This window comes from Podarcis raffonei, chromosome 7, assembly GCF_027172205.1.
Source record: "Podarcis raffonei isolate rPodRaf1 chromosome 7, rPodRaf1.pri, whole genome shotgun sequence".
NCBI lineage: Eukaryota > Metazoa > Chordata > Lepidosauria > Squamata > Lacertidae > Podarcis > Podarcis raffonei.
Window position 1 is genome coordinate 42182201 of NC_070608.1, and position 122462 is coordinate 42304662.

The window sequence follows — 122462 nt, forward strand, 5'->3', positions numbered from 1 at the left end:
GTTTCTCTGTCTTGTGATTCTTGATATAGATTTGTGTCCATTTATCCTTTGACGTAGGGTTTGGCCATCTGATCGGCGTTCTGTACTGTAAACAGAAGCTCTCAGAGGAACTCTCTGTACTGGACAACTCTTATTAGGAATCACCCAGCTTGGCAAGAGTTCCACAAGGAAAAACAAACCATTTACCACTCTCAACTGGAGTTACTGAAAAAACAGAAAAACAAAAAAACTCTCTAACCTTTCCAACCTACAGGCTACTAATCAAAACAACAAGTTCAACAATATTGTCAATCTCTCACAGCAAACACTCAGCCCAGCTGAGGAATCAGTCCTTTCACATGGACTATCATTCTGCCCTGCCAAATCCCCACACATGATCCTTTTCTGTGGGGACTTGGAAGCATTTTTCTGCCGTTTATGCCTGAAGGAGTACTTTCAACACACACAAGAACAAGACAAAGTAGAACAAACAACATCTTCACAACACAACATCTCTCAACCTACTGGGGAACAACTACCACCCTCCCAACACATTAATGAACAGAACATTGACCACCAACTGCCACCAAAAAAATGTTACACAAAATGGGATTCCACATGGACCCCTCCTGATGGACGCAATACCACACTAGATCTGTACATCGATGGCTTCCACCACAGAATCCAAACGGATGTGACCAGAAAACACCATTGCTTACAACAAAATCTAAACCATGCTGAAAGGAGAGCCATAGATAATCTCAGGAACAACCCAGACATTATAATTAAAGAGGCGGACAAGGGTGGAGCTGTCGTCATCATGAACAAAACTGATTACATCTAGGAGGCTCACAGACAACTTTCCAATACTGCCTTTTACATAAAATTGGACTCAGACCCCACACAAGAATACAAAAAAGAACGGAACAAGATTGTTAAGGAGCTACCCCCACACATCCAAAAACAGATCCTCACAAACACACCAGCAGAACTTCGACCAGGAACTTTCTATCTTCTACCTAAAATACACAAACCAGGAAATCCAGGACGCCCCATCATCTCAGGTATTGGCACTATTACTGTGGGTGTTTCCGGTTATATGGACTCTGTTCTGAAACCATATGCCCTCAGTGCTCCCAACTATGTATGTGACACCACAGATTTTCTGAGGAAAATACAATCTTTGAATAATCTTCCTAACAATACTATACTAGCCACTATGGATGTGGAATCTCTGTATACCAACATCCCACACATATAAGGAACACCATTTCAGATAAAATCGCAGTGGACTTTGCTACCAAACTCTGCCATTTTGTCCTTACAAACAACGACTTCAAATTTGGTGATGACCTGTTCCTCCAGATCAGCGGCACAGCAATGAGCACTCGCATGGCCCCACAGTATGCCAAAATCCTCATGGCAGATTTAGAACAACGTTTCCTAAATGCCTACCCATTCAAACCTCTCTTGTACGTGCGATACATTGATGATATTTTTATTATCTGGACACATGGTCAACAGACCCTGGACACCTTCCACCAGACATTCAATGACTTTCACCCCACAATCAACCTAACAATGAACCAATCTATGCAAGAAATACATTTTTTGAACACTACTAAAAAAATACAGGATGGGCGTATAGACACCACCTTATACCGTAAATCAACTGACCGACAAACATATTTACATGCTTCTAGCTACCATCCCAAACATACCAAACAATCCATTGTATATAGCCAGACCCTATGTTACAGCCGCATCTGTTCCAACTTTACAGAGACTCTAACCTAAGATATCTACAGCAAACCTTTTTAGAACTAAAATATCTGCCTGATGAAGTTAAACAACAGATCAACAGAGACAGACTGATACCCAGAGAGAACCTGCTGTAAGACAGACAGATCTGATATCAGGAATCACAAGACAGAGAAACCAGTAAGAGAACACTTCAATCTGACAGAAAATTCTATACAAGATCTCAAAGTAGCTGTCTTATTACAAAAGAATTTCAGAAATAGACTGGAAAGAGAAGTTGCTGAATTCCAACTTATTACCAAACTTAAAACCATGGAGAGACCTGGTCTGAATAGAGACAACTGGATTCTTATTTCATTATACATCATAAAGCTATTTTTGGCCATGTCACCCCTTGCTTTTCCCTGTAAGACCAACTGTAGTCGTTAACAGGTGTCAACAGGTTTACCACACCTATTGGCCAATCACCCATTCCCACCACCCTTCTGAGTAATACCCCTCCCCAGCCTCTCACTATATATAAGGGTCTGGTGACTTCTGTTTCAGTGTATCTGAAGAAGTGTGCATGCACACAAAAGCTCATACCAAGAACAAACTTAGTTGGTCTCTAAGGTGCTACTGGAAGGAATTTTTTTATTCAGCTGAAAAGAGTTCATGTAATAGGAGTCACTTGACAGTGTTACAAGGAGCAAATGCAGCTTCTGCTGAGATGGTGTGTAGTCTAAAAACAATCCAAATGGAAAAGAGTAGATGGACTGTCTAACACATCATTCTGCTGGTTGTGTAGTTTAGCTCAATTTCATTTTAGTTATTTTTATGTTTTTCTTAGATCAAACAATTTCTTCCCCAAATTTCCCAACTTCTGAATTACCCCTCTCTACCCTTCTCCAACCTAGCAGTTCGAAAGCACATCAAAATGCAAGTAGATAAATAGGTACCGCTCCGGCGGGAAGGTAAACGGCGTTTCCGTGCGCTGCTCTGGTTCGCGAGAAGTGTCTTAGTCATGCTGGCCACATGACCCAGAAGCTGTACGCCGGCTCCCTTGCCCAATAAAGCGAGATGAGTGCCGCAACCCCAGAGTCGGCCATGACTGGACCTAATGGTTTACCTTTACCTTTACCCTTCTCTAAGCTGCTCAGGAATCTCTGGGTCTTTTAAAGAGGCTATACTGAAACAAGAAAGAATAACTGGCTAATAATAAACACCCTCCCCTGTTCCTCAGCCAGTGTGGTGTAGTGATTATTAAACTAGGGCAGGGGTAGGCAACCTGAGGCCCGGGGGTCAATCGCCTTCTCAATCCGGCCTGCAGACAATCCGGGAATCAGTGTGTTTTTACATGAGTAGAATGTGTCCTTTTATTTAAAATGCATCTCTGGGTTATTTGTGGGGCGTGCCTGGTGTTTTTACATAGTAGAATGTGTGTTTTTATTTAAAATGCATCTCTGGGTTATTGGTGCGGCATAGGAATCCGTTCATTCCCCCCCATACAGTCCAGCCCCCCCACAAGGTCTGAGGGACGGTGGACCGGCCCATGGCTGAAAAAGGTTGCTGACCCCGGGACTAGGGCCTAGAAGACCGGGGTTCAAATCCCCACCCAGCCATGGAGCTCACTGGGTGACCTTGCACCAGTCACTGCCTCTTTGTCTAACTTTCTTCACAGGGTTGTTGAGGGGATTAAATGAGGAGGGGGATAACCATGTACACCACCTTGAATCCTGGGAGGAAATGGTGGGACATAAATGCAATAAATAAATACTTTATCAAGGTAGCAAGAAGCTCCAGGCTCTGGTGTGAGTCATTGCTAAGCTCAAGCGATCCAGTAGCACTTATGACGCAAATTGCTTTTTTTCAACTCCCATCTTGCTTGGGGCTAATCATACAACCACCCTGGATAAGGAAAGAAACTGTTATCATTGCCACAAAAAAATGTTATTTTGCAAACAATAAGATACCTCTACTGATATGCAAATCAGAGGTTGTAAAACCGTTACAGAAATTGAGGGACAAAGTCTCAGTTTACAGCTTGAGCTGCATCCAAGATTCCTAGCTGCCAATCGTATGCTTTCAAGAGACAAGACATCAGTTTTTAGTATTTGGGTCCAATTCCAGTGTAACCTTTTCCTTACAGAGGAAAAACATTACTGATTTGAAACCGATACGAATTTTGCAGGAAAGATCTGTGAGCCTGAGCAGGTAGAAATCTAAACTCCTACTAATGTCGCCTCCACCACAAAAAAAGTATAATATTTGCTTTCTATGTATGGTTCCTGTGAACATAGTACACTTTCCCAGCAGTGTGCCTAGTATAGTTGTCAAACGCTCATTATATTTAAGGATTCTTCCAGGACATCATTATCCCATTCAATGCCATCAGTTTACTTTCTTTTGGAGCAATGCCAACAGAACTGGCTGAAGTTGTTTTGTCACTATAATTGAGGCATATTTCTCTTTCTGTCATACACATATATCTTACAATAGGCAGTATAGCATCTGTTTCCATCGGAGAAAGACCGGTCCTAATGACAATCAGCCAATCCATGGGAGAGAGTACAAGAGAAGAGACAGAGAACAGAGAAAGAACAAAACATACAAAGGGAACAGAAGAAAAGACACACACATCCCTCTGTGCAGGAAGTCTAAGGCTGGTCCACCACTGCTTCCTGCCAGCAACACAGCTCGGATAGATGGATGGAGCAGCTGAACTGCCCCAAATCAAAACTGCTAGGAAGGGGAAGGCATATTCCACCACCGAGAGCTCTGCTTCTACACCAATTACAGGCAGAATCAATGAGCAAGCAAACCTGTCTGTTGTCATCATCACTGTTGTGCTACACTCATCCTCTTAATGCCATATAACATTGCAGGTGGGCAATGAAAGGAGAGGCAGATTAGATGCTAACAGAAGGATTGGGGTGGAAGATAGGCTGGTAGGCCTAGCTGTGATGCATGTGTGTGTTTCTGCACACGAACAATAGAGCACAACCATGGCACAGGAGACCCTTTGCTTTTTTGGTGCCCCCAGCAGCTACTTGTGCTGCCCTATGGTAAAGCCAGGCCTGAGTGACAAAGAACTCCACTGAAGGTTAGGAATAGCCCTATGGTTGTGCAGCATGGTCCTACCTATATTTCATAAGAGAGATTTTAAGGGTTACCACTGGGTAACACGTCCAACCACTTCCATTTAGCTTCAACTTATTAAGTCAAAGGAGGCACCGAAAGAAGGAAGTGTTGCAGTTGTAGTAATGGGTGACTTAAGTTGCCCTTACAACGACAGGGTAAATGTGTATTCTGGTCATGACCAAGAGGTTTCTTGATACCTTAAATAACTGTGCCCAAGAACAGCTGATCATGGAACCAATGTCAGGGAAGGTGACCAAGTGATCATGGTGCTATTTGGTTCATCTTATGTGTAAGTGGACAATTGTCAGCAGAGTCACATTGGACTTCTGAAGAACAACATTCTAAAAAACGAGGAGAGTGTGAAAAATAAAGTCAAGAGAGTCAAATCTCTCCAGAGGTCTGGGGGTTGTTCAAAACCACAGAAACAAAGGCTCAGGTAGCCTATAGAGTGTAGGATTTAGGTTTTCAAAAACAGGGATCATTGAGTCCTAAAGCATCTAGCAGGGTCTAATCCAATCCATAATCCAGTCTTCATTTTGGAACCAAGTCTAAACTTGGAGATCTGGAGATTTAGCCCCCCCCCCCCTAGCCATGAATCTCACTGTGTGATTTTTGGCCAGGCACTGTCTCTCAGCCTAACCTACCTCACAGGGTTCTTGTGAAGATAAAATGGGGGGAGATTGGAGAACCATGTACACCACCTGGGATATAAATGTAATAAATAAAACAAAATAAGATGCAGCCTCATTTTTTATAGTTTCCCTTAGTTTGTTTTCCTTGTTGCCGTTGTCCTCGCTCCCCCCTTTTGTGTAACATTTCATCTAATGGAGAGTTTTGGAGAACTCAGAACGTTGCTCGCTGTCTTGTGACATTTTGGTTGATCCAAATAATAGTATTAATCAGTGGCGGCGGCAGCAGACAAAAAATGGGGGGGGGGGCACAAAAGGGGAAAAGCTTATTTCTAGATAGTGGTTTATGTGTGCCATATGTCGAGATCGCTAAGAGAAATAACAGTATATATACGTTAATCCAGCAAGGGAGTGGGGGGGCGGGGGCGAGAGCTCCTTGTTGCCACCGCCCATGGTATTAACCCAACTGTAGGTTAATCCCACGGACATATCGATCTGGCGGCAGCCCGCGTCACCTTCGCCATGTTTATTCTGAATCCCATTCTTTCCAACGGGGTTTACTTCGAGTAAGCGGCTTGGAGCTTCTGTTTTTCCACGCGTTTACTTGGGCAGCAGCTGCTTCCGCCGATTTCCTAACTGCAGGGCGCCTGAGCGGCCGGACGGGGGAGCGAGAGCGACAGCGTTTGCGCCCGTCTCCTCCCGCGCCCGGCGCTGCTCTCTCTCTCTGTCTCCACGCCCCCAGGAGGGAGCGCCTGGGCTGCCCTTTTCCCGGGGAGTGGAGAAGAGGAGGGGCGCCCACTGCGCAGGCGTCGCTCGCACCTTGTTGATTAGTCAGTCCGTGCTGGGATGGCGTTTACTGGGTCAGCTGGAGCTGCAAGCAGAGGAGCCAGCGGGAAGAGCCGCCGCCGTCTGTGCAACCCACGCCGCCGCCGCCGCTGCTGCTGGGGGGCCGGCGGAGGAGCAGCAGCAGCAGCAGCTGTCGGCGGCGACTCGCCTTGCTTTTAAGCCAAGCCCATCATGGCCTGGGAAGGCGGCGGCGGCGGCGGCGAGAGTCGAGGCTGAGGAGGGCGAAGCCGCCACCAGACGACCCCCGCCGCCGCCCGGACCCCAAGAAGGGCGGGAACATGGATGCGGGCCCCTCGCCGGGCTCCAGTCTGAAGGATGTGAAGTGGAGCGCCGTGTCTGTCCCGCTGGACCTGCTGGTGAGCACCTACCGCCTGCCTCAGGTCGTCAGGCTGGAAGGCGGTGAGTAGAAAGAGCGCAAAGGGCCGCGCGGAAAAGCGGCTCGCTTGGTAACTTGGCCGGACTCCGGCGGGTTGGGAGCGGGAGAAGCGGCGCCGGTGGTGGCGCTTGTGCAGCCGGGCACTGGCTCTCCTCCTTCCCCAGCCACTTCGGAAAGAGTCGCCAGACTCTGCCTCTGCTCCACTTGAACGCCGGCCAAACTCCAGGCGCGAGTCCTTCTGGGGAGAAGAGCCCATTGGGGAGAGGGGGCACGTGACTAAAATATGAATGGGGCACGAAGGAGGCGAATGCCAGGGCTTTGATCTTACGGAGCTCAAAGCGGCGGGGGGCGATGTCGGGGCCCGGGGAGCTGGTGCGGCCGGCGCGCCGAATGGGGAGGAGGGGAGGGGGCAAGTGAGCTGCGCCGGAATGACCCCTGGCTCGCCTCTTGCCCGCTGTTGCTCTCTGCGCGAATTGGGGCCCTTTTAATTTACTATCTGAAAGTCGAGAGGCTTTCCCTTAGTCGCCCTGGCTGCGATCCCAAGAAATTCAGCTGGAAGTTAGGTCCCGTTGCAAATCACCTGGGCTGACTTGCGGCTGGGATATTAGAGCCCCTGAACACAATGCAAATTCAAGAGCTACGTGCTTAAGAAACCCACTCAAGCAGATGGGCTCAGGTGTGTTATGTTGGCTTGTGGTCCAAAACGCAAAGTATAGGACTCTGCGTAATCTCAGAGCAAGAATTGTGCTCGCCCATAGATTTATTGAGATGGCTATTGGCTCTCAGCTTCTCCTCTTACTGAGGGCAACATTAACAGGAGTGGTACAGGGAAAGAAGAAATGGTTATAAATCCCCTCTCAAAGGGGCATAAACTAAGAATTGCTTCTGTAGCTTGGTGCAGAAATCCAATTCCCTTCAAAGTATGGTTGATAGGCTCTTCTGTTGAAGGGCTATTCTGGCAAGCTGTGTTTAACTTTGAAAGGGTTAGTATGATGTGCTTCTTTCCCCCCAGCTCCTTTATTATGGAGATGTGTTTGTCAAACAAACACATTATAGTAATTATAACCATTGCAATTACTTCTTCAGTCATCTGTGCTCTCTCAGCTAGCCAAAAGCTTTTTTTTTTGTAGCTTCAGATTGAAACGTATGTTTGATTTTGTTTTCCCCATCCCCCCCACAGAATACCCATTTTCTTGTGTACCCATCTCCTGTGCCAACCGTTGAATTAGATTTATTTACAATTGAATCCTTTGAAAGCTCTTTTTAAAAAGCCTTTTGCACAAATTTAACTTTCAAGTTATGAAAAAAAACATTTCATATTAGAATGGCAAGATAAGGAATTGCTAATCATTCTCTGTCTTGGAGAAATGTGTTTGTATCTGCCTTGTTTACATATGCAGTGCAGGAGAGCAACAGCTATGATGCAATATTTATGCCTCTTTAAATATTGAATAGATAATGGTTCCAACCCTGCATCACCTATTCGCCCAGATCTATCAAGGTATTCCCAATTGATTAAGCTAGACATTCATTAAACCAAAGACGGCACATTTCATATGGGCACCCTGCCTGAATTTTTCTTCAGTATTCTCTAGTTAACAGTTCACTCTTCTGTTCGAGTGGTTGCATATTATCAGATGACGTCTATGAATTAAAACGAATAGCCAAGTTATATAACGTGTTAATAAAGGAGGGCATAGAAGGGTTGTTGACTGGTGCATTTCTATTATTAGGAGCCTCTCTACTGGGTTTTCATCCGCTTTTCCTCTCCTCTCAAATGTAGCAGTGCAAAAATAGTTGCTGGTGTTCCTCTCTTCCCCTTGCATTGGATGTAACTACTGTGTGATCGGCAAGCAGTTGGGAAGTGGATAACTGAGCTGGGAAGGTTTTCCACTGCAGCTTTTGAACTGTTAAGCTGCTCTCCATAATTTTCTGCTATCTCCTTCTAATCATAATTTCTTCCTGGAATTCAACCCTTGGTGTCATTATAACTTTAGTATTAAGGCTTTTTTCCTCACTGTATTACAGCTCTTGTGCAAGTCTCTCTTCTGAATGCCCTTTGCAATCCACCTAGTCTCCTGGTATTCACACATCTCCGTTTTCTATGATCACTGCCTGTTTGTGTCCAAGACTTTCTTCATGGCTCCAGGAACTGGAAGAAGCAGAACATGGCAGAGGCTGGGTTATGGGAATCTGTCCCCCTCTGCAAGTTGGAGGGTGACTTGTGTTGGCTTCCCATGTAGTAAAGAACCCTGATTTTCTGGGAGTTTACATTGTTTGGGAGCCTCCATGAGGACATGAGGTTCCTTGCTTTGGGCACTTGTCTTCTAACCCATGGACAGCAATGTGAGGAGGCTAAAGTAGCACCCCCCCCACGTGTTGCTTTTCCAAGTTCCTGGTTGTCTGAAGAGGGGTTAAGTTTCCAATTGATTCCTAATTTTTAAAAATGTGCAAAACGCCTCTTTCATATTGTCCTTCTCACAATAGACTGCTGAAAACATCATTAAATAGTATTGGCCCATTTGGCTAATGGGGAAAGTGAGATACTAGGGGGTTGACTTGATAAAATTTAATATCTGCTCATTAGCAGCTGTTGTTTCTAAGAATTTAGAATTTCTTCACCTCTTTCACCCTGATAGAAATACATGGCCTGTATTTTCATTCTGAACCGTATCTGTGTGAATCTGGATATATCGAGTGATGACAGCACTGGACACACTTCAGTCTTTGATCTTGAATATCTTTAAAAGTAGTTAAATAGTTACTTCTGATGGTATACATAGAAAAAAATCCTCTGTATTTGCATATTCAATAAAGCACAAGTGCTTCCGATGGCAAATAACCCAGCTCCTTTGTGTGAGTGTCCTAAGGGCTATCTGCCCATATACACTTAAGTAGAACACTTTTGGTTTAGCATGGAGTTTTGGAGAACTTGAAAGCTTCTTCACTACCTTGTGACAATTTTGTTGGATACAAATACTATCCAATTGCGGATTTTAGACTTCGTGTGTATGTGTATATCAACCTGACCCTGATTGTTATACTTTGTCACTGAATAAATTAGGATAGCCAACATCATCACCATCAAACTTTGCATTTACAATAATTTTCCTAACTGTTCAGTGTTATTAACATCCACTACTTTAAGAATCCTTACATGCAAAGATATATTACAAAAACAGAATCCCTACAATATTCTTGTGCTAGTCATTACCCCACTTTTGTACAAAAGGAGTACCTGGTGGTCATCCCATGAGTTCATAGTTTTGGGAAGATTTGAACTGGGATTCTCTGAGCCCACAGTTCATTTTCCTAGCCACTGTGCTCAGCCAGCAACAGTATATTCTAATCCTGCCTTCCGTGCTGGCTGGGATTGATAGGCGATGTGGTCCAGAACCTCTGGGAGACACCAGGTTGGCAAATGATGCTCTAGATCACTTGGACTGTTACACATGTAGAATGTCCTTGGTTGGTCTGGTGCATATTGTTAACTTTGCATTACTTCCAGAGCAGTATCTTTGTGAGGAGTTTTGCAGAAGACATTTCCTTCAGCATGAGCTTATTTTCACAACAAGGTTTTGCTTAAGGTTGTAGGACAGTATCTTTTTGTGCAGAGCTATTAATAAGACTGAATGAATATGAAAATAGCTCTAAATAGATGTGTGTGTGTGTGTGTGCGCGCGCGCTTTCCCTCTCTATGTTAATAATTAGCCTTGAATGTCTAAGGATATGGAGAGGGGGAACAGACATGTGCCCAAATACATCCGGAGTCAGAAAGCCGCGGCAAAGAAAACTACAGAATGTAGAACTTAAGTTGCATTTTACATTCTTGAGATAGAATTCATTTTACTTGTGCAGCATATTATTTCCACTGCAGTATCTTGGCTTTTTATTAACCATTGGTATTATTCTTTTTATGTGTGGACACTTCTGCTAAGAGCTCTCTGTATGTATTTTTGCCTGGGTGACTTTGGAAATTCAGAAAGTATGCAATTAAAATGCATGAGGGTATTGGGAAGCCATGTAAGAGTCATTCCTGCAAGGGAATGTTGTGGAAACAATAATGAATGGTAAACAAGCAAATTGCAGCAAGTTCCTTTGAAAGAATAGCAAGCAGACAAAATAGGGGCTGAGGAAGGAAAACCTATCTGTGGATCTGTTCAAAAATGATGTAGAAAGCTGTGTCAAGTGAACACACACTTCTCATTGTGTAGTGTACACTTCACAGCAGTGACTAATTACAGTAGAGAAAGAATTTTTCTCCATTTTTGTAGATTCATGCATTTTTTCAGTCTAAAAGCAATTTTCATGCTTTTTCCCTATATGTACACAAAAGTGCTGTAAAGGAATCTTGCATTGTTTAGCATGGCCCTGAATTTCTTTGTAGAAAGGAGCTCTTTTATTACAGTACACTGATGGCACTGTTTTTCCAGAAGAAAGTGATTCAGTGGGAAAATAGATACACATGACATGCTGGTGTCTTGCATAAGAACTAGGGAGACATGCTGATGTTATTGGCTCCTTGAAAAGATATGATGGATTTGTAGAAAGCAGTGTAGTATTAAATGAGTCCATTATTTTTCTGGCAAGGATGGTGCCAGATAGATTTCGAAAAGGAATATGTCCCACCATACTTAGCAGTTTGGATATAAGAGCTTTGGTTTTTTGGTTGACCAACACAGTCTGGGGCCGGTGAGCATGTTCTTGCCACGGGGGTAATTCCTATGGCACTTAAATGTGGAGTGAGGCTTTCATTCTCACATTAAGGTATTTTGCACAGACACACTCATTTGAGGCAACCTACAAATGAAATATTGTGGCACTCGTTATGTGAAAACAAAATGTTGTAAAAAGCCTAGCGCCCTTGCTTCTAAGAGCCGTGAGGCTGAATGTGGCCCGTTGTGCTCAAATGAGTTCCTTCTCCTCTTTCCACTCATCATGGTTATAACTGCCTGACAAACTACTTCCTCCTGCTTCAATTCAATCCTTTGGAGATTTAATTGCTACTGTAGGTCATCTTCCAATTCAGTAAAGCTCATGTTTGCTCTTTGCCTAGTGATGTGATGTCTAAAGCTGCTTTTATTTTAAACAGCTAATTCATTTTTATTGATTAATATGGAATGGTTTCCCCCTTTCCTCTATCATAGCCTTCTACTAAGCCTTGTACTTTCTCTGGTACTTGAGGCAGTTCTTGTACTTCCTTTTCAATGTCTTTGAACCCTGAGATAACCACCAATTTTGGTATGCTTGAAATTGCTGTAGTAAACTTTAAGAAGTCCTTTTCTTGTGCCAGTAAGATACTGCTTTTTTGTTAACCACTTTAGGATTGACGTATTTTTAAATGAAGAGCAGTATAGAAATGACTTAAAATAAGTGCTGTTACTTCACAGCTACTGGCCTTGGTAGCTCCCACAGGTTCCAACTACCATGTTTTTAAACAAATGGCTTTGGCTATGCATATATACATGCTATTGTTAAAATGAGAGCCAGGGTAGGGGAGCTGGTGTATCACGGCGGGAGGAGTGGAAGGTGACGATTAGGCAAATCATTGGAGAGATTTGATAGGTCTGAACTGGGCAGGAGGCTGTGTAATGAGGTCATAATACTGACATGGAAGAAGGCACGTTTTTTGAGGAGGTGGATTGGGGTAATTCCAAGCAACTTGTAATTGCCAAGTTGATGAAGAATAACTGTAGGCTGTGAAGTCCTATACTAGTTTCATTAAGAGAAAGCTAACTTCACTAAGAGAAAGCTAACTTTGTGTGCCATGGGGAATATCTAGTACACACCATTCACAATTATGTGTACAGAGTCCTGTATGTTGGGTACATGTTATGTGTGCAGTCCACTAACGGGTTGTAAGAAGAAACATACAGCTCAGTCTGTTGACAGCTTGGAATACTGTACTGTTGCTGCTGTTTCCCAAGATATCCATTTCTGAAAGCATTTTGACCTGGTATTCTCTGCTATCTTTCCCTGGCATATGTTATTTCCTTGGGGGGGGGGGAATCTCATTTCTGTATATCGCCAGTGAGCTGAGCCCCTCTTGCCTATACCCAGCTTGCAACAGTTGCTTGCAGGTTTGCAAAAGTATAAAGGGGCGTAAATATGAATTAGGGGCGTAAATATGAATTGTTGGTTTGGTTAGGTAATGGTGCTTGTTCTAGTGAATGAATATTTTTCATTAGTTTTTAGCCTTATTACAAGCTGCCACAAGAACCCCTGTTATAGCACTGGCCAAAAATAAAAGAAATACGTTTAAGTACATATAAACATAACTGACAATAGCACCATTCTGGTATGAGTCACGCACATATATTTTAGTTCGGTTCTGACGGTTCCCTTTGAGTTCTTGTGAAGTTCATTTTCAGGAATGAAAAGAGCCTTGGAGGAAAGTGCTTTTCCCTTATTGGCAGTATAAGTGTGCATTGTTCAAGGCTGCTCTGAGAGAAAGAGAGAGAACTATGTTGCACTTGAGAAGTAGAAAGGCTATTACAAGAGGATGTTGTAAGGCAGGCAGCTATGACTTGTGACCTCTGGTTAAACTGATCTTTTTAATAACTGCAATGGGAGATGGCTGCTGTTTAGAGAGAGAGACCAGTTATTATTGTGTCTTATTCGTCCACATACAAGAAGTTCAGGCCACATTCCAAAGGTGTTATTTAGCATGTTATAAGGGGACACTATGCCCAGGGCCAAACTACATGCGGCGTCAAATCCATGATTTTATGTCATGCATCTCTCTGAAACAGAACACTACTATAAATAGCCATTGATAAAGACCGTGGAGAGACCCTTTCAACCCTTTCCTCACAGGCCACGGTCCCATCACCCCCTTCCCAAAGCTCCCATTAGCTTGAGTGGCTTTTGAAGATTTCTCTCTGCAGTAGTTCCCACTGTTTCAGAGGCCTTCCTCTTTGATTTGTTCCTTAATTATTTTCTTGCTTTTTTTTTCTTGTATTACAGTCTGTAAGCCCACAGTCAGGGCCCGTCTTTAGATGATGGTGATGATGATTCTACAGCATCTGGTTGAGTTGCTTGGTTTATACACTGAGCAATATTTTATACAGCTTAATATTGTTTAATTAATATTTTCTGTAAGTTGCCTTGAGTTACTTTATTGAAAAGAGTGATTAATAAAAATAACAAATAATAATAAACATAGGTTTTGTAAATGGTTTTCTTTGTATTGTACAATCGAATAGAGAAGAGGAGGAGCATCCACATGTTCAGTACCTTATTGCTCTCAGTGCCAGACTGTTCCCTGCAGTTTAGTCTGAGGTCTTATGCTGCAATCCTACGCAAACATATCTGAGAGTGAGTCCCACTGAAACCAGTACTTGCAAAGTAGATTTGTATAGACAGTTAGGCTGAGAATAAATTTGCCTCAATATGTTTTGACAGACAATCAGATATGGGCAAAGGATGTGACTATAGCTTTCAGTGTGACGGCATTGCTTTATGTTCGATCATGTGCAATCCAATATGCTGTATTGTGTTAACTTCCTGCTTCGGTAATAGATAAATTCGTGGGAAGCAATACAATATGGCATCCTGCCATACGTAATACGAAGGTGGTATGATTGTGAATTCAGTCCTTCTCCCAAGTTAAAGCCTCTCTGTTTTCTTTACTCTTCTTGAGGCATACTAAACATTTCCAAAATATATTAAGCAACTTCCCACAATGAATTGTTAATGGCCTAGTTTGCATGTAATGTCAAACCATAGTTAATGTTTAACTGTGGTCTAGCACAGGGTGCAATGTATTAGTGCAGGCTGCTGAAAGTCTCCACTTTGCTTCTCCCCTACTCTTTGCTGGAAGCAACAAATTGAAAGGGCAGGTCAACACCAGAAATTTAAAGCACATCCAACATACATTTAAAGCATATGACACACACCCCTTGAGAACGTCAGGAACTGTAATTTGTTAAGGGTGCTGGGAAATGTAGCTCTGTAAGGGACTATAGTTCCCAATGTTCTTTGGGGGAGGTCATGTGCTTTAAATGTGTGTTGGGTGTGCTTTGAATTTATGGTGTAGAACAGTCATGTGTATCGTGTGTGTTTTAAACATTAGGTGTGCATCTCCCCTAAACGTTTGTGTATGAGGGCAAGTGGTGGGCATGTGAGAACTGAGAACACACCCTAAAAACCAATTTATTTATTTAAATTGATCTTATATCTTGTTCTTCCTCCCCAAAGGATTCCCGCTCCCCCACTGAAACTGTCTAGAACTTCCATAAAAAATCGCGTGCTAATATTTTACATCAATTTAATGCAGCGAGAAATCTGTGTTAATATTATCCTGCCACTGCAACAGTCATATAGCAGCCTTTCTGTAATATGCCAAAGCAACACGTCAGGTTAATAGCATCCCCTAATGGAAATAATTGTCAATGAGCTCTAAACCATTTCCCAGCACATATACTCTAGTCAGGAAAGCCTAAATGAGTAAGTGGCGGAGCTGGACTGTAGTTGGCCAGTAGGGAAATCCTTATAGAGTAGGCAGGTCGAAAGGCTCAATTAAAATTCTCAGGAGGATGTGTCTGCTGATAGTACTAGAACTTTGGTCTGAATCCTTTGTTAGCCTGGGTGGGGCCTCAGTTTGATAAGGGGGACCAGGATATATACCTGGCAAGAATTGGATTTCTCCAACATTTAACCTTAATCTTAAGTAGGATTCAGGCTGATCATAAAAAGAGTCCTGTGGAATCAGACCAAAGGCCTCAGCTAGTCCAGAATTTTGCCTCCCATGGTGACTAAGCGGATGTCAAGAGAATTTCACAAGCAGGAAGACAAAAGGAACATAGGAATCTGCTTTGTACGCCATTGGTCATCTAGCTTGGCTTTGTCTACAATACATGAACTGGCGTCACTTGTCCAGGGGTTCAGAGAAGGAACATTCCCAGCACTGCCTGGAAGTCCCAAGGATTGAACCCAGGATCTTCTGTGCACAAAGGAAATGCTCTGCCACTGACCTGTGACTCTTCCGCCAAAGAGCTCTCTCGCACTGTTGTTTTCACTAGGTATAGCATTCTAGAGGTAGTACGACAACCATCACAAGCAGTCACATTTAATAGCCTTTTCCTCCAGAATTTGTTTGGTCCCCTTTTAACGCCTCCTAAGTTGGGCGCTGAAAAGTAGTAGAAGAGCAATTAAAAACTGACCTTGAGCGAAACTCAGCAGACTTTAGGTTAAGCAAAGGTTTTTTTGTGGTGTGCGTGGTCGAACCGCATATTTCATGTGTTACATTTCTGTCCCACCTGTCCTCCTGGGAGTTCAAAACAGAGTACATGGTCGCTTCTCATATTGTCCTCACAACATCATGGTGAAGTAGGTTAGGCTGAGAGCTGGTGACTGGACCAAGATCCCTTTTGAGCTTCATGACCGAGTTGGATTTGAACCAGAGTTTCCCCAGTTCTAATCCGACACTCCTATCCTTGCATCTTGCATCATGCCATCCTACACAATATATCCTCTGTGTGGTAGCCATTGCTACCACCTGTTGAATAAAAGGGTGCTTGTGAACTCAGTTAACCCCCCATTTTCAGAGGGCTGGAGGGAGGCACTTTGGAACGGTTTGCTCATTGTCAGGGATAGAATCATATTGATGCTAAAGACTGTCCTAAAGTTGGTTTATTCCTGAGTACCTCCCATCTTGAATGAGGTATCCTAGAAGTGGTAAAGCTGCAGCCAAAATGAGTCAGGGACTGGAAAACCTTCACTACAAAGAGAGACTAAAGCATTTGGAGCCAAAGGCATAGCCAGGATTTTTGTTAGGGGGCAGGCAGAACCTCAGTTAGCTATGTATTTTTATTTACTTTTGTTGATTTAGGAGGGCAGCTCCCCCCCCCCAGCTACACCCATCCTTGGAGCTTTTTACTTTTTAGCAGGTAAGAAAAAGCCAGGTAAGAGGAGTGGGGTAGAGATTTCTAAAATTGTGCATGGTGTGGGATGAAAAAAATTTCTCCATCTCCCATGTTGCTAGAATTCTACGTTACCCAATTAAACTGGTATAGCTTCAGACAAGAAAAATTGCTGCTACATGCAGCAGATAACTTGTGGATTTCTCAGCCACAAGGGGTGGTGACAGCTGCAGAGCTGGATGGCTTTCAAAGGAGGATTGGACAAATTCATAGAAGACAGGCCTGTTAGATAATGTAGCTTACTGCAGGGGTCACCAACCTTTTTAGACCCATGGGCACATTTGGATTTTGAGTGAGTGCCATGAGAGCCATCCACTCTAATCACTTCTCTTCCATATCAGCATGTGTGTACACACACACAGAGAGAGAGAGAGAGACCTTGCTTTTCCAAGGCATCTGGGTGAAAGTTGGATCCAGTAGAATTAATCTGACTCCTGGAAAGCACATAGAGCTGAAAGAGGAAGGGGGAAAGAGTGCCACTCCTATAGCTTCCTCCTTCAGTTTTATGTACTTTGCATTGCAAGGGGTTGAATTAGATGGCCCTTGGAGTCTGTTCCAACTCTACAATGCTATGATCCTATGATATTTTGCAATGGGGAAAAAAGTTTACCATCTGTATCACTTTATGGCCAAGGGAGCCATGAACAGAGAGATTTCAGAGGCTCTGTGAGTGCCAGATGGAATCCTCAAGGAGACCACTATGCTCACACATGCCACATTGCCAACCTTTGGCTTAATAGAACCACATATTTAAAAGGTGTGTGTTGTTGTTTTTTGCTGGACATAGTATAAAATAAGTTACTACAGATGAAAAAATTCTTTTTTCTTGTCAAAGCACTGTCTTCTAATTAAATGTGTTAAAATCTGTTGCTTTGCTCAGTGTGTGAAATTTCAGGAACAGGTATACTATGTGAAATAACTGTCAACCAAATGGTATTTAAACCACCACCACCTCTTGATTTAACACATGTTCAGTTAACAGCAATTGGCGTAAAGCTGATCAGTAGCAAAGAGGAAGTAAATCTAATCTGTCATTTAAAAAGATAGCAGCTTTTTAAATGACTTTAGTTGAAATAAGACATTACTAAATTGTAGAACAACTCAAAGAACTTGAACAATACCTGAAAATTTGATGTAACTTTTATGCTGGTTTACATCTGTCTTTGAACCTTCTCTGAACTTCTATTCAAGAGGTCAGTTCTTCCTAAAATGCAAAATAAGAACAGAAAATGCTGTCCAACTCCTGCCTCCCTCCTCCCTTCTGTTTCCCTGGCCTCTAGCCAAATCAAATTATCCCTCTGTCAGGCTCTCCAAATTAGTTCAGCATTCACATGGAGGGAAATTTTTCAATACATTTGGTAATTAATTGTATTGGACCATTTACCCATTGCACAAACAGACTGCCAAAACTTAAAAAATAGGATATGTGTTGTGGTTTAAAAAACCAAACCAAGCCAAGTTCTGTATGACTTGCAGTTAGAGGACTTTGGCCGAAAAGACAGCGAATATATTCAAAGTTTCCTTCTAATGTAGGTCCACCTAAATGGGGAGTTTGGGTCTGCTGCTAGCCAACCCGCCTCTTCAAAACTGGGAGGGGGGAAGCATTTCAGAAGGTAAATCAGCTGCATTAGAGAGAGAGAAATTACTTTCTACTGGGGAGCATAATCCTCTTCTTCCAGAACTGAATTGTGAGACAAATAAAGACAGAACATGTGCTTCCCAGCTATCACACATCCTGCTGTGTGTTCATCTTCAGGGCTGGGTCAAGGTTTCCATACCGCTGAGTGTCCCCCTCTCCACATCCTCTGCAGTGGGCACCAGGAAGCCTGAGCTCTAATGCGTCATCCTTTCACCCTTTTGCTCTCAGAGCGAACAAATGAGTTGGTGGGACTTCCCACCAAAGCAGAGGGAAAGAGGATGTGGGAGCAATGAGAGAAGTTGTAGCATCGTGGGGAAAGACAAAGGAGAGGGGCAGCTGTCCAACCCATGCTACCTAGTGCTGCCAAGCTTCTGTGTGGGCGCTCATTTGCAGAAGCCATGGGGAATTCACTGATTCCTATGAATTACTGTCACATGAAAACATCCAATTAATTGGAGAAAGAAGCATAACGTCATTTGGTATTCAGCGCATTCTCACTGGAAGAAAGCTGACCAATGTTTCAGTATTAGGGCTCCTGCGCCTTGAGTGCAGGAGCTGTGAACCTTTAGCCCTCCAGATGTTTGACTACAACTCCCATCATCCCCGACCACTGGCCATGCTGGCTGGAGCTGATGGGAGATGGGGTTGACATCTGAAGAGCTACAGGTTACTTTCTTCTCCAACCCATGGCAACCCATGGGTTGATTTCTCTTTTTTGTGACAGCCTGCACACTTTATCTAAAAAAGATGTAGCTGCCGTAGTTTTCAAAACTAGCTCTCCTTAGACAAAACGTTTTCCTTCCTCTGTTCCACCTTTCCTGTTGTGTGCCATGACTTTATTTTACAAAAAAAAAAGAATGCTCCATACATTGCAAAATGTATGGTTTGCCTTGGCACTTATTTAGATCTGAATCACTGCAAGTCTTGTTATTACCAGGGCCTTGTAGCATGACAGAGTTATTGTTATGCTTACCAGCAACAGCCTCTTAAAGGGCTAGCTGGCTTATGAGTCAGTATTCATGGTCCTAGTTCTCCTCTGGAAGAATCAGTTGGTTGGAAAAGCCTTATACAAGCTAATAGTCCTGCAAGGGGAGAATAGAACTTAAAAACATCCGGCAGCTCTTTAGCTAGCAATACTAAAGTCTTGTGAATATATTCATAAAGGCCACCCACCCACATTCATTTCTAGGTTCTCCAGCCTTTGGAACTACATACTTTATTCTTAGCTGTAATTCCTGCATTACAGGGGATTGGACTAGATGACCAAACCAAAGTACAAAAAATCTTAGGAGATGTTTCTTTCACCTTTCTACTGACTAGGGGGAGAAAAGCTTTGAAGGAAGTTTCTTACTATTGAAGGAGGTATAACAATAGTAGCCATGCATCATAAATAAAACAAAACATTTGTCAAGTTCTATTGATCAGAAAATTAACATTGTTTGGTTCTTGGATAAAAAAGAAGGCTTTTTAAATTTGCACATGTGCTTCAGCTGTTAGCAAAAGGCTTCAGTTCCTTTTTGTGTCTGAAGCACAGTAGGTGTCAGGATTGTAAGCAAAAAATGAATGTTTATATTAAAAGGGCTCTTGTGACATGTAACAAACAGAGTATAAATGGTGATATACTACTGTGCTGCTACAATACAGGAATTATTTCAGCACTGTAGTAAATTTTGCCAGTGGAGTGTAAAGACGTATAGCTGGCTGGCTGCCATCTCAAATAAAAGAGGGGGGAAAAAAACATGGGTCACTTTTGTCTTGTTCAAGTCAGCAGAGTTATTTGCAGTACGCAACACAGACCCCCTTTAAATGTCATCTTAGTTGCCTTTGTAGAATTCAGTTACATTGCTCAGTAGTACTAAAAAAGAACAAAGAATATACATTTGCTTTTGCCGAATGTATTGTGCTCCTCTGCTTCTCTCTGAATGTCAAATTGTGAAACAGGATCACCGCTAATATACTGTAAGAATGTAAAACTGTGTCCATTCATAGTCCCCCTCAAATACTGTTGAGTGGCCCTCATACCAAGAAAGCTCATCTTGATACAGAACTTTCTCCTCAGGGTGGCTGAAAGGGACAAAGCGTTTGGCATTGACAGCTGCTTTTCTCCACAGTGAAATTTTATTCGTTCCTCTTGCTGCTCTGTTGAGGTTAAAGTCAATTCAACTAATGGACAGCCTTTAAAATTATTATAGAATGCCAGTGATCTCCTTGTTTCTTAATTGACATGAAATTCGCAGTCCCTGAGCTTGGAGGGACAATTCACAGTATGTGTAACTTGCTGTGACACTGTGATATGTTTTTGAAACGTAGTACATAAGTACACAGTCTGTTAATTTTGAGGCTTCAGATATCATTGACCAAAGATGGTCAAAGTGCACAATAACTGGCTCCTGCTTCTCCATTGTTATCCTTTTATCCCAAGTGTCCAGGACGAATAACAGTATCAAAGAATCATAGGCACTCCCAGCAAAAGAAGTCCGGTTGGATGTTATAGTGACATAATCACACTCCTGAAACCACAAATATCATTTCTAGAGTTTGAAAAAAGTTTTAAGCAAAGGTGCTTACAGATTCAACCATGCACCAAAAAGCGTGGAACTGTTAGGTTCAGACATCCATCTTCACTTCCATACCATGTAAACAATAAGGTTGTTCTGCACATTGTGCTACCTTAAAGCTAGACTCCAAACTCTTACTGTGTGGCCTCATTTACATGTGTTGAAGAGATGCATGAGTACATGACAAACATATGTACACTGAGGAGAAACACACAGTTATGTACATTTCACAGAGCAAATTATACTTGCATTACACTTATGCCGGGGGAAATAGTAATCAGACAGCAGATCAAAGTTTATAAACAATTGCAAATGGCAAAAAAATGGATTAATGTGCAGGCTGTTACAGAAATAAAAAGTTGATTATACAGGCAGTATTTAAGCTAGGTTGGCAACTCTTTGGTAATGGCTAAGGGGTAGTAAAATTATAATTCCAAATAAGGAGAGGAGAAGGCAAAAAAAAAATCAGACAGGCATGCATAGAACTGAATTCGTTTAAGAGGAAAGAGGGAGTACAAATGTTTGTTGCTGAAAGGCAGCTTAGGTAGCTGTGAGAGCTAGAGAAAATGGAGCATGGATGTTATCTGTTGAAAGGCAGGAGGAATGGAAAGAAGTTCGTTATTATAGGCACTTATCACAGTCACCATTTTTGTGGGCATTTTAAAAATAAAAAAAATCAGCTTTTGCTAGGCTTATATCACATACCGCAGCCTATTTCTGTGAGTGAATGAGTCACTTGTTTTCTTACTTTTGTAAGGAAAACTACTTTTTATGGTGGGGGGAAATGCGCTTAATGTCACTCTATATTTGGCACCTTTCAAATAAATTGGCTCTAGTTCTGCCTGGCTCACTGTAATTAGAAAACATTTTGCAACCATGATCCAGAAATTTTAGGTGCTGCAAGTTTTTCCTTATATGTGCCAAACTCACCTTCTCCCACAGCTACTCTTGGTTTCACTGTGTTGGAGGCTAAGCTGGAAGTTCTTCTAGGTGTTGGGAATGGTTGGTTGGTGGTTGGAAATGCAGTGTGCTTTATCAGCATAGTGCAGTTTCCCTTGGAGGCTGGTGCATGGCCCGTTAGGGTCAAGGTCAAGGTAACACTTTTCCAAGGTTCATCTTGACCCCCCTCACACCCACCTCTTATATCAGAGGTTTTCAACCTTTTTGAGTCCATGGCTCCCTTAATCAACTACATTCTTTCTGCGGCACACCCGTGGGGCTTAGGAGCCCAGTTATGTCACCCCTTGCCTGCAGAGCTGGCAGCCCCTCACCCTTTTTCAAATGCTCTCCCTTGTGGAGTGTTCCCTCAGCCTCCTCTCCTTGGGAGTCCTCCAGGCAGCAGCTGCTGCTGTCCCTGGTCTCTGAGCTGTCCCACCCACCTGTCCCAAAGAGTGGTGTCTCCCAGAGGTTGGGGGGCCCAAGCCAGCTTAGCTTTCTGAGGCCCAGGGCAAGTGTACTCAGCTGCACCCCCCCCCTTTGCAGGGCCTGATGTGCTCATGCACAGAGAGGGAGAGAATCATAGAGCTGGAAGGGACTCTGAGGATCATCCATTCCAACCCCCTGAATGCAGGAATACAGAGAGAGAGAGAGATTGCCAGAGTGATCTCATTAGCCTAATATTTCTTCCTTTGAAGGAACCAGATTGCATTCTTCCTTGCTATAGCTTCCCTCAAAGATCATATGCCAAACTATGTGGGAGTACAATTAAATGAGCCGGAGTGGGATGTATTTCACATCTGCTGATTTCATTCCTACGTAGGCATAGAAAATTTCATCATTATGAATGGAGAAATAGGTCTCTTATCACTTGCTTCCATTCTAGAGCGATGAGGCAGTGCCTTTGAGCTTTGTTTCTAGAAGTGTAAAGGCAACATCTTTCTCTATCAGTATTCCTGTATTCGTTGGCTTGGGAATTACAGTGCTTGTCTTTAGCTTGGTTTTTTAAAAAAAAGATTCCCTGAAGTTCCTCCATAGGTAAAGGTAAAGGGACCCCTGACCATTACGTCCAGTCATGACCAACTCTGGGGTTGCGGTGCTCATCTTGCTTTATTGGCCGAGGGAGCCGGCGTACAGCTTCCAGGTCATGTGGCCAGCATGACTAAGCCACTTCTGGAGAACCAGAGCAGCGAACGGAAACGCCGTTTACCTTCCCACCTGAGCGGTACCTATTTATCTACTTGCACTTTGACATGCTTTCGAACTGCTAGGTTGGCAGGCGCAGGGACCGAGCAACAGGAGCTCACCCCGTCGTGCGGATTCGAACCGCCAACCTTCTGATTGACAAGTCCTGGGCTCTGTGGTTTAACCCACAGCGCTACCCTCATCCCCAAGTTCCTCCATAGTGAGTGTTCAAATACTGAATTGGCATTGTGTTCTTGGGTTGTTTTGCAGCTTAGAATAGGATCATATCTACAGCTCCATTTTTATCCCATTGATTTGGGGGAAGAACATATTTTTGTCGTCCCCCCTTCTCAGATTGATGGAGTGTTTATGGATTTGCAGGGCAGAAACATAGACTGAGACTGTTGGTTATAGGATTCTTGGAAAATAGGTTTCTGCTCTGGTTGCCGCCCTCTAATTAACAAATGCAGTGTGCATTTTGTACATAGAGGGAATGGTTGCTGGCAAATGGTATAGCTAGATGCCATCTTAATGAATGCATTACTAATGAGCTTTTGTAATATTAGCTCATCAACACCCTCACTGTTCCTGTCCAGTTTTAATTATGTGTGGCAATCAAACTTTGAGAAATCATTATACAAGCACTACAAAGGCCACATCGTTTTTTGGCATGGGGCATTCTGGGATGGTTCCCCCCCCCACACACACACTTTTTACATAGCATGTGATGCATGTTTGTGTTATTGCTTAGCAATTCCTGAGCTTGTCTACGTTCTAAAAAGATTTCCCAAATCCAAATAATGAACTTTCAGGAGAACACAGAGAAATATAGTAGTGTTTGCACTTTCACGTTTGAGTGCTAGCAAAATGCCAGTAGCTAGTTGAAGCATTGCACAACAGCCTGTAGGCAAGAAGTGCTATTTCTCACTGACTATAAAAACATGTATTGAAGTGCATGAGCCATATGTCTGAGTTAAAAAAAAAGTAATTAAATGTCACATTGAATATATTTGTATGAAAGATTTGAGGATGTCTGAGATGTAAATTGTTTTGGTAATGTATTCATACTTGATAATAGCAGATGAATGTAGAAATAGCCATTTTGAAAAAGGGAGTGCTTATCAGTGTGCTGCTCCACATTAAACAATTGATTATGCTCAGAGTAGTGTGCTAAGAATTAAGATTCCTGAGGTTTATAGAAAGATTAAAACAGAAATGGGCATTATTAAAGTTTCTTTTAAAAATAACAAAAAGCTGTCTTTTGCCTGCCTGTATTGTAAGATGTGAGGAGTATATGACTCGCCTGTTATATTACTGATGTATTATTTATATTTATAAGCCACGTCCTGGCCCATAGGATTCCAGGGTGTACAGAAGAAAATGATTTAAAAAAACAATAATTTAAACATCACTTAAAATAATACTGTGTCAATGAAAACAGTTCACCAACAGCATCAAAAATAGCTAAACTCACTCACAGGCGTCGTCTAAAATGCCTGTCTGAACAGATGCATTTTGTGGTCTGAATAACTTCCTTTTTCTTTTAAAAGTTTTGAGATTGCACAGGTTCTTAGGTGGTCATGTTTTAACTAGGCCCAGATCTGGTTTAGCTCCACATACAATAATGTGGAACACATTCAAACCATTTCCAGGGTTGGAGGTAAAATAAAGGAAATAAAGATGCATGGCAGAGAGGAACAAAAGAAGTCAGTTAATGGTGATGCTTATTGATTGTCCTGCTGTCTTAGCAAGTTTCATCAGATTTGAACAATAGGGAAGATTACTGTCTTGGGGAAACTGCATTCATAGGAGCCATGGCAGCATACTTCTTTCTACGGGCAGAAAAACACTTCACCAATCTGGTTGCAGAAAGAATATTGGGTATTAAGGAAAACCTCACTGGATGTGCTTCCCTAGCATCCAAAGAGAAGAATCATGTAGCAAAGTGTGACTCTCCTTCGTATTCATATTCTGGATTTTTCCACTGCCTGTAGCAGAGAAAGTGTGCTTACGTGTCGGCAGATGGGTGTCTGCCCTGGACTGCACTTTACAAGTGTGCCACCCAAGAAGGGAGAGTAGGAAGGAGGTACAAGTCATGCAGAATCACCACAAGCACAATATTCAGTGACCTGGTTCCCAGACAGGAGGGATTACAAAGCATCTAAATTACACTGTGCTATAGCACCAGTAGGTGTTTCACAACAAAAGGATTGGCTTGAATCAGAAAGCAGGAATTCGGGATGGGTTGGGAGAGGATGGGAAATGCAGTAAATTTCCTCCTGAAATCATAAAACATGTCTACAGAAAACCAGTGCCAAATTGAAGTATTAATAAATTTCTTTTGGTCTCAGTTCTACTAACACATCTTGATCCATTCTGCCCCATTCCAACAGAGAGACATTAAAAGAATTAGAAAACATTGTGACAGGATAGCTTGTTTCTAATTATATGGGTTTGGCTCTAGCCTAAGTTACAATTTCAACTATATTAGGCCTGTGTCAGCCTACTTTGTTTCTTCCAAACTAAAGTTAGGAATTTGCATGACTTTGCCATAATTTATCGAGATGATTCTGTTTTCTGTGTTAACATAGGTTATTTCAGCATATAATGTGCATTCAGGTGGATCCAGAATAATAGTAGCCTTGAAGTAAAAGACTAGTAGACAATTTCTGAAGAGACATGGCTCAGGTGGATGGCATAGTAGCTCATAGGATCAGGTGTTTTAATGGCATCTCCTTACTAGTGGAGGGGCACAATTACTGCACCCCCAACTCCAGTGGTGGGAACAGGAGCAGCCTTTGACATGGTCCTTTGTTGATGGCATTAATTTTTATGAAATGGGTAAGATAAAGGTAAAGGTACCCCTGCCCGTACGGGCCAGTCTTGCCAGACTCTAGGGTTGTGCACTCATCTCACTCTATAGGCCGGGAGCCAGCGCTGTCCGCAGACACTTCCGGGTCACGTGGCCAGTGTGACAAGCTGCATCTGGCGAGCCAGCGCAGCACACGGAACGCCGTTTACCTTCCCGGCAGTAAGCGGTCCCTATTTATCTACTTGCACCTGAAGGTGCTTTCGAACTGCTAGGTTGGCAGGCGCTGGGACCGAGCGACGGGAGCGCACCCCGCCGCGGGGATTCGAACCTCCGACCTTTCGATCAGCAAGTCCTAGGTGCTGAGGCTTTAACCCACAGTGCCACCCGCGTCCCTATGAAATGGGGGGGGGGTTTAAAAATGGAAAAGATCCCTGCACAGAAAAATATAACTGGGGGGGGGGGTGTCATTATGGAAAATGTTCCACCCTACATCACTGTTTACCTATCAAAAGCTGGCTTCAGAACACAGCATAGCAATCCAAGGATCATTATAATATTCCTGAAACCTATAAAAGAGGCACAGCTTGCACTTTTTTTTGCTTTGGAGAAAGTAGGGAAAGATTAGGAATTTCAATGGAAATTGAAGATGGATGGATTTGCCCTGCTTGCCAGACACTGAAATGGCAATGACAATAGGCCAGAACTAAAAAGTAACAGTATCATTGTAATATATATGTTTGCATTAAGTTCAATAAATGTTGCTGTAACCCTGTGAGAATTTGGCACTGTAGACCCACAATGCAGATGCAGTCCAAAAGCTGAGACAGCTGTTTGCCTAAGACCACATACTAAATTCATTGCAGAGATTAGATTTGCACCTGGGATTTCACAGATCCACCAGTTGGCCACTATACTAATATACTATAATATATTAGCTCAAGCATTGTATGTGGTATCTGAAAGTATTCTACATGTTAATTATGGTATTGATTGTTTGCTCTCTTTTTTTTTTTTTTTTGCAGGAGAAGCTATAGAAGGTCTTAGGGAGAGTGAGTACCTTTTGATTCATTCATGCCGACAGTGGACCACAATTACAGCTCATAGTCTGGAGGAGGGACATTACGTCATAGGGCCGAAGATAGAAATCCCTGTGCATTATGCTGGTAAGTGTGGCTTTGGCTCTGAACTGCAAAATAAAGGGTGACTGAGTTGCCCACCAATTACGCCAGCTTTTTGGTTGCTTGGCAAAGGAAAGCAAAATTGACAGCAAAGGTGACTATTACTTTAACAAAATAAGTGCAGAAAAGGAGCTGTATCTTATTCCTACAAGCTGATGATACGCACCAGTATAAACTGCTAAATCGTGATTTTAACTAGGAAAGCTTCATTAGCTGCTGGAGAAAAGTGGTACAAGTCTCATGCAAAACAGTCCTCCAAAGTTGTTTTGAAAAAAGATCAGGTGCCCAACTACATCATGCCTGAAAATGTACTGAGCCACATGATAGCCTACTTATGCCTGTTCCTGGCAGCAGTGCTACGTGCTTCTGAATAAGCATGTGGACTTGGAACGGATGCCAATCAGGATCATTTTTTTAAAAAACTTACTTTCTCTTGTAAACAACTATTGTTTAGTCTAACCTATGACATCGCTGCAAGTTCATGCATGCCTTCCCTTTCTGCTGAGTTCTAAGAGTTCCCTGTTGTCTGGAATAAATAGTTGTGGCCAGTCTGTTGCTTTTCCTGGGGACTTTTTTTCATTTCTCTTTCTCCCTCTGTTCAAGGCTCGCCAGGCCCCTTTTCAGTGCAGGGTTTTAAAATAAATAAATAAATAAAGTGACAGCTATAATTTGAAATTTCCTTAGCTGCATTTAAGCTTCCTTTCTCTTATATCTTTCTAAAACTGGGTCAAGACTGCAATTCTAATCAAAACATTGTCCTCTTGCTTCACTGTTCCAAAATATCCCTTGGCTTCAACAATGAGTGTTGGGGCAATCATGTCTCTGCTTAAGAAGACAAGATAGGAATGAGCCTCAGAATCACCTAGGCAGCCCTTTTGATCCTCCCATTGTGCAAGCAAGTGAACAGAGCAGGAAGGCTTCCATTAATTATAGTTAACAATAGTTCAGACAAAATGGGAAACTATAATTAATTGAAGAGTTGCATTGTTGTTAGCCGCCCTGAGCCCGGCTTCGGCTGGGGAGGGCGGGATATAAATAAAATTTTTTATTATTATTATTATTATTTAGGGAGGGGCTAGAAGGACATTCATAGCACGACTTACCACACTGAGTTATGATCATATGAACTCTCCCACTCATTCTGAAATAGTAACCTCCTGTTTTCAGCAATATGTGAAATATATCCTTTTTTCCTCTCCTTATAAAGGAAAAATAATTATAGGGTAGGGGTTGAAGGGACGGGGACTTGGGGTAGCCTTCCCCAACCTATTGTCCTCCAGATGTTGTTGGACTATAACTCCAATCAGCGCCAGTCAAGAGTGATGGGAGTGTAGTCCAACAACATCTGGAAGGCACCACGTTGACCGCCATGAAATAAAAAGTGGTATTTAGGAACACAGCTGGCAACAATAAATCCTATTAGCATTTTACAGTACTGAAATTTGCCAGAGTTACTGGTACATCTATTGTGGTACAATCAGAGGCCAGTTTCCTGCTACGTACACTCAGTGGCTCTATGGATCAGTTGGCAGGCTTTTTCTTGAGAGACTATTAGACTTTAACTGCAATTTAAAGAGTACCTCTGAGGGCCTTTATAATTTGATCACTATCTGATAATGTTACTTCTGTTTGTCATAATGTGCTCTCTCTCTCTCTCACCCAAACAACTCATTTATGAATTTAGTGATTCTGCAAGGAAACTAAAAAGCAATGCAGAGGTGCAATTCAGATGAGTAGTATAAAAAGCAAATTCACCTTCCACATTAGAGGCACTTTCTCTTCCTATCTTCAGTTTCTGAATCTTAATCCCCTGCATTATATGATACAATTACTACGGGGAACTCATTCAAAGCAGTTACTGGTGTGGTATATTTGTTATGTGGTTTCTGCATACATTCCACTTGTAACATTTCTTTCCTTTTGCTTCCCAAACCACATCTACACCATCAGCAGAAAATAGTTGTAAAACATTGATTGCCATGGCCTTTCCTGAAGTCCCCTGGTTATGATTGCTGTGTGAGTGCTGGTTTTCTTCTGCTACAGTTACCGAGATGCTTTGTGGTGCAGATACAAATCCATGAATGGAATCTAGAAATTGAGGTTCTACCCAGTTCAGTTTAGAATGATTAAAAACAGAAGACCAGCGCTACCTATAATAACTCATATACCCATGTGGAAATAAGATCAAAAATATTGTTCATAACGTGAAGTATATATGGGATGTATGCAAAAGAGTAAATATTGCAGAAGTTCAAAGGCAAGAGTTTGCTCTTGTTTGACAGCACACAGTGTCTTTTCCCAGGGTTAGTGATGCCAAGTCTGTCATCATTAAAGAGTAAAATTCTGTGTCAGGGAGTTAACCATGTTACGAAATGATTAAAGGAGCACTTACTACTCAATGTGCTTTCTGAAAGAACTGAACTTTGTTTCCTGATCCAGCTCAAGGTTGAAAATGGAGTGGATTGACTTAAGCATTTTCCGGCTTGTGTGTGCCCATGTTAGGGATTTAAGAGTGTGGTTGACCTCTTGAAAGAGCAGTCATGCATTTTTTCTGCTTGCCTCAGAAAAGCAGAAATTATACCCATGTAGAGCTTCAACATGGATCTGTTCAGTGCCTGTGGTTGATGGATGCTGCTCTAGGAAGAGGAGAGAGAATATGTGTCTTGCATGCAGGCGTCTTGTGACAAACTTTAAAGGGATACAAGTTCTAAATCCAGAAGAGGGGAAAAGGAATTGATAATAGTGTTGCCCAGTTTGTTTGTTTTTATTAAAGTAATGTATACACAGACCACTTCCTGTGTAAAGATCTTGAAGTCTAAAATTCCAGTGAAGATAAAATGTTAACATATAAAACCAAATTTATTTAAAATATACATAAAATCCAAATGAAATGGATGAGTCAACTAGTTGGGATAAGCCTGAGCAATTGTCTTTGGTATAACATTTTATTTAATTTATTTCGTACAGTTTATATACTGCTTGACTGAAAAACAACAACCCTCAAAGTGGGTTATTGCTGTATTATTCAAAGTGAGTGCAAAGTGGCTACATGTGAAGTCCAGGTTCTTCCATTGTGGCATTCGAGTGCCTTGAAATCTGACTGCCGTGGTGGTGGGGACTACAGCAAGCTCCAGGTGATCAGCTTCTTTATCTTAAGAGCTGCTAGAGGGAAGTTCTTTCCCAGAACCATCTCCTAGATCTCTCTGTATGTTGGGTCTTAGAATGCATACACTAAAAAAAACCAACCCCTTAAATCTTTTAAAACTCTTAATGTTCAGACCTAACTATAACCCTCAAACATAATTTGAGAACAAGCTTGAAGCCATCCCATGGTATCTGGGCTTTCTGCCAGATGGGGGCATGCTCTGTCACAAGGCATCTAGCTCTCTTCCTACTTCTTTGCAATGAAGAGTGCCGCCATCAATTGTGTTGCAATTCCTTGTTTACAAAGAAACACACTACGGTGTGTTGCAATTCCTTCATACTACAGAGTAGCTGGAACTACTGTTAGGGCATTAACCTTGCCTACAGCACTTCTTGAAACTCTTTAGTTTTTATTTAAATTGGTGGGGGAAACCTAGCTATTCTTTAATTATAAAAAAAAAACCCTAAAGAATAAAGCTTACTTCTTTGTGTTGTATGGAGAGTGATAGACGCACAGTGCCTCTGAGTGCAGTGGAAATAACATGATCACATGTCCTAACATGTTGCTTTTCTGAATATTTTCAAAGTTTCCCCCTGTGCAGCTATACTTGGCTAAACTTGAATGCTACTTTGTACACAGATTTGATGAGTGAAGCAGTTGAGCTGCAATGAATCATTGTTGGCTGAGCTAGTTTCTAAAAGGATTGGACTACTACTTTGGGCACACTGTGCTATGGTGTCTAGATCAAGGGAAGTAATAGTACCACTCTATTCTGCCTTGGTCAGACCATACCTGGATTACTCTAGTTCTAGGCACCACAATTTAAGGAAGATATTGAGAAGCTGGAACATGTGCAGAAGAAGGCAACCAAGATGATCAAGGGTCCGGAAACCAAGCCTTAGAGGAACTTTGGAGGGAGTTGGGTATGTTTAGCATGGATAAGAAGAGACAGAGATGAGATATGATAGCCATCTTTCTATTTATCTGTACACCAGTAATCATATCATTAATTCTGATTATTCGTATTTGCCCATGCAACAGAAGCCTGTTACACCAAAATGCAAGCAAGTTAATAAGCTGCCTTGGGTGCCCTATGGGATGACCTTTGCTGAGGGGGGGGGGCAGTACAACCCTGCTGATTCTCTTGGATGTCTTGTGGCTTTTGACGTTATCAGCTGAATGGGCTGTCCAGGCTGGGTGTAGGAGGCACCACTTGGCAATGGCATCAATCCTAATTGGATGTGTTTTGTCCGTTCTGGGAAAACTTGTGGAAAACATAATTAAAAATAAAAGTACCAAGCATTTAAGAACAAATCTTGCTGAAGAAGAGCTGGCATAGCTTCTGCAAAAATGATAAGCATAGGGGTGATCTAGTGGGCATTGTGTAATCTGGACTTTCAAAAAGCTTTTGATAAAGTCACTTGCCAAAGACTGTTGAGTAAGCTTAGCAGTCATGGGATAAAGACAGATGTTTGTCCACACATGTATTGGTGGGGGGTGTTTTATGGACAGCATTTTAAAATTTGGGGGGGGGGTTAGGCAGGTGTTTGGCATTCCTAAGCAATAGATTTCCAGGCAGGCTAGAACCTTGAAGCTTTTCTGCTTAGAAAATGCTATAGGGCAGAATGTTAAGTAGGGGGCTAGTCTTTCCACCTGGGGGGGGGGGGAATGCTGGCTATGGACACAGGAACTTGGTGTTTTATTTCAGCATCGCCATGCTTCCACTGCAGATTCGTATGCATGTATATTGCTTTGGGTCTGAAGCTTCCTAGTGAGAAGAGGAGGGTAATCACTGTGCCAAATGAATAATATTTGGGTCAGGGCAAAAACTTGGCAGGGAGCTAATTGTGTGAGCCAAGGTTGCTTCCTGCAAGGATCACTTAACAGCCAAGCATAAAAGAACAAGAAGGGAGGATCTGTGCATGTGTGGGAGGAAGAGGGAGGAAGAGGGAGACCCAACAACTGGGCTCCAGCTGGCTAGGATTGTCTTAATCCTGGAAAAAGAAAACCAGCCAATCTTGCTTCTACATTTGTCTGTTTGCTTGCCATGGTGTTTTCAAGCCTTTAACACTGCTATTAAATATAATCCCCTATTATGTAATCTGTAGGTGTCTTACCTCTCCATTATCTCTTCCTCCATAGTCATTTCCAACTTTGGGCATAAAATTATAGAACTAGAAATTACGCCCTTGAGGCTACTCTTCCCCTCCCCGCAACCTCCCTTGCCGTTTTCTGGGGGTGAACTAGGAATATGTGTGCTTTTACATAGTCCCTGCTTTCTTCCAAGTGTTTCCAGGGTGGTCACATTGGAAAATGGAGCAAATGCACCCACTTTTCTGCTCTTTCATTTCTGGAAAAGTGCTGGAGACCTTCCTTCTATTTGTCCCCTCTACTTCAGAGCCTAGTACATCTGTGTACCCCAGATGTGTCAGAATGTTTTGAACCCAAGACTGCTCCAATTCTTTTTTTTCCCCTTTCCTTTTAATAAGTCTGCTCAGTTCCCTTGCCTGCTCCTCACATTTCTACCAATGCATGTTCTTTCATTCACAAACCCTGAAGTCTCTTCCTGGAATCATTTGTCTTTTCCACTCCTTGTTATCAGACACTCCTGCATAACATTTCCTCCTTTCTGAAGTATGTTTCTGACAGCAACCTGAAAGAACAGGTGCATAGTTTGGGTGAACTCCTGCATCTAGTTCTGTCATTAGAGGCTAAGATCCTCATGGCTAAGATCAGGATAGTTTGGCTCACACGCACAGGGAACTATGTGTGGCTACCCTTAAGCTTGATCTGGAGGCTGCAGCTGGTGCAGAGTGCAGCGGCTACATTGCTAGCTCCTTACTTGCTAGTCTCCTCCTGGGCCAAGTTCCAGATTCTGCTACTCAAATATAAAGTCATATATACAGTGGTACCTCGGGTTACATACGCTTCAGGTTACAAACTCCACTAACCCAGAAATAGTACCTCGGGTTAAGAACTTTGCTTCAGGATGAGAACAGAAATCGTGCTCCGGTGGCGCGACGGCAGTGGGAGGCCCCATTAGCTAAAGTGGTGCTTCAGGTTAATAACAGCTTCAAGTTAAGAACAGACCTCCGGAACGAATTAAGTACTTAACCCACGGTACCACTGTGTGTGTGTGTGTGTGTGTGTGTGTGTGTATTGGGACCAGGTTACTTGAGAGGCTGTCTGTAAATTGTTGTAGCAACCCAACTCTCCTCCAGCCACCTTTCGAAATCATTGGTAAAGGAGACCAGATACAGCCCTTGGATCCCAGAAATATTAATTCCACCGGGGAAGGAACTGTTTGAATTGAATGGCTGTTTCAATCTGTAATGGATTTGGGACACCTGATGCTTTTAAAAGGAAGGCATTGAAAACACCTATGGTGTCGGGTTACGTCATACTGTTCAGTGTTTGCTCAGATGTGTATGTGTGCACGCCTTGGTCTAGAGAATGCTGGTAGGAAGTGTGGTTGGAATACCTCAGTCAGCAATCCTCCCCATGGAAACCAGAAGCGCTGCATGTCTGGGAGTCAGTGCCAGGCACGTCAGCCTGGCCTATTAAAGCAACTGACATCATAGATTTCTCGGACTGTGACTGAATTGTGGTACTAGGCAGCGGCTGTTGCTGAACTGAGGCTCACTGCTTAGCGGTTCATTGCAAACAAATACCTATTGTGTGCATTACACATAATGTACAATCACTGAAAAGTCATCTATAATGCTAAAGCATTTTCTCTATGCATTGTGGGGAGAGAGGGGGGGCTCCTTCACTGCAAGAAACCAGAAAAATCGAAGTAGTCTGAAAGCAGACAGGAACAGATGCACTGTTCGTTCTCAATTAACCTGGATTTATTTAAAGTGTCTGAGTACTAATAATCTTCTTGCTAGTATAGCAAAACACTACCTGCATCGCTCTCTATGTAGTGTGAGAGAGCCTGGGGAAAGTGCATGATCCATTGTCTCTAACAGTTGCAAATAACAGATGGCAGCATAATGTGATTCCGTGTGAATCCTAAGCACTTTGGCCTTTTATAAATTAGGATTTATCAAAGAGCCTGCTCTTTCCAGACAAGTGTTGGTGACCCACTGACTATAAAAGTGCACCTTGCAACTTAATAGCTTTTCTTTCACACAGTTGGCTTCCTGGCCAGACTGAAACCTTAGCAGGAAAAGGATTCTTTTAACATGAAAGCAATTTTGTGAATTTATTAGCAAAATTATTCATCTCTACTGAACTTCTCCACCTCCTCCTCCTCCTCCTCCTTGTCATTTGATTGATTGATTTTTAAATGCTACCTTGTATTACTTTCCTTCAGGGCAAGGACATCAGCCCTGTGACCTTCCAAAAGTTGTTGGACTACAACTTCCATCATCCCGAGCAATTGGTCATACTGACTGGGGCTGATAGGAGTTGCAGTCCTGCAACATCTGAAGGATCACAGTCCCCCATCCTTGCTATATAGAACAATATCTCTGGCTATGGAATTAAGGGGCTAACATAATTAGTAGGGGGTTGGTTCATATTTGATGACCTTGATGTGTTCCTGCCCCACTCACCTTTGATTTCTCAGCAGAGCTGCGCTCATGCAGAGGTGCTGATGTACATGGGGACAAAACATGATGCCTACACTCACATTATCACCAGCAACTCTTTACCTCTGTGCTATCCATGGCTTAGATCCAGAACCTGACCTGGGAGACCAGGGTTCAAATCCCCCACCCTGTGCAGAAGATCACAAGGGGACTTTGGGCCAGTCACTCTCCCTCAGCATAACCTACCTCACAGGGTTGTTGCAAAGATAAAATGGGATGGGAGAACCACATAACACCACCTTGAGTTCCTTGGAGCAGGAGGTAGTATATAAATGAATGAATGAATGAATGAATGAAATAGCTAGCTGCAAATTCTATAAATGAGTTTGAGATGGATCATGCAGCTAAGGGAGGAATGTGCACAATTCATTTCCTTTACTCCTCTTATTGGCAATTTGCCCCTACACCCCCAGCTTTGGGGCCTAAGTTTCAGCTATCTATCAAGTTTCTTTAAACTAGACATTGGATACATTTTTCGTTTGCAGTCTTAGACCAGTTTACTCCTGAAAGTAATTTGTCTCCATCTGCTTGGAAAAGCTACGTGTGTTTTACATAAACAAACTATTGGAGATTTTTCTTTTAAGGTTCTCCTTTGTGGTGTGATTTGGTTTTGTTGCTCTGATTCCCTTCAGTTTTACACAAGTGCTAATGACAAGTCAAAAGGGACAGCACAGTTTGTATCCTAAAGCGACTCTCAGAAAATTGCTTGCTGGAGAATGTAGATTATTCCAAGTAAGAGTGAGCTAATATTGGGAAGGGATGATGATGATTTTAAATGCATCACTGACACCATGATAAATGTTTTCAGCTTGTATGGGTTAAGCAGCATTTGCTTAAAATAAACTCCTGAGCAGCTAGAGGAACTCTAGCATTCTTTTGCTTCTGAGCCTACCCTTGTGACTTGTAAAATAGAATGGCATGTTTCTCCACCAAACTGCGGCGACCGTCTAATTCTGTATAAGCTTCAGGGATATTGCATTCCTTCTTGCTCTTGGTTTCAGTATCAAAGAAACACCAAACATAATAACTTGAATTATAAGAGTTCTATTTCTATTTGCAGTAAAAAATGAAATAAAATATGGATGCAAGGGGCAAAAGATAGTGTATGAAGGTCAGGGAAATCGGAGAGGTACCAGTGACTTGATGAGCAACACAAACAGAAATAGGAGTTTCGAAAATAGAATTTTTTTTTTGTAGTTCTCATTTCATATTATATTTCATGGACCTGAAGTCAGGTGACTATATGACTGCTGGCAACCCCTGTCTTTCTGGCAATTGTTTTTTTTTTCCGCTTTTCAAAATATGAGCGCACATAATGTTGTTGTTCTTATTGGACACTGCTGGGGAAGTTCCAGCACCTGATAGCCACACCTGGTTAGTCCCTAAGGGTCTATTTCCCCTGTATTTCTACTATGGTACCCACCATGTCATTTCTGTAAGGTTTAACTGCGTTTGAAAAAGCCCATCAAATGCATGTAAAGGAGCAACCATTGTGATGTTCAGGTGTGCTTCTTAGGTGCCATTGGATTCCTTAATGTTTTTCAGACATTACAAAAAAGACACAATCGGACTCCAATGAAAATATTGAGGTATTGTCATGGACTGGTTGGATACAGAGGAATGGTGGAAGGAACCAGCCTGAGCATCCCCAAGGGAAGACGGCTCAGAGCCCGGGGATTGGTGGTGGGACAACAATGAGCGGTCAGAGGGAGAAGACTGAGGGGGAGGAGGTGTTGGAAGCTGAAGAGGTAACATGGCTTGGTGAGGAGGGAGAGTCTGTGGCAGGGAGTAGTCTTGAATCAGAAATAGAAGTGAAACCAAGAAAGTGGGATGTGGGAGGCCAAGAGACAGAGATCAGTAAGGTGGCTGAAGAAGCACAGGTGTCCCCCTCTCCTGCTGCAACAAGATCTCCCTCCCCCCTGGTCTCCCCAGGACCAAAAGAGGCATGAAGTGGGAGGAGCAGAGACAGACCTGCAGGTGCAGTCTCAGATTGCTTGAGAAAAACCCACTTAGGCCTTCAGTCTCTGCAGTTGCCTTGGAAGGACAAGGCCTACTGAAGAAGAGTTTCTGTACTCATTCGGCCTGGCACTCCTGTGTGGATCCTATTTCTTCTAATAAATAGTTAACTTCACTTACTCAGTGTGATTTGCTGCTGTCTTGCTCCTGACAGGATCTACCCTTTTCAGCCGTGTAGCCCTCAAATGTAACCTTAAGGTGTAGAAAATAGCAGAGGAAATTTTATATTCCAAATTGGATCAGTGAGAAACTCTTGCAGAGGAATGTGCTCAGTGGTCTGTAATGAAAAAGAATTATAATTAAAATAATTGCCTTATTTCTCATGTATTAATTTTTTCTATGTTAAGCTGCACCTTCAGACTCTTTTGGTGCTGCTCCTGGTAATTAGCAAGGGGCATTCATGGAGGTACACCCATATTCTAGTAATTGTTCTATTCCTATATATAGCAAAGTATCTCTTAGACTGCTGATCCCATGTTTAAATGGTTCGGATATTTATTTCTCTTTGACTGTGACCCCAGTGGAATACCATGTTCCTGTTGCAGAGAGCTTCATACAAATGTGCCTTCTCAGAGTGAAGGATACTTCCGAGAACTTGCAATAGTAGACAATACCTTAGGCTGCCCGAGTTATATCTCTGATGCTTTATCTTGTCATATTTGTCTGAGTAACGGTGAATCCTTAATGGATCGTCTTAAGTGGCTAATGTCAGGAAGGTTAGTCTTCTAACTTTTAACAAGAGAAGCATAATGCAATTTCAAAACGAAAGCTTTACTCATGCAACATATCAATGTTCTTTGTTCAGTTAGTAACTATATACAATATAATATCCTTTCCTTTCAAAGCAAATTTTGGCTTAATCTTTATATTCGTTTATCTTGCACTTCTCATCTTTTAAAAATTAAAATGCAAGTTCTTCTCCCCCCCCCCACATCAGCTGACTATCACAAGCAGTGAAGTGCGTGCTCAGAAAAATTTGAATGGGAAAGTTTCCCAGAAAATGTTCTGTTGCTGTGAATTGGTGGATATAGGATTGTGCTTGCTTGCTTTTAGTTTTGTTTACATAGTGAAGTATGCGGTATGAATTTTACGTGCCATATGAATTAAATAAATAAATCATTACATGGTGGAACTAATTATTTGTTCTAAAGTTAAGTTATTTGTCCTATGGTTAAGTTGGGATACTTTTTAAAAGGGTTCAGAATGCTCTTTTGTTTCTATACATTGCACAATCTGTGTTTCGCATGTCTTAAAAACGTCCAGTGCCATGAAACCTTTTGTTCATGTTTTAGATTTGAGGGCGGGGGTAGTTTTGTGTTTGTTGTTTTGTTATTAACCAACCCAGAAATAGAGGCATTAAGTCACCATGAAAAGTTCTCCAGGGGTGTGGTTTTGGGGGATGAATGGAAAGGGGAAGCGATAGCTCGGAGCACTGCTGAGCCCAAATTTAAACTTGTTAAGAAGCCTAATTTTAAACATGTGATTAGCAGAGGCTGAAGAGATTTAGAAGTTGGCAAGCAATCAAAGTAGAAAAAGTACTAGAAGTTTCATTTTTTAAATTTTGATGTACAGATGAGGTAATACAGCCCACAATTAAGCGTGGGGAGGGGAGAGCACCAGCTGTGGAATGCTAATGTAGGAAATGTATCTTGGAAAATGATCAAAATTACTGAAAACAAGTGAATGTTGTATTGTGATGGTCAAAATGTATTCACTTAACATTTAATATTAAGCATGCATAATACAGTGCCCAATCCTATACATCTGTTTTTTCTCTGAAGTGAGGGCTGGATGATCCTTATGGTCCCTTCCAGATCTACAGTTCTATGTGTCCAATAAAGCTTCCTCCCAAGTAACTGTACATAGGAATGTGCCATTCCCTTAAATAAGGGCAGAGCAGTAGATTTTCCTGGCTCAGAAAAGTGACTGTTTTGTGCATCAATATCCAGCCCGAGTTAGTTGTACATGAGGTTGAATTCTGGGATCCTGTTTCATGGTGTTTTACCTTGACATCAAAATATTGCTTTAGGGATTTAACTTATTTCTCTAAAATATTTGTGCTCAAAATGGCTCTCAAAAGCAAAAAAATAAAAATTAAGGCAGCAACATTTTTAAAAAAAAAATATATTTTATTAGTTTTCCATACATTTATACCACATTAACAATTTGCATTAAACTTTTCGGTTTTTTGACTTCCTTCGGCTTCTCTGCCAATCATTCAAATTCTAATTTTTTAAAATACACATTTCCAAATTATAGTATTGCCTTTATACCTTCCCCCCCTCTTATATTTTGCTTTTTTACAATATTTCTTATTCTGTTACAGAGCTTCTTTAAATGCCACTAACGTTATTCCGTTATCACTTATACATTCCCAGTATTCTACTAATTTTCTCCAGTCCTCGATGAATTTTTGATCTCATTGATATCTAATCTTCCCAGTCAGTTTATCAAGTTCTGCATAGTCCATCAGCTTCGTTCTCCATTCCTCCAATGTTGGTATTTGTTCTTGTTTCCATTTCTGGGCCAGTAGTATTCTTGCCGCTGTCACTGCATATTGGAAAATTTTGTAATCCTTTCTATTTATTTCATTACCAACAATTCCTAAGAGAAAAGCCTCTGGTTTCTTAACAAATGTATATTTCAACATTTTTTTTCAACTCATTATATATCAACTCCCAGAAGCTTTTCACTTTCTTGCATTCCCACCACATATGAAAAAATGTACCATCTTTTTCTTTACATTTCCAACACTTCTTACATGTTTTGTACATTTTTGCAAGTTTTACTGGTGTAATATACCATCTATATATCATTTTCATAACATTTTCCTTTAATGCAATACATGCAGTAAATTTAATACTTTCATTCCATAGTTTTATCCAATCGTTAAATTGTATATTATGTCCAATATCTCTGGCCCATTTTATCATAACTGATTTAACTTCTTCAACCTTTGTATGCCATTCCAACAATATCTTATACATTTTGGATAGGATTTTATATTCATTATTTATTATTTCTATTTGAAATTTAGAATCCTTCTCTGCATATCCATATTCTTTAAGATCTTTCTTAAACATTTCATTTATTTGGAAATAATGTAGCCAATCATACACAAACTCTTTCACTTCTTCATAAGGTTTCATTTTCCATTTCCCCCCTTCTTTAATAATCAAATTTCCATATGTAATCCAATTCTTTCTCATATTAATTTTTTTAACAGTCATAACCTCTAACGGAGACAACCAGTGTGGAATTTTTGCTTCCAGTAGGTTTTTATACCTCTCCCATATTTCTATTAACGGTCCTCGGAAAATATGGTTTCCAAAACCTCTATGGATTTTCTTCTTTCCAGCCCATAAATACACGTGCCATCCAAATCTATTATCAAATCCTTCCAAATCCAGCAGCTCTGTATTTTCTAATTTTATCCATTCCTTTAACCAACAGAGACATGAGGCTTCATAATACAATTTCAGGTCTGGCAAGGCGAAGCCACCTCTTTTTTTTGCATCAGTTAATAACTTAAATTGAATTCTTGGCTTCTTTCCCTGCCAGATATACCTCAAAATCACTCTTTGCCATTCTTTAAAAACCCCAGTCCCCTTGATTATTGGAATCGTTTGATACAAAAACAATAGTTTTGGTAACACGCTCACCTTTATCGTTGAAATCCTTCCCCAAAATGACAATTTCATTCGTCCCCATACATCCAGATCTTTCTTTATCCCATTCCACGCTAGTGTGTAATTATTCTGATATAAATCTATATTCTTGGGGGTTATCCAAATACCTAAATATTTCACCTTTTTCACCACCTCTATACCAGTTTGTTGCTGTATATTTTCTATCTTATCTAAATCCATATTCTTAACAATTATTTTAGTCTTTTTCTTATTCAGTATAAATCCTGCCACTTGGCCGAATCTCTCTACCTCCATAAGTACATTTTTTATACTTTCCAAAGGATCTTCCACCGTTATGACCAGATCATCGGCAAAGGCTTTCACCTTATATTCGTTCCGGCCTACTGCAACCCCTTTTATTGCCTCATTTTCTCTTAGTGATTTTAGAAAGACCTCCAGTACCATGATGAATAACAATGATGAAAGTGGACATCCTTGTCGCGTACCTTTAGATATCCCTATTTCCTCCGTGATCACATTGTTTACAATTAATTTAGCTTTCTGCTCAGTGTAAATTGCTTTTATTCCATTGAGAAATTCCTTCCCTACCTCCATATGTTCTAAACTTTTTAACATAAAGTCCCAAGATATGTTATCAAAGGCCTTTTCTGCGTCAACAAATATTAACATAGCTTGTTTCTCATTTCTGGCAGTCAGGTATTCCAAAATATTAATTATATTCCTTACATTATCTCTCATCTGTCTGCCAGGTAGGAAACCAGCTTGATCCTTATGTATAATATCTTGCAGTATTTTTTTTATCCTTTTCGCCAAAATACTTGCGAAGATTTTATAGTCTGTATTAAGTAGGGAAATAGGCCTATAGTTTTTTACTTGTGTTAAGTCAGAATCTTGTTTCGGAATAAATATGATAAATGCTTCCTTCCGTGTTTCCGGAATTTCTCTTTCTTTGAGAATATTGTCCATAACTTCTTTCAGAGGCAACGACAGGATGTGTTTCATCTCTTTATAATATCTTGCTATAAATCCATCAGGTCCTGGAGCTTTCCCTTTTTTAAGTTCTTTTATAGCCTCTTTTATTTCATCTAATTCAATTGGGGTGTTCAGCCTATCTCTTCTTTCTGTCAGGATTTTCTGCACCATTTTTTCTTTTAAATATCTTTCTATTTTCCTCATATTATTATTCTCTGTTCCTTTATATAAGTGTCTGTAAAAGTCCAAGAATCCTTTTCTGATACCTTTTGGGCTATCTATTTCTTCTCCCTCCACAGTGATTTTGTTAATTGTATTCTGTTCTTTTCTTTTTTTATTTGCCATGCCAGCCATTTTCCTGATTTGTTCGCCGATTCAAAATTCCTTTGTCTCATTCTTTTTATATTCCATTCAACCTCTTTATTGATTATCATCGCAAATTGTGTTTGCAGCGCCTTTATATTCTGTTTTACTTTCTCATTGTTCGGTTTTTTAACCAGTTTTTGTTCATTGTCCATTATTTGTCTTAAAATTTCCTTCTTTCCTTTTTCTCTATTTTTATTTTTGATTGAATTCTGCTGGATAAAGAATCCTCTCATAACCGCCTTGCTGGCATCCCAAACAGTGTTGATTTTCGTGCCTTTGTTATAATTATTTGTAAAATAGTCCATCAGAGATTTTTGGGCTTTCTCCACAATTTTTTGATCATCTAGGAGGTAATCATTCATTCTCCATCTGAATGTTTTCTCTTCATATCCTTGTAATTCAAGTTTTATTGGACTATGATCTGAAATTATTCTTGGTTGAATTTCTATTAGTTTGATTCTTGGAGTTAGCTCATTTGAGACCCAAATTTTATCAATTCTCGACATTGACTGGTTCGGATCAGTATAAAATGTGAATTGTTTTTCCAGTGGATGTCTCAATCTCCAGATATCTATTAAGTTGCAGCTTTTTATCATTGAGAAAAATGTTTTTGGACGTTTCCCTTCTTTACTAGTTCCTGCTGCTCTTAATCTGTCCATTTCCAATGACACCACACCATTCATATCCCCCAGTATTATTATCTTTTGGTCTACATATTCGAACAGCTTTTCTTCCAGATTTCTAAAGAAGTCAGCCTTATTTCCATTTGGTGCATAGATCCCGACAATTATTATTTTTTCGCCTTGCCATTTGATCTGGACCGCGATGATTCTTCCTTCTTCATCTTTAAAAATTTGTTGGGCATCAATTTTGTTCCTCACATATATTACCACTCCTCTCTTCTTGCTTTTATCAGAGGATATGAACTCGTTCCCTAATCTTCTGTTAATGAAAACTTTTCTGTTTCTTTGCCACATGAGTTTCTTGTAGGCAGATTATGTCTAAATTTTTCTTTTTTAAGCATTGTTCAATTTTATTCCTTTTTCCCCTATCATTCATTCCATTAATATTCCAATTCCAAATTTTTAATGCCATTATTGCCTCTTGAATTAAATATGAACTTTTTAAAATTTATTGTCTCTTTGCTTTTCCTTCCTCTTCTTCTTCTTCTTCTTCCTCTTCCTCTTCTTCTTCTGATCCCATTCCTCTCTCATCTTTTTCTTCGCCTACCTTTAGGCCCAGTCCTCCTGCTCCTACTCCTCCTACAGCTCCTTTTTCTTCATCTTCTTCTGCTCTTAATTCTTTATATTTTCTCTGGAACTTGCTTGTCTCTTCTGGGCTGGTCAATCTGTGTTTCTTACTTTTATAGAAGAATGAGATTCCTTCAGGGAATTTCCATCTGAATTCTATGTTGTATCTCTTAAGAATTTGTACAAATGCTTTATATGGTTCTCTTCGTTTCAATAGTCTTATTGGAATATCTTTAAAGATGATGATGTAATTTCCATCGATGTTTAATCTTTTTTCTCTGTTCTTTTGTAGTATCTGGTTCCTCATGTCTCTATCTTTGAATGTAATTAAACAGTCTCCTGGTGCTTTCCGTGTTTTAACTGATTTTGCTCTCAATCTAAATGCACTTTGAACTGTCTTTGCAAATTCTTCCTGCTCTATCTCAAGCCATTGTGCCAATTCCTTTATCAATTTCTCTTTAATATTCTCTCCCTGTGACTCCGGTATTGCTCTCAGCCTCAGGTTACCTTCTCTCTGTCTTAATTCATTCATTGCAATCGAATCCAAAACTTCCTCTTGGGTCTTGTTCATCTCGTGACATACCTGTTTTCATCTTCTCTTCCTCTCTTTTCATATCTTTCATTTCTAATTTTGTTCTTTTCCACCTTTCCTCTAATTTTTGTGTTCTTTTAGTTACTTCTTTTATTTGCCCTTTAAGTTCGTTAACTGTTTCGTCTATTTTTTTATCCATTTTACCGATTCTATTGTCCACCTGCTCTAATTTAGTTTCCATATTTTTTTCACTTTCTTTAATTTCTGCAAACATTCTCAAAATTTCCGCTCTGAATTCTGACTCTTGTTTCGACCCTTTCCTGTCCCCTGGGGTTCCTTCACCCGATTTCTTCATCTTTTCCCTAATAACAATTTATAACAACTTATAACTGACCAAAAAAGTTCAAATTATTACAATCAACCTTTAGATAATATTAGATCACGTCAATTATTACAAATAGGTCCTTTCCCCCTGAGAATCAGAAAGGGTATAGTCTGCAGATCCAATTAACAAAGAAAATAAATGTTATTAAATTGTTCCTTATTCCAGATTTTACAACCCCACTTAACGGTGTTAATAGAGGTAGGATGGTATGACCCTTATATCTTCTCGCCACCACTTAGGCTAATCCTTCTTCCGCCACTAATTAGGCTATTTCCAATTAGATAAGGGCAGTAGAAACCAAAAATCCAAAATCCACAATGTTCCAGAACAAAGAAGTCAATGAATAAGAAAATTTGGTCAATTGTGGAAATTTTGTAATCCAATTATGAAAGTTCCCCTCCGGAAATGGTCCAAAAATCCAAAATTTTAGATTAGTCCGAAAATTGTGTTCGAGGATACTCGATAATATTTCTCAAATTGGAGATAGAAGCAGACCAAACTCAAAACTTCAAAAAAAAAAAGAGAATTAAAAATTGATAAGACAGCAACAAAAACAAAAAGAAAATAAAGTAAAAAGGAATCAGATGCCAATAATGTCAGAAAGAGTCTTAATCCAATTCTAAATAGATTCCAGAGTAAGGTAGTTCCAGGTAAAAATGTTTTAACCAGTTTCTAGGATTGGGGGGAAATCATTCAAATTGTTTCCTTAAGTCCTAACGCGTCCTCTGAACGTAACAGAGCATAAAAGTGAAAAAAAGAGAATCGAAAGTAGCCAAATCAAAAAAACAAGTTGTAGTTCCCTGTTTGCCCACAGGGTTTCAGATAGCGTTTTTTAACCAATTTTTACTTAATTTTTCCCCAATCCAATTAATGCATAAAGAATGAGAAAAAATTCAAATTTGTACTCCTTCCAGAAAAAAGACGACAGCAAAAAAAACAAAAAACCAGCAAAGATCAGTAGGAATAGCGTTCAAATATTTCCCTCTTTCTCTGCATTCCCGACAAGAGACATTGTTCTATAAATAGTAACAATGGAGTCTGAAGCTCTGCTGCGCAGATATTCAAAAAAACAGATCCTAGTTATTCTCAGACTCCTCCTGACTCAGTGCTTTATTTCTTCGAGGGCTTAAAAATTTCCACCTCCTTCCCCCTTTTTAACTTTGTTATTTTTCCACTGCTACTGAAACAGTTACTTTTAAAAGTTTCAAAGGGGGCAAAGAGATCAAAGCCGCTAGCGGCAACTCACTTTCCGTTTCCAGCTCTGCTTGCAGTCCTGCGTCTAAGCTGATTTCAGAGAACAGCCGACCTCCGTTGTTTAAGCTTTTAATTCCGATTCCTTCCTTACGCCAAATCAATCCTTTTTTTATTAAAGTTGGGTCCGAATTTCTTATAGTTTGAGAATTGAGCACTTCCCCTGCAAACTCGGGGCTTCGCTTTCCGAAGGCAGCAATGGCTTCCCTTCAGCCCGCTTCCATGCCCGCCGTTCTCTTCACCCCGAATAGGAGTTACCTGACGGCCGGGCGGTTAGCATTTTGGCATCAGCGGGAACCAGAACTCCTGAACCTCCTCCAGAGAGTATTTTCGGGGGGCTACTGCGCCCTGTAGCACCCCCTTTTCCTTCGGAAAACCCGGGATTCTCCTAGCGGAAAAATCCCCGTTCGCGCTGGGGTCGGGCTCAACCGGAAGTCCAAGGCTTAGGTTTACTCCCCCGTATCCCTTCCCTTCATTCCTTGACATGCTGCTGTCACCAGATTTCCTCTCCAATTACCTCAAGGGTAACTTGGTGAAAATTGGTTGCAGTAAGCTCCTCTTCTTGTAATATAGTTTTGAGTCTTTATTCCCCAAAATTCTTCACCAGACAATATGTTATCCACAGCAGGAAGTTGTAGAATGAATAAAAATAAGGCTAGATGTTGAAGCCATGAAGTCACCCTATAGGCTCCACTTAAGGATACCATTGCTCTGAAATTTTTTGCTGCAACAAGGGTGGAATTGAATGACATAACCCCACATGGTATTGAAATATTATTCAGATAAGATAGTGTTCTGCCTTTTCAGAATAAAAACTTCCAGCCTCTTACCTCATTAAGTTCTGGTTCTTATCCTTCCCCTCTTCTTTGAAATCCTTTAGTCATTGTTGGAAGCAAAACAGACAGCTCAGCCAGTTCTCAGTACATTTTGCAAAATAGGGCTGAGTTCAGCCATAAATCACCAACCTTTCTTTATTTCATTTATTTCATTTATTTCATTTTTTAAAAAAGTGTGTGCCCTGTTTGCTCTTCAATGTTTCTATTGCCAGGGTGCCTTGCATACTCCTTGAGGAGAAAGGGCAGGACAAAAATCCAATAATTAAAATAATAAAATAATAAAAGAAGGGTAATATTAAAAACTGCAGATAAACTAAACACTGAAACAGTAAAGGTTATGAAAGCACACGAAGTCAAGTTAAAAACCAATGCAGATAAATTAAAAAGTTTGGGAGAGTAAGCAGGTTTTGACCTGGTGCCAAAAATATAGTAAATTAGGCGCCTGGTAAGAGGAATCATTTGTTACTACTGTTAACAAGGCCCCCTCTCCTCTTCCCACCTACCTAACCTCAGAAGGTGTTAGCAGACAGGGAAGAACCTCCAGAGATTTTTTCAATATACAGACAGGCTCAGGTAGAAGAAAATGGAAGAATTTAATGCCAAGGAGGATGATAGCCAACCACCATGGTACTTTTTGGGGGGCAAGGGGTTACATGTAGCTCTACAAGGTACTTTAGGAACTGAAGTTAAGGTTTGCTGTCTGAAAAGCTACATAGTTGAAACAGGTATGTTTGGTAGGTATGAAAACCCCACAGTACAGTTATTCCGTACAGGTATAAGTGGGCTCATGTGCTTTCAAACTCTTAATGCAATCCAATAGTTACATCCTGCTTTTTAGTATGCCCAAAACTGCAGCCAAGCATCTACACCTGCCAAGTTTAGCAGGCTTGTTTCCCTATGCACAACTTACGTTCCACCACACAGAGGGTGGGCAAGTATTTGTGCTCCCCCTTCCCCTACTCCTTTGGAATGGCTTTAATTAAACATTTCCAGATTGATGATGATCCATATTCCCACCTCCTCCAGAGTTTTCTCGAAGCCATCACTTTAATCAGTTTTAATTATAAGGATGTTCCTCCTCTTCTTCTCACCCTTAATTGTGTGCTGTTCCCTTGCTTTTTATTTTTAATTTGTGCAGTTTCACTTCAGCAAAATGGTGCAAACAGTAGTAAGTATCCAAAGAATAGGACTTACTTAGGATAGCAGCCTTCTGCTGCTGCCTATTTGTGGCTGTAGAACAGGTGTGGAGAACCTGTGACCCATGGACCAAATTTGGTTCTCCTGGCTGTTTCAGCCATACCAAACCTGCCTGCCCTACACCTGATGCCATATGACATCAAGTATGGAACCAACAAGACCGAAGTTCGGCTGAAAGGGGCTTTACAGACAATCTATGTTGGCAGTGCCTGAAAAGCCTCTTCTGCAGCACTTCCCATTGACAGATGACAATTATCTGGCGTCATTATCACATCAGATGATTCACTTGTCACAGTTGGCCCCATGGAAATGAGGAGTGCGGGGAGATTAAAAAATATGGCTTGGAGGTGGGAAACAATTTCAGCTCATCATTACTCGCCACCTGCAGTGGGGAAGCTTTTTGGTCCAGCAAGCCAGATTCTTATCTCTCCCCACCCACCCTGGCCACTAACTGAATTGTACTGCTGTGCTCAGGAGCACCATCAGAGGGAGGCCTCAAGTAAATGTATGTGTTTGGGGCAGGCGTGATCTCATGGCAGTCACTGGGCGAGGGAGCGGTGTTGGTCATCAGGGCCACTGTGGGGCCAAGTTAGGAGGTGGAGTCACTGTAGCAGAGGGATGCTGCAGGGCAGAATCCTGCTAGCAACAGCCAACCCAGCTGGTGCTTAGCTCTCCAGCTTTAGAAGAAAGACAAAGGTCCTTACTACTTCCTAACCATAGGCTCCCTCAATTTAGTTAATTGGGCAAAAGCCACCAGGAGGAGCAACAGGAAGCAAGTAGTTAGACCAAAGGCACCAGGAGCAGGCTTGAATTAAAGAGATTATTTCCCTGAAATTGCACTTTGCCGGGCTGCACTGGTCATAAAAGACACAGTTCATCTGAGGACACTTTAGGGCAATCGCTTTTAAAATGTAATGATAAAAACAGTTGCGCTAAACATATTCCAAAGAAATTAATCAATGTGGACTTCTCCCTTCTCCATAGAAAGAAATGTCTGACATGTGATTGCCAGGCTTCCTTCAGTGTTAAGCCAATAAAATAATATGCCATTAATTAGAGGCAGTTTCAGTATGTTATTTAGCTTAATTTTTACTGTCTCTTCTGCTCTCTTTCCTGTAGTGATTTAGATCGATTGGTTGTGTTAGTGAGAATCGGTCTTTAAAATCCATTAAGTTCTGGTCTCTGTGAAAAAGATTCTTATCTGGCACCTTTCAAAGGAAATGTACTCAACAAAAAGTTTCCTTGTTCATGACTTCTGAAATAGATCTTTTTGGAGGAACAGTAAGTCCTGTGATTCCAGCTTAAGCCAAAACTTTGCAGGTTAAGGGTGAATCTACTATTTTTTTATGTTTTGTGGGAAAAGCACCCCATTTGCAAAGCATCGGGGGGGGGGGCTTACAGCACAGTCCAAACCCAAGATCTGCCAGGATGAGTAAGTTTGGAATAGGTGCATTTTGGGCTTTCCCACTTGAGCCAGGGCTTCATTGGTGTAATACTTCCTTCATCCCTGCTCAACTTGGATGAACCCTGGGCTATGCTAACTCTGCGGGCGAAATTGACATAAGTTTTTAAAAAGGGGTGTTCCAGAGATGTGGCAGGGGGAAGACGGGGAAAGGAGAGGCTTACACCTATTCAGGTTGCTTTTAGCTCAGTCACGTGACCCGGCAAACTGGTGGAACTTGTGCAGACAAAAGGACTGGTGCAAGGCAAACTCTATTTTAAAAGCTTGGCTTCCCTCAGGCATGCTCAGCCAGCAGAAGCTCCACTCCTAAAAGGAGTTTGGAATATGAGTAACTTATGCTGGCTTAATTTAAGATGATGTAAATTCTGATGGCTTCCTATCTGTAGGACTGCTCTGCCCCACATTGAAATTGGGTCATTCAGGTTTTGGTCATTTTTTTAATTACCAGACTTCCCCCAGAAAGGTTAGATCTGAATTAAGGGGAGGAAAAGAATTGAACTGGCCTTTTTGATGCCAACAATGCTGCATGAATATTGTGAAACAGTTTGTGATGAGAACCCATCCCACAATAAGCAGCTGTCTAGAAGCAAACTGTCTGTGTTTGCTTTCTGTATTAAGAAAGGCCTGCTTGGGGCTGCAGGAAATATATACTACTTCCCAACTGGAATTCCTTTTTAAACAAACTAACAAAGTCATCACCTGGTTTTCCAAGTTTCCAAAAGCTAGATTTTTAAAAATATATTGGTGGAATTAGTTTTCAAAATTATTGAAATAATATCTAGCCACCTGGCTGTAATAAACTCAGTGTCTACAGTGGTACCTCGGGTTACATACGCTTCAGGTTACATACGCTTCAGGTTACAGACTCCGCTAACCCAGAAATAGTACCTCGGGTTAAGAACTTTGCTTCAGGATGAGAACAGAAATCGTGCTCCGGCGGCACGGCGGCAGCAGGAGGCCCCATTAGCTAAAGTGCTTCAGGTTAAGAACAGTTTCAGGTTAAGAACCGACCTCCAGAACAAATTAAGTACTTAACCTGAGGTACCACTGTACTTGCTTCAGTTAATGAGAACCTGAGACAAAGGCAATATTGGAGCACTCACACACCACTGGTCAAACACCTAATATAGTAGAGCATGTTGCCGAGGAATGTTTGGCCTTTATGCGGGGGCAGAGGGAGGCAAATTTCAGAGATTAATGAAAGGTGAGATATGGCAAGCCTATTATTTACTATTCCCAGTCCATGCCTGAAATTCTGTGGTCTGATTAAACAATGAATTGCTACTGTTCAAGGAATGGAAGTCTTTCCTTTTGAGAAGTTTGCATTGCATGAGTTTTATTCTGAGAATTGTGCCACGTCTTCTGCCAGAGAGCACTGGAAAGGTAACATCTCCTGCCTGTGTATTCCTCCAGCTAGCATCTATCCACTGACACCATCCCTAGCTGACTGTGGCAGCAGTTGTGCTGCTGTCTAGCACCTGCCCATTCAAGAAAGAGATCGAAGTGCTGCAGATGCAATGCACTTGCATTCTGAGCATGCATAGGTTGTAGCCACGTCTGGGGAAATAGATCAGTGGGCAATGGGTGGAGCCAATCCATCTGCTGGCAGACAAATAGAGGAGACTGGCCACAGGGGGCCCCCTTTGTTTTCCACATCTAATACTATGCTTTACCCAACATAGTACAGTATAGTACTACAAGGCACCAATGGGAAATGTGGGTGCTGGGTGTTACACTTTTCACTCTGCATCTTTAGCAATAATACTTGCTTAGCGGAAGAAGAGTTCACAATTTGAAAAGGGAAGTTTAGGGTGGGATGAATGAGCATAAGCTGTTTCATTGTTTTCATGAAGATTGTTTTGAGCACTAGCTGTATACTTTTTATGGAAAAGTATTCGTGCCTTTCATCAAGTACTGCTGATGACGCTTTTGACGGGGCAGGGGGAAATTCACAACCCTAAGCTGCAACCCTAAGCTTGTGTAAAACGCCAACTAAATCATGTGTTTTATTTATGAATATAAATACAGTATGCTTAGTTTATGTGTTTAGGATTGGAATGCAGTTCTGTCATACTGATCCCCATGTATATAACTGCCCAGTGATTGTACCAAAAACATCCCCATGGACGCCACAGAGTGGAAGGCAAGTGAAAACTTTGCAATTAGTTAGAGGTTTTCCCCCTGTGCATTTTAGAATAGCAGGATCAAGAAAGGTACTTATCTCAATGCATCCCAGAAACCTTTTGTGCTCCCCCTACTATTTTCTAAAATCTATTTGTGTAGAGATCATAATACAAGCTGCAGTGAGCAAAATATAGGCTTTCCACAGAGTGCTATATTAGCCCGAGTTCATATCTCATAACCTAAGACGGCTACTCTGTCTTGGTTAACTGTGTGTTCATTCAAGAAGAAACGCTTCGGGAATTGGCAGTGTACACGACCGTACTAAAAGCCTACAGCTTAAAGCTCACAGGTGACAAATCTCTGGGAAATGAAATTCTGGTTCTCTTGATAAGTTCACAGCACATGATTTCTAGCATGCTTGAATAATTCCTGACCGTGACACAGCTGCTTCGCGGCCCACCTGAATATGTCATTCTGAACTCCTTTGTCAAGTAATTTCCACTCTGTCTGGCACTGGATGAACAAATATCTCACGCTGCCACAATTCTATTTGGGTTGAGAAGAGTTGAAATTTATATAATATTCTTTTCTCCCTGATCTAGAGCACAGCAAGTGTCACCAAAGCCACTGCTCTGTGTGTACTTGGGAGCAAGTCTAGTTGAAATAGGTGACTGAATTTGAATCACGTGTGTATATAATCAGGACAGATTTCTTTGGACTTGCTTCCACTTAAAATATTTCGGATTGGAGTATTTGCATCTTACGGGTCTTATTTTTAATTTGATGGGATAAATTTAAGGCAAAAATAATCAGACATACATTTTAAAATGGATTATTTAGAAGGCACCTAACATTTCTTAGTGCCGTGCAAAAGGTTTGTAACCTAAGGATAAAGACAAGGCACATTGGTGAGGAAGGGAGAAAGAAAGTAAAAGGGGAGAAGGGTATTAGCCAGGTGAACGGATGTGTTCTAAGGAGGCACCTAAAAAGGACAGCCTAGTAATAAGGAACTGCAAGGGGAAAGGGGTGTAGGTAAGGAATAGAGAGGTTGTGTTTTATATAAGCATTTATTCATTTTTATTAGTTCCATATCTTGCCCTTCCTTCCAAGGGGATCCCCAAACAGCTAACAACAGAAAATAATACAAATGATAACGCATCAGTCAAAACATACTATAAATGACAACAGTTAATATCTTCCATCAATGCAATTGACACCTTCTTCAGTTATGCTCCCACGGGTCTGGTAAATATACCGTATTTTTCGCCCTATAGGACGCACGTTTTCCCCTCCAAAAATGAAGGGGAAATCTGTGTGCGTCCTATGGGGCAAATACAGGCTTTCGCTGAAGCTTGGAGAGCGAGAGGGGTCGGTGCGCACCGACCCCTCTCGCTCTCCAGGCTTCAGGAAGCTATCAGCAAGCCTGGGGAGCCCATGGGATTTCCCGCAGGGCTCCCTAGGCTGCGGATAGCAGCCTGCAGCCCGGCGCGTGGAGCACCCTGAAGCAGAGCGCCCCTCACGCCGGGCAGACATCCGCAGCGTGGGGAGCCCTGCAGGAGTTCCTACAGGGCTCCCCACGCTGCGGATAGCAGCCCGGCGCGCGAGGCGCCTTGAAGCAGAGCACCCCTCGCGCCGGGCAGACATCTGCAGCGTGGGGAGTCCTGCGGGAGTTCCCACAGGGCTCCCCACGCTGCGGATAGCAGCCTGCCGCCTGTTGCGAGGGGCGCCCTGAAGCAGAGCGCCCCTCGCGCCAGGCAGACATCGGCCAGCCCCACAAGCTCGGGGGACAGCGGGGAGGCGCAGCGCCGCCATCCCGCTGTTCCCCGACCTGGTTTTGGGGGGGAAATTTCCTTTATTTCCCCCCCAAAAAACTAGGTGCGTCCTATAGGACGGAGCGTCCTATGGGATGAAAAATACGGTAGGTACATTTTAACATGCTGCCTTAATATAACCTAGGTGGGGGAATGCCTGATTTTCACCTTGGTGGGAGTTGTATAATCAGGGCACCACCACCAAGAATGCCCTGCCCCTTCCTGATCCTGCTGATGGGACCACCCAGGGCCTCTCTCTCTCAATTGTAAAGTCTGTGTCAGAAAGTACAGGGGCAGGTGCTCCTTCAAATACTTTTGTTACTGCCTTTTATTCTCTGCTGAATTAGTTGTGTTGTGGTTCCATTTGAGTCCTTGGATTCTGACCAGGAGTGGGAAGCACCAGAGTATAAGGAGGAGAGGGGAGGGGGGTGAGACTATGCAGCAGCATCCAGCAATCTCTCCCAGGGACAGGTGGGGAGGCACATTTCTTGGCTTTTCTGCCTCTCCTTAAAAGTTTGATGGGAGAACTTGTTGGAACAACGTTACAGTTCCCATGCAGTCTTGGACCTCTTGCTGTACTCTTGGACTCTTGAGCCTTGGCCTTTGCCCTTAGATTGGATTGTTGTTGCTGTTCCTCTGCACTGTGAGACCACCTGGACTCAATTCTACCCTTTCCTAGTTGCTGGGTTTGTACTGTTGGACTGATATACTTCCTTACTTAGAAGAAAACTCCTCGGTTGCCTGGTTTTGGATAGGAACCAGAGCAGGTTCTAGTTTACACTTCTCTTAATATGCCTTTTCTGTTTTTCATTCCTGTCAGTTTCTTGACTTTTATACAGGATCTTGGAATCTTAAAGTTTTCATTTGAGTAAAAGAACCCAACATGCATAATAACCTAGTTTCTTGTCTGCGTTTCTGGAATGAGAGCTTAAGCTGTGTCCCTCTGTCTCTGAAATGAGGGCAATGAGCTCGGAATCAGGAATGTTGTGGAGCATGGTAATCTTGTAAGATGGAAAATGCTTGAGGAAAAATCTGTTTAATCAGAGTGCCAATGCATGAAACAAACTGAAGTTTTGCATGGTCTATAGATTATGTGGTACTAATTTCACATGTGGCTAAAAGCCAGAAAAGATGAATCAACCAAAGTAATTCTTGACATCTTAGCATTAATGGATTTTCACTTCATTAAAATGCATATGTGGAGAGAGAAAATAAGGCAGTAAATTTGAGAATGAGTACAAGTGCATTTTGTATTGACTACAGTTAAAAAGACACCACCCAGCATTTGAACCCTTGTGTTTCAGCTCTCCTTGAAATAAGTAATTGATTCTGTAGAGGAATGCCAGTTGCAGTTTAATTTCCCTAATCAGTACTACAGCACTGCCAAGTAGCTGCAATGCAGTTAGCAGAGAAGTAGGTTAACTACACCTCTGGTCTAGTATGGTAGGCAATTTGGTTCAAGAGTAGCTTAGCACATCGTCTGTGTTTTTCCTCTCCACACAGGCACTCATGAGAGCACTTCTAGAGGAAAAGTCGCATCTGAACACATATGAGAAGCGGGTGGCGCTGTGGGTTAAACCACAGAGCCTAGGACTTGCCAATCGGAAGGTCGGCGGTTCGAATCCCCGCGACACAGGGTGAGCTCCCATTGCTCGGTCCCTGCTCCTGCCAACCTAGCAGTTCAAAAGCACGTCAAAGTGCAAGTAGATAAATAGGTACCGCTCCGGCGGGAAGGTAAACGGCGTTTCCGTGTGCTGCTCTGGTTCGCGAGAAGCGGCTTAGTCATGCTGGCCACATGACCCGGAAGCTGTACGCCAGCTCCCTCTGCCAATAAAGCGAGATGAGCGCCGCAACCCCAGAGTCGGCCAAGACTGGACCTAATGGTCAGGGGTCCCTTTACCTTTACCTTAGGTTAACTACACCTCTGGTCTAGTATGGTAGGCAATTTGGTTCAAGAGTAGCTTAGCACATCATCTGTGTTTTTCCTCTCCACACAGGCACTCATGAGAGCACTTCTAGAGGAAAAGTTGCATCCGAACACATATGAGAAGCAGATCTTAGGTTTAACTGTTTTGAATATTTTGAATATTATAAATGCTTTGTGGAGCAACTGCAGGTATGAGACTGATTATCTAGATCCACTACAACCTGGGTTCAGACCCAAATCCATAAAACTGACCTGGGCCAGTTAGTGGGAAATTCAAAATCAGATAATCTGTCTTTTGAAGTGTTGAATCCTTGTTTTGTGTTTTCGCCCCATTGAGAGGATGATCAAAAAGAATGGTCAAGTAATCACTTCTAAATCAGCCACAAGATAACAACCCTGAATATTATCAACAAACAACCATGCTTTGGTAACCATAGCAAGCTTAATTATCCTTATTTGAACTGCAGGAATTTCAACTAATCTATAATCTAGCTTGAAATTCTAGTCACATTCTCTCTTGTTCATGGTAAACAATAGTCTCTCCTTTTTGCTTGTTAACTTGTAACATTGCTATAACAGAGTCATGTATCTCCTCATTGCTTTTGTAATAGATCATTTCAAGTTTTGGACTATTGTAATTTGACTATGTAGAATGAGTTAAGCATTGGAAGCTGTCTGCTGGGTTTGATTTATGCCTCTGAAAATATTGGAAACAGCTGACATTCAAGAAAAAAGCACATCTAGAATCTAAAGAAAGGTACTCAGTACTTTCTCATGGGATATTCATTTCCTCCCCTCTCAACATTTAGAGGTCCTATGATATTCTCACTCTTATAAAATCAAGAGTTGTGGAATTTCTACGCCCGACACACCAGTGCGTAGTGTGAAATTATGGTAAACCATCTTAAGCTTTCTTCTCATTTGTGTAATCTTTGTTGCCTCAGAATCTTGAGGAATCAGATCCTTGTGGATTCACAAAATGAGCAGGTGGGTGGTCAAGCATACACAGACCTTTCTGTCCCAGGGGAGGGACAATGTATCCTTGTGCAGGCTGGTATGCCAGTGATCATGTGTCATGGCTGTAGGCGGGCGGGAGAAAAGATAAGAATCTCTCTCTCCTCTACAGGCAGGATAGAAGTAGGTTCCTCTCCTTTCCTCACACGTAGTTGGTTAAGTGGTTTGTTGTCAGTTATTCAGTTATTATCTCTAGCAGCCAAGTTGTTGAATGAATCTCTGATTATTTTCACCTGTTCATTTTTTATAACATTCCCAGCTTCATTAACAAAAGCTGCAGGGACACATGTTTTGATGGTTTAAAGACCAACTGGAGCGCAAAACCTCAAGACATTTATACAATAAAACAGGGTGTTTTTTGTTATTTGTTTTGTATTCTTCTGCTCTTGTATGAGCCATTCGGTATGTAGAAAATGTGACCTAATCCCTGCTTTGTTAATGAGACATACTTCAGAAAATGCGGGTTTCTCCTTTGCATTGAGCCTGTTGCCTTTGCAATGCAAACAAATCTACTTGTTTCAGATTCCAGTATTAATTTAGTCTTCAGTTTTGCTCTCTTTTTTTCCATCTATGCTCCAGATAGGCAACCTGCCTCTCCCCCTACATGTAAGTCCAAATAGTGCCTTATTTTTAAAAAAGGGAATTCTGTGTTTCATTTAAGGGTCATTCCATAGCAATTGATCCAGCTTTTTTTGTAACTTAAATTTAAAATTTAAAGTAAGTTCAGCATGTGGCATATAATACTAAAGCTCATGAAGTTCTGAAGAGACTGGTGTTTTTAGTTTTGACATCTATCAATTATGGGCTGAGTTTTTAAGGTTTCTGTGTAGTCCGACAAGGCCAAAATCGTCAGTTTTTTGAAATTTCAACCTCTCATAACTAAAAAATGGGATGAGATTTTTAAAAAACCCCTAAAAATGTTGTTGGATCACAAGACCGATTATCCTTAAACAATGGCCATGCTGGGCCAGGGTTGATGGAATTGAACATCTGAAAGGCTCCATGATGGAAACCCCACCTTAGAAAGAAATTACCATCTCTCAGCCATCAACCAATGTTACTAAAATGACAAGAGGTCCACTGTTCTTATAACTAAAAATATGACTTAGCTTTTTAAAAAAAACAATTCCCTTTTAAAAACCTGACCTAAATGGGCTTAAGAAGCATTTTGTAGATGGAGCTTCCACTCACGGAAGGACTTCTTTCATGAGTGCAGCTCTCCTTCTGTAAGCAGAAGTGGGAAACAAGCAGTAGATGTTTGATTACTTAGACTTAGATTAAAACTATCATGTGTTACTGCAGGATCCTTGCAGTAGCAGAGAAATATGATAGGATTAGATAGCTTCATAATTATTTTCCCTTTCAAATTCTCATGAGAGTTTTCCAGGGCTTCTTGTCTAAAAAAGGATATATATATATATATATATATATATATATATATATATATATATATGGAAGTTGTTAACTTCTTCTGCAGACAAATAAATGTCTTGTAAGCAGAATTTCAAGGAAGGCAAATTACCTGATGAGTGATACAGATGGAACTTTCTGACTTCTGTCCATTCTGGGTGTATTTCCTAGAATCTTGACTAGTTCCAGAAGCTGAAACGAATATATCGGTAGCTTGTTTTGTGGATTTTAACTCCATGGTTCTTGGACAACTTTTGAGGTCAGTGGACAAAATGGTGATTTCTTCAGAATAGGAGCCAGCACTGCTGCACTGAGCATGCCAAATCACACAAAGGTTGAAATATTATGCTGCAGGATTTCTCTTCTTCCTTCATCTACTTCAGGGATGGGGAATGTGTGAACCACAAGATGTTGTTGGACTACAATTCCTATCAGCTCCAGCCGGCATAGCCAGTGGTCAGGGATGATGTAGGTTGTTGTCTAATAATGTCTTTGGGGCCACAGCTTCCACTCCCTAGACATATCTGACTCATCCTTGGAGTGGTGGAGGGGTGGGTAGTCAAGAACATCCATCTTTTACATGCAGAATGTCAGCAGAATTCATTAATTACCCCAATAATTTTCTTTATAGCTCCTCTTTCTCCATTTCTTCTACTGTTGCCATCTGCAATATATAAAAAGCATGTCTGATGTGCTGTTAAAGGTAAAGGTAAAGGTACCCCTGCCCGTACGGGCCAGTCTTGACAGACTCTGGGGTTGTGCGCCCATCTCACTCAAGAGGCCGGGGGCCAGCGCTGTCCGGAGACACTTCCGGGTCACGTGGCCAGCGTGACAAAGCTGCTCTGGCAAGCCAGAGCCACACACGGAAACGCCGTTTACCTTCCCGCTAGTAAGCGGTCCCTATTTATCTACTTGCACCCAGGGGTGCTTTCAAACTGCTAGGTTGGCAGGCGCTGGGACCGAACAACGGGAGCGCACCCCGCCGCGGGGATTCGAACCGCCGACCTTTTGATCGGCAAGCCCTAGGCGCTGAGGCTTTTACCCACAGCGCCACCCGCGTCCCTGTTAAACACCCGCGTGTGCTGTTAAAGTAGTTCAAACATGCCTATTTGTACCATCCTATAAATGTTGTCATTACATTCATTTATTTTTTTAGTGGAAATACTTAATAGGTGCAAAGAAGAAGCAACTTGGTACTTTTTGTGAGCTGACTGGTTTATATTCTGGAATAATACACTTTAACTCTGCACAGTGAGGTGAACACGGTTTTGTCTGGCTTTGAGATTCTGTCTGAGGTGTTCGAAGAAATGGAACACAACAGTTACTGGCTTCCAAAATCATGTTGTGGTTCTTTCTGAGTTAATATGTTTTGGGGTTTAAAATTTCCATGTTACATGAGCATCTAATCTAAGGAGTGAAGAAGTCAGGGCAAACAGAGATTCCCCCCCTCCCCCAATACATGTTAAACTTCTTCAAGGTTTACAGGAAGCTCATGTTGTAAGTACAGCATAAGTCTTAAACCAACAGCTACGCTTATCTTCTTTGAATGTCCTTGTTCTGTGTCTGCAAGTCTGGTGGTGGTAGGTTGTTTTTCCCCCTGACAAGGAACAAATGAAATAGCTACATAGTGGTTCCCAGCTCTTTTGCATTCTACTTGTCTTGAGGGATATCACTTGTCACTCTTACCATATTATTTGTAAAAGAAAAATGGGAAGTCTCAAATTCTCTTTTGTTTCTCAGGTGTGAGGATATCTTGCTGAGCTCAGGAAACTGGTATTTTCCCCAGTTTTATTTTACAGGTTGATGATACTAAGTTACCGGTCTGCATGTGTTTGGCAGTGGCTTCTGTCATAGCTCTTGCCTCTCCTGCGCCTTTCTCACCCTTTTCTTAAACTTAATAAGTTTTAAAACTTGCTGTGAGTCTGGGCACACTGCAGAGTGCAGTGCTGGTAAAACCTGATCCACTCAACATCTTAATTTTGTAGAGGCAGCTACATATATAAAATAGCATATGTGAAATTGTGCCATGGGACTTTGTCCTGAGTCCTTTAAGCACCTAGTGATGCCCCTGCCTGTTGGTTTGTGGCAATTTTTTATCTCATCGCTCCCGAAGCCCGGCAAGGTTCAGGAGCTGTAGGCAGTGGCGTAGGGTGGGTTGTCAGCACCCGGGGCAAGGCAAGTAATTTGTGCCCCCTAACCCGTGGATTTGCGCCCCCTAACCCGTGGATTTGCGCCCCCTAACCCTACCCCCCAGATGTTGCGCCCGGTGCGGCCGGCCTCCCCTGCACCCCCCACGCTACGCCACTGGCTGTAGGGTGTGCTAACCTATGTTTGAGTGTCACCCACCTAATAAGGGTGACCTACCCATCCAAACTAACCAGCTGAATGCTTCTGGGATAGGTAGACTCTGAAAGAGATTACTCCACATTGCTCCACCCTTGGTCTTGAAATATGGGGCAGTTTTGTGTGACCCTGGGTAGCATGAGAATTTAATTCTGTGTTCTATTTTAGGCCATTCTTCCTACACAGGAAATGACCTCTGGATTTGTCTGCTGATAGTGTCCTTCCCACACCAAATTCATGGAAGCTTAAGCAATAAAATTGTGGCCTTGGGGTGTAGGAGTTTGTGTGCATGTGTTCCCTGTGCTTTCTCTCCCTGCTGCAACTGCAAGTCAGTTTTAATTTTGTTGTGGCTTACTGTATTTAGTAGTAAAATTCCTCTGAACTTTTTTGTCTCTTCTCCCCCCCCCCCCCGCCTCTACGCATATCCATGTTTTTGCTGAAATGCCTACCTGTGTACATTTTTGGTTCCTTCCTGCTCAGACAGGTCTTTCCTCCACTCCCCAGCAAAAACCTAGAACTGGTTAATTTCCTTGTCTATACTGGAAAGTGTTTTTAATTGTACGTGGAAACACAACTTTCACAGAGAGAAAGCATTTCTGAATTAACCATTGGAAATGTGTTATCAACAACTTTCCCCAAAGTTCCACAGTGCCAGTTGTTGAACTGTAATTTGCCTTTTTCAAGCTGTATACATCTTAGCATCTGAAATGAAATACTGTGACAACTTGCCAAAGGTTAGCAATGTCATATCTTTGACAATGCTTCCTCCCTTCCTTCATCCATAGCTCCACAAATTTTGACTGGCCATCAAGATCCTGCTCCAAGGGCACATATAATCTTTATCTGATCTCATACTGATCTCCCAAAGGCAAGAGCCTCTAAAATTCACAGCTGCCTTTAAGTTCTTGTTTGTGTTTTAATTGTTTTTGCATTTTCTGTTTTAAATTTTATATACACATACATGAAAACATACAAACACGCACAAACACACACACACACATTAATTAAATGATAGCACTCATATAGGTACTTTTTAAACTAGTCACAATTATAGGGGCTGCCCTGGGGTGAATTTTAACACTCAGAGCAGTACACCAAAGTCTAGCTCAGAGAAACGGTTATCATCCCTTCCCTTCCCATACCAAGAGATGAGGTTTCTGGGGTTCCAAATCTCTTAGGAGTACAATTTACATACAGATATGCAGTGCTTTCTTCTTTAACGCATTGGCCTTCAGCCTGCTCTTTATCTCTCTCTTCTATGATATACTGAAAGCATCATGTTTTGGAATAGTTGGATAAACCGTTATACATGGAAAGAAGTAGGGTCAAATAAACTGTTAAAACAAAAACAAGATTAAAGGGAGGGGGAAATGCAGTTTCATATGTCAAGTGCTATTTTGTGTTTCTGTACCTTGTTGGCTTTAGATGTTAATCCTCATTGTCAGGATGCCTGTTTTGCAAATCTCATTGGAAGGAGTCCAATATAATGCATCATATTATTAAAAAGCGAATGCTCGTCTGTTTCTCAATTAGTTTGCAATCGTGGCCAAACCAGTCCCTCAAGGCAAAGGCTGTCCAGCATTCTTCATGCTTATTAGAGGAAGACTCTAGGTGCCTTCAGCCAAAAAAACTGGTTGGATAGCTCATATCTACAGTGAAATTTATCTGCTGCTTGACCTGCTTGACTCTGCACTCTCCATGTTGCTTCTGGGCTTCCTCCAATCCTTGGACCTTCCTTAGAATATTTGGACTCCTTCCTAGTTCTCCAGCCTCCCTCACAAAGCTGCCTCTGTCCCAAAGGCCTGTGTGAAGGCCTGTGTGAAGTATAACTCCACCCAAACAGAAAAATACCTCATTCCCTCACAGAAGGTAGACAGCTTTATTATCCCCTAAGCCTTGGATGGGAAACCCTTGGCCCTCCAGATGTGATTGGATTCCATCCTCCCATCAGCCCCAGCAACATCTGGAGGGCTCTCCAACCCTGCCCTAAGCAGATTGGATGTTCATGGACATTTTGTGACAGCCCATCAACTCAGCCAGTCTCTGTTAAGAGTCTTTGCTACCACAAGCACAACAAATTGGAAGCCCTTAGAAGCTGCAAGTTCAGCTTCCTGTTGTTAATGAGTCTGTCCCTGCTTACGTTTGTTTCAAACTCAGAAGAATACCTTATGATGGTTCAGATTTCATAGGGAGGAGTGAGATATGAGGTTTAATAGGTTGAAAGTAACTAGAGATTTTATGCCTACTTGCTATGGCACTGAATATACATATATCTGTAAAGTGGTGGTGGTGGGTAGAATGATCTATACTTCTCGCAAAGTATATCAGAGATTCTATTATTTGTATTATAAGTAGCAAGTGCCCCCGCCCCCGGTTTTCAAGTAAAGGCTAAGAAACAATTCATTCTGTCCTTGTGCTGTGTTCATGGGATGAATTCACTCCAACACTTAAATTTAGCCCCAAGTTGGCAGCAAAGCTCAGAACTCTGAATTAAAGGTTTTTCCATTCTTCCCAATAAGTGCCCAAGGCTTGCAAAGCTTTGTGTGACAGTGGAGCAGCTGAACCAATGGCAACCAGAGAACCAGATAGCTGATGTTTCAGATCAGGGAATAGCCAACTCCAGGCTATGTATTGCAGGTCTGACAGGCAGATTCCTTATGTATGCCACATCTCCATGACCTCGCAACTAATCAGTCAAAAGTGTAGGTTAGGAAAGTGGTGATATTGCATTAGGCCCAGGCTTTCATTTTTACTGGGGTGACAGCAATTAAAGGCTACTTAAGAAGTCCTTCTAAGTAACATTTCTGCAACCAAGGTGATAAATGAGAGCCTAGCACCAGGCAGGAAAACTGCCTTTCCTGTTGGTGCCTCATTGTCGATTTTTCTATGTTCCTCTACTATCCTTTTATAACCTCAGCCAGTGTTAAGAGGGCTTGTCCTGCGGGATTGGTTAAAGTCATGTAAAAAGATAGTTCCATGTGCTTCCAGCTATTTTCTTGTAAACTGTTATCTGAAATAGTTTTAAAGTGTCTTAAAATAGCTTCTAAAAAGATCCTGTTCAAATGTCAGTGCTAGTGCTTATGTAGCCAAAAAGGCACCTCCCACGCACAGGAAAATGCCATGATTTGCAGAAGTACAAAATCTGGTGGAGGAGGGACCTAGTCAGAGTGGGGAACAGAAGAAGCCAATAGGAACCAAATGTGTTCAATGACCATGGAAAGTTGAGGGTTGGGGGTGAAGCGAGGGAGGTGGATGGGAGAGGGGAATGGAATGGCATATGGAAGAAGGCAAGACTGGCTGGCTGGCTGGCTTGAACACTAAACAGAAATTGTGACGTGCTGCAACATCACGTTGCAGGTCCCAAATGTAGAGAAATGTGCACATTCACAATTCTTACATCTATATTTTTATAATGTTTATCCAGTGCATTCAATGAGTGTTAATAATTGTCTCATCTCTTGAGTTTTAGGAGTAAGGAATAGATTCATTGCAACTTGTTTTGCTGATAGAATCATAGAATTGTAGAGTTGGAAGGACCCTGATGGGAAAATGTTTCCCAGATTCATTCTACTGTGGGTGTTCTATGAGGGAGAAATGTATACAGTATGCATGCTACAAAGAGAATATAAATCAAACACTGCCTGTGTTCAAGAATACACAGGAGAACCTTTTTTAAAATAAAAAATATCTCTTTTAGTGTATGTACACACTTTAGTATGGCTATTGGGTTTTAGAATGCTGAATGCTGGTTAAACTAGAATTAATTTCTTCCCACATTATAATGTACTATGAATACATATTGCCCAAAACTATATCGCCATATAGACTCTTTTTTGGAATTAAATCCTCCCATTCAGTAAATTTAAAAGCTTCCTCCTTGTGAAACAAAAGCAGTCTTTTACATGGGGTTTCTCTATGTACATATTCAAACATCCTGCTTTTCGAAAGCAGTTCTTCTTTCAAGGCTTGCTTGTTCTATCCAGAGTTCCAGGCAGAAGCAGAAATGTTTACATAACTGTCCCTGTCAAATGGAATTTTTTACTATACAGCATCCTACACTTCCACCGCAGCCTGTTTAACATGGACCAGGGTCAAAACCTGAAAGGCACAGAAGAATGCGCAATAAGCAAGATGTCAATGAATGAACTAAGCCATCATATTTTAAAAAGGAGGCTCTGATGTAGGAGTAGCAAACTCAGCAAGACTTTTCAGCAAATGAATAAAAATCAGAGGAAGTGGGAGTTTGCTGTCAACCCCCCAACTCTGTCCTCTGTAGCATGGCATCAGTACACTGAACAGTTGCAACAATTTCAATATATATTTGTATGTATGAATTGTGTGTGTGTGTGCGCGCACACGCGTGCCAAATATGGTGCAGTTAAGAGTGGGTGAAAGCAAATTGTTTGCCACATCAACTTGGTTCACATGATACAGTAAACTATAGCTTGCTGGAATTGTGCAGGCTCCCAGAGAGCAGAATTAAAAGTTGGTTGGAGCTTGTGGTTAATGAGTGAGTTTTAACCATAGGCCTGGATTCAGACGACTCACTATGCCAAATCTGGCATCTCTCAGTGCAGCATGGGAGCAAAAAGGACCAGAGAGGAGCAAACAGCTGTGAGCTTGTCTCTGGGAGCCTGCATGTTTGCACAATCTTGGTAAACCATACTTTGGCTTGCCATGTTGTGAGAACCCATCCATAGTCCCTGCTGTACACTGCCATATGTGGTTACTTTTCCATACCTGTGCTTCCAGAGATACAGCTCACCCAGAGACTTGATGTCCCATGTACTTAGCATAGCCATGCAGGATTTATTAAATAGGAATATTTGCTAAGTGGGTAGTCTGTTTTCACTCAAAATAACAGGACAGTGCACTTGCTGCTGTTTCCCACAGGATTTTCAATCAACAACAGCAGTGCCTTTCAAATACTTTATACGCAATCTGTATTGTATATCTCTATTTTTTTCCTTTATATTATTATTTGCCAACTAAAGGTTCATGGCACATAAATGAGATTCCACACTGAATAGAAGGGGGATTTGGTGCTGGGTTGCTGTGAACATGGAAGCACATTTGAAATAGCTTGCTTGGGGAGAGGGCTTCTGTGTTCGAATCCTGCTTGCAGGTTTCCCACAGTCATCTGGTTTGGTCACTATGGGAAATGAGAAGAGGATATGCTGGACTAGGTGAGCCATTGCTCTGATTCAGCAGGCTCTTCTTATGTTCTGTATGTCAGGGGAAAACAGCAAAAAGCTGCTGTTGTTTAGTCGTTTAGTTGTGTCCAACTCTTCGTGACCCCATGGACCAGAGCACACCAAGCCCTCCTGTCTTTCACTGCCTCCCACAGTTTGGTCAAACTCATGTTTGTATCTTCGAGAACACTGTCCAACCATCTTGTCCTCTGTCGTCCCCTTCTCCTTGTGCCCTCAATCTTTCCCAACATCAGGGTCTTTTCCAGGGAGTCTTCTCTTCTCATGAGGTGGCCAAAGTACTGGAGCCTCAGCTTCACAATCTTTCCTTCCAGTGAGCACTCAGGGCTTATTTCCTTAAGAATGGATAGGTTTGATCTTCTTGCAGTCCATGGTACTCTCAAGAGTCTCCAAACACAGTTCCAAAAATGAACATATAAATTAGTCCTAGGATAGCCAACTGTTTTCAGCATCTTGGGGAGAGTGGTAATCTCAAGTATTGTTTTTGCAAAAAAAAATAATCTGTTAAATTAGTGTAGAATAATATTCCAAATAATATTTCAGATAACTGCTTGCACTTAGGAAGTAGTATTGAATTAAGGTTTGTGGTAAGTTGGGGTGGGGGTGTATATACCTATATGAAAAAAAGGTTTAAATTATTGGTGAGTTCATGACTGCTACATTCTACCGCACACTATTGATATTTTAAGTGCATGTTGCTGATAATTAGTTTCTATAAATTACAGTCACGGATGTCAAATCCACAGTATTGCATTGGTGGTACTTATTACAAATTAATCTTATCATTTGATAAGCTTATCTTCATTGATTGATATTGTGTCCACATTATAGCAAAGCTAGTACCATGGTTGAATTGTAGGAATTGATTCATGCAATGCTGTATATCAGTTTCATGTGCTGGCTGTTACCACTGATAAAATGTTCATGTGAATAGGCTCCAAACAATGGTGCTTTTACCATCCAGATCTTATTCCAAGCAAAAGTAAACCTTTACCATACATTCCCAGTTTGTATAAAAACTGTATTGTGCTAGTTCTATTTGGTTACAGCAAGACATAATGCAATTAGGTTTTATTTAAATGAACGTCCCGTATGTGACCCCAAATTTATATACAGAGTATTGGTATGTGGAGCAGATAACCCTTTGTGAGTATTTTGTGATGTCAACAACAGGCTTTATTTCCAGACTAGCTTGTACTGCCCATATACAGTAAGTATCAAGCATGGGAAATAAAGACTTCGGTTTCCCAAAAGCCATCTTGCTGGGATCCTGTTCTCCATATGTTTTGGACTACAATGCCCATCACCCTGATCATTGGCCATGCTGCCTGGGGCTAATTGACATCGTACTATAAAACAACCAGAAAGCATATCAGTGCATTGTGATAAACAGTAATAACACTGCCTGTTTTCACAGAACTCTAGTGACTTGACAGTTTAACCTATTATGTGACCATGGGAGTGGCTTCAAAAATGCAATGTTTTGTGAAGCAGCAGAACAGAAATTCTGAAAACTGAAAGCTTCTGAAAACCTAAGCTTTGTGCCCCTCAAAAGGGGCTCTTGGGAACACTGTGAATTGACCAGTGAAATTTCTTCAGTTCTTACACATCTGTGCTTTTCTTTTTCTGGTGTATTTTCCTGTAAAAATTGAGTTTGTGGTTTTTACACATAAAGTACTGTAACGTGTTGGGGAAAGTTCTAAATGTGCAGAAATCTGTGTGTAATTCTACCATGAGAATGCATTCGTGCTTTCAGTCCACTTCCAGAGAGCTCGCCTGTAAATTCTATTAAATTTCACGTCGGCCCACACACATTCTTCTAATTCCGGTTTAGCAAAGCTTGGTAACTCTTTCCTTTTCAGGTTCGCAAAGAGTTGTGCAATCTGTTCTTCCATTGCCTAACTGTTAATAATTGGAGGAAACTGACCAAGTTAAATAGCGTAGGGAATGCGTTAGCAGTTGCCACAGAAACAGCCGTCCAATATAAATATCTTATTGCTCTTCTATTTTATCATCTGTTTTCAGGGCAGTTTAAGCTGCTGGAACAAGACCGTGATATTAAGGAGCCAGTGCAGTATTTTAACAGTGTGGAGGAGGTGGCTAAAGCATTTCCTGAACGAGTTTACGTCATGGAGGAAATAACATTCAACGTTAAGGTAGCCCCTAAACTAATATTTATCCCTAGTGAAATGATTTATGGTTAAACCCTTTTTATATATATACATGGCAGTTGAGCAACTGTGCTCTGTGGGAGAAATAATTTTGGGTTACTGAGTTGTCTTAGTCTGATGGTATTTAAACTGCAACTTACTGTGTACATTTCCCCGAAACCCATCCTGAAATCTCTGTGAATCAGTGCGAGATATATATGAAGACTTTTTCAAAGAGGGAACCACCTTCAATAAGCAATGTTCTTTTCCGATCTGTTTAATTGCCTCCAAATTTTAGACAGAGATTCTTTTGTCGTTCACTCCCCTTCCCTCTCCCTCCCCTCCGACCCCTTAGATTTTAATTGGTGAAGGAGCAGCTGCTTCATTCACTCCACAGAATGTCTTAGGCTACATAGGGGCTGTATGGACTATTATTGAAACCCCCCAACACTGGTGAAGATTATCAGTATTTACATGGAAACAGAAAGGACTAATGATTCCTTGATTTAAAATCTATGCAACAGCCACGAGAAATAACATGATTCAAATGAAATGTTGTTGTTTTCTTTAAGCCCTGCAAATAGGGAGGCCGTATCACTGTCAAACAGATTAATGTCAGAAACTACTACCCACATAAATTCTGACTGCAGTGTCTGTAGACTGTTCCTCTCTCTCTCTTTCTCTTCCCAATCTTGTATGTTAGAATGACTTCTAGCAGTTTCCATGTTTGTTCTGGATTTACCTTAACGGTTAAATACCACAAGCTATTTCCTGTTGCCACAATCACTTTAGAAAAATAAGTAATTGTTTTCTAGGGAGCTGCACATACTGTATGTGCCTATCCAAGATGGCGGTCTATCACTGTGTAAGGGCAGTAGCTCAATGGTAGAGCACTGGTTTACATGCAGGAAGTTCCAGGTTCAATCCCTGGCACCTCCAAGTAGGACTGGAAAATGTTCCCAGTCTGTGAAACCATGGAGGGCTGCTGCTGCCAATCTAGAGTAAACAGTAGTGAGCTACATGGATTGGCGGGTTGTTTAAGTACAAGGCATAGTTCTATGTTCCTATGTACTTTGGATGTGGCTATGTATGCTTGACCTCTCATTTGAGCAAGTTCATCTATAGTCAAGATAACATTATTAATATTCAGGAAAATTTGAGAAGAGGGTGTAACATCTAAGTCAGAAAGTTAAGCATGTTAGAATTGGATTTGGCCCTGTTGATCTTCAGGTTTATTCCTACACACACACACACAAGTTTAGAGAAAAAACCAAGTGAGTCTCATGGGAGTTCTAAATGGTGCCAACTGGGAGATCTCCTGCTAGGATCTCTTGGGTTATATCTGTAAAACACACAACACACAAATCTGTGTAAATTGATTAGATGCAGAACAGAACAGCATACTCTGCACTTTGGGAGATTATAATGACCGCTAATATGTCTGTGTTGGTATTCACACACTGAACTTACGTTATCATATTAGTGCAATAATTAATTAGGAGTATGTAACTTCCCAAAGCTGCAAGAGCACTGTCTGTTTTCCCCTATTTTAGAAGCTGAAGTATTCATGGTCATTTGGTATAAAGTGCAGGTGGACATTATATTTTTAGCAAAAAATAATAATTGGCAAAGCCATTTGGGCATTTTCTAGGTAGAAAAATTGTCTTTTCCAGCCTCAGTTTTACAGCTCCTCATATATAAGGCATGAGAGGTGCACAGTGAACACCTTTACAAATATTATAAATATATTGTTTTGTCCTCATGAAAGTCCTGTAAGATAATATAGGCAAAAGTATATTCTATCACCTGCTACCTGAGCCTTTTAACTGGCAGTACAGGCATTGGACCTGGGAATGAGCTACAGTCCATCAGCAAATCACAATTTGAGGGTCTAGAATGTAACACCTGAACATGGCAACTATTGTTGAAGATAGAAATGGAGAGCCCCTGCCAAGATGATATTAGGCTAGTGAGACAAATAGCTTGACCTGATATAAGACAGCTTCCTCTTTGCTCATCAAACTATGGTTTGCAATCCTGGTTTGGAGGGATTAATTAAACCACAGTTTGCCAGTTAGGATGTCACAGAAAACTGGTTTGAGGAAACCAGGTCTTCTTTTCAAGGTGCAAGTGAGAAGGAAGAATCAATTTTTCTCATCACCTATTCTTGAACCATATTCTAACCAAATAATTTGAAGAGCCAGTAACGTGATATCTGAAAACAGCTAAATTGCCAATGATCAAACTTATGATAAAATCTTCCTGTCTGGTATGCCCTTTATAGTCACCAGAGTTGTTAGGAGCTAATTTTCCCACACTGGAAGGATATATTTGGATCCCATCTCAACTGTGAAGTTTATTTGGTGACTTCGGACCTGCCATTATCTCTCAGCTTATACTATCTCACAGGTTTTGTCATGTGGCTAAAATGTGACGACCTCATGAATAGCAGCCCTGAACCCCTTGGAAGAACAGAGGGTTACAAATGCAACCAATACATCAGGTTAATAGGGTTGAGTTAGGTGTTAAATCTGAGGCCAAGACTCAAATCTGCCAGTTAGTCAAGCCCATATGTGCATCCTATATGTGCAGAAGTGTCTAGCCTTTGGCCTTCCAGATGTTAATTCAACTCCCTGACCACTGGCAATGCTAGCTGGGGCAGATGTGAATTGGACTCCAGCAGTACCTATTCCCCCATCCCTGCTCTAGTGCAATGCCTGAATCGCAAAACTGGCCAGATGGGAATCAGTGACATGAATCATACCCAAGTCTAATTTAAGTTACTGAGTGTTCACCCATTCCACATCTCTTTCTTGAAAGCAGAGTTTGGGGCTGCAAGTTTTAAACACACACACTTCTTCCAGCATAGTGGCAGAAGAAAATGGACTGGAGCCTCCTGATCCTGGAGGTGGTAATTCAATAGGTTTATTCTCTGAAGAAAAAGGGAAAAGTTGTTGAGGATTCTTACCCAATAAGCTAACTGCAATATATTTCAGGTTCTCTGGGTAAAGCTTCAAGTCCATGAATGCAAATATTTTCAGTACACTGAAGCATTACTTTGTTGATGCAAAATTGAATCCAGTCTTTCTGCGATGTAGTCTCATACAGTTTGCTTCGAGACCAGCAAGGGGCCCTAATCCCAAATTCAGCTCTAAAAATGTGTTTCCAAATGTGCGGGGAAAGAGGAGGCTGGAAACTGTACAGTAAGGCAACAAAAGGAGTTATTCTGCAGCCGAGACTCCAGCGTGGGAGGGAGGAAGCAGAGGAGTCAGACCAAGCACACTGGGACCTTGATCTCAAGTTGTGACCACACTGCAAACACTTTCAGAACGCTGGAAGGTATTAATAGAGGTCTTTGAGCATTGCAATATAATGCGGAGGTGGTGGCAATGAATGCACATCATCACTTCTTCTGAAGTCTCTTATGTGTACCACCACAAAAGGAGGAGATCCGGATATGAGGGTGGCTTCGCTAAGTGATGTGCTCATTAATGCCATTGGTATGCCAGAGGGTGGAAATCCTAGACAAAGCAATTAGCATTGCAGTTCTGAGCTATAGTTCCCCGTGGCATTTCTAAGCACAACTTCACTGGGTTTGTCTTTGGATAGCAGTTGTAGCTTAAGCTGGAGAGGAGTTAGATGCCATGAAGCATAGTTTAGAAGAAACTTTGCAAATGTCATTTTTCTCTACACAGTTAATGTACTTATTGTTAGATGTTTTAAATACCATTTAGGAAATTAGGTTTCCCTGATACCTAGCATTTTATTTCAGTTCATTATACACACATAAGTTAAATTGCTGCAGTCACTTAATAGCTGGCTGAGCCTGATATCTGTGGTAGTGCAGAACTGTATTTGAGCTATGTCAGAAATTACTAATTTATAATGCTTTACATATCTCTTTTGTCTCTGCCATTAATAAATGAAAGTTCAAATGAACACCTTTTTATGTGCACCTTTGCTTCAGAATAACAAAACTGACATGAAATTACTGCTCTAAGCAAGGGACTTTGTCTTCAGGTGTTAAACTAGAGCAGCAACAGTCTTGCCCATCCTGTCAAATTTGCAGTACAAGGACTTGCATATCTTTGCACTCAGATGTGTGTTGAGTTCATATATATCACCATAGAGCAAGTGTGCAAGCTGCCTATTCACACATGACATAGACCATGCAAAAAGAGGAATCAGGGGCCACTGATTTCTCTGTTGCTTCTTGTTTCTCATGTGAGATGTCACCATGTGTGTAATGCAAAAATGTGAGGAGAGGGGAGTGTTCTGCAAAGTTCAGAGTGTTCTTATCTCCAGTTGATATTACTTAAATTGAAACTAAATCCCATCTTGGAAGTCTACATCACACAGGATATCTGTCTTCAATGAATATTGTATTTCTGTAGGAAAATGTGTACAAAACGTGTGAGGGCTTTTTGAAGGGGGGGGGACACTCCACGTGCCTGTTCTACCATGTCTATGTTTAATTTAAAAGACTAATGTGTCCAAAATGCCCCTTCTCCTTGCAGCACTGATGTTCATGGAGCAAAAAAGTCTTGTGTGAAGCAGCTCTAGAAGTGTGTGAGTTTGAGTGAGTGAGTGTGTGTGTGTGTGTGTGTGTGTGAGAGAGAGAGAGAGAGAGAGAGAGAGAGAGAGAATAGGTAATCACGGTGTGAAATCTACCATTGTTTAATATTAATGTTTCATAATACTGCCATGGCATTGACCTGAATTGTGAATGAGTATCACGTACAGGGAAATCCTGATTGTTTCCTGGATTAGCTCTATTAAGGATGTGTAGATTTGAACACAGCGTTTGAATTACTTCCTCTTGGGAAACTCTGAAAGTGCAATACTAGCCAGGCATGCTGTTCATGCCAAAGTATTCAGCTTTAAGCACATGCATAAGATGCATCTCCTCCAGTTTTGTCAAGTTGTTATTCACACTTAGCAGGGGCTTTGCATGTTTTTGAGGGTAGACATACACTACAGAACAACACTTGCACCAGTGGAAAGCTCTGCTGGCATCGATGTTCTACCAGCATTGGTGCTCCATCAGCAATGTTTGACCAGGAGAGAGGAGGAAAGCGGATAGTGCCATGGGTAGGTGTAGGCATGATACAAAGCCCCTTTGTTTCCCTAGCATGGTTGCAGTAAAGGTTCATTTAACTATGGGGCTGGCACAGTTCATTCCCTTCTATTTTAGTCAGTGGAGGTAAGATTCCCATAGGGAATTGGATGTGGCAGTCTCTGTGCAAACAGATCTCCAGGATATTTCACCTTATCCCCAAACAGAGTATAAATGCGAGTTAGGATTGCTATGCTCATTACTTATGTGGTAGCATGCAGTTAACAACTAGAAATACTAAGAAGCAGAAACTGAATGCCACTCTGAATATGAGCAGGCTTTTGGAAGAAAAGGAATATATTATGCTGTGTTATTATCTGTGTTGGAAAAGCGTGCAACCCAACTCTCTGATCCATTGCACTGGAGGGAGCTGGATGGGCCAAGGCTTCGCTCTGCCTAGACCAGAATCAATAGGGTGGCAGCTCATTTGTTTCCCATGCACTCTCTAGCACAGGCATGTCCAAAGTCCATTTCAGGGGCCTAATCCGGCCCCTGGGGTAAAATCCTAAAAAAAGCTTAACAACTTTGGTCGGCCCTCCCTCACGGCCCTTCACTTCATCAAATCTGGCCCTCTGGACACCACTGCTCTAGCATAAAATTCCAGGTCTCCTAAAGTTACCAGGCGAGTTGTTAATTACAGGGGTGGGGTAGAATCACACATACATACATTCAAAAACATTGGAGGGAGTACTGAAACGGGTTGGGAAAAGGCCATCATTTTTGTCCTATCTCATGAATTCAAGGTGAGTTTATAATATATTCTTACTTTTCTTTTTCACATTCCTGTGTAATATGTTAAGCTTGACAGTAACTTGCCTAAAGCTACGCAGATGAATGTTATGCCTCAGCAGAGATTTGAACCTGGATCTTCCATGACCAAATCTGGCAACCTTTTTTTGGGGGGGATGTATTTTCCTATTGGGAAAAGTATAAGTTATTTGTGATTTCTTAACTCTGGCAATGTGTTTGTGGGAGGTATTGCGAACTCAATATTTTTGCTCACTAAGGAACAATGGCCTCAGTAAATAGGAAAGGGTTGAGAAAGGACTGGAGAATGTATCAAGAGCTAAAAATCTGTAGCCCATTTGTTTAGTTTGTGTGGATGCAATTAATATTATTATTTTGAATTACATGAATATAGTGGATGCCCGAACACGTCTGATGGGTTTGTTCTATTCCTTCTGCATTCCATTTGTGCAATTTCCAGTGTGACTGGAAGGAGTGGTTCTTAGGCTGATCATCAGATTGGGATCTCAGTTTACACTTAACTCAGTAACAAAAATGTATATGGTGTAAAAGAGCCGACGATTTTAGGCGGTACTCTGTTTATGTGTGGAAATGTGATGCTTTCTCACATGCCATGCTCTTGGAGCCCTAGCCATTACTAGCTCCATTCCATTTCTTATTTGTTAGCTTATATTTATTTCTTATTTTTAAATTTATGAATCTCCTTCCATATAAGTCTCAGGGTGATTTCCAATCATACAATAAGAACAGATTTAAAAAGCAATTGAGAAAAACAAATTAAATTTAAAACATTTTTTGAAAAAAATTCCCTATTTATTATTATATTTATAACCCATCCTTCCTCCAAGGAGTCAAGGTGGCATACAAAAATATGGTTCTTCCACTCCCCATTCTATCTTCACAACAACTCTGTGGAGTAGGATAGACTGAGAGACAGTGACTGGCTCAAGGTTGCCCTGTGATCTTCATGGCTGCATGAGGATTTGAACCCTGGCCTCCCAGGTCACAGTCCAGTGCTTTAGCCACTACACCACACAGTACAAATATACACCCAAGGCTGAGCCTTCCCCGCATCCAGCTGAAGAAGCTTGCCTCTTACACTCTTAAATAAGAGTGTAGACCAGAAAAGTGGCAATCTTTCTATGAAATTGCAAAGTTTCATCATGGGGGGCAGGCTCTGCAACCTAACTTGTGCATTCAGTATAGCTCACTCCTGATTCTCTGTAACTCTTGGTTCAGCTGTGTAGCTTACCACTTGGCTACTTGCCTTGGGATAAGCTGCAATTCCTCCAGGCCATGATCAGTCCAAGTAGTAAGCTCTACCTGTCACCTTTCCTACAACAATAGAATTTGATTGTTTCCTGGGCTTAGGAAACACTAGCATTTGTAGCCCAACTCTCTGTCATCTTCACTGATAGCACTTGTTTTAACCTCCTGCACACACACTTCATGTTTTAACCTCCTACACACACACACACACACACGAGTATTCAACCATTGTAGTACTCCATTATGTCCTTGAAGCACAGATCCACGGCAGAACTATAGAGGCTGCCTTAAGCCAGAAAAGAGAGAATGCAGCTGGCAGCTGCCACACTGCCATTCCCTAGTTATGGGAGTGGGATGAAAAATTCAGCAAAGTCAGAGTGACTCAATCCTAATTTGCAAGGCTTTGCGGGGGGTGGTCTTACTCGGTTCAAATGTTTGGTTTCCCTACATTAATCACATTGTTTTTATTCTTTGGCTGGGGCATAATTTTTTTCAGGATATGTCAGAATTGCCTGTGTACATATGGATTCATAGAATTTCATATTCAGTAAAGAAATGAGGTTGGTTGTAGAGGAAATTTAAATAAGACATTTTAAATAAATGTTGATCCCTTATCTGCAGTTTCAATAATTTTTAATTTGTTGTTTCTGCAGCTGTTGCTTTTATGCTTCGTGTTTGAAATGACTTATCTGGGCATCTCTTAAATTTTCTGTGCTACAGGTGGCTTCGGGCGAATGCAACGAAGACACCGAGCTTTACAACATCACCCTCTGCACGGGAGACGAGCTGACGTTAATGGGGCAAGCGGAAATCCTCTATGCAAAATCTTCCAAGGAGAAGTCACGGCTCAACACCATCTTCAAGAAAATCGGGAAGCTCAATTCCATCAGCAAGCTGGGCAGAGGCAAGATGCCGTGCCTGATCTGCATGAACCACAGGACCAACGAGAGCATCAGCCTTCCTTTCCAGTGCAAGGGCCGCTTCAGCACGCGCAGCCCCCTGGAGCTGCAGATGCAGGAGGGCGAACACACCATTCGCAACATCGTGGAGAAGACGCGGCTGCCCGTGAACGTGACTGTGCCCAGCTCTCCGCCGCGAAACCCTTACGACCTGCATTTTGTCCGCGAGGGGCACCGCTACAAGTTTGTCAACATTCAGACCAAGACTGTGGTGGTTTGCTGTGCGCTGCACGGCAACAAAATCATTCCCATGCACTTCCCTTTGCATTTGGCTCTTCCAAAGTTCACGCTCCCCGAAAGCCTTGTGAAAGGGGAGGTGGGTCACGAAGCCTTTGTCAAGCACTGGTTCAGTCTCTGCCAAGAGCAGTTTGACATCGACGAGTATTCCCGTGGCGTGAGAGATGTGAAAGCCGACTGGAATGAAGAGTGCAAAAGTCCGCAGAAAGCCCGGCCCCACAGCCACAACCACATGCCAAACTCTCTTAGCTACGCTCGGGACGAGTTGACGCAATCCTTCCACCGCCTCTCAGTTTGTGTTTATGGAAACAACCTCCATGGAAATAGTGAGGTGAACCTTCACGGCTGCAGGGACTTGTGCAATGAGTGGGCTTTATTCTCCCATGATGCCCTGCAGTGCCAGGACTCTGGCGATGGCAGCAGCGACTACCTGTTCCCTGAAGTTTGTGAAGAATCATTGTGTTTACCTACCAAACCGGAACTTCCTTATGAGGAACTGTGGCTGGACCAGGGGGGTGGGAAAATGAATGATCAGCCTTTCACTCGCTCACAAAGTGAGAAGAACAAATGTGACAGCTATAGGAGTTCTTTCCGGTCCAAGTGTGGCAATTCTTCTCTTCCAGCACCTGGGCCTATAACAGTAACATCAAAATCTCCAGAAGTTTCCCTACCTCCACCACCTGTGCCTCCTAAATCAGAAGCAGTAAGTCATGGTCTTTCTTTTTTCTAATAAAGATGGGTGATGGTAGGTCCAGATCATAAACTTAAAAGTGTTGATCTGGATAATGGGGTGAACTTGATTTCCTGACCCAGGATTGCAAGTCCTACTGTCATAATTGTGAATTCAGATGCTTTGGGATCCCCCAGATCTTCTGCAGAAAGAATTATTTCCTCAATTAGCCCATACCCATTTCATAGTTCTTGAAGGCTTAAGTACAATCCTGTATATATCTACTTAAAAGTATACCTCGCTGAGCTCAGTGGGTCTTACTCACAAAGATGGGTATAGGATAGCAGCCTTGGTGTTCATTTTCCCCCCTCTAGAGTTTGCACTTTTCTAGATTGGTTTGGAAGTAAACCACATTTGAGAACAGGATTTTATTGCATCCAATTAAAATGTTTCCCTGTAGAGCATGCATTTTTCTGTGCATTGTGCAACTTCACATGTAAAATTGAATGGAGAAATGTTTTTTTGCTATGCAAAGAATTTTTGCCATTTTTAATGGGTAAGATGAAACTCAATGCTGAATGAATATGTCCTCCCAAGAACAAAAGGTTACCAGCTTGGAACCTGCTTAATGCTCCTGGGGAAGAAGAAAAATGGAGAAACACTTGAGTGATGGAAATTGACTTAGCAAATTGAACAGGCAGGTTTTTTGGGGGCTTTTTTTAAAGGGGTCTCTACGTTGCAAACCGTAAGTATTCCATGTAATACTTTGCATCAAGGAACAGTATGATTAAAATTGCATTAGAGCTGAGCATATGTCTGGTGTATGGGTCAAAAAATAATATGCCCTGAATGGAAAAATCAGCAGTAGAAATCAATAAAATGGTGGAATTAAATAAAATATGGCATAGAGATAGACAATGGTTTTAAGGAGTTAAGGGTCACTGGAGACTCTTCTTTGGCAGCGTACGTGCATGTGGTTTTTTATTCCAACATTGACTCTCATCAGACAGATTTTTAAAAGTATGGAAAATGCTACAAAACTGAGGTGAAAGTAAGAACAGAAAACTAGTCCAAAACTAGGTCTGGATCAGACCCTAAGCCCATCTAGGCCTACATCCTGCTTCCCACACGGAATAACCTATGCCTGTAGGAAGGCAGCAGGCAGGTCATGAGAACAATGGCTTTTTCCCAGTGTTGTTCCCCAGTATGCTCCCTCTGATGCTGGAACTAATATATAACCATCACGACTTGCAGCCATTGATACCTGTATCCTATCCTGAATCTCCCACCATTTGGTGTCATTGGTTGGCTCCAGTTTTTAATATGAGGAGAGAAACCTTTTTCTCTACCCACTTTTCCCATACCATTTTATCTCCCTCTCTCATGTCCCTTCCGACTTGCCTTTTTTCAAAACTTAAAAGCCACAAATGTTATAGCCTTTCCTCATAGGGCAGTTGTTCCAGCCCCGCAGTCATTCGAGTTGCCTTTTCATCATATTTTTCCAGCTCTACAATATCCTTTTTGAGAAGTGACAACCAGAACTGTACACAGTATTCCAGGTGTGGCCACACAATAAATTTGCCATTACATTGATGACGTTTCTGTTTTCAATCCCTTTCCTAATTATACCTGACATGGAATTTGCCTTTTGTACAGCTGCAGGACACGGGGTAGGCATTTTCATTTAGCTATCCTCCACACTCTCAAAATCCATTAGGCATGTAGAAACTCTTAGACACATCAAAAATATTTTCCTGAATTATATAGCCATGGTGTTGTAGCATATTGTTAGTCTAACTTTAGAAGTTATTTAAATATGCCTTGGTTTAATGAACACCACTTGGTAGTCGCACGCTAAAAACATACATGTTTCTGAAGGTAAAGGCATTTCTCTATATATTTGGTTTAATGCAGTGAGTAAGTAAGACTCTTGTTTATTCCTGGCACAATATTTACAGAGCATGTTTGCTTCATTTGTTACTGCTGAGCATACATTTTTTACTCTTAAAGCTTCAAAACAGTGCCCTATGGAGCCTTTCTTGGTACAGGAACTTCTGGGTTGAAGTTCTCTCTAGGACTGAGCTGCTTCTTCACACTGAATATGTAGACAACGTTTTATTGCGCTTTATAAAAGCGTTATTATTGCTCTGCATACTATACTGATGCTCCAGTCAGAATTTAATTAATTTATTGTAATCTAGGGGGCAACACTGAAAGCTTGTTGGTGCTATGGCTGAATTGAAGGCCTCTCTAAAAATGAGCTCCTCACATGGAGGCCATCAAAGTGCTATCCTCTGGCCCCTCACTTCTACTCAGTTGACACAGCATTGCCTTGACCACTGTACAGCTAGTACCTCTGTACCCACACCTGTCACCCCTATTATTCTGATGCTTTGCCACAGCTGGGATAAATTGGTCTTTGCCAGGAGTGTCCACTTTGTATTGTTTTAGTTTTACTATCTCTGCTTTTTGTGTTTTAAGCTCTGTTTTGGTGTTTTAATTGTACATCACCTTGATGTGTAGAAGGTGATTAATAAATTGATGACGATGATGCATAGCTGCTTGCACAATGGCAGGTATAGTGCTGCATTCTGGATACATAAAACATTGTAATATCTTGAAATAAGCATTAAAAATCAAAGCCTTGTATTCACTGCTAGTATTCACAGAGGGAGAAATTCTTTCATTGTTGTAGTATGCTATCTTGCACCTTTGTTGTTGTTTTTTTAAAAAAGCTTACAGTTACAAAACCTGCAATCACAACATTGAAGGGTGGTTACAACCGAAATGTGCAGACTGTCTTGCCTGGTTTTTAAAACACCAGTTTTAAAACGCTTGCAGTTTTCTGTTCTTCTGATAGCAACTCTAAATGATTTCCCATTTCCTACTGGGTAGTTGCATATTTTAATATTTTAGCATGGCTTCTCCTTATGGAAGAAGAGGTTCTCCTTCACTCTAGTCTCCTCTTCAGACGTTTCTTGCTCACATAGGTAGACTGTTTGTATATGGGCAGATGACCAGAGTAAGCTGGGTCCAGTAACATCTGTACCAGCTCATGCAATCCTTCAGTGGCTACCATATGCCCTCTGCTGGCAACAGATAAGTAGACAGGCTATGCTTTCTAAATGAATACATATCTGCTACTAAGAAGGCAATAACGTTGTATTCCAGTACTCTGGGTTTGCTTGTTTTTAACCACCTTTGTGGGCATTGCAGGATGAATACCACCCCTATTCCTCTTGTTTTGTGATCCTTAAAAAACTGGGTCCTGAGCTGATGCATCTACCTCTGATTCCGATGAGGTTACCCGCCAGGACTCTCAAGCCTTGTCTTAAATTCTTGCACACCAGGTGTGATGTGGGGGTGAAGAAAAAGAGCTGGGAAGTCGCCCAGGAAATCCAGATCTTGCTTGACCAGTGTACTCACTAGGTGGGCTTAAGCAAGTCATTCTCTCACAGCTTCTGTTCTGCATCTGTAGTAAGTGCTTTTTTCTGGGGGTACTCAAGGGTACACAGTACCTTTTTCCTAGAAGAAAAGCACTGTTTACAGGGTTTCTGTACGGATTGCTGGTTACTTATGCAGTGTGCTTTGAACATACTAAAGTTCTGCCGAATGATAAAGTTTTATTTCCCTCCTAGGTCAGAGAAGAATGTAGACTCCTGAATGCCCCTCCTGTTCCTCCACGAAATTCAAAGCCAACATCCACCAGTCCATCTGTTCCTCCGCGGGCAAACAAGGCAGCACGGCAGCAGACTCGTTCTCCTAGTCCAACACTCTCGTACTATTCATCAGGGCTGCACAACATGTAAGTACGGAACACTTCTGGCTCTCAGCCTTCTCTTGTTCATGGATGTTTACAGTAACTGTGAAGAGCATCCTTCCAAGATATTTCTTCAAACAGTCTTGTGCAAAGTTTCCCTGTAATAACTATACATTTAATAGGTAAGGTATTTGTCTTAATAGATAGCTTTGGGTTTTCCTTACAGCTTAATATACAGTGGTACCTCGGGTTAAGTACTTAATTTGTTCCGGAGGTCCGTACTTAACCTGAAACTATTTTTAACCTGAAGCACCACTTTAACTAATGGGGCCTCCTGCTGCCGCCGCGCTGCCAGAGCCTGATTTCTGTTCTCATCCTGAAGCAAACTTCTTAACCTGAAGCACTCTTTCTGGGTTAGCGGAGTCTATAACCTGAAGCGTATGTAACCCGAGGTACCACTGTATAAGGGAACAGTCACTGAAGTGGATTACTCCAGCCATTTAAAAAAAAAACCCCCATCTCACTAGGGAAATCCAAATTACTGTAACAAGAAATCCCTGCAGTTTTGCACTGTGCTTTGAAAATTGGTCCACCTGTAGATGGGCACACTATGGATTGTGACGCACTGGATATTAATGTCAAAGGAAGCACTACAGTGCACTGTCATAGAGCACATGTTTTGCAAGTTCAGTCCCTTAGAATGAACATAAGAATTATCTCTCATATCTGTCTAGATCCTTCTACCTACTAGGTTTAAGGTACAGGGGCCAGACATCTGTTCTTTATCAAATTAGCAGAGTCCAGATTTCATTCTTTCAGTTCAGAGTACACAGTTTACCACCCTATTTCCCCCTATACATTTAGTCTAACACGCAATGTTAGATAACTTCGCAAGCTTTACTGGCATTATGAAAAATGATTTTAAAAAACTTCCCATTGGTGTATAGCAGCAAGCTTAATCAATGTGGTGCCCTCCACTTAAGTGAACAAATTTGCTTAGAAATTACAAAATAATTGTCAGTACAGTTAACTGCTTTTCAGGGAATGAGGGTGTTGTTTGGCTTTGCATGTCGCTCCCCAAATCTAATTCCTGTGTTTGAATTTGTGGTGTGCAAACAGTTCTGCAAACAGTTCCCTGCAGAAGGGAAATTGTATAAAGACACTGACTGCCATCTTGACATAATGTAAGACAAAGTAATAGCTTTCTCACATGACCACCAAGTACCAAAGTAATTATCTTTTTGCTTATCTTTAAAAAAAAAAGCAATGCTGCAGAAGGAGAAGCTGAGTCTGCCTCCGAGAGTGCTCCTGTTGCTTGCTATCCGTGCAGCACAGTGAAGGCTGACCTACAAGATTTTGGCAACCTGCTGCCTTTTGGAAGCCCCTCTGCTGATGCTCTGTCCTCCAGGCTTTCGTGGCCAAATCATTGTTCCGGAGCTGCTGAAGGCCTTAACAGGGGTGAATTTCTATTGGACCCAAGCAGGAGTTACAGTTATCCAAGACAGAAGACTCCTGGCACACCAAAGAGAAACTGCCCAGCAACTTTTACATTTGACTTGGATAGAAGTGAATTTCCTGTAGGGGACACCCTGCCAGCTGCAGCAGAACCTGGTTGTGCAGTGCCCACTTGCCCAAAGTCGGCGAGTTACTCTCTCGAGTGCACCGATGAGAAGAGCCTGGCAGTCAGTAGCACACCGCAATCTCTCTCGTGCCCTGCCTTACCCCCTCGTGCACCAAAAGCGGCAGATGAGAAGCCCAGCCTTGACTTGTGTCCACTGCCTTTCAGAATAGATGGTGCGGAGGAAGAGCCGCAGGCAGGCTCGCCAGACCTTTCTGAAGATCAGTACCTTGGCAAAAAGGGCATGCAAGACATCTTTGCCATCCCTTATCCTTTCTCATCTCCCCTCCACCTTCAGCTAGCACCAAGGTCCTGCGGCGACGGCTCTCCTTGGCAGCCCCCTGTGGATCTGTCTGGACTTTCAATAGAGGAAGTTTCTAAATCTCTGAGGTTTATAGGTTTATCTGAGGATGTCATATCCTTTTTCGTTACAGAGAAGATTGACGGCAACTTGCTTGTTCAGCTCAATGAAGAGATCCTTTTGGAGGACTTCAAGCTAAGCAAGTTGCAGGTTAAGAAAATACTGCAGTTCATTAACGGCTGGCGACCTAAAATGTAGTGCTACAAAGCCGGTGCAATAAAACTCAGAGAGAGGTGTGCCAGAAGCACCGGGGCTAACACACAGTCTCTCGTTTTTGTTTTTGTTTTTGCACTAAAATCCTCTGTTGCTCTTATGTAAATATCGTAGCAGGAAAAAAACATTCTTACTATGCAGATATTCTGAGTGGTGAGCAGACTCTTTTGTACATAGTAGAAACAGGGAGGTGTGCCTTGTGCATCCCTGAACATTCAGAAGCTGCTAAACAGTGGGCTTTAAAGGGAATTTAATTTGTACTCAGTGTAGTCTATTAAGACATTATATTTATTATTATTGATTAGGCAAAGCTGAACAGCACACAAATCACCTTGATTTTTGTGTGTTTACCAATAAATGTATTTCCTCTTGGGGGTTTTTGGTTTTTTTTGTATTCTGATGGCTGCATACCTTGCCTTCAGTTCTGATTTATCCAGTGGTTAGCGTCCTTCTCCCACTCGTTCTAATTGTTGGGATAGCATTCCTTTTTTATGTGGGTTGTGATTAGAACCCTTTTCTGAATGAATCCATCTTCCAGTAGGAAATTCAAACCGCAAAAAAAAAAAACCGACAAAGAATTTAGTAGCTTCACGTCACCTCCAGATGAGTGCAGATTTCTCATTGAAAAGGCAATACAAGTTCACCACTTATTTCTCTGTCTAGTTGAAAACAGGGTTAGTTTTTATAGAGTTGTTGGCCTTTAGGAGAGCAATACTTACCGGTAATTCTCTGCTCTTAAATCTCTTGTGAGCTGTCACTGCCCTGCTCACACATGCATTGTTTTCCTTTCTGCCTTGTTATCCACCTGTGGCCTCTCTTTCTGCTCAGTTATAATTTACAGGGCGAGGAGGGGAAAAGAGAGGTAGCAAAAAACACATTCAGCTTCTACACACATGTATTTATAAAGGGGCAATGATCTATGAACGCAGCATAATTTTCAACCTAATAGCACTAGAGTGAGAAGGAAGGCCTTGGTCTTTCATATAGCTTTGTGGGAAGGGCAGGATTTGGGGTAGTTCAGCCCAAACGGTTTAGAAGTCATAGCCCTACCAATCTACTTCTCAGAATGGCCCCAGTTTGATTTACCATCGTACTGTTTCCCTTAGAAACTGTCGCAGTCAAGGCAGGTATTCTTTTTTACCCAATCAAGTTCTCTTGCATAGCAGATAACAGATACAGAAAGGGAGAGAATAAGCACAGGTTCCTTTCAGTGTTGGGGAGCAAAGGGGTTCTGAAATGCAGAAATGTGCTGTTCTGAAATGTGCTGTTTTACAGAATTTATTTTGGAAAATGTTTTGTATTAGAGAAACAAAGAAAGATTTGGATTTAAAATGTGATTGAAACTACTTTGCATTCAATCTGAGCAAATTTTGATGGCTTGCATTAGTACAAATAACTGTTAGAGAACAGTGCACCCATTGTCTTGGGTGTAAAATGCACACAAGGTGAGAATGATCTGCCTTGGAGTGCAAGTTTTCAGGAAATAAGATACAGATGCAGCAGTTCAGTGGTTCATCCTAGATGCTTTGTATTGCTGCTGCTTCTCTAAGGTTTCTTAAAAAAACCATAATTAGGAAAGAGTGAAACTTAAACACTAACCTAAATTAAACGTGTTCACATTTCCCAAAACTAAATCTAGTTTAATCAAAATTAAGCTGATTAAATGATGATTAAAAAATGTTTAGAGGAAGTAGAATAGTTGAGGTTACCCTATTATTCTTCAAATAATATGTGGATGTTTTAGGATCCTAATCTATGAAATGCATTTGACTATTTAAAAAGTGGGGTGAGGAGAATGCAAACTTGGCCCACATGGTGTGTGATGTATTTACCCAGCCAGCCTGTTTTCATTATTCTAGACAACAAATACACCGAAGTCTTAGGAAGAGAATCCAGGTCTTAACACAACACTAATAATCCCATTGCTTATTCATAAGAGTTAAACAGCTAGGATAAAGGATTTCATGTGTGTATTTAAACCTCCCCCCCCATCCAATCCTTAATGCAGTCTTCCTTAATGTGATATTTTCATTAATTTTTCTTCAGTTATCTTTGTTCATTGGGAAAAAAATGACTTAGGAAGCTTACAGAAGACTGCATGCTGTAATTGTGGGAGAAAGCTGAAGAACGTTCTTGCCATTAGGGGGGAGACTGCTTGATTTAAAAAACCAAAACAAAACACTTTGGGGACTTGATTAAAAGTACTTTCTCCATTCATGAGTAACTAGTGTAGTTAGGTGGATTCTCATGTGAGGAGAAATCAGTGATGATCCCAGGAATTCTCATGATGCAATGTCCCCGTCCCTCCCATCTCATAGGATTACAAGCACTTCAGTGGCCAAGTCCAGCACTGGACTGCATATGTATAGGAAGAAATTCTATGGGGGAAAGCCTGTACTTTAACTGCAGTGGCCCAGTTCACATGGAATGCTAAACCATGGGATAACCCTATGTGCACAATCTGGAGTGAGCCCAAGGCTCTAGATGATATCACCAGGACTTACTTGTATTTTCCCTTAATGTTGACTTGTTGTGTTATCCATAGTTCCTTCTTACTTACTGGTGCTTTTTTACTGGTGCTTTTTTACCAATACCTTTTTTTCTATAAGCTTTTCTAGAAGAAAAGCACTGATAAGCACCATGGTTTAGTGTTATGGGTGAACATGGCCAATGGTTTCCGTTGTAAGATCAGTTAACGTAAGGAAATTAATGGAAGGAGAGTTTCTTGACTCTTCCTCCCCTTGCAGCCTCCTGTGCCCCACGAAAAGACTCTCTAGTGCAGGCATGGCCAAACTTGGCCCTCCAGCTGTTTTGGGATTACAATTCCCATCATCCCCGACCCTTGGTCCTGTTAGCTAGGGATGATGGGAGTTGTAGTCCCAAAACAGCTGGAGGGCCAAGTTTGGCCATGCCTGCTCTAGAGGATCATTGACCCTTCTGAGCAATATGGGGGCTGCTAAGGAAAGAGAAAAGTGTAAAACTTTCTTAAGATCCAACTTCTCTTAGATTCAGCTTCTCTTAGCATCCAAGCCAAGCCAACATTCTTTTGGTTCCTTCAGACAATCATGTCAAACCATTATTGAGAAACTTTAATTGTGGTTTGGCATCATATAGCAAACCTTGGCCTATCAGTTTGGAAGTTAAATTGCAGTTGCATCTTTGTTTCTGTTTTCAGAAACCTATTTGTACTTCCAGCAAGGGTTCCTGTGATAGCTCCTCAGTGTATAATCCCTTGTGATTTGACAAGCGCTCACCACATGGTTAAAATCTTTTAATAGTGAAGGGTTTACAGGATGTGGTGGGGGGGAAGGCAACGTTTCCAATTTCTAGCAAGTTTTCTCTTAATGGAAAACAATTCTGTGCTTTGGGCAACCTTAATCCTACCATAATCTTATGCATGTTTCCTAGGAGTAGGCCTCATTGAACACAGTAGGATTTACTTCAATAACAAGTGTTTAGGATTGTGGTTCTGCTCTTGGTGTGGCATCAAAGCAGTTAACAATCTCATACCTTAATTTAATTTACAAATAAATCCATTCAGTTCGTAAGTGCTATATGGCACACTGAATTTACTCTGTTTCATGTCTGGCTGTAATTTTTATTGCCTTCTGGGGCATCATATTTAAGAAGTTAGTGAGAGCAGGTGTGGGAAACTGGTGACCTTTCAAATGTTGCTGAACTTCCAGCAGCCCTAGCAAGCATGGTCAATGGAGTTGTAGTTCAGCATCATCTGGAGGGCCAAACATTCCCCACACCTGACTTAGAGTGGTGAGATTAGTAGCACACACACTCTGCATGTCCTTTTATCCCAGACTTCGTAGTGACTCTCATTTCTGCATTGGAATGTTGTTGGGTTTTTTCCCCATATTCTGTTCTCTGCCTTTGCTTCCACAGATCATTGTTGTTGCCTTGTAGCATTTTGAGAATTCATTTGTCCCACCAGCATCGCCCAGTAAAATATTTTTAACAATGTTAGTCTATTGGCAGATTAATGGCTGAGGGAGCATTCCTAAGCATTTGTGCACCACCCAAGGAGCAATACTAATCCTTTCAACCCTGACCACTTACACAAGGACTCCAGTGTCTCCTCACTCCCAAAGTATGTTCATAGATCTTATTTCTTGCAGGATCAGAGATAGAATTTTTCCATGATGCCATGCAAATAGCATTCAGAGCAAGGGGAAGCACCCAAGCTGGCAGGCAGCATTCTTGCCGGGACAGTGCCTGCTCCTTGGCAGATTGCAGCATAGGACTGGGAGGTGTAACAAGGACCTCTCATATGACTGAGTCCTCAAAGTTAATCGTGCAGCCTCCCATATATATTATGATTAAAAGGAGTATCCCATCTTACAGCCCCTGATGATGATGAATGAAACTTTATTTGTGTCAGCCATCGGCCATAGCAACAACAAAAAAAGTGATTTACACAGAACAAATAAAAAGTTGATTATATAAACACAGTTTAGGGTCCTGAATCAGCCGTCAAATAGTGGACCTTATTCTGATTGCCCCAGCTAGAAACCTTGCAACCTTTGTAGTCATCTGCTCCTCTTGATCTGCCAGGAAAAACGACCCGGAATGGTCAATAAAAGAGGCATGATAATATTGTTCCTCAGGTCTTTGTAATGAGTGAACGCTAGGAGGGCATGTGCCACTGATTATGGCCCCTGTTCTATTCATGTTTGATAAATAACTAAAGTGCTGGCTGAAAGCAGAATTGAGGCTGCTTTTTGTTTCGGAGCAGTGCGATGGACATAGTTTTGTATTTAATCATCTTGCTGCAAAATCCCTTTATGTGCATCACAATAATACCTTGTATAATAGTCCTTTATATATGGGTGTTCTTGTTTTCACAACAGGATTTCAGTAGGTTTTCCTTTAAATAGGAGGCAGCCTGGGAGTATTGAGGCCATCCATAAGATACCTGTAACTGTTGCTCTGGTGCGGCTAATCCTATAGTGCAGTGTAATGTGTTCAGTTTCTTTAAGATGCTTACAGTGCAGCCCTAAGTCTGTTTACTTGGAAATAAGGCCCATCAAGTTCAGGAAGACTCCTGTGTGCATACTTGGGATGGAGCAGCTGTGCTTAAGTCTGTGGAACATTCTTCCAAGTAAGAATGGATTGTACATAGGGGTGGCATCAGACTGCTAATGGCAAAAACTAAAGCTTTAGGGCAGATGTGGGGAACTTTGGCCCTCCAGATGTTGCTGAACTACAGTGCCCACAGCCCCAGCAAACATGGGCAAATGCCAGAGATGATGGGAGTTGTCGTCCAGCAACTTCTAGAATGCCAAATGGTTCCCACACTTGTCTTAGTGAACGTTTGCTTAATTGCATAAGGAAAATTCACTTTTGAAAGCCAAGTGGGCAACTAAATTGGGGGGGGGGGTTTAAAGCTAAATTTATAACAAAGTCCCCAAAATATGTCTATGACTATGGTATATATAATGCTGTATAATAAGATTTCATAATGGCAACAGTTTCATTAGTAGACACAATGATCGATTCAGTGGTTTGGGTTGTAAGGTAAGTTAACTTCAGGACGTTCAGGAAAGGAAAGTTTTCCATCCCTTCTTCCTCCCTGTAGGTTATTAATGCATCCAGTTTGTTTTCCGATACAGTAGGAGGTGGAGAGATGTGTTGGCCAAACAGACTTAGGCACTTTACAGAATTGCTGAATGGATGTGGCTCCATCTCTCACTTGATCTGCATTACCAGTATACACAACTGTAAGTGGGTTCTTAAAGGTTGCATTGAGAAAAACAGTAGTAAGTCATACCTGATGCAGTCTGGGCCATGAAAACTTCTTAACGTCAGCCCAAAAGCCCGTAAGAGGTTTGGAGAAACAATCCTGCATCTGATTAATTACTTGTACTGCCTCGGGGAAACTAGAGGTGGCAAGAGAACCTTTTTAGTATGAGGAACAAGCTGCCTCTTAAGTGGCAGGGTGTGAGAGTGGGATGGATGCAGCTCCCCCCCAAAAAAAATGATACTCCCTTTCCTACCGCTACTACTAGTATTGTGCTGGGGCAGTTGCAATATGAGCATTAACTTCCACAAATTTAAGGTGTGTCAGTTATGAAACTGAAATGTAAAGTTAGTATTTCAGCATGCAGTTGCCTTATAGTTGAAACACTACAAGATGAGACTATAAACAATAACAGCAAAGTAGTAAAAGACCCTTTTCATGCATACATCATGCATAAATGAAACACATAAGGCTCAATAATATCTAGAACAAATGAGCTTTTTTAAAAAAATGGAATTCCTTTAATTCTTAAATCAAGAAGCTGATCAGACATAAAAGGATAAAGGCAAATTTTTAGCTTCTGGGCTCAACTATTCAATTTCCAAATGGGTTCCATGTATGCCAAAAATAAACAAATTTCAAAACAAAACCCAATTTATCGGCTTGGTAAATATATTCTATTGCTAAAACTAAGTATGTGTTTGTGATAGTATGTGCCGGTTTGATAATCTCTTTACAGGTTTTGGGGTGAGGAACATTTATTTAAACCAGAAGCAAATAAATAACCCTACTATGTATATGAACAAATGTCAACGGTGTATTGTAAGTATATATATAACTGTATATTAAAGATATTATTTTCATGATATTTTAAATGCGTAGAGTTTATTATTTCATCTAGAAGTTAAATGGACAGATTAGAAACACAGTATTGGCATGCTAAGGTCTTAATTGCTAGATTCTTTGGGTAAAATAATTGAAGTGAAACACAGGAGTTCTTAAAATGAATTTCTTTCATTAAGTTGGAATACTGCCAAAGTGCAAAGCTGATCAATTTGTCTGCATACTTATGAGATCTGTTTTTTTAAAAAAAGGTCTGCTGGTTTTATTGCACATCTTGATCTCATCTATTTTCAGGACTGTTTCTTGGAATCTTTTTTTAAAATACTCTTGTGCAATCTTAATATATGCATCTGTGTCTCAGAATCTGTACAGATGTACAGTCTGGTTTCTGTCCTAATTCAGAAGTAATGGGAAACTGGCATAATCACAACTTGTTATCACTAATGATAGTTTGAACAAACTACAGTTCCATGAATTTGGACATCCTCGGAAGCAGTGATTACTTTAAAAAGGAAGCAGACTCTTTGCATTTCCTATGGCATGTAAAAGAGGGAAAATGTATGAGCCTGAGGCTCACCACAACTTGTTGTGGCCTATGATTTCCTGTGAAACTAGCCCTGTCCATTGCTAAGATCAGACTACTTCTGCTATTTCACTATTACTTGACCGCCAGTCACAAATATAGAGGCACAGGTGGGTCTGCAACAAAATGTAACTGTGTATTGGGTGTTACGCCATGTGCTCCTTCAGTAGTTCATTCCATCACTTCCCCAAGTTTTCCATTTTTCTTTTCCGATTGACAGTAAAAAGTCCATGGCTACTAAGTATGCTCAGGCCTATATTGGGTTTTGGAGAAAGGGTTTGCCCTCAGGCTTTTTGTAATTTTGTTTTTTACTTTCTGCAAACCTTAAGAGTTTTTCTGAGAATACTGACACATCCCTTTTGTTACAATCCTGCTGGCATTAACCATCCTAGTTTGCTATCGAAAGAGTTGCATTTAGGGCTGGTTTAGTGTTTAGAAGATTCATGATTAGATGATTGACCGTTTCCTCAGTCAGATGGATTTCTCCACCTTAGCATTAACTGTGATACAGCATTTCATCTGAACTCACACTAGCAGCCTCAGAAGCTGTGAAGTTGTCCCATACTCCTGCTGCATTTCCAAGTGGCTTTCTCCCATCACTGTGCACACCAGCGCAAAAGTGTGTGCGCCTTTACTTGATTTCTTTCCCTGGTGCTCGCTTCTGCAGCACATATACACTTGATTTCTTTCCCTGCGCCATGTGAAGCCATCATCTGCGCACCTGCAAAAGCCGCCCAAACTGTCCACAGCACAGCGTCGCTTCCATTTTCAAACTGGATGGGAGCTGGTTTCAAGAAAAACACATCAAAGAGGAGTTTTCCCTAAAAGCTGCAGGACACAGGTGGATTGAGGCTGATGTGTGAACCCAGCTTTAAAAAAAACAGTGGTAGGAGCATGTTGAGAGTCACAGTAAGTAGTAACATGAACATACCCTAATATTGATTAACCAAGATTTGCAAACCAATTTCTAACCTATAGTAGGTTAGTGCATTAACAACTTTTAAGATTCAATTTTTCAAAGGCTGAATCACAACTGCCATAATATAGGGTTGCAAATTTCAGTCATGCCTACCATATGCAGCTTGACATTTTTAATCTGGGTTGTGTGCAGAGAACAGAAGGAAAATAACCACTAGCTGTTAGCACCCAAGAAATTGTGCATGTGTTTGTCATTTTAAAGAAAGCCGGTTTAGAAACTACCTGACTTTTTCCTGTGCATCCTGAACATCTTTAGATTTAGTTTCACTTTTTAATGTATGCTGTAGCATAATATGTAGAACAATCTCTAGTCTAGGAGGATACCTTTTATTTCCCTCAAACCCTTCTTCCAAGGAGCTAAAAGCAACCTAGATGGTAACCCCTTTTTATAATTACAGCAGCCCTTTTGGGTAGGATAGATGGGGGGCTGGGGAATCCAAGAAAAGCAGTAAACTTTGAAGCAGAGTGAAGATTTGAACTCTGTGCTCTCTAACCACAGTACTCCACTGGCATTCTCATTTCTTTGTGTCTTCCACCCTCAGAGAGGCTAGCTATTGTACTCCAATGGGAACTCAGGTGCAAATATTTGAAGAACACTGCCAGCAGCTATTTTGGTCCTGATTATGGTTGTTTGGATCCAGCCAAGGTTCGTCTGCTGCCTGCCCACCTGGCAAGAGAGGAGGAGAGGAAGACGGGGAGATGGTGGTGGCAGTACCATCTGATGTACAGACAACATACTTTCTGAAGATATGTAAATGGTATGCAATTAATCTGTCCTCCAGTTCAGTGTGTTTCTCAGGTGGTCGATAATATTTTACAGCTTAACCACCCCTGCCATAAATAACTTTATGGATGTAAATAGACTGTAGTTTTACCTAATGTTTGTGTGTCTGATTCCCATTTAATCGCTAGCATTATCATAATGGTATTACTGTTACAGAAATCTGTTACAGATCTGTTACAGAAATATTTAAGTATTATTCCAACAGCATAATGATTTGGACAGTTTTATTTTTCAGTCCCTAATTATCCCTATTTTTTCAGTTCCTGCTTACTGAGCTGATATCCTTATCAAGATAGCCACCCTGACTGCAAGGTTTCATTTCTGATCTATCACCGCCAGTTCAGATCCTATGAATGCATATGTGAAATTAGAATTTTCTGCCTCAAATGTGCATCATTTGCAGTGAGTTGCATTGTGCCATTTTACTGCCCATTCACCTCAATTTGGAGAGATTCTTTTAGAGCTCCTTGTAATCTTTTTGTTTTGTTTTAAACACCCTGAATGATCTGGTATCATCAGCATACTCCACACCTCACTGTTTACCCCAAACTCCAGGTCATTTATAAGTTAAAAGGAATAGATTCTCAGAAGACTCCACTTCCCACACCCTTTCATTGGGAGAACTGTCCATTCTTTGCTTCTCATTCCCAGCTTTCTCATCAGCTGAGAAAGAGATCAAAGACAATAATTTTAAAAAAATGATATGTCAGCCGAGTTGGCAAAATTAACTGGGAAAATTTGGAACCTGCAAGACCAGACTTTCCTGAAAGATTGGAAGAAATTTATGATATATCATATTTGAAAAACAATTATAATCAATTGACATCGCTTGTAGGGTTGCAAGAAGTTTTGTAAAGAAAACTATATGAATTATTGCGAAAAAGGACTAAGAAGGAGTTAGTTATTGCTATAAAATCCAAATCCTAAACAATTAAAATAAAATGCAAAATCAGAAAGTTAGTTAGAAAACCATTAGTCGAGGTTGACTGTGATAGCCAAAGGTTTATTATATTGTATAAGATGGGGTGTTATGTTTGGAAAACATGTGCAAAAATCAGTTTTATATTATTATATTATATTATATTATATTATATTATATTATATTATAGATATGGCAAAGAGAGAGTTTTCAGAGAGTTCACATTAAAGCAACTGATTAAATTTCATATTTTAGCTAATAAGACTTACAGCCTATAGTTAAGATGATACATACATGTTTTTCTTCACTGGCACCTTTTAATACAATACATTCATGGCTGCAAGTATATTAAAGCTATTTTGTGTTTGATCTTTGAAGGTAATGAGAGTTCTTTACAATGGGGACATTCAGTAGAGAAGATCCATCTCCTATTAATACATAGGAGCATACAAAGTTAATAGGGCATTGATGTTTTTATTATCCTTTGCTCATCATACTTGTACAACTCTGTTATGCAGTGTTAGCAAGATAATAAAGGCTAACCTCAGTAATACAACTCTTCTCCCCATTTTGTCTGATGGTGCCTACAATAAGCTACTTTTATCCTTGGGCACATTTTAACAACCTAATAAATAAAATTGGGAAGCTCCATCATTCAGTATATTGGAAGAAAGGAGGCAGGTTCTGTTATCCCCAAAGAGGTTTTGCTAATATTTAGCACAACTGATATAGCCATCCCCAGTGGAAATGCCCTAAACACATCTTAGAACTTCGGTTACCTCCCTAGAAGGGAGGTTAACAGCTTTTTATACCTTTGAGTTCACAAAGCAGCCAGGCAGTTGATGAGTTTTTCAGAAAAGGGCTGCCACTGAAGCATATGTGATTTTCCACCCACTTTCCCCCTTGAAATGCTATCGTGCCAAATCCCCAAACAATTTTTTGAACTCACATGTTTAAAAAGCCATTTAAAGATTCTGGAGGGGAACTACCTGCAAATGACACCCCTCTGGAAAAAAATTAGGACACATGTCTTCACTCAGGGTCCATATTGTTTATACAGAAGGGAAACCTCCCAGTTTCGTTTCATAAATTATGTGGTGGAAATAAAGAAATCTGACCACTTTGCTTATCCAGGACATATACCATGCTAGAGAAATCCTTAAACTTGCACCATCTCAAAATTTAAAATACCACTTTTAGCCGCTTTTTTTGCATTGATTTAAACTCTCACACAAATAATTTCCTTTCCCTTTTTTCCTGTAAGTAAAATGTCTGTTGGCAAAGGAGAAACTGTGCTGGACATGAAGTTATGAATAATGTGTTCAAGTGAGGCCATCCATTTTGGTTTCCAAACTTTCACTATCTTCAGAGAGGTGTTTTCTGTCAAGAGAGCAAAAGGCATCTTCTAAATAACTTGGATAGAGTACAATTATAGTAATTGCAAAATAAATGTGGCTATCCTGCATAGAGCATAGTATATTGAACACATAGCATGAATCAAGCTCAGGTTAATATTTGCCGGCCTAAGTTTATCTTGCTTTTCCATACTCTTAGATGGGAAATGGGGGTCTCAAATTGGAGTTCCTGTGCAGAATTTTAGGCCAGAAAAAGTCACAGCTTTTTCAATTCCAATGGAAGAGTAATTTATTTCAATTAAATCCTAGAAGTAGCATATAGCTTTTGTCTTGTTTTTAATGCAAAAGAATGGCTGTTTCCCCTTAAATCGTTTCATCCGAGAGGAGTTGCAAACCCAGAATGAGAAATACAAAAGGTGATGCTTTTCAGTAGGCTAATGTACTGCTGGCAAACTATCCAAAGTTGTATTCTTTGTTTCAAAACGGGTATAGAAACAGACATTTCTATGGCAAGATAGCTGATTGCTGCAGATGAGAAGTAAGGAGATGCAACTGCTCTCTTTTTGGAGAGGCAAGGGATGCAATAAAACATATTATGTATTGCTACTTTTAAAATTATTTGATGCTGCTTTGATAAAATATATTCAAGGACTGGTAAGGTAGTTTGAGAGAGCCTCATTCTTTGAAATTTGTTTAGTTCTTATACAGTTTAATCACATTTTCAAGGTGCAGTCCTTGGGAGGGTTGCCCAGGGCACACAAGATTCTATGACTCTGTCTTCACATGCCAACCAGGAGGTCTGCCCACAGAGGCCTCTTCAATGCAGTTGCGGAAATTTCCAATGGCAGAAAGAGGGCAGGAAGTGTTTAGGTGCACACTGAGGCAAGTTTGGATCCCAAACCCTTCGCATTCCCATGACATGCCAATGTAATGGGGGCGGGGGGGGAGTAGAGAAAGCCAATACTCCAGTTGGGGAACAAAATTTCATTTCCATTGCATCAATGGAGAGAGAAGCCCTTTTACCAAAAAAGGGGGGGGGGTGTCAATGAAGTTCAGTGGAACTTACTCACACATAGGTTTATATAGGAATAAAGTCCAAAGAAAGGAGAAGATGGGAAGGAAATCTACATTTCCCCTCCCACCCTCTACCCTGTGCAATGACCCTGGGAATCTGGTTGTTTTTCTGCCTCAGTTTCACCCTCCCTCACTTGGATTGCTGTGTCAAAAATGTAGCTGCCCAAATAAATGTCACACTATGCAGCATAAGCTAACAGAAGTCAGTGGGGCTCGGTAGATAGTGCATCCAGAGTTGTGTTAGCCTCTGTGTGCGTTGGCAAAGGCCACACAACCTTTCATCACAAGTTCCCCTTATTTGTACAATTAGAATACGTTTGAGGGCAGACTAAGTATTGCACCTCACAATCTTACCTAGCAAGAAAACAGTTCAGTATTGCAAAGCCACCTAAAAGTTTGCACCACCGGAAGTGCAATACTTACATTTTGTAAACCCAGGCTTTCCATTTTTTTCCTATATTTCTTTTTAATACAGCTGGTCGTCACAATGGTGATGATCAACATAACGGCAAATATAGACAGAGACGAGGCAACTGCTATCACAACTGTGTCCTGTGTGGATCCCTTCTGCTCGCATTTTTCTCCCACATACCACCAATCTGCACCTACAGGGCATCTGCAAAGCATGGCAGCGGTTAAAGCAAATCACAAACACAATTCAACACACTGCAGTCCCACCCCCGAATTAAGCTCACAGGCCAGAAACCCCCCATTCTAAGCTAAATGGCCCACAATCCTTTTCACCCAGAAGTGAGGATCCCGTGGATCCCCATAGCTGAAGTGACAAAACTGCACACAGTATCATGGAGCTACAGAAAGGCATTTTTATATTGGCTGCTTTAAATAATACGGAGCATGGAATGTGCTCTCCACCATGACCCCAGCACATCTTTCCTGGTGAATTAGCACTCATATATTAGTGTATATATGCAAGGTTAGGATCCCCTACCCTACCTGGCATCTCCTTATGTTGGCATGCACTGCCTGTTCGTGTATAACCCAGTTAAGCATGCTTAAAGCCTGTCTAATTTCTGGGAATTGTAGGGGGGAAATATGTGGGCATTCCTTCCAAGCCCATACTGGATGGAGGGAGAAACTGGCAAAAACAGATGAGCGTGAAGGCCTAAAATAGTTAACCCCCATGCAAAAAACCCACAAACACAAACCTGGACTGGATACCATTACTTATTGTCAAAAACAGCTAAAGGAACATAGCAGATTATTACTGTAGTGACAAATGCTGAATGTGCACAAAATGTAGCACAACTGAAGTTCAGTTCAATATATCCTCTGTGGGAGTACCACAAGATGAAGATCTCGGGTTCTCTCACCCCCACTTCACACTGGATTTTTTAAATAAAAGATTGCTAAACACGATGCCTCCCTAGAAGGAATTCCACAATAATGAACACTTAAGAACACATTGCTTACCTGCAAACTGGCTTCCCCTCTTCAAGAATGCAGATTCCACCATTTTGACAACCATAGGCCTCACACACACTAGTGGCTGTAGTTGGAGTGATGGCTGTAGAATTTGGCTGAGTTGATATTAAATGTGATATATCTGAGGTGAATAAATGAGGCAAAACATAAATTCTTGGAGCTTAACTAATACATCTTAAAGTATTTGGTGCTATTACTTTTATTAAATTAGGTTTGGGGCTCAGAAGTTTAGAGATCTTTTGTTTATAAGCTTAATGGCAAAGGAACAATCATTTTCCCATTATAAAACAATTTGAAATTAACTATGAGTGATGTATAACTGCTTTTTGGAATAAATGTTAACCTGTGATTTTTGCTTAGATATATAAAGGTGTAATACAGAATAATAGTTCAGCATTATGAAAATGGGTTGCAGCAAATGTCACATGCTCCATCCTTCTTCTCTGGGGCAGCCATGAGGAAGAGTTGGTAAACTTTCAGTTTTAAACTAGTCACATTATGCCTGAATCCAGATAAACTGCCGTTTGTCTCAACTATGGCTAGTCAGAAAAAGCCACCTCTAAACCTTTGTTTATGCAGTTGGCTACTTAAAATAAAGGACAGTAAATATTAACCACAGTTTGGGGTTTGGAAATAACACTGTGTTTAATTGAAAAGTGAAAGCTTCTAAACTTCTCACAACTGCTCAGCGGAAGGAGAGGGGAGACACTGAATGTTTAAGTCCAAGCCTTGCCCAGGTTCATTGACAAAAGGCCTCTGAGCAGCTATATCAGTTAAACTAGGGAAATATTACAAAAGTTGCAAGTTCCAATATGTGGCAGCTGCCATAAAGGTTGATCTATTTGCCTTTTGGAAAAATTAACGCCTCCAGATGTTGGAACTTTGCATATTCAAATGACTCCTGTCTAAGCAGCTCAGCATACATTTTGCAAAACATTTCAACCAGTGGCCATAGCAGATTCATAAGCAATCAGGGCCCACCTTCTAGTCTCAACTCTTAAGTGAGAGAGAAGAAAATATGCAGAACTATTTGTTTTAGGGAGACTCCCGTTGCCTATCATGGGATTATTTCTGCTGAATCCTTGATACTAACAATATCACTCATAGCAAAACCCACATACCTTCCACTGTTGTAAGAATGAAAATACTATCCTCTTTAACAAACTCACGACTTTCAAGCCTTTGTTGTGTTATAAAGGAACTGAATTCAGTTGCAGGACCTCTCATGAATTCAGTGCCATTAGGAAAAGTAGCGACTATTCCTACGTTGTCTGGTCTATCGTATACTGTGAAAGAAGAAAAAATTAGTAAAGCTAATATTTTTGGTAGAAAAGGGGTTCAGCAAAATATGAAATGATACTAACTATATACCTTTTTTCCAGCAAAATAAGAAAAAAAAAAGAATGACTCAAGATTCTTGTGTAAGCAGGAAGACAATGTGACTCAATTAACTCTTGTAGGCTGTGAACATCAAGACACAATGACTATCTAAGCTGAGCTGTCACTTCCAACTGGGACAGGAAAACTATGTAGCCTGGGCAATGCTAAAAAGTCCAAAGATAACCTTCTGGATGGGCACTGGCTGTGAGGATTTCCACCGAATCCACAGCGGCACAAAAAAATTACCAACCTCTAAAAACATTTCAGTTCCAACCCACTAGGTCTACTGCCTGAAGGCCACAAAACATTTGGAGAGGGAAGGTTTGGCATCTCCATTATTCATCTTCCTATTCTAGAGGTTCCCTCCACTGCTACCATTACTCAATTGGCTTTATCTTGGTTCTCAGAGGAGCAACTCAAATAATAGACTGTAAGCGTCCTTATTGCCCACTGTTGGTCTCTTACTGCCATTTTTATCTCATCCTAAGGAGCAACCTAGCAGTTCGAAAGCACGTCAAAGTGCCAGTAGATAAATAGGTACCGCTCTGGAGGGGAAGGTAAATGGCGTTTCCGTGCGCTGCTCTGGTTTCGCCAGAAGCGGCTTAAGTCATTCTGGCCACATGACCCAGAAAAACCGCCTGCAGACAAACGTTGGCTCCCTCAGCCAGTAAAGCGAGATGAGCACCGCAACCCTAGAGTTGTTCGCAACTGGACTTAACTGTCAGGGGTCCTTTACCTTTAAGGAGCAAGTGGAGGCCCTCCAGATACTGAGGCCCAGCTTTGAACAAAATGGAAAAAAAACCTGGATATCTCACATTTAGTGTTTCAAAACAAAACATTTTGCTATCAACTTCCAGAGACTCTTCAGTCCTGCTGTGAAAGGAAATGTAGTGCACAGTAGGGAAATGCTGGCTTTATGTAATCCTGCCTTATCTTGTCCCCACTCATCACCATTAAGGTTTAGACCAGTGAGGTTATTATTACTGGCATCTGGCAAATATACTTGATTTATGCCAGAGGTGGCCTCCACATGTAGACTACAACTCCCATGAGTGCACTTATACTGAGGAGTCAACACACATGCCTTTGCTACCTCAGGAGAAATAAAGGATTCTTACTTCTTTTCAAGGAATGGAGTTGAAAGAGGAATGTGAATTCCATGAGGGAAGAAAAATGGACCGGAGGGCAAAAAGTTTACCAGAGGATTATGGAACACATATATATTAAAAAATTAAGAGTGGAGAATGATGTCAGCCACTATATACCATATTTTTCCGTGTATAACACTCCCCCTATTTTGGGGGACTCAAAATTAAGAAAATGGGGGGAGATTGCCCCCGTGTATAAGACTACCCCCCCTTTTTAACATTATTTTTAATAATAATAAAAAGCCTAGTCTTATACACAGAAAAGTACAGTATTTCACAGTGTCTACACAAGGAGGTAATCAGCTCAACTTTTTTTTAATACAGATTATTTTGTTTTGCATTATCTGGTCGGGGGCAGTTTCTCATGCACCTTAGGAATTTTAATACACTACTGTTGGCGAAAGAAAGAGAAATAATTTGAAGGCATTATTGAAGCATATATATATATATATATATATATATAAAAAACTATAACCATTAGGGTAAACTAATACAAGTATTAACCTACCTAGTTGGCTTGGGTCTGTAGTTATACTTCTTTGATTTGACATACGTTGGCGGATGTCTGGATGCTGATCAAGCAGAAGCACTGTAGCTTGTTGCCATGCACAAGGCCACTGCAACCGGTCATCGTTTGCACCGGAGATCAAGTGCAAATGTATGTGTAAATTAAATGAACTGGTGGGGAGCAAACCAATCTGAAATGCATACCCTTTGGGAGAGTAAAAGGGTGGACTATATTGTATTGTAGCGCTTGAAACCAGCTGAGTGAAATTTCTTATATGCCAAACATGGTGAGGGCACTGAGTTTCTGACAGGTTGATATCATCAATGGAAAGGCCTCCATTAGATGCATCGGATCCTTTTATGCCTTCAAATACTACTCGGAATTTACTTGCAACATTTAAAGACACATGGTGTAACTCCCAGTAGCCTGCAGGTGAACCTGGAAAAGAATAATGAGGTGCATTATATTGACAGCATATTTCAATGTTACACAAACAGATTTTCACATTCCCCATGAAATTTAAAAGGGGTTAAATGTTGAACAGTTCATTTAGTCATTCATATTTGTGTACATGAGTTTTATGCAGGACCTATCCTTAAAGACTTTTCAGTGCTTCCCCTGATGCAGACTCTCCTGACTGTGATGGATCACAGGAAACATTACTTCACAGATGGATAGACTCCCTACTGTCTACTGGCCGGATCTCAATCTACTGGTTTTTAAATGTAATATATTTAACAGTTTAGGCTCAAAATACAATTTTAAAGTCCATCACTACAGTGTCCCAATATAATTTCAGATCAAGACTTCCATGGATCAATACGGGCCTCCTTTTTGTGGGGCTGGGGCAAGAGAAATCCATTAAAAACACTACGGAGAACCCAAACCAAAGAATAAAATACTTGTGGTCTCAGAACTTTTCTTGTCAAATGTGAAATATTAAACTCTAGCCTAGTCCTCACCAGCATAGTAAACTGGTGTCTGGACTATACAGCTTCAAACTCTACATTTTTTAATTGACCTCCATTAAAAACAACAACCTCCACATCAAAAACTTGACGTTATGGGATGAGGAATGTGGCTTAATCTTCTCTCTGACATGCTAGCTTTCTATACAGAGGAACTTTTTGTTATTTTTTAACGGAGGAGCATGCAATAATTTAAGCCCCCACCTGCAGTCTAAAGTGATACAGAGTAGGCACAGATTTTTCAGTCTTCTTTCTGGATTTATGCTAAGCATTCCCCACTTCTCCTTCCTGCAGTTAGGACAGTGTTAACTAGAACAAGAGCATATACGTATTAAAAATAATGCTTTCATACCTTGTATCGTTTTCACAAGCCTTTGGGTACCATTGGGGCTTGCATCAGTGTATTCCTTGACTAAAACATTCAGCTGATCACTTTCACTTCCGCTGTTGTAATAATAGAATTGTAGGCACTGGAAACCTCTCTTGGGATATAGAAATCGGCTCTCTAAAACCGCTCGATCTGAAACACTTCCAGCACTGGTGTTAAAATGCATAAAGTAGCCAGTCTCTGTCAAGGAGAAAGAGAGAGAGGAGGGAAAGAGAGAGCACAGATTCACTTTTAGAACTTCTTCACCCTCTGTACGCTGGCATGGAACCCCCTGGAACTGTTGGTGCTTAATGTTCCTCAGTCAAAGCAACATTTTACCATCTAGTGATTGGCTACTGAAGAATGTTAATTGCTCAGATAAGCCTTGGCGTCCAGCCCGCTTCGGCTGCGCAGTTCTGCTGGGCCTCCGGACTTCAAAGGCCACATTCCAAAGGCTCTGAGCAAACGCAGAGTTTAACGAGCGGCAAGAGAAAGCTGCAAGCTCCAATGCGTTCTTCAGTGTGCTTAAATAAAATCCACTCAGGATCTTAGCAGCTAGAAGCAGTTTTTATTTACAGCAGACTATCCATTGTCTATCACAGCAAACAGCGTCGTGAAAACACGTCCTCTCTCCTCAAAAGCGAAAGTAGAGAGAAAAAACAAAGGCTGGAGACTCTCGGATATGACGTGTCTCCCCCCTCCTCCCAATTTGTAGGCAGGGCGTACACTCTGAGCTGTTTAACCCTGTAAGCTCAGGTTCTCCTCACAGCTACAGTGAACCCTAAAATTTTGAGTGCGCTTTAGAGAAAGCACGGGTGCACCCCAATCTCTGAGCAGTGCGAGATTCCAGGGTTCCTGGCGCTTACTCGGGGTTCATGTTTCCTTCAGAATGTGGCACAATGGAGACTCTGGTGTCTTTATGATATGTGGCTTATTTACACATATATACAACCTGAGCCTACGATGGAGGGGTTCACAGGATTAACACCACAAGAGGGCCTTGCTTCCCCCATAGCTGCAGCCTTGGATTCAAACAGGAATCAAACATTGCTCTCTCTCTCTGTCTTCTCAGCTTGCTGGTTTGCTTCTAGCTGACATCACTCTACTCTCTGCTCGCAACTCTGGTTTTGTCCTTCTAACCAGCTGCGACTTGGGCGATAGGCCCCACCCATTTGCCATCTCGCACAGATCCACTTCCTTTGTTACCTTAGAAACCCATAACTTAGTGAGTCTCCTGAGCCCTGTAGAGGTGTGTTTGTGTGTGTTTTGCTGGCAGACATACTGGCTAAGTTTTAGAGTTTCTACTTGGGTGTCTGTTCTTGCACCTTTGAACTGTAGCTGATTCTTGTGTGGTAAGTGCAGAAGCCCAAATTCCTGCTTTGTGTGCTCTTTTTTCTGCACTCCCAGTTCCATCAGACTCTGCCTAGCAAAGCCTTGCTGGAAAGAGGCAAGTCTTTTTCAGTCTTCTTTCTGGATTTATGCTAAGCATTCCCCACTTCTCCTTCCTGCAGTCGGCACAAGAAGGAAAGGAATGACCCCCTCTTCTGCCGCCTTCTTATCAATTTCCCAACTTCTACTTTTCCATTCTCCTCCCATGCAAAATGAAACATCACTGCGCAACTTCCTTGGCCTGCCATAGTTTCACACACACCTCTCCTCCAGAACAACTTTCAGAATTAAATTACCATTTTCAAATACTTTAAAAAATAAATCCCCAATTCTTGAAAAACTCTAGTCTTGCCTCTGTTGCTCCCCTGTGTATTTTATGAGGGCACTTCACTATCCAGGCTTCAACCCACATTTATGCATGTTGTTCTCCAGCGTATTTTGGTGAACATTCTAGTTTATGGAACAGCTCTATGGAAGGGGCAACATCCTGTCTTCCCACAAGAACCAAAGTCACAGTGGGAAATGGCTCCCCCAGCACATTTGAACCAAATTATGTCATTCAAGTTCTGAAAACAGCTTAATTCCCTTAACATGGAAAAGTAGGTTGCAGACATGTATAGAGATATGACTTGAAATAATACGGTAAACATTCTAATTATCTAACAGGCTTGGTTAACAACGCAATAGGAATTTATCAGCAAGTTAGTGAGGTTATGAAGATCAGATACATCCACAGAAAATACTTATCTAAGAGATAAGAATAATTGCTGTACATTACCTTGGCAGATTCCAACATAGGTGTGATCCGTTTGTGGTCCACTAGGAACCTGGGTTATGCGCTGCCAGTCAGCATTATCTTCTGTACTTTGAATCATGCCACACACGTTTTCAAATTCAAAACTGCACGTCTCCATAAAGCTTAAAGACGAAGCTACCAGCATTAAAAAAACAGAGCAGATACAGTGTTTGTTTACTTTAGTGGGACTATTCAGTCAACTGCATCAGGAAATAGTTTGGACCCAACTAGATGTGCCATCAGGAGATCTGTGACTCATTTGTACTTTTAAAATACAAAAGCTGCTGTAAACAGTGGCGAAGTAAACAGTCTAAGAGTCAAGGAGCCTGCAGGTGAGATGGCTAAACCCTTTTCCATCTCACTTTTTCCCTAATCTATATCCCCACCAGCTGCTAGCTGCCTTGTGGGAGGAAACCTGTCTGTCTGGTATTGTTTTACCTCTAGTAGACAAACAGTTTTGGCATGAATGGCATGAGAGAAAGGTTAATCTCCCCTAGGACCATTGTTCCATACAATTCTCAACCTTCACCTGGCAACTGCTGTTAAACTTTTTTTTTTAAGTGGGAAATCCAATTACAGATCTTCTCATATCTCAATTAGTTAGAAAAACCACAATGTCAAAAGAACCAAACTCTGTTCTAACTCAAGGTGGGTTCACATGACAGAGAAGTTTCTGTTATTCTGTGCATTTCAGTGTGCTGTTCACAACAGCATGGCTTCTTTAGTATCTGATTCACATTTGTTGGGGGAGAGGTGTTGACAGGCAGGGGTGCCTTTGTAGTATGCAAAGGTGTTCACACCTTGGCTAGAGATAAATTAGGAATGGTTTGAGGACTCCAATTGCTGGTTTGGGAAATAACACATCAAACGGTAGTATTTTATAACAAAGAACAGGATATATACGCATTTTGCATGTTGTCATGTGAACACGGATTAAAAACCCAGTACTACACATGCAATGAATGCACGGTAACTGAAAGTGTGAACACAGCCTCAGTCACTCTATGATCAATCGGTGCTATTAGCTGAATCCATAAACCACTTCAAGTAGAAGTAAATGAGTTTCATTTTAGAAGAAAATAAATAAGCTGGCTTACTTGTTTTATAGAATGAGCAGTATCCTTTTTTCACTATTAGGAAAATCAAAATGACCTTTAAAGGGCAGATTTTGCATGATCAGCAATTTAGGATATATATATATATATATGAGTCGGGTGGCCACCTTAAAGACTTACACCTGTATTATGGCATGTGTTTTAGTGGACCACATTCCTAACTGAATTGGATGTAAGTAAAATCAACTGACCATATAATGACCATCAGGCCACTTATACTGCTTTTTCAGCCTTAATTTTTTTTTTACTTCCTTTGTTTAGCATCCTACCTGAGGAAGCAGCTGCCTCATGCAGAATCAGACCACTGGTCCATCTGGGTCAGGTGTAGTCAGTGCAGCACCTTTCAGTTATTGTTGCACTAGAATTCCTATCAGCTACGGTTGCCATATTTCAAACAGTGAAAAGTTGTTGAACTTTTTTTTTTAGTTTTGCCCAAAGTTGTTGAGCTTTTTGGGCAAAATCGCTTTAATAAATGCAAAAACGGCACTGCCAACATGAGCACCACCCGGACACTGCTGCTGACAGTGTCCAGGAAAATCCAGAAGCATGACAACCTTATATCAGCCTCAGTCACATCAGACAACCCCAAACAAACAATCCTTTGAGGGTGTGATGATCCTTTGCAGCGCTGGTTTCAATTCAAACCACCAAAGCACAGGGAAACTTATGCTTACAGTACATCCCACTCTAGGGTCTGCTGTAAGTGCAGGTCCCAGCCAGCTTGCTGTAAGCACCAATCAGCCGAGTGGCATATACAGGCAGTCTGCTAGGGGTAGGCATTGCTTGCCCTAGAGAGTTCCTGACTAAGAGTACAGTCAATCCCAGCCACCTTGCCATAACCGCCAATCTACAGCCCTTACAGGAAGCCAGCTGGAATCAGTTTGTGCTTCTGAGCTGGTAAGTGCTAACAGCAAGTTAGCTAAGGCACCCATTTGTTTTCTGGCAGCTACTTCTCCACCTCCTCAAACCTAACATCACAAATTATGTCAGGTGTGGGACAGGTGGGTGTGCTTTGGGGGGAAATGGCACTGGAAACCCAATGGGGTTCCTCACCCCTGTCTCAGATGCTGGGGGGGGGGAATTTATTTGCAACTATAAAGCTACTGTATTCCCAGGCAAAGGACCAGATTTAACTAACAGGCACTGCTAATGGAAGCCTGTGCAAGCACTTCTGCTAGCACCAGAGGACTCTTGCCCCTCTCCTCCCCTTGTGTGCCCCTAAAATTGGCTCAGGGGGAGGGTTGGGAGGAGAGGAGAGATTGCTCCACCAGCAATTCTGGCTGCCAGATGGAACAATCAGAAGAGGGCAACACTGAATTCATCCCAAAGTAAAGTTCAGAAATGAAACCTAAGCAAACAAATCATAGAATTGTAGAGTTGGAAGGTACCCTGAGGGACATCTAGTCCAACCTGCTGAAATGCAGGAATCTCAGCTAAAGCATCCATGACAGATGGCCAAAGGAGGCTGAAAAGATATGATGAGGTTTCAAACACTTACTGCAGTTGTAGAGTCGACTCAGCTTCCGGATATCATATTCACTGAAATCCATGCGCTGTCCAATCACATCAATGAAGGCTGGTATATTTGTTACTATTGTTGGTTCTGTTCCATTCCTGAAGGCATTTTTACTGTAGTGCATTACAGAGTTATAGTCATATGGGACATTAAGGAAGTCAGATCTTTTATCATCATATTTGTTGAAGTTTCCTTCCTTACCTGAAAGAAGCAGAAGAACTTACCACGGTGACTTATACAAATCACAATCCAGCCAAAGCGAAGCCCTTTTCAGTCCTACTGGTTTAGGTGACAGATAAGCACACTCTTCAATATCTCTCCCATTGCAATGTAACAAATTTATAATTTATGTGCTTAGCCTGCTGTCCCATCGCTTCTTCTTTGAATTCCAAGTATATCATACAGAACCACAGAGTATTTATTTATTATAGTAGTTCCCAATTTACAATGCTTTGCAAGCAGAAAGAAATGAGAGAGACTCGATGCAGCAGGCATACACAGAATTCCAGATAAGTCAAGCTTCTTGGTAAAAGGAGAGGGGGCAGATGTAAGGTACATGTACAAAGAAACAGAAGTTTCCTGTTTTAAAGAGAAAGGGGAGTTTCAAGCTGGAGCATGGTGAAATTGGAGGTGCAGCCTGGAAGTAGATCAAGATGCAATTGGGGGGAGATCACTGTAGAAGAGTCCTGTTTACCTTCACTCATGCTCTGCTCACATATTGAGAGGCAAAGCAAATATTCTAAAGGTGCCACAAGTGTGTGTGCCGTCACCCAAAGGGAAACCTAAACCTGGCAGCACTGCCCCTTGAATTGCTTGGAGGAGCAGAGAGTATATAACAATGCATCACATTTTAGACATTGCCATCCAAGTCAGAAAGCTTTAATGAGATTCAGGTTGAATGAGAAGCTGTACAGATGAAATCTATCAATGGATTTAAATTAAAAGGAAGGTAAATTAGCTTACCCTCTTGAATTCTGTCTCGCATTATTGTGACATAATCATCTCGATCAGATCGTGACTGTTCATGCCAGAATCCCAGTGCATGAAGGAATTCATGCTCAATCGTCCCAATCCTGTCACAGTTGGCTCCTATGGAGAGTTCTTGCCTCCCTTTTCGGCGGTTTCCCACAGAGGACCAGCAACTGACAAAAAATGCAAGAGTGTTCAAAATATGTGCTGTATACAATCTTGCCCTAGTCTAATTATCCATCAAAGGGTTCACTCAGAGGAAACCCTTTTCACTTGGTCACACTAATTCTGCAAGGCAGAACTTGCAGAGACATTGCTTCTGCCCAGATTCCCATGCTGGATTGAGTATTGTGCATACAAACCAAAGGAGATGCACACCTGTACTTAGAGAGTTTAGAGAGAGATCTGAAACACCTTCCATTTGCTCTACAAGGCGTGAATGGTGATGGCATAAATTCCCATCTGCATTGTAAGGCCTTAAGCAGTGTATATGTCTTTGTTTATGACTATGTATCTAGTAAAGCTTTGGTGTGAAAAGCCTCTTATGAATTTTATATGGTTATAGAACTGGAGGTTTGGTCTAGATGTCATATTTAGGACACCTCAAGACCTGTGGTTTTACATCTGTAAGATGTGATTCTATAGCAGAAGGACTGACTGAAATGGTCGAACCAGTTCCTTTATTAAGTGAATGGGGCTAGCCAAGTCTGTTAAGTTATCTCTTTGCACAACTAAAGAGTTGGTCAAGTATAAATGTGTTGCTGTTGAAATGACTGGCTAGTGATGTTTCTAGAGGGGAACAGCCCCCCACCCCCAATGCCTGGAGATGTGGTGATGATTGGTGGGTCTAAGAGAACCAGTCTTGTCTCATAGTGAGCTAGACTTGGGAAGAGGCTTGACTTGTTCTCTGTGCTGAAAGCATATAGAAACGGGTGCAAAATCAAAATATGCTGAGGTGCTAATGTTGTGAGCCCTTTCATTTTATGCTTAGCTGGTGTATGTGTGAATAACACCACCACAAAGATACTCCAGTGAAACCAAACCTGAAGTGTGTGCTGGCACCCCTTACATCTTTCGTAACTTGGAAATCGGGGTGTGTTTAACAATATTGTATGTCTTGAAACTTTATTCATTCAGTGATTTGCCAGCTCCAGATTTTGGGAAGGCCTTAAACAAAATGTCTTCAGTGCCTCCTCCTGAAACGAGCCCTTCTCCTCTTTGCCACAGTCACGGCTGCCCATTCACTTGTCTTCTTCCTCTGGGCTTAATCTGCATGGCCATCTGTAGAGGAAGAAGGCAAACTGGGGTCCTCTTGCTCCTATCTCTGGGCAGAAGAACAGGCCATGGCAGCAAAGAGAAGCAGACTTCAGGAGTTGAGAGTGGCGAAGCAACTAAAGATATGGCTCAAGCAGGTACCAGGGAATACTGACTTCTGACATATAAGCCAGATTCACTGGGTTGTGCCCAACCCATTAATTTCAGTGGGTCTAGTCTGCATAAGAGTAGCATTAAAATCAACTCAGCATCTGCAGAATGCCTACAATACAGCCAGAATGCCCTTTGAATTATGTGCAGAAAGGCTCTGGGATGGAACAGGATGTTGAAAGTAAACACATGGTCACTTTTAGGAGTGTTCCATATGACCAAGCAGTCACACAGTAAGCACACATGGCAACCAACTATGCATGTCTGCTGTACAGCATCTTCAGTTTTACTATGCAATTCAGAAATGTGAGTGGATCCAAAACCCAGAATACACACAAATGAATTGCCATGAGGATCAGTGAGCAAATAGGAATGCTGTTCTCCAGCCTTTGTTTCTCTCACAGAGAGCCAAGGCAGACGGTTTAAATAGATCAGTATGGATCCGGCAATGTCCTTCAGCAAAAACCATGGTTTTTAGAGACTCAGGGAACATTACTCAATCCACCAGGCAAGCTGCTTCTCATAACTTGCTGGCTGTGTGGGCCATCCATGGTAGGAGGAATTTTAAGTAGCCTGCACCCAACCCCTTATTCTGTTTAGCCCTGACTATGCAAAACAATGCAGACATGGATGAAAGGAGAACAACAGCCTTTTGGAGTTAAGGAACTGAATACACCAATTGACATTCTCTCAGCGACTTACAAATTTTAAAATAGAAAAATACAATTAAAATAACAAAACCATAGAAACAAAAAAGATATTCAAAGTATACATCCACCACTGATATAAACAAGGAAAATTTACCCACCCCCACAAATAAATCCTTCCACACTCAACTAAAAGATGAACACTGAGATGAGCTAAACATCACATCACATCAATTAATATTAACTCCTTGCTTATGAATTTTGTAAAATTAGCTCCTGACTTTATTTGAACTTCAAAACAATAGCCAAAAGACCAGCCTCCATATCCTGCAATGACCTTTCAGAAAAACTTACAGGAAGTTCATGATCTTTTATCTCAGCTGATTCAGTTCTCAGAATCTGACAAACTCTGAACTTTGAACTCAAGGCCCAAACTGAAATACATGTTTTATTGCTTTTCACAATTGAAAAAAAATTAATGTTTGAAGTTCAGCCAAATCTTAAACAGTTTATCACCTTTGACTGGTCAAACAGTTCTTTAACAAATGAGCATTGAAAACTGTGATTTTGCAAGGCAATAAGAGTGGAATCGGGGTGTTTTTTTAAAGTATTTCATGCAGCCATTCCTGCAGACTATAAATTCATATTGGTTGGGTAAATAACTTTTATCACCAGTTTATCACTGTTGCTAACAAGCCACCATAAAAAGCAAGAACATACAGCACTTCGTAGAAAACAGAATTCTGGATAAATGTTATTTATAAATCTATAAAACAGTCTACTTTTGTTCAGCATTCTGAGCGATGACAAGGAACTTCTGCTTGAAAGGAAGACAAATTCCAAGAGCATACAAGATGAATAAGCAGCCTCTCAAATGTTAAAGTAAATATGATTCCAGCAGAAGAAAGAAACATACTGAGACTTAAGAGCTGCCCTGACTCAACACAGATTTATTCATTGGTTCCCTACGTTTATCCTTTAATGTAATCCAAGCCTAAGGTTTGCAGTATAAATCACAGACATCTCCAGGTGACCTGCTTATTGAGCATTCAACCTACTTTTCTTGCTTACACAGAGGTTATACTATGACTGTCCTTAATTGCTCCCTGCTTTGCTTGCAGGGAGGTTATACCATCTTCCAGTTATTCATTTGTTCATCTCACTTTTCAGTGCATTTTCCCATCACACAAAATAACTTGTTGTTTTTTCTAACTAGGCTTGCTGCATAAATCCCCTTGAATTGGGCAATCCTAAATTTCCAGTATGCGCTTGAATCCCTACCACTAAATATTGACAGTCTGGAGGCAACCATATAACTACTTCGAATGGGATGTACAAAATACTCTTATCAGCACAATGCCACAAAGAATTAATGTTGCACCAACGTTCAGGCTCATAAACTCAGAGTTGTGGCTCAACCTGACAAACATCTCTATAGATAAGCAAAGTTTTAGAAACTCGGGTCAAATGCAGCACCTATAGAGTCTTGGAGAAAATAGGATAAGTAAGGGTGGATTTGACTAGGCCAGAAAATCCTGGCATTACAGTGGTACCTCAGGTTAAGTACTTAATTTGTTCTGGAGGTCCGTTATTAACCTGAAACTGTTCTTAACCTGAAGCACCACTTTAGCTAATGGGGCCTCCTGCTGCCGCCGCGCTGCCAGAGCCCGATTTCTGTTCTTATCCTGAAGCAAAGTTCTTAACCTGAAGCACTATTTCTGGGTTAGCGGAGTCTGTAACCTGAAGCGTATGTAACCCGAGGTACCACTGTATAAGGGTTTCGTGATGCTACTGCAAGTCAAAATGTTGGTTAAAATAATAATCAGAGTACAAATGTGTAAAGAAAGTTCAGTGGTGGAACAACTGCTTTGCATGCAGAAGGTCGCAAGTACAATCCCTGGCATCTCCAGGGAAGGATGGGGAAAATTCCATTCTGAGTCCCTGGAAAACCACCAGCTGTCATTGTAGACAACACTGAGCTAGACAAACAAAGCCTAGACTAGTTGGTATAAGGCAGCTTCCTAGGTTCATCACATTTGTGACATGTGCTTTAATCACAAAACATTTACTAAAAAGAATGCCATGCTTACAGATCACAAATTCATACAGAAAGAACCAGAGCCATTGAGAGGCAAAACCAACTATTGTTAGTTTTGCCCCCATCCTCCTCCTATCTGTTGAATTCTACAAGGGCAACACTGTAACTGAGGAAGCTGACAAGCTGTTCCATCCCCTGGCCTGATCTATGTAAGAAGGTGGGTGAGGGCCAACTGAGAGGCGACTGGAGGTGGTGGGGCAGTGCCCCATTTGCCCTAATGAGCTAGCCTCCACTGACAGGCACAGATCTCATATGTGAGACTGTACAGAGACTATGAAAAAGAAAGAAACATTACTTAAAAGGATGATTTCTCTTACCCACTACCTTTGAAGACAGATATGTAATTTGCTTCGCCTTCCCAGGGTTTGAAATCAATACAGGATTTTAGGCGATACTGTTCAAATGCACTGAGGATCAGCCCCTTTGCATTCATATCTGGAAGAAAAAACAAAGAATTGGTTATCGCTCACCTAAAGGAATGCCCTTTCAGCTAACCCTCCACATAGCAACTGGAATCTCTGCTATTAGTGCTAATGAGTATAAATTTTGTAGACTAATATAATTTAAAGTGTTGGGAGAATTATTAAAGCCTTTTCAAGTATGCCTTTAGCATAGGAAAGTGGACTATAAATACCTATTTTAGAAGTAACCCAATTTGCTCTACAAATTTCTCTTTTGCTTCCTTGGACTGTTGATTTGCTACAAACCTTCAAGCTAAGCAACTAGTTCTATTTTCCAAGCCATTGTACTCTGAAATGTACTGGGATCCAGTAGAGCTGTTTTAACACTGAGTTTCTGTTCCTCCTGTAACTGGCTCTGGTCACCAATCTAGCTGCAGCATCTTATAAAGTGATAAGCAACCAGATCTTCACTGTTAATCCCAAATTGGCACTTTTGAGTCTGAGAGAAGGTGCAAGATAATGACATAATTACTTTATTACTACAGGCAGTGTAAGTGGAGTTTATTGTAAATTTGGAACTTGGGCAATCTTTTGCCTCTATTTCTTTGCATTGCTACCCTCACCCCAAATCTCTGAGCAGCTAAGACACGGCAACTTTTATCAAGGCTTGGTTTCTTTTAGAAGGAGGTCACTAGAAGCTTACTGGTGAGTCATAATATTGGAGTGTAATATTTATACCCCTGTTTGTATACAGGCTGAGCTTAATGAGGCATAGCTTAAACATCCAAGCAGTCAACCCAACCCACTGCTTGCGCATCAGACCTCTAGGGTCCTGGCCAGAACCTAAGATGCTTACAGAGCCCAATTTCAACTCTTTGTGTTTCTATGCCTTTGCAAGTCTCTGTTTCAAGTATGCATTGTCCTGTCTTGGTCCTCCTCCAGGCTATAAGAAAAGAGAATCTGGAGGAGTCATCTCTTCTGACAGCCCATTAAATCTGATAGAAAACTCATAACTGCTTTGCTGAATCATTGCACATTGCTTATAATGAAAGATACAGTGGTACCTCGGGTTACAAACACCTCGGGTTACAAACACTTCGGGTTACAGCTAACCCGTAAGTAGTACCTTGGGTTAAGAACCTTACCTCAGGATGAGAACAGAAATCGCGCGGCGGCGGCAGCGGGAGGCCCCATTAGCTAAAGTGGTACCTCAGGTTAAGAACAGTTTCAGGTTAAGAACGGACCTCCAGAATGAATTAAGTTCGTAACCAGAGGTACCACTGTATATCATATCTGTCCAAGATTTGACTAAACCAGATGTATCCTTTACAACTTTTGGGAATTCCTGGATAGCGCTGAGACCTTCCACATACAGGCCTAGCTGGTTTTATTTACAAGTTGAGCTTGCATTTTTATCAAATGCTGAAGTTTATTTTTCTCCATATTGCTGTATTGAAAGGTAGGTTTTGTAATATACTTTTTAAAATTGTTGGTAAAAATCAAAGTTTAAGAAATTATATCCCATTTGTTCTTATGAAGTAAGCCTTTTACCCCAAATCTTGGCAAATATGCCACCAAAATTAATACTGAAGAAAAGAACAAATGTTCATACTGGAGGTTGCTTCTACAACAAGTGATCTTAAGAAATTAACTGCCGTACCTAGGCTGTCCTCAAGGACATATGGAATGGTGTGAGGCCATCGATATTCATTGCCAATAATGGAGTTACGTTCTGGTCTCTGAAAAGGAAGACAAATACAAGAAATTCAGAGAAAGAAAGCACAAGAGTTGGCACTGTGACTCCTCTGAGTTCAGAGTTTTGCTCTTTAGGCACCTGCAGTGTGGTGTATCCAGTTCCTCATTGTTCTTGCACACTGGGGTTGGATAATTGGGGCTGGTCTGTTGGAAGTGCCTCAGTGTCGTAGAGTTGCAGCTATATGCAAGACTGAATATTCTGTGCACCCCTGGGATTTCTTTACAAATGTAGACTCAAGACTCAAGCACTGGATGCAACATTTCAGAAAGTTGCGCACTCAAGTGAAAACACACACTACCTTCATGTTCCTTATAGCTATTACGAAAAGGTATTCAAATGTGTGCCTTCCGCATGGTGCAATTTCTGTTGCAGTAAAAAACACCTGATCTTACTCAAGTAGTCAAGGGCAAAGCTCACATGGTTTCTCACTGGCAATCCTTGAAATAGTGTATTAGTCATAGGCATGAAATCAGTTTCTTTAGAAGCTTGATTGTGGCATCCCAGAGGTCTTTTGGAAGGCCCTTAACCTCACATCCCACACTTGATATTCTTGATATGCCAAATTAAATGGGGGTTTCATTGCTCCAGTTTTTCTCTGGGATTCACCCTACAAAGAGTCAACAGCTGCTGCCACAGGCTAAGTTGTCAGAGCAGTAGGGCTATTAAGTATTACAAAGGAGGTGTAAGATTTAACTGGGGCACCAAGTCACTGCCATCTTCTAGTATCCCTGCATCAAATTCCCCTGGAGGGTCGTCAGTACTTGCTGTTTACTTGGAAGGGTACCAAAGTAATCACAGGGAGTAAGAAACATTCTAAATTCTCATACCAGTTAGCTAATAAAAAACTTAGATTTATTAACACAAAGAACACAGAATTCCAAACAATGAAAGAAAAAGATAGTATGTTTAAATCATAGCTCTTGCCCAAGTTGGTGGAATAGGCAGGCAGGTCTTATCTCGCATGCTGCACAGGATTCATTTTTAGAAGTAATAGGTGGAATGGGGGGCCCCTGTATCCACTTGTAGTTGCAACATAGACTCCAGGGAGCATTGCTAACTAACTCCAGCCAGAGACAGAAGACCATTAAGAAAAGGCATGGGTGTTTGTTTATACGGCCTTCCCTGAAACACTGAGGCAGTGGTATGTCTGCCTGGGCAAAAATCAACAATGGAACCACAATTTAATCTGCTGCATCCTAACTTTCCATGACACTTAAGTACAGGGTTATAACTTTCTTTGGAATCTTCTGATCATACAAGTCTGTTAAATACAGTGGTCTAATCATTGAATTGAATTGAACTATCAGCATAAGATTGGATGAGATGTACAGGTTGTAAATGACACACACACACACACACACACACACACACACACACACACACTATAAGATGTACTGTAAACCTCTCCCATGAACTGTGGTCTGCACAGGGTTAGCATTTTTGCTTTCAGCATTGTACTGGCATCTATCTCAATGCGAGGGAAATTAAAATGCTAATAATGGTAACCTAATGGCTGAATTGATTATATTCTGTGTCATGCTTCCACATTTTTACAGTACTCTTTCCTCTTTTATTATCTCAGACATTCTATATTAATTCCTCTCCAGACACTTCCAGTTATAGCTTCATAAAGAAAACATTTATAGCTAATAAACAGGGTTAATAGCTCCTCACTCTGATGGAGCTCCTGTAGCCTTAGGCATCACATGGAGGAGGAAGCTCCTGGCTCAACCTCAAGGTCCAACTTCCCCAGCCACTGGACTGATGTGACCTTTATGCCCATCTCATCCTTCCTTTCAACTGCCTGGTGTAGTGCAATGCTAAAGGTGTAGCAGCCTCCATCGGCAAGGCACCGAAAATAATAAAGTGTGAGGAGTAGAAGGATGGGAAGCTTCAAAGGGGCTGCAGTGAAAGGCGGGCATTACAAAAACAGCCAGGAGCTTCTTCATCAGGAGCTATGAAGCAAGGGAAGATCTCAGACTAGGGCAAAATCTTATCACCTTTTTACAATAGGGAAGCATGGGCTCATCATCCCCAAGTTAGCAGTCATTTATACTGCTGTTTGTCATTTCAACTCACCTCATCAAGTTTGATATCACCCTCGAACAAGTTCAGTCCCAATGCTAAAAAAGAAACCCATGGCAGGTTAGTGCATTTTAATCCATGACCACACACACACACTATTATAAAAGACAATAATAATTAAAACATTAGGCTGAAAAAAACCTTCATTGATATCAAAGATATCTTGATCTATTCCACTGTCTTCATTTCTTTCTGAAAAACAAAAAGAAAACAGAGATAGTTGTAATTATGGCCATTATATTTTATCCATTACAACAAGCAGGCTGCAGTCCCTGGCAGGGCATCCTAGCAGTGGCATACCAGGGTGCAGAGGTCAACGGAGCCCACCATGCCATCCCAGTCCTTGCCGCCACCACCAGAACCCACCACCGTAGCCAAGCGGGCTGCGCTGCACCACCTGCCCGCCTATGCAGAGGGGAGCCCAGTTGGCCAACACAGCCCTTGGGTCATCCCAGCCTCATAAAGCAGCTCGAGGCTGGTAGCGTGATGTGAGGAGGATGCAGCAGCCATGCGCCCTTTGATCCCAGCCTCGCAAAGCAAGGGCAAGACTGGGATTGAAGGCCATATGGCTGTTGCATCCTGCTCATGCTGCCCAGCCAGTCTTACGAGGCTGGGATCCGATCTGCATGATTTGCCCTGTGAATCATTCAGATCTGATCCTAGCCTCACAAAAAGCAGCACAGGGCTGACAGGGCAGTGTGAGGAGCCAAATGTGCAACACCTCCTAAAACAATATGCCTGGGGTTATTGCCCTGGTAGACTCCCCACACACTATGCCCCTGCATCCTAGAGGCCATACTTTTCTGTTACTGTCCCTCCCCACAGGTAGAGAGAGAGGTCCTTCCACAGAGAGGGAGATCAGACCTTGTAAGCCTCCTCCATGAGGCTGCAGAAAGATGCAGAGCCAGTGTTTTTTTTCCCCAATAGAGCCCCAATGTCAAGAGGTCAATAAGGAAGCATGCAGAAGTCATGCTAGGAGAGGTTTTGGATTTGCCAGATCCTAATTCTTTCTGTTCCCCCAACACAACTCTGGAACCAGGGACAAACCACACCAGACCTGGAACTGATGTAGCCCCTCCATGGTGATAAATGGAAGGGCAAAAGTTGTTCAGAAGGAAAGCTCCTGGAACTGGGGTGCGGGGTGGGCAGAGGAAGAAAAACAGGCCCCACCTTCCATCTGGTCAGTGCACACCTTTGGTTCTCCTCACCTCTGTATTGTTCTAGAAGCATACTTGTTCAGAGGCAAGTTCCACTCAACTCAATGGTACTTAATTTCCAAGTAAATACACTTAGGATCAGAATGTCAATGTGCTAACCATAATTATAAATCAGCTTTTGCGTCTGCTGTGTTCATGAGCAGCTGCTTTTGTTGCCCCTATTTTGTCACAATTAGTAAGATACAAAATAGAACTCACCCTGTAGTTCTTGAACAGGCTAGAATAAAAGAAAGGAGGAAACAGTCAGATGTGCAATCTGTTCTTTGTAGATTACAAGTGATACCTAATGGCAAGTGCAGCCAAATTTATCAGCCAAATTCATTTGGCAAGTTTTGCATCAACAGTTTAAAGTCAGATTCACTGCAATATTATACACCTATAATATGATTTTCTGTGCATATATGAAAACATGTTCTACCTGAGACATGGGACTAAACCCCTTTTTTTGCTATATTTTAAAAATATTGGTTAACCATTGCTTTCTCTTGTTGGTATATTTATATATTAGAAACTGTGGTGATAATATTCCTGATGGTGTGCTTAGCAATTGCGTGGAGCTGGGATTAAAATCCCTAATACTCATTCTATCATAGAACAGTTTAAGAGAATTTCTTTTTCCATAATCCTACAAGTGCACAACTGGAAAGGAAGAGGAACTAGTGTTGTACAAAACAAGAGAATGGTGTGCATATGGAGGTGCAAAAAAAGACACAGCATCATTTCCCAGGCCTCAGCTCAAGAAAATCACTAGAGCCTGGATTAGGTGTTTAAACAAAATTAAATATTGGTCACTAGGATACTGGGATATTATACATAACCTAGCATATATGAAAATACTGGATCATTAAACTATATTCATTACCCACACTTCATAATAAGGATATTTAAATAGCTGGTGTGCCGTATGTCTATCATGTTGTTCTATGGATACAACACTGTGGTTTATACTAGCCTCTTGGACCATACAGTTTAGCCAGTTTGTTATATTAGAACACATACCATTATAATAAGTGAGAGAATACAAGTAGAAATAACGCTATGGTACAAATGTTATTTCAGATATTTATTCATTAACAACTTATAACAATGCAAGCTTCTTGTTCTTTTTTGTATTTGTATAATTACACTTTGAAAACTTTAAAAATTGTTTTAGCTTTTGATATATAAAACAACTACTCTAAAATAGGGGACAGAACACACAGAGACAGAGGCTTCATTTACTCTGATGGGAACCAACGTAACCTGCCCCTAGGCTCATGCACGTCCCCCTTCTTTTCTGGCATAGATAAAATTAACCACAGTTTAGGTTAAGCCACAATGCTAAACTGTTGTGTAAGTTGGAAATAAAAGCTTCTGATCTCATCCTTGTGGCTGCACCAGAAGTGAAGGGAGGGAGAAGCATGCAATCTTGGGCAGAAGTTAACTCCAAAAGAATGATTTTTGTCAGAACCACAGCCAAGGAGGAAATGATTAAACTCTCTCTCCCCACTGCAACCCCAATAATTATGACCCCTGGCCCCGATTTACAGAAACTATTCGGTTTTAAAAAAATATGCACAATAAATACAAATGTGCTAATTCACTCTAGTCCTTAAGAATTAAAGTATGTTTTTTATTGTCTTACCAGACAGCAAACTATCTGCAGAATAACCCCGCTCAGCAGCACATAAAATAGCCACAAATCCATGATGTACAACTTCAGTAAGAGCTGTAATCTTTTAATTTTTGTGCATTTATATCTAGAGTGCCATCATAAATGAAAACTTTGACCTTTGTATTGCAGGTGTTTGATATATACCTTTTGACAGAATGAAGCAAGAGGGCATTTCAACTTTTTCATCGAACATCAGTGCCAGAATAAAATGATTGTTGATTGGTCTTCTTCTACCTTTATATACTTCTCGTTGGATAAAGATGGTGGAAGTAACCAAATGCGATGCCTCAAACAAGGTATCTTCATGATGAACCTAGACAAAGACTCAGTTATTTGCACAGCCACATTCAGCTTAAGTTTGGGGGAAAACTCAGAACATTTAAGAGAAGGAGAGCAGGGATCATTCCATTTGGGCAGCTAAATTGCTTATGCTGACAGAATTTTGGACACAGTACATTTAATTCCTCCTCTCCTCAAAATCTCTTTGGTTACCTTGATCAGCCTCGCTCTAGGATCCTATATATCAGATCCATGACCTCCATAGGTCCAAACCAGTGGTATTGATCTGTACTGCTGATCTTTGGAGAAGTGAAGATCTTTATTTAGAAGCCAATCTTAAAATTCTTCATCAGATTTTGTCTGTGTTGCCTACATTTCCCTTCAATTACTGTTATGGGAATGCCTTGGTCAGGATCACACTGCAATCGACTCCACCCCTATCAGTACTATTACGTGATGGCTTATCCAGATAGAGTTATGGGGTAACTATTCATCAACCTTGAAGATTTTTCAGTGGTGACCCTCTTTTTCATTAACTCCACTGAAATAAATCTGTTTCCTGCCGATGACTAGAAGAGGAGCTCACCTTGGCCCTAGCCTGGAACATCTCCCAGGAAGGGAAGAGAACCCTTGCAGTTATGGCTATCTGACACTTGCAAAATGGAAACTGCCAATCCTACCTTGTCTCTTGAGTAAACAAAGTGGGCGCAGCATCCAAAGTATGAGAAATACAGATTATGTCTAGCATAAGAGGATCCATCTCATTACAAAGGCATACATCTTCAATGCCAGCCTTTGGACCTTTCGAAGTGCGACTTTCAAAGGATGTTTGTGTTTCGGTTGTCATATTGTTTCAGAAAGCATGAATTAGGGTAGGTTGGCTTTGAAATGGAAACTGAATGAAATTACTCCCCCATCCCTACTCTCAGGTAAGTGTATATATAGGATTGCAGCCTTAATATGTGTGATGAAGCAGCAGGCTGCTATGTTAGAGAGAAAAGTAAATGCTAAAAAATATATCCATAGATCAAAGAGCCCACAAAGAACAGAATAAATTCCAATTGCCAAGCAGATAACATGAATGAAATTATTGCTTATACTGTAATAATTTACTACCTACGGTATGTTGTACTTCTCCCTTACTCAAAAGCCAGTTGTTCATTCTTTACTTCTCTCTCCCAACAGTTATGAAGTGAGTTCAGCATGGTTATTTTGAAAGAAAAACACTCAGCTCTCAATTTGTACTTTTCCTGTATTGTTTTTTTAAACAGTAGAAGCCACATACAGTAATTCAGTAGAAAAACTTACAAGGGCAATCAATAACCTTCTCCAATCAACTTCTCCCACATTAACAAGAGAAAGCCACCAGATTCAGAGAACTAGTAAATGGGATCATAAAACTGAAAATGGAATTTTAGGCACATGTAATCCATGCAATCAGTCTAATGCACATAGCTAGACTTCTGCTCATAAAACCAGTCGAATGAAATGGAATTAAATACAAAAACTGCAAACTGCATCAGTGCATTTTTTTTATATTAGTCATTGCCATATATTGCAGATTGCCTGCTTTCTTGGATATAAGCTGCTTTGTAGTATGCACAAAAGGTTAAAGTGAAGTTTTAGCATTACTTTCTTTTCCCACAGGCAATTTTGCACTGCTCCTTGGAACGTGGGGGGACCTGGACTCAATGAAGCACACCTTCCCAACCCTTCACAAAGCTGTGCTGTGTCAGAGCTGTCAGGGGCAGACTTTGGTCTTTCACATTTCAGCAATGCCGTGCAAGGACAAAATTCAGCCCAACAAACACACACACACCGCCTCTCACCTTCCACTCTGCTCAATTCACGATGTCATAGTTGCAACCCCCTGCAGCGTCCCATAGGCTTGGCACCCAGTGTGGCAGAACCAGCCATGCTGCCCTAAATTCGCCTCTGGAGCAGTTTCTAGGAGTATCTCAGTGCTTAGCATTAGAGTGGCGAGGGAAAGGGCTAGTACTCACTATAACAGCCTCATTCTTGCCCTCATCATCTAGTAACCTTTTGTTACAACAGTTGTGATGGGAATGACTCAGGTTACTGGCCATTTCATTCCCATAAAAAGTTCCAAGTCAATGTTGAAAAACTGGAAAGGCTGGGGGAGGGGTAATAGCCAGGGGGCAATCTGGTTATGTATCCACAGTGGTGTACCCACATATGTGCAAGAGAGAAAAAATTTATTTAAGTCTAAACACAATACATAGCTTTACACTATTGATATTGTTGTGTTGACACAGATATAGCAGCATGCCTTACCAAGATGAACAAGACGGGTGTCTTGCTAAGTTGCCTGCAAGTTGCAATGTGCCAACATAGAGTGATTGTGGGTTGTATTTCTAGAACATTGGGTTGGAGAGCTTGCCTATGGGCATGCCTTGAATCTTCCCGGTTCTGTCACATACAATGATTTTGTTTCTGGTTATGGTGCTGTTTCCTGCAGAACATTTGTGCAGCTTCTATGATCATGCCAAAGGTTATTAAGAAAATCTAAAAACACTAAAAGGGAAATTCCGTTTATCAGAGATGCGTTAAAATCCAGTTTACTGCAGTCTTACCCTGCACAGAAAAAACTAGCAATGTTTTTTGCCTCAACATCTACCACTAGGACTGGGAGTGTTCCCTGTTTGAAAATCCTGCAGTTGCTCCCAGTCAGAGTACACAATATTGAGCTGGATGGATCAATGGTATTGTATATGGGGCTTCAAACGTTCCTTCTTTTCTATATACTCTGAACACTCTTGGAAAACACATTTCATTTGCAGTACTGTCATGCAGATATATTCACAAGCTGTACAAGACACACATTTGACTGAAAAATGTGCAAATTAAAAATCACCACAAAACCAGAACAAACACTTGTGGAATGAATGTAGAGGACAAAAACATTTTCAGAATGATTTTTTTTTTAATTGTATCTTAGAGCAATGTCTTTCAAAAGTGCTTGGTGCCCCCTAGTGATTGAATCATATTATTTTTAGGGAAGTTAGAAAAGGAAAAGTCAATACTGTACCATTCAACTGCTGAGAATCAAACTTTTACATGTGATGTTCAGAAAAAACCAAGGATGGTACTCAACAAGTTTGACTCAGAATAGACCCACTGAACTTAATGACTAAGTAAGGGCCATTAATTTCAATGGATCTACTCTGAGTAAAACTTGGTGGAATACCGCCTCGTGTCAAGTTACCAAACCTCTCAATCCCTTGGAAGCATTGCCTTTATAAAGTAACCAAAGATGTTTTAAGTAGTGATCATTTTCCAGAAAAAATATGCAGTCAAAAAGCCAGGGAGAAAAAGTATGACCTTTATGGAGAAAAGTTTTTGACCTCTACTTCTGTTCCACAAGTTTCTGTTCTGGTGAGTGAAACCACACGTTGCCTTCCACAACCCACCCAAAAGAAGCAAAAGCCTGAGCTAACCCAGGTTCAGTCAACAATGGGTGGCACCTGGCTCAGGAAAGGCCCACGGAGAGGCCTAAATTTTAAAGCCACAACAGTGCTAAAACACAAAAAGGTAGATTCATTTTTGCTAATGGCAAAACTAAACTGACAATTGGCTCCATATATGCCCGAAACACGAAACAACTACAGTTCATCCAGGAAACACTAAACAAATTCCTTCTCCAAAGGGTAAACAATCCCAGGAGGTGACCTCAACCTCAATATGAGAGGCATCCCTAAAAGACATCCATCCTACAACCTCCTACAACCCCCTGGGCAACCTTCCTCAGAGGGAAACCCCAAACAATTAGAGACACTGACCAACTACTGAAAATGCTAAAAACGGAGGCCTTTGTGACATCTGGGGAGAAAAGAACCTGGGAGACACCAGCCACATTCCAGTCTGGATGTCCCGGCACCATGTCCAGACTGGACAGCATTCTGCTCACACAGAAACAACAAACATTAGTAACATTAAAATCACAGATCATGCCCCAGTAGAAGCTACCCTCAAGAGAGGAAGCACAAACTACCCCAGCATGGTCCTTCAGCCCCATCCTTCTCAAAAATTGGTAAATTAGAACAAGACATTACAACCATCTCATCACACTACAAACAAGCAGGAGCAAAAAAACAACAACCAACTCCTTAAACTCATAGAACAAAAAAGAACAAAAATTGACTCTATAGAAATCAATAAAACAATGATTAATATCTTATGCTCTAAACAATGCTTTTATGAATATGGAGGAAAGAACTCCAGATTATTAGCAAATAGATGCAGGGGGGAAATTACTCAAAACAATAATACACTGTCACTAAAAAAGATGGTAACGTAACATCCTCCACCAAAGAAATAATATTGCCCCCCAATACCTCTCAATAGCAAGGAAATGTAATAAACAAATAGAAAGAGAACCTACCCAGTTGACACTGACACAAAACCTCACATGTACCCTATATAAAAGAATATAAGCCTCACCACCCCATCCTCTCCCACTTTCTTCCCCAACCTTATATACAGTATCAACACTAATGTATCACAACCAATGTAACTGATTTGCAAGAAAGACTGTATAACCTGAAAAAAGAGACAAGGCATGTACTAAACCAAGAAAATCTTTAATAAAAACAAAAACAAACCAACAAACAAAATGTTGCCTATAGAAGAGTGCTACACATAAAAGATGTTTTTGGCATTTTTCAGTACAAAGAAAAAGACAAATGTGGATTATTTAATAAATTTTATTCAGAATTACACAGCTCACCATCAACGTCTGTGTTTGCTATCAATGACTATTTAGATAAACTTCATTAACAGAGTTAGAAATGGATCATATGCAGCCTTCGAATAAATCTATTAAAGGAAGTGCAAATGGCTATTAAAAAACTACGAGGATACAAAGCACCAGAGGCTGGCAGTTTTACAGGAACATTCTATAAACATTTTAGAAATGAACTGTCTCCCCATCTAGCCAAGTTGTTTAATGAAGTTCTTTTGGCGGAACTTCCACCGTATTACTGGCATCAATCTAAAATAACAGTACTACCAAAAGCTAGAAGAAACCTTGACCTAGAGGAATTGTAGCATCCAATTAGCCCTGTTATACCAAGAAGCTAAGATGTATACAGCCATTTTAGCAAACAGATTAAATGTGTTCATTACAAATTTTATCTCCCCAGACCAGGTAGGCTTTCTGTATCGCTGGCATAGTGGATCCAGTAAGACACCTATTGAATGTCATTTATTATAGTAAAAAGAAAGGTAAATCACTTGCAATAATCTCATGGGATTTTTACAAGGTCTTTGACAGGCTGAGTTGGTCATTTTTAAATCACTGATGTATAGACTTAGCATGAGAGTGGTTTATTAACTTGACTTTTGAAGTATACAAACATTCCTTTGCTACAGTCTTATGTAATGGTCTCAACTCAGAAACCTCTATAGAGTAAAACAAGATTGTCCTTTGTCTCTGCTTTTATTTGCCTTGTCTATTGA

At 41.3% G+C, this 122462-nt stretch overlaps 2 protein-coding genes across 5 annotated transcripts; one reads left to right on the forward strand and one right to left on the reverse strand.

Annotated features, from left to right (window-relative positions):
• Positions 1 to 6263: 6263 nt before the first annotated feature.
• GAREM1 (GRB2 associated regulator of MAPK1 subtype 1) lies at positions 6264 to 84101 on the forward strand. 3 transcript variants are annotated; one of them, XM_053396278.1, is made up of 6 exons: positions 6264 to 6691; positions 26787 to 26927; positions 66464 to 66594; positions 74441 to 75619; positions 79225 to 79391; positions 80611 to 84101. In XM_053396278.1, the coding sequence occupies exons 3-6, from the start codon at positions 66568 to 66570 to the stop codon at positions 81521 to 81523; spliced, it is 2286 nt and encodes a 761-aa protein (XP_053252253.1). In that variant the 5' UTR covers positions 6264 to 6691; positions 26787 to 26927; positions 66464 to 66567; the 3' UTR covers positions 81524 to 84101. The 3 variants fall into 3 exon arrangements, with proteins under 3 accessions (XP_053252253.1, XP_053252252.1, XP_053252254.1); XM_053396277.1 differs by having other exon boundaries at positions 6514 to 6734; XM_053396279.1 differs by lacking the exons at positions 6264 to 6691; positions 66464 to 66594 and having other exon boundaries at positions 26825 to 26927.
• Positions 84102 to 91689: 7588 nt separating this feature from the next.
• Positions 91690 to 118761, reverse strand: MEP1B (meprin A subunit beta). 2 transcript variants are annotated; one of them, XM_053396281.1, is made up of 15 exons: positions 116850 to 118761; positions 115250 to 115268; positions 113976 to 114026; positions 113829 to 113872; positions 111654 to 111732; positions 109910 to 110027; positions 105417 to 105595; positions 104436 to 104654; positions 101805 to 101957; positions 99623 to 99838; positions 98303 to 98740; positions 96388 to 96552; positions 95255 to 95387; positions 94247 to 94439; positions 91690 to 92774 (listed from the first exon to the last, which is right to left on the reverse strand). In XM_053396281.1, the coding sequence occupies exons 1-15, from the start codon at positions 116889 to 116891 to the stop codon at positions 92760 to 92762; spliced, it is 2064 nt and encodes a 687-aa protein (XP_053252256.1). In that variant the 5' UTR covers positions 116892 to 118761; the 3' UTR covers positions 91690 to 92759. The 2 variants fall into 2 exon arrangements, with proteins under 2 accessions (XP_053252256.1, XP_053252255.1); XM_053396280.1 differs by lacking the exon at positions 116850 to 118761 and adding an exon at positions 116676 to 116776.
• Between the last annotated feature and the right edge of the window lie 3701 nt (positions 118762 to 122462).

Bases quoted from the DNA above. Each gene is read 5' to 3' on its own strand.
- GAREM1 (XM_053396277.1), top strand. From the start codon at position 6,614: ATGGATGCGGGCCCCTCGCCGGGCTCCAGTCTGAAGGATGTGAAGTGG. The intron at 6,735-26,786 runs GTGAGTAGAAAG...TTTTTTTTGCAG, and splicing joins GGTCGTCAGGCTGGAAGGCG to GAGAAGCTATAGAAGGTCTT. The intron at 75,620-79,224 runs GTAAGTCATGGT...TTTCCCTCCTAG, and splicing joins TGCCTCCTAAATCAGAAGCA to GTCAGAGAAGAATGTAGACT.
- MEP1B (XM_053396280.1), bottom strand. From the start codon at position 116,738: ATGGATTTGTGGCTATTTTATGTGCTGCTGAGCGGGGTTATTCTGCAG. The intron at 110,028-111,653 runs GTACGGCAGTTA...TTTTTCTTCCAG, and splicing joins TGTCCTTGAGGACAGCCTAG to ATATGAATGCAAAGGGGCTG. The intron at 96,553-98,302 runs GTAGGTTAATAC...CTTCTTTCACAG, and splicing joins TACAGACCCAAGCCAACTAG to TATACGATAGACCAGACAAC.